Below are 144,179 nucleotides of genomic sequence, written 5' to 3'. Positions count from 1 at the left end.
CAAAATCACTGCAGATGGTGAATCAGCCATGAAATTAAAACACACTTTCTCCTTGGAAGAAAAGCGATGATAAACCTAGGGAGCTTATTAAAAAGCAGAGACATTACTTTGCTGACAATGTCCCTCTAGTCAAAGCTATGGTTTTTCCAGTCATCATGTATGCATGTGAGAGTTGGACCATAAAGAAAGCTGAGCGCTGAAGAATTGATGCTTTTGAACTGTGGTGTTGGAGAAGACTCTTGAGAGTCCCTTGGACTGCAAGGAGATCAAAACAGTCAACCCTAAAGGAAATTAATCCCGAATATTCATTGGAAGGTCTGATGCTGAGACTCCAATACTTTGGCCACCTGATGTGAAGAACTGACTCATTAGAAAAGACCTTCATGCTGGGAAAGATAGAAGACAGAAAGCAAAGGGGAAGACAGAAGATGAGATGGTGGATGGCATCACTGATTCGAAGCACAGTAATTTGAGCAAGCTCCAGGAGTTGGTGATGGACAAGGAAGCCTGGCATGCTGCAGTTCATGGGGTCACAAAGAGTTGGACAAGACAGAGAGACTGAATTGAACTGGTAACTTACATCTATTTAGTTTACACTTCATCAGTTGTCTACACAAGCATCTATACAGTCAATAAAAAAAGCAATCAATCAATCTATGGGAGAAATGGAAACTTTTATTGGAGCCAAATTGAGGATTATAACGCAGGAACAATCTCTCAAAAACTCTGGGAACTGTTCAATCAGTTAGAGGTCAAAGCATAATTTTACAAGTGTTTAGAGAGGGGGGTTGTTCATTACATAATATGTTACAGTTTGCATGATCCAGATTTTAAGTACAAAGTGGTGGGTCATTGTGACCCCTTACAACATCAAGAAAAATGTTATCTTTCAAAGAGAGTCTTGTTGATGCTAGGATAATGTTGCCTTTTATGGCTGAGCAGGTATTTCTGCCAAGGGGAGATGTTTGGTCAAAGGGCATAAAGCAGATACACAGTGCTCAGCAGAGGAGAAAGAGGACATCAAAGGACAGAGAATATTGTTTATGTTTTTCTTGTCTTGCCATAAAATATGAATTTTATTTTATAATAGCATAATCCTTTGTACACAAACTGAAAAGAAAAATTCACTAGTGGAAAAAAAAACCACTAGAGAAATAAGAAGGCCTATATTTTTGAAGTTTACCAATTTCCTGTGATGGCAGCCACAGATGTTAACCACAGCTACTGATGCTGAGCACCAAAGAATTGATGCTTTCAAGATGTGGTGCTGGAGCAGACTCTTGAGAGCCCCTTGGACTGCAAGGAGACCAAAACAGTCAATACTGTAGGAAATAAACCATGAACATTCAATGAAAGGACTGTGTTGAAGCTGAAGCTGAAGCTCTAATACTTAGCCATGTGATGGGAACAGTTGATTCACTAGAAAAGACCCTGATGCTGGGAAGGATTGAGGACAGGAGGAGAAGAGGATAACAGAGGATGAGATGGTTGGATGGCCTAACTGACTCAATGGACATGAGTTTCAAAAAACTCTGGGAGAAAGTGAAGGACAGGGAAGCCTGATGAGCTGCAGTCCACGGGGTCGCAAAATGTCAGACATGACTTACTGACTAATCAACAACAACAACTGATGTATTACACATAATGTTTGATCTCACTTCTTTCCCTTCTCAGGTGCTGTAATCCTGAAATTCCCCAAATAAACAATATTTTAGGTTGAATCTAATTATATCAAGATACTTTAAAACTTTCTTTTAAATAATTTAGGACCTGGAATTTTCTTTATCAATAGAACAAACAAAATGCACCTATATTTTCATATGATACCACTATTTTATATAGTCTGGCACAATCATTTACTGAACTAATGTGAGACCAGTTGTCTGACAGGCAGCAAAGCCCATCTACCCACACCAGATTGTGGTGAGGGAAAACACAGTATTTATTGCAGGGCACCAAGCAAGGAAAAGGGCTTCCCAAATGACACTAGTGGTAAAGAAGCTGCCTGCAAATGCAGGAGATGTAAGAGATGCAGGTTCAATCCCTGGGTTGAGAAGATCCCCTGGAAAAGGGCATTGTGACCCACTCCAGTATTCTTGCCTAGAGAATCCCATGGACAGAGGAGCCTGGTGGACTACAGTCCAAAGGGTCGCAGAGTCGGATAGGACTGAAGCGACATAACACGCACACACACAAGCAAAGAGAATGGGCAGCTGGTGCTCCAAAGACCTATATTCTCCAAAGGCTTTCAGGAAAAGATTTTTAAAGGCAACATTAGAGGTGAGGGTTGTACAGTGTTTGATCAATTCCTGGACATTTTTCTGATTGGTTGGTTGGGAAGTAACAGGATGATGTTTCTAGAATTTTACTCATCAGTCTTCCAGTTCCAACCAGTCTAGGGCCTATGTGCTTGGGGTTAGCAATAGTCACCATCCTCCACTGAATAGGGGTGACTTTTTCCTGCAGAACAACTCAAAGATATACCTCAGATTGAGACCCTGTGACTCTACTGTTCTAATCATTAACTACTTGAGTCTGTTCTTTGGAACTAGGGGAATGCCAAACAAGAAGTAGGGGACACGGAGGGGCCTGGACCTGGGAGTTCCTACAGGGTCCTGCCCAGTCCCAGTTGCCCCTTTTCTTGGATACACCTCCATCCTGAGGGAAGGTGGAGTGGGACAAGAAAGGGAAGAAAGTTTTGGGTAGAGAAGTTTATTACAAACTCTGAAAGGCAATTCACTTTTAGATGGACTCAGTTTCATATGAAGGTGACGGTACAAAACCAAACCCAAGTACTGCAAAAAAAAAGAAAGAAAAGTTGACTTATTAGATTCAGAAAATTGAAGCAAAAGGCAGCCTTACCACCTAGTTTATAATCTGGGTCTGCATATTTCATCTTGCTAAGCCCGATAATTCCCACAATATAGAAGAAATAGTAATAACCTTTTAATATTGTTTTTCAAACTCAAAGTATTATATGTGCATTTCTGCAATTTTCACAAGGTAAACACTATAAAAATAAAATACTACAGATATCTTAATAACTAAAAAATATGATGGAAATACAAATTTTCAAAAACAGGATTTCTTTTAAAAAATATCATTTTCCCCCATTGAAGTAGTAGTATTTTTATCAATTCTTGGAGAAAATATGTACAAAACAATGCCCTTATGGAAAAGATTTACAAAGCAACCCCCCCTTTTTTTTTTACATATCAAGGAAACAATCTAAGCATACCCCCTAGACTAATGCCTTTCTTAATTTGATATTTTAGATGTTGGACGAGAAAAAAGGTAAGACATATCCCAGAGTTATTTAACTACATGTGCAATTGTGAATTTTTTCAGAAGTTTCAGGAGTAAGGTAATTTCCTTTAAAAAACTGGTAATAATGCAAAACAGAATGCAAATTTAAATGTAACTTTCCCTACTACCTCCCTGGCTGCTTAGTCTTATGAGGAAGGATTGTAATTGGATTTATATGAAGATGTTGCTGATGATGAGGGAAGAAAAAGAGAAGGCAACAGCTCCAGAGGCAGCCCCATCTGGAACACCTCTGCCACGCCAAATGCGAGGGAAAAAAGCATAACTTGTTTTTGTTGGTAAAGTCAGCAGATGTGACCTGAAGATAAATAGGGAGCAGATGTGATGACTTAGTTTGCTTTTGCATTGACAAATGTGTCCATAGCCATCATATTTGGGAAAATGCTTCAGTTGCAAAATCCACCCTGTCTCCTAAGTACCAAGCTTATGTTACTTATTCTCTCAGCAGTTCTTAGGAAAGCATAGAGAGCATACCAAAACCCTCTCTGGGCCATCATCTGGGAATGTTCATTTAAAAATCATTTAAAAGGTATGTGTTGCCTGTTACACAGATTATAATGAAATGTATTCTGTTGGAGTTCCTATTGTTAAGAAGAAAAGAAGAGAAGGGACAAGAAAAATGAAGAAAAGAGAAAGATGTTTGGCAGAACTGCTGTGGAAAAAGATTAGGAAAGATTCTATGGAGCTGGCAGATGAGTGTCAAAAAGGAAGGCAAACAAATCCTGCCATTAAAGTTGGTGGTTCATTTCTGAAGGTGATATTTACTTCCTTGGAAAAGATCAGTGTGGTCAGTTATGGAGCGTCTGACCCTTCCTTCTAAATAGTGAAGGAAGCTGCTGATCAGTTATACCTCTGCTGATGTGGATGCCCAGCAGTGAAACTGATGACGAGCAGGCACACACGCTCCAGGGCTAAACAGGAACAGAGGAGGAATTGACAAGGACACAAGGTGGAGAAGAGTTGGCTGTTTCCCAGCCCCAGTTCCACGTATATCTACTAAATAAAAGTGAAGTCGCTCAGTCATGTCTGACTCTTTGCGACTCCATGGACTGGGGCCTACCAGTCTCCTCTGTCCATGGGATTTTCCAGGCAAGGGTACTGGAGTGGGTTGCCATTTCCTTCTCCAGAGGATCTACCCAACCCAGGGAGCGAACCCGGGTCTCCCATATTGCAGGTATACGCTTTACCGTCTGAGCCACCAGGGAAGCCTATCACTAAATAATCACAACAGCGATTGGATCAACTGCTTTCAAAGACTCAGGAACACTGTTGTCGGAAGGCAGGAAATGAGGAAACTTCCTATCAGATGTGTAGCACTTGATGCAATGTCGACCAAGGAGGCAGAGATACCATGCACCCATGCTTCCTGTTTGACCAAAGAATGCCTGGTGGCAGCTTTTTAAGTTGCAGAAAAGGGAAGATATAGGAAGATGTATCTCCCTCGCTTTGGAGGAATCTCTCAACTGAAATCAGAGAATTAAAGGAAAAAAAATGATATCAATTCTGAAAGCTAGGTCTGATTTTAGTTCTCACCCCAACCCCTTATTTTGTCTGAGTGATACACTAGATAGGCAGGTGTTGCAGTTACTGAATTATTTCTCACCTATTCTTTTCCTTTTTTTTAAAGCATGCACCACATAAACCTAAACAATAATTACAACATGATTTCATTTTTTTCTACACTCATTTTTTAAAAAAATTCTGGATGCCATGAGTGAGATTCCAGCTGTTTGATAATTCCGGTTATCCTGACATCCATTTTACTTTTATATGCGCCAAAATAAAGTAATCACTTCCAGCTATTTATCTTACTATTATCTTCCATGTCTACTGTCAAATCCAGAGTAAGCCTCCAGCAGCTAAAAAGATGTCCAGAGACCTAACTGGAACTGACAATTGTATTTTCTAATGCAAACTGCATCTGCATGCAAGAAGATATGATTGATAGATAAGATAGATATGATATGATAGATAGATAAGATATGATAGAACAACCTCCTGATCTAACACCATATCTAATTTCTGTAAATGATGCTAAAATTTAAATGAATCATGACATGCTTTAGTCCATAAAAGGCAGCAACAAGGACATTTGCTGTTAATCATTTTTTTCCCCCTGTGCTATACAACAGTTTCTCATTAGTTATCTATTCTATCCCTGGGCCGGGAAGATCCCCTGGAGAAGGGCATGGCAACCCACTCCAGTATTCTTTCCTGGAGAATCCCATGGACAGAGGAGCCTGGCGGGCTACAGTTCATAGGGTCGCAAAGAGTCAGACACGACTGAGCGACTTAGCACGCAATTAGTGTGTATATGTCAATCCCAATCTCCTGATTTATCCTGCCCCATTCCACCCTGCTGTCCACACATTTGTTCTCTGTTTTGCTGTCCATCTTGAATTATGACTTATTAGTTTTCTGGGCATCTGTTTCTGCAATATCTAATGTCAGGGTTGAAGAAGATGAAACTACGTCATATTTGTGTAAAGCATGTAGTTCAGAGTACTTGATATACAGTCATGCATCTGTGGGGTTTGATGGCCTGATTCTGACTTCTACTAACTGTGTGACTGGAAAAGCTCCTTTACTCTCCAAGTTTCAGGTTCCTTATCTGTAAAATAATAACTACATCTTATCATGGTTGAAAATCAAATGAGATAATTGATAAACTAGTTAGAATGGTGCCTGAGAAAAGGCTCAATAAGTATTAGCTAAATTCTCTTTCACTCAATCTCTATCCATCTCCTGGTGAACGGGATGTTCTGAGAGAACAGCATTGAAACAAGGATACTGTCAAGGGTGAAACAGATCACCAGCCCAGGTTGGATGCATGAGACGAGTGCTCAGGGCTGGTACACTGGGAAGACCCAGAGGGATGGGATGGGGAGGGAGGCGGGAGGGGGGATCGGGATGGGGAACAGATGTAAATCCATGGCTGATTCATGGCAAAAACCACTATAATATTGTAAAGTAATTAGCCTCCAACTAATAAAAATAAGTGGAAAAAAAAAATACAAGGAACAATTATACAGAACTCATCCACTATACTCTGAGATCTTTCTGATATTGATTTCTAGATCACAAAGCAGTGACTTCCCCTGAATGTCTGCATGTGTGGATTTTGTTCTAATGCATTGTGACCATGTTTCAAAACCTTTTTCTCTGCCCCTCTCCACTCCTCTCCAAGGTAGGCACATTTATTCAAGAACCTTGTTTTATCCTCCTACCCTCCAGAGCCCTGCTATTTGTTCTGAACTAAAGAGAGATTAGCTTTAGTTCTTACTTAATCAATAAAGCTAAAAACGCATTGCTTTATAAAGTTACATTCAAATTCATTATTACATTTTATGGGGGAAGAGGCTCAAAGGGCGTGAGAGTAGAACATGCTATATTTGTTCTCAAAGTCCATCCAACACCCTGAATCACTCTCTGTGAGTGACTCCAAAGTTTATTTACATCTACAATTAACTTTCAAAATATATAAAGAACTTTTCCATTATAATCGGTCCGAGTATAAAGGAGATACTGAGATTCTAAGCTTCCTGGATGGGTGAGATAGTAGGAATTTGAAAATTAAGTCTTTCATCCTGGGTTAGCCGGTTACCAGCTAACTTACTCAGAATAAGTTATATGTCTCCTTTGATCCCCAACTCGTTTATCTACAAATTAGAGATGCTAAATACACCTACTCTAATGTCTTCAAAGTGTTCTTCATTGAACATATCGGTGCCTGATCAGTTTTCTCTCCACTAGAAGCACTCCCATCATCCTCAGTGACTTCACATTGGATATATAGAAATTTCAATCTGTATTCTTGCTCATCATTCCCATCATCAGTCAGTAATCTTCTTTGTCACTAAAATCAGCCACATTTCATTTTGTCCTCATCCTGGAACTTGTCAGCATGTGCATTTTTTTTAACCTGCATAATCACTGAGTCATGTAACTTTGTGACCCACAAATGAAATTTTTTCTACACTATTCTGACTGCTCATCCATACTTATAAATGATTCATAGTCTTTGGAAGTCTATTTTTCCTTGTATTCCATTATTTGTCATCTTTCTTAACTTCCTCATTTTTTCAGCTAAGATCACATGATCTATATACCTCATTATGATCTTTGCCAACTTTGTTACTGTTGATCAGTCAGTAACTCATGTCAGACTCTTTGTGACCCCATACACTGCAGCATGCCAGGCTTTTCAGTCCTTCACTATCTCCTGGAGTTTGCACAAAATCACATCCATTGAGTCACCGATGCCATCTAAACATCTCATCCTCTGTTGCCCCCTTCTTCTTTTGTCCTCAGTCTTTCCCAGCATCAGGGTCTTTTCCAATGAGTGAGTTTTTGCATAAGGTAGCCAAAGAATTGGAGCTTCAGCATCAGTCCTTCCAATGAACATTCAGGGTTGATTACCTTAAGGATTGACTGGTTTGATCTCCTTGAAGTCCAAAGGACTCTCAAGAATCTTCTGCAGCATCACCATTTGAAAGCATCAGTTCTTCGGAGCTCAGCCTTCTTTATGGTCCTACTCTCAATCCATACATGTCTACTGGAAAAACCAGAGCTTTGACTATACGGGCTTTTGTCAGCAAAGTGATGTCTTTGCTTTTTAATATGCTGTCTAAGTTTATCATAGCTTTCTTTTCTAGAACCAAGTGTCTTTTAATTTCATGGCTGGATTCAACATCTGTGGTGATTTTGGAGCCCAAGAAAATAAAGCCTGACACTGCTTCTATTTTTTCCCCTCCTATTTGCCATGAAGTGATGGGACCAGATGCCATGATGTTTGCTTTATGACTGTTGAATTTTAAGCCAGGTTTTTCACTTTTTTCTTTTTCTTTTCACCTTTATCAAGAGGCTCTTTCAGTCCTCTTCACTTTCTGCCATTAGGGTGGTATCATCTGTATGTCTGAAGTTGTTGATATATCACCTGGCAATCTTGATTCCAGCTTGTGATTCATCCAGCCTGGCATTTCTCATGATGTACCCTGCATATAAGTAAAATAAACAGGGTGACAATATACAGCTATGTCATATTCCTTTCCTAATTTTGAACCAGTCAGTTGTTCCATGTAAGGTCCCAACTGTTGCTTTCTGACCTGCATGTGTATAGGTTTCTCAGAATACACGTAGAGTGGTCTGGTATTCCCATCTCTTTAAGAATTTTCCACAGTCTGTTGTGATCCACATAGTCAAAGGCTTTTGCATAGTAATGAAGCAGACATAGATGTTTTTCTGGAATTCATTTGCTTTCTCTATGATCCACCAAATGTTGGCAATTTGATCTCTGGTTCCTTTGTCTTTTCTAAACCCAGCTTGTACATCTGGAATTTCTCAGTTCACATTCTGTTGAAGCCTAACGTGAAGAATTTTGAGCATAACCTTACTAGCATGTGAAATGAACACAATTGTCTGGCAGTTTGAAGATTCCTTGGGACTGCTCTTGTTTGGGATTGGAATAAAAATTGACCTTTTCCAGTCCTGTGGCCACTGCTGAGGTTTCAAAATTAACTGACATAATTAGTGCAGCAGTTGAACAGCATAATCTTTTAGGATTTGAAATAACTCAGCTGGAATTCCATCATCTCCACTAGCTTTGTTTGTAGTAAAGGTTCCTAAGCCCCATGTTGACTTATTTCTTTTAATACCCATCTAGCAAACTACCAAAATAAGATTCAACTATTCTATACTTTTTTATGTATAAGTTTCAAAAAAGTCATAAATGTAGTGTTACTTTAAAGTCATAAATATCTGCATAGAATATATCCTCAGATTATGTATTATGCAAATACTACTTTATACTACAAAAAAACCCAGTCATGCAAGTGAATATAATTAATATTTCCTGGTATTCACCTCCCTCTGGGTGAAAAACAGATAAAGAGGTAGGTGGTATATAGATGATTACATACATAAATTATACTAGGGAAATAATGTTAGAAAAGTACAATCACATTACACATTTTAGAAAAAAACATTGAATTTACACATGAATTTAACCAAAGATGAAGAAAATATAATGAATTTGAATGAGATCTTAGACTCTTAAGAAATTTTACTAAAGATATGGCTGTTATCATGGATTTTAAACTGTCTTTTTAAATTTTAGGTACTACCGATCTGCTTCCTCTCTTTGTTTAATTTCAGGTCTACATTTATATGGATAAAACATTCAACAGCTCTCTTCTTACCTTGATGACTTTAATACTGAGATCTTTGTTTTCATATCCTTTTGTCCAAATTGTTTTTTTAGAGCTACTTTTTTAGTTCAGTTTGGATTTTTTTCTATACCTTAAAAAGTGTTTATTTTTAAGATATAGAAAATAATGAGGGTTTATTACAGTGATATTCTTGCATTTTCATTTACTTCATTAATCTTCATATGTTATCTATATATTCAGAGGATATTCCTGACTCAAGGATTGAACTTACGTCTCCTGCATTGCAGGCAGATTCTTTACCATTGTCGGTTAAAGTCCTGTCAGATAGAATAGTTAACAACATTTCACAAGTAGGGTTATGGAAGCTAAAAGAATGTTATATTCTTAGCCAATAAAATGTACCAGTTAAGTTTGAGAGGTGGATTTTATATCTAAGTCTTCTAACTAGATGTCAATTTTTATACCTCTGTGAACTTTCTCTTCTAGTTTACAAGTGTTTGGTGCCGGTATCATATATCTCTGATCATTCAGGTTACACAAGTCAAGCCTGCCCTTAAGTGTATATTTAGGTGTTGTTGATAAACATGAAGGGCACTAAAGCAATTCTAAAACAAACAAAAAAAAATGCTAGTTAATTTTTGACAAAGAGGTGAATTTAGAACCACTTCAAAATAATTAGGAAATACTCCATTGTAAATATATGCTTGAAATGATTTATTTTATTGTGATTTTTCTACACAGCACATATTTATTGGATCACACTTAATCACATATAGATGTACACACACATATATATATGATGCATGTTTGAAAGCAATAAGCAAAGAGCTATATTTGAGTGTTTATCTTGGTCCTGTTATCCACCAATGTCTATACCAAAAGATCTACCCACCAAGAGAACCTGGAAGTCCACCTGCTGGCAGATACTCTAATTGCTGGCACATGTGACTAAGACAAAGTTTGAAATTCAATAGTTGCTAAACCAAAGGGTACTTCGAAGAACATTTTGGCAAAGTAGTATGTGTGTATATAAACATATTTCAAATTAAATTAATTACTTCTTACCTGACCACATTTAATTAAAAATTGGGCAAAGCAACAGGGTTAACTGTATGTTGAAATGGAACTCTCCAACTACGGTTACTAGAGGATTACTTCAGTTCAGTTCAGTTCAGTCACTCAGTCGTGTCTGACTCTTTGTGACCCCATAATCGCAGCATGCCAGGCCTCCCTGTCCATCACCAACTCCCGGAGTCTACTCAAACCCATGTTTATCAAGTCGGTGATGCCATCCAGCCATCTCATCCTCTGTCGTCCCCTTCTCCTCCTGCCCCCAACCCCTCCCAGCATCAGGATCTTTTCCAATGAGTCAACTCTTCGCATGAGGTGGCCAAAGTACTGGAGTTTCAGCTTCAGCATCAGTCCTTCCAATGAACACCCAGGACTGATCTCCTTTAGGATGGACTGGTTGGATCTCCTTGCAGTCCAATATTTAATTTGTTGGAAAAGAGAAAATAAACTGATCTGGGTAAGTAACATCTTATGAAAGGCTGGGCTTCTCTAGTAGCTCAGCCGGTAAAGAATCTGCCTGCAATGCAGGAGACCCCAGTTTGATTCCTGGGTCAGGAAGTTCCACTGTAGAAGGGATAGGCTACCCACTTCAGTATTCTTGGGCTTTCCTTGTGGCTCAGCTGGTAAAGAATCCACCTGTAATGCAGGAGACCTGGGTTTGATCCCTGGGTTGGGATGATACCCTGGAGAAGGGAAAGACTGCCCACTCAAATATTCTGGCCTGGAGAATTCAATGGACTATATTGTCCATGAGATTGCAGAGTCAGACACGACTGAGCGACTTTCACTTATGAAAGTTAGGAAATTCTTTGAGATTATTCAAATAACAAGAAGTACATTTCAGTCACTTAGTCATGTCCGATTTTTTGAGAGTCCATGGACTGCAACATACCAGGCTTCCCTGTCCATCACCAACTTCCAGAGCTTGCTCAATCTCATGTCCATTGAGTTGGTGATACCATCCAACCATCTCATTCTCTGTCATCCCCTTCTCCTCTAGCCTTCAATCTTTGTCAGCATCAGAGTCTTTTCAAATGAGTCAGTTCTTAGCACCAGGTGGCCAAAGTATTGGAGTTTCAGCTTCAACATCAATCCTTCCAATGAATATTCAGGGTTGATTTCCTTTGGGGTTGACTGGTTTGACCTCCTTGCAGTTCAAGGGGCTCTCAAGAGTCTTCGCCAACATCACAGTTATCAATTCTTTGGCACTCAACCTTCTTCATGGTCCAACTCTAATGTCCATACATGACCACTGGAAAAACCATTACTTTAACTAAATGGACCGTTGTTGACAAAGTAATGTCTTTACTTTTTAATATGCTGTCTAGGTTATATGTTTAGGTCATAGCTTTTCTTCCAAGGAGCAAGCATCTTTTCTTCCAAGGAGCAAGTGTCATGGCCGATTCACCATCAGTAGTGATTTTGGTACCCAAGAAATAAAGTTTATCACTGTTTCCATTGTTTCCCCATCTATTTGCCATGAAGTAACGGGACCAGATACCATGATTTTAGTTTTCTGAATGTTGAGTTTTAAGCCAACTTTTTCACTCTCCTCTTTCACTTTCATCAAGAGGCTCTTTAGTTCTTCTTTGCTTTCTGCCATAAGGGTGCTGTAATCTGCATATCTGAGGATATTGATATTTTTCCCGGCAATCTTGATTCCAGCTTGTGCTTCATCCAGCCTGGAATTTCACATGATGTACTCTGCATGTAAGTTAAAGAAGCAGGGTGACAATATACAGCCTTGACGTACTCCTATCCTGATTTGGAACCAGTCTGTTGTTCCATGTCAGGTTCTAACTGTTGCTTCTTGACCTGCATACAGACTTCTCAAGAGGCAGGTAAGGTGTTCTGGTATTAGGAAATTTTTTGAGATTATTAAAATAGCAGGAAGTGACTAGTCACTTTAATTCATTTTCTTTCATTGTATATCCACCTCCTCAATCTTCTGTTTGTAAGCACAGAAAAGATAAGAAAAACATTTAAGCACCCCCCTCATATGATAAAATAAGGCTGTGACAACATTGTCAGATAATTTTGTTATTGTTTTCATTTTTTGTTTCAGCATTTTTTTTTTCTTTTTTGCCAAAAGCCTCAGTAAAGCCTGGAACTGCAGGTTTCATTTATTGGAGTCCACAGCAGGTGGACTGATTCGAGTAGAGTGGGAAAAGAGAGACATCCATGTCAACAATTTCATCAAGGTTCCTTTTTCATTCCTTCTACAGTCGTGCTGCTGAAATATGGTCTGACTGCTTTGCCATTACATGGGGAGAAGCAACAGCAGAACATGATTCAAAGCAAACAGTTTCATAGTCACATTGATGAAAAGAGTAGAAAAATTTGTCTTTTGGGTTGTTTACTGTTCTGAATAGCAATCAGTTGTTTGCAATTGTAGGTAAAAGTTCTCTGCTAAATTTATCATAGATGTGTTCCCTGACACTATTTATTGGAAAAAATAGATCTTGGGGTCAGACTTTAGTGTTCAGGAGGTTCTTAATTCAATTTGAACTTTACTTTCCTTAAATATATAAAGTGGAACTCAATCTCTAAGATTCCTTCTCGTTCTAGTAGGCTAAGGCTGTATATAGTTTTCATTTTACTCAAATACCAAATTCCAATGATTGAATACAATAGAATTTGATGCCATTCTTATTTCTACATCCTTATTCTCTCAGATCAAGTAATATCAATCAAGTCCCTCTTTTAAATTTATTATTTTAAAAATTGTGGCAAAATACACATAGCATCAACTTTACCATCTTAATCATTTTTAAAAATTTATTTTTAATTGGAGAATAATTGTTTGGCAACGTTGTGTTGGTTTCTGCTATACAACGTGAATCAGCTATGAGTATGTATATATATATCCCCTCTCTCTTGAGCCTCCCTCCCACCTTCTTCATCCCATCCATCTAGGTTGTCACAGAGCACCAGGCTGAGCTCCCTTGTTACACAGCAGGTTCCCAATAGCTATATGTTTTACACGTAGTAGTGTATAGATGTGATGCTACTTTCTCAATTCGCCCCACCCTCTCCTTCCCCTGCTGTGTCTGCAAATGTCCTCCATTTGTGGACAAAAGTTCAGACTTGTGGACATCTTAGCCTTTTTTAAGTGTACAGTTCAAAAGTGTCAAATATATTCACATTGATGTGCAATCAACTTCCTGTACATTTTCATCTTGCAAAATGAAACTCTATGTCCATTCAACAATGGCTCCTTACTCCTTCCACCTTTGTAGCTACCATCTACCTTAATGATTATGGTAACAGAACTTAAGGGAAGCTCTGATGGCTCAGATAGTAAAGAATCTACCTGTAATGGAGGAGACACGGGTTCGATCCCTGGGTCCTGAAGCTACCCCTGGAGAAGGAAACAGCAACACCACTCCAGTATTTTTTACTTGTCTGAAAAATTCCATGGACAATGGAGCCTGGTGGGCTACAGTCTATGGAGTTGCAAAGAGTTGGACATGACTGAGTGGCTAACACACTACAACAACACTTAACATGAGATCTACCTGCCTAACAAATTTTTATGTGCACAATACAGCATTGTCAACTGCAGGCATAGTACTGCACAGCAGATCTCTAGAACTTACCCATCTTGTATAACTTAAACTTTATATCTCTTGACCAGGACCTCCTGATTTCCCTCTCCCTTGGACCCTGGCAACCACTATTCTATTCTCTGTTTCTTTGATTTTGACTAGTTTAGATATTTCATATAAGTGGAATCTTGCTATATGTGTCCTTCTGTGATTGGCTTATTGCACTTAAAATAATTATTTTCATGTGCATCCACGTTGTTGTATATGACATGATTTCCTTCTTTTTTTTAATCTGAATAATATCCCATTGTATGCATATAGCCCATTTTCTCTATTCACCTGTTGAAGGATGTTTAGGTTGTTTCTGTATCTTGACTATTGTGACTAATACTGCAATGAACATGGGAGTCTGTATATCATTCTCCTTTCTCTGAGTTTGACTAGATACCTCATATAAGTGGATTCACACATCATTTGTCTTTTTGAGATTTTTATTTCACTTAGCATGTGACATTCACCTTGCATTTTATATCTGCTGAACAGTAACCAGGTTATAATGAATTAAAAGAAATCACCACAACTCTGAACTTAGGGGTATACAACAACAGTGGCTGTTTATTACTAGCTCACATGATTCTGAGGGTGGGCTGGGCTCAGGTTGTCAGTTTCTGCTTCAGAGGCCCTCATGTAATTGCAATCAGACAGTAACTGGGGCTGGGTAATCTCAAAGGCTTCCTTGTGTATATACAATGATGCCAGCTCTCAGCTGGATCTTTTGGACAAAACATCTATCTTCAAACTTTGCTGGTGAAATAAGTTTTGTCATGAATATTAGCTGGGTCCTAAAAATGAGTGTTCCAAGAGTCAGGTGGAAGATGTATGACTGTATATCATCTTATTCTGGAAATCACAAAGCATCACTCCCTGCATACTCTATTTATTAGAAGCTAGGAAGTAGATGGTCAAGAGGAGAAGAATTAGACTACTATATGCAAGAGGGGAGGAATTCGGCTCTAACTCTCAAAGGGAAGAATGGCAAAGAATGTAAAAACACGTTTTAAAATCACAGTAAACAATGTCAAATGACAACATGTCTTTTTTTTTTTTTCTTTTATCTGTGAGACTATTATCATGAGTTTTCTAAATGCTCTTTCAATCAGGAGAGTCTGAGATTAGAAGTAGACCCAGAGGAATCGGGTGGAGAGGGAGGTGGGAGGGGGGATCGGGATGGGGAATACATGTAAATCCATGGCTGATTCATGTCAATGTATGACGAAAACCACTACAATATTGTAAAGTAATTAGCTTCCAACTAATAAAAATAAATGAAAAAAAAAAAAAGAAAGAAACACTGATAAAGTAAAAAAAAAAAAAAAGTAGATTCAAAATTGAAAGTTAAAAAAATGACCAATATTCTGTCAGGTCTATTTATTTCTCTTTTTATTTTGAAAGAATTTTGGAACAACACAAAAATTTGGAAAGCCAGACTAAAGTATTTAAAACAACAGACAAGTTACAGCTCAGTTCAGCTCAGCTCAAGTAGACATATCTTTTATTAGACAGACACTCCCAAAACATAGGAGCAGGCTGACCCCAAAGGAGTTGTCCTGATCCCTCTTGGCTTCCTGCTTTTTATACTTCCCATCTCCTCCTTTTGGCTGTGCCCTGTGCAAAAGTGGGCTTGTACCTACCAATAGTCAATGAAAGGGAATGCAAACGGGCATACGCTCAAGGCCGATTAACAATTGCAAGTTAGGTACCAGTAGGCTCTGCTGTGTATGTCTTCCCATAATTCAGTTTGCTATAATCAGATGTATATATGCATAGAATATTTATGAAACCTTAATAGACTCCTAGCTACTTAAGGTTACTTGAGGAAGCCCCTGTGGTTAGTTTCTACCTACTGTGCTGTGTGCCTAGGGCACATGTTCAGGAGTCGGGAAAGTTTCTGTGGTTATTTTTGTAGCACATCTGTGAGATCTCCTGGGATCAGCTTGCATGTTTTTCAGCTAGGCTATCCCTTGTTGCTCATGCCTAAATTTCTACCCAATAATTCCATTACTTGATATGCAAACTTAACATCAAGTTAGTTTGGGAGAGCAAAAATTATCTGTGAAAATATTTGATATTTCTAAAAGTAAGCATTACAGGTGTCAAATATGATTTCATGTATAAACACAAGAATTTTCCCCAGTGAAAGGACAGAGAGGAGAGAGAGAGAAAGAACAAGAAAAATGAATTAATGTGGTCCCAAACAAAGACATCCAGTATTGGAGATAGAAGCAAAGGAGAGGCTCAATGTGACCAGGTAAGAAGCCTAGAAATGGGTTCAAAGAATCTAAGAGAGACACCTTGGGCAGGGTTGGGGGCTGGGGAAGGAACATGCAAAATATTCTGGCAGATTTCACAGTTTGGAAACTGAATTGAAATATACTTAACAAAACTCATGGAAAGAATATTCACACAGCTGAAGATACATTTTACTTTAAGAAAACAATGTCTTTTCTTCCTTTCTTCCTTCCTTCCTACCCCATCTCCCTGCCCCTTTTCACACTCCTCCCATTCTCATTCCTTTTCTGTATTTTGGTTTATACTGTGCAGGGAAAGTAGAAATGTGAATTCAAAACTAATCTAGATCAAAAACACATATACCTCTTTGGTTAACAGAACAAAAAATTTTATTAGCAGCCAAATAATATCACTATAGAATAGTGAAACATCCTATATGTGTATTCTATTCAATATATATTTATATTCATATTCTGTAAATTAAATTTTGTGATTTAACACAACTTTCCTTGTTTTACTAAAATTGCTCAATATTGATATGTTAATACAATAATTCATAATTTCCCAAGGAAATTTACTATATTCAATCCAAGTGAGGTTTTGTGTCAGTATAAGTAATTTTAGGTTGAATGCTCTTCATTCCTGTGTTTGGTTACTTAGATTTTTTACTTAACAATATAAACTGTGGTAATGGTTTATTTCAGTGTAAAATAGTATTTTATTCTAGTTTTATTGCCATCAGACCCACTTTCAGCATGACATTTCTCATTATTTAGATATAATACTCTATCCACAAGTGTATTTTTCACAATATATCAACCATTTCTCTTATTTCAATGTGGATTCATTCCTTTGCCTTCTGTTTAAACCTATTCACCCTTCCTTACGCAGCTTTCTGCTTTTGTTCATTGCTCAATTTACTTCATTTCTGTATTTTGGTCTCAGTTTGTATTATTTTGACTCACTCATGATACTACAATATCATTTTAAGTTATCTTTCACTTCATTTTGGTCATTATGTGTTATATTTCTATCATCTGAAATCCAATTCATATATTTTGAAGCATGCACTTGTCACTGTGTGTCCAAATATAATTGCTTTCTTTTATTTCCTATTATCTTGAATTCAATTACCCTTGTTCATTTCTCATCTATTTATATTATTTTCAATTTGATTTTCTAAGGCTCTGGTTCTGCTAATATTACTTCACAATATAGTGTTTTCCTGCTTTCATGTACTTGATTTTCATTTATGTTTGTTCAGTTCAGTATATACACAAATGTTCACAAACACACACACACCTTCTTCTAGAAACAATATTTTTAGAGCTTTCCTCTTAACTTCATCTTTTTAACAGGGATTTGAGTGAAATATCCTTGCTAAATTAATTTCATGTTTTTTTTAGTCAGAAATTCTGTTATTTGTATAAATATACTTTCTCTACATTCATATCTTTGGGTTGATATTATTATTTTCTATCTTCTGTTTGAACTAGCACATTTGGCTAAATTTTACAACAGTTAATCACTAGTGAAGGTATCATTCTATTTTCAATTTAATTCTAAATTTTCTTTTCATATAATTTAATAAAATTGTAATTTGATCTTAGATCCTGTTTGTACTCTCTCAGTTTGAATCAGGGAAGTAAGATTATAGTTTTTCACTTTATTATTTACAGCAGAAAGTTTTAATACTACTTGACTTTCACAGTCGTTTATTCAATGTCATTATGTGCTAAAAAAAAAAAGGCAAATGTTAGGTTTGTATAATTATTAAAATAATAAGCATGACCTCTTAAATTTTGATGCCAGAAAAATTAATTGAAAACTTAAGGCATTTGCATGGAAACTTAACTTTGCTCTCATTTTTTTGTGGGCTTCTTAAAATTTCCTAGAAAAAGTGCTAGAGATTCACACACTATTTAAGATAGGTTTGCTTTATGGTTATAACATATTATGCTCCATTTGTTGGAATTTGTCAAGTAGAAAAGATTTATTTTGTCCATATTCTCTCCCTCTTTTCAAATGGAAGTTCTGATACTTCATTTTCTAGAAAATGGGTCTGAGTTCACCATGTGAATTATAAAACCCTCGCTTAGTTGACATTATTTCATCTATATATCAGCTGGCTCATCTAGAGCACTGCTATTCAATAGAACTTATGTGATGATGGAAACGTTCCCTAGACTGTCCAATATGGTCGCCACTAGTGATATCAACACTTAGGATGTGTTTAGTAAAAATGCGAATTCATGTATTATGTTATTTAATTAGTTTTAAATTTAAACATACATGTAAGGCTAGTGACTTCTATAATAGTACTGTAGAAGTATAATAGTATACTATTTTAATAGTATTTAAAAGTATTATACTAAAATATAATAATACTTCTATAATAGTATTATTTTTCAATATGTATTATTGTCAAGACACCCAAGAGGATCAAATGACATTAAACCTAATGAAATATCATAATATGAATTCTCAATAAAATGGCAATTTTTTTTTTCACAAGAAGCTCTACAGTGTGATTCAGAGACTTGAAAAGGCTTTTCACTTTTGTTTTTTTCAAAAATTTGATAGCTGAGAATATCTATTGATTAACTACAAGCTAGGACATTTTCTCTAGAAACAAAATTGGAATGAGATAAGAACAAGAACAAATTGTAGTCCTTCAGGGACTGACAAATTACACCAATGTTTTATTGCTGGACTGAACTGAGAGTCAGCTAAAAAACATTAGGAGAAGAGTCAGGGGGAGGGGTCTGAAAACATTCACAGTAACTTCAACTGATCTTTACCAATAAGTTACCTTCATAAGTAGAGGAATAGTAGAGAGTATGTGTATTAAGCCAAAGCCAAGCCTTGAAAGTTAACTAAATTGAATGCTACTTTAAAAAAGTTATTTTATTTTATATCTTTATAACATATATGTGGTACAAAAAGGTCCATTTCTAAACAGAGATTAAAAACATATAAGCATAATTGACATTTCTAAATGAAAACTACATTTCATGTTTCCACAATTAATATAAAGCCAATTTTACTTCAAAAACTTGGTGTTCCTATACAAACCTTATAAATTGCAAGACAAAATAATGCAGGGCAGGTTTATTATACATATGTATCCAGTGACCTATAGAAAATTTGGTAAGAGTCTCAAACAAGAAAATACAACAAACATTCTCATCCAATAATGAGGCAAAATATCACATTGAAGAAAAAATTTCATTGGTTCCAAATGGAATCGGGTGGAGAGGGAGGTGGGAGGGGGGATCGGGATGGGGAATACGTGTAACTCTATGGCTGATTCATATCAATGTATGACAAAACCCACTGAAATGTTGTGAAGTGATTAGCCTCCAACTAATAATAATAAAAAAAAAATGCTTGAGAAAAATTGAGAACTTCAAAAGTTTAGGTACAGACTTCTGGGTTCAGCTACACCATGTAAAGAACTTAGAAACTGTTATTCTACCCTTACAGTAAAAGGAGGAAGAAACTGACAAATGATTACTTTTCTTGAACTCATCAAAAAACTAAGGCTACAAGACAAACTAACAGCATAAAATCTAGGGATTTAGGAAAATCCAGCATCAGAGCCAGGATTTGCTTAATAGGAGCAGAAATTGAGGGAGTCACAAGCTAGTAGGAACACTTTTATAGTAATTAAATAAATTGCTGGTGGCTTGACCGCTCACAACTCTGAGAGAGAGAAACTTCTGGGGCCACAATATTAGGAGGTCCCTGCCCTTGCATGGGCTTTACCTCCAAGGAATCTTACGAGGGTCTCAAAATAAATATCAGATAAGGATCTCAGATAAGTAGCCCCAGAAGGATGGAGGAAAGAGTCATCTTTTTGAAATATGTCTAACGTCTTCTTCCTGACAAAGGCCTTCCCTCCAGGGTAAAAGTCTTTATTAGAGCCTGACCCCAGCTGGGAAGATGGTATTGCCCCACCTCAACCCCCTCTAGCCTTCCTGTCTCACCCGAGTGGAGAAATAAAAGTTCTACAACTGAAGAAACATTTATGCAGTCACAAGTCAGCCAAGGCCCACTAAAGACAATGAAATAGTCACAATATTATAGAATGCTTCCTCTCTCCAATATGTGCTCACTACACAAATAACATGGATTATAAATAAAAGAGCTGCAAGACCCAGACTCTCTCCCAGGAAGAGTCTGTAGGATAACCCAAAGTCAAGGTTGGAAAGAAAAATAAAGACACTGTAGGAATTTGAAGTCTCTGGGACTTACAGTTACCACAAACATTTGAACATAACCAGTATTCAGATTAACATAAACTTTCACACTAAAGGCCCATTTACCTAACTTCCTATTATCTGATATTGCAACCAAAAGTGGGTTCTGGCTGCTGACCACTCAAAAGCCATTATAGAGGCAAGGTTGATGGAAAGAAAAATTAACTTTATTTTGGATGCCAGCAGCAAGGCATGGCAGAGGAGGGGGGTGCGGTGAACTCCTGTATGAAAGTTGAATGCCCCTCACAGACAATCAGTGGTCAAGAGCTTTTATAGATAGAAGGATGGAGCTACCTGCAGAAACAGCATAGTCAGCTCTGACAGTCATCTTGAAATCAGTCATGCAATGGTCTGACGAGACCACCATCTTGATTAAGTACAGTTAGTCTTCACTTCCAAGGGTGGTTTGTTTCCATTTCCTTGAGGTCAGTTCTTAGAATCACGAGGAACTTAAGTCACGGCTACAGTCTGGTCATTATGTAGTTAACTTTTTCTACTTTGGGGTCTGTCAGTACCTATAATACAGTCCACAGGATATGGCTCAGCATATTATCTATAGCTCATGAAAAGGAACTAAATATCCTTAACTATGCCTATGACTAAACTATCGTTATTTAGTTTTCTTGAACTATTTTCCTTTGTTTCTGCATTTTCTCACTTCTCTGGTTAAACTTATTCTTTGCCTGAAGTTTTTGTCACAGACAAATGGCAGGATGAGGACATGGAGGGCAAGGGCTGTAGGGTGCTGCTCCATTTCAATATGTCTGGCTTCCAATAAAAAATAAAGAGGCACAAAATGGTAAGAAAAACATAGACAAGATAAAGTATGGCTTAGACCCATACCCAGAGATAAGACACAGATGTCAAAATGATCTGATAGGGAATTTAAATGCCTATAGTTAATATGGTAAGGGCCCAATGGAAAGCATAGACAATGCACAGCAACAGATGGGTAATGTAAGCATAAATGTGAAAACTCAAAAGGTTAGTGAAGTCTAATATCTGCTTGCATGACTCTTTATCTCTAAATTAGCTGTGAAAATTTGCATAATGATTCCTTGAGAATAAAATGAGATATGTGGAAAATGATGTCGCCTAGCATTTTAATAGTATTTTAAGAGTTTAGAATGTGTTGCTGTGTATTGTATTTCATTAGGCCCTAGCCACAGATCTGGGAAATAGAAAATCAGGCATCAGTATTGCCCTTGCACAGAGTAGGGTTCAGAGGCTGTATCAATCTGCTTAAGACAAAGTCGTGCCGTACAACAAACAGCATACGCACTTTAGTGACAATACCGGGACAGGTTTATTTTTCACTCAGATTATGGGTCAATCAAGGGTATGACTTTCACTCTTTATTCTAAGAAACTAGTTGAAAGAACACCCAGAACATTGTTTTTATAGCTGGCAGAGGGAAAAAAAAAAAGCACCGACAGAAGGATGAAATAGTTCTTAAGGTCTTTAGAGAAACAGTACCTGCCACTCTCTCTCAATTTGCACTGGCAAAATCCAATCTTATGACCAAACTTACTCTCTGTGTTGGAGGACTTTTAATCTGTCCAAAGGGCAGGTTTTAGTAGGAAGAACAATTATTTAGACACTAATATAATCTATCACAGATATTGGGGCTTATTCAAGATTTTGTGATGGCATTGTTTGAATATAAATTCTCTGCATCCAGCTCTCGTGCTTTATAATACATCATTTAAAAATAAAACAAAGACCCATAGAAAATAAAATCAAATAATTATAATTTCAGAGAAGGAAATGACAACCTGCTTTATCATTCATTCCTGGAAAATTCCATGGTAGAGGAGACTGACAGGCTAGAATCTACGGAGTCGCAAAGAGTCGGACGTGACTGAGCATGCATACAATTATAATTTTAGTATCACTGATTCAGTATGGAAATACCTCCATCTGTATATCAGTTAGAAGTAGTATCAACTGCATATTTTTCTACTGAATAAATGGGAGTTTTATTTTCTTGCATAGTAAGAATTTCTAGGTAGACAGTGCCATGTCTGCCACAGTGGCTTCATGATGCCATCAAAGACACAGACATTAGCTTTTCTTAAAATGTTACTACTGTCTTTAAGCCTATCTCTGTATAATCATGTTAGTATTCAATTTAAAAAGATGGGCAGACAGTTCATATCAAAGGAAAACTTATTATCCCTGACTCTGTTATAACAAACTTTGTATTTCACAATAAATGCGAAATTGTTTGATATTCTATTTAGGAATTTTATTTTGTAAAAACTATTGATTTTAAACTGGAGAATAAAACTGAAGTAAAACATGTAGTACCAGACAAAATAGACTTTCATATTAAAGCAATTATAACAAGCAGCACTTCACATGGTTAACTAAACAAGAATATGTGACAATAATTTTAGGTTTGTGTGCACCTGATAAATATTTCCAGGGTATGTACTATAAAAATTAATGGAATTATTTCAAGAAATAGAAACAAACAAAATGATAATGGAAGGTTTTTATATGACTCAGTAATTGATAGAACAGCCTATAAAATAAGTAGTAAACACAGAAAATTTGAACTGGTTAACAAAATTAACAAATGGAAGTTTATGGACTATAACATAAGTTTATGAAATATGAAATTCAAAAATTTCAGACTGAATGATTTAGTTCACACTCATAGAAAATTTTCATGTTGATCCATAGAATTTAACACACATGATAACAAGTTTCAAAGGATGAAATATTATAATTCATATTCTGACTACAATGCAAAAATACTATTTAGAAGCAAATATGAAATATATCTAGAAAGTCCTCATGTTTAGTAAATAAAAAATAACTCATTTGTCAAAGAAGCAATTATAATGGAAACCAGAAAGCAATTTTCTCAAACCAAAGGATAAAAATGTTAAACACAAAGGTCCTGTGGAAAAGAAAGAAACCAATAGAAGTAAATCCACTGCTTTAAATTATTATACATATTACATAGAAAATAAAAATGATAAAAATTAAAGAGTTAAATATATCTGAAGGTTAGTATAAGTATGCAAAGAAATTTAGGGAGAGTAAAAGATAGGGAAAATAAATGTTAAGGTCAGAAATTTAAAATAAGCATATGTATTTAGTACAAGGGATATCAAGGCCAATTTTTTTTTAACTTTAAAATTTGAAGCATTCTGATGGGATAGAGTCAAGAGAAAAAGAAGGGAAGAGGAGCAATACTGAACAATATGGAGAATATTTAAAAGATAAAACTATAGATTCCACATTATTAGAGACATAAGAAGGCTTGTTAGCTTGGGCTACCATAGAATGGGCAGCTAAAACAATAGCCACTTATTTCTCATACATCTAGAGACTGGGAAATCCAAGATCAAGGTGTTGGCTGATTTGGTTCCTGGCGAGGGCCCTCTTCCTGATTTGTGGATGACCAATGATGGTCTTCCTGTTTTATCCTCACATGGTACAGAGAAGAAGCCCTAGTCCCTTTCTCTTCATATAGGGACATTAATCCCACTATGGGGGCTCCACCCTCCTTAATTAATTATCTCCCTATGATCCAACCTACAAATATTATTACATTGGTGGTCCGAGTTTCAACATATGAATTCTAGGGAGACATAAACATTTAGTCTATTGCCAGGGTCTTTAGAAAGCCCCCTGCCAACACATTTTAAAAATTAAAAGATAAGGATAGTACCCTAGAAAATTACAACTTATTAGAACTTATTTAGGAAGAAACAAAAATCTTCATGATTGTAAAACTATTAAAAATTCTGAATCAGTGGGCAAAATCTTTAATTAAAAACATCTGCATGGCCATAGATCTTCACTACTAAGTTCCATTAAATAATTCAAGAATAAGTAATCCTAATATTACACAAATTTTTCAGGAGAATAGAGAAAAGAGAAAACACTCTTCAAATCAACTTATGAGACTAACACAACACTGACGATAAACATGAAAAAAAAAGAGCATGGGAAATAATTTTATGTGAATCTCACAACTGAACAACTATTCAATATTCTAAATTAAATACTAGAAAGACATCATCCATATAAGATTATAATCTACCATGAACAAGCTATGTTCATCCCAGGAATATAATATTAGTTTAACATTACAAAGTCAAATGAGTAATTCACAGCAACATATACTATATAACATCTCAACAGTTACAGAACAATTCTGAAAGCATTCAACATCAATTAATGATAATAGGTATACAGATGAATAAATAAAATGAGTGGCAAAATAGAATAAGAAGCAACTATCTTTAACCAGATCAAACTGTTATCATTTTTGAGATATTATGTATTTAGAACCAAAATAGCAAAGATAGATTATTAAAGTTATAAGATAGTTTAATAAGGATTTTTGATATATCAAAAAGTAATCATTTATAGTTTAAAAGTATAGTTTAAAAGTAAAATTTTATAAAGACACTGATGAAAAATATTCATAACAAGAATGTTATAGTTGGTTTTATGATAATTCTGAAATTATGTTTCTCATTCTGATTGGCAGCCAAGCACAGCAATGTGATTTATGCAAAAAGAAGAAATACTGTGTGCCTTAAGACATTGGGCATACACCTTTCAAGTAACTGTCTTCTTTCTCATGAGTTAGAATCATCTTATAGTAGAAAATTTACTTCAATCATGCAGATAAGAAAAAAATGCTCCAGGAAAAAAGAAGTGAAAAAAAAAAAAGATAAAACATTAACTTTCAGGAATTATGTGGAACAGACCACCTACACATCTTGTCCAGTCAGGACAGTTCAGTTCAGTCACTCAGTCGTATCCAAGTCTTTGTGACCCCATGGACTGCAGCACACCAGGCCTCCCTGTCCATCTCCAACTCCCGGAGTTGACTCAAACTCATGTCCATTGAGTCGGTGATGACATCCAACTATCTCATCCTCTGTCGTCCCCTTCTCCTCTAGTCTTCAATCTTTCCCAGCATCATGGTCTTTTCAAATGAGTCAGTTCTTCACATCAGGTGGCCAAATTATTGGAGTTTCAGCTTCAACATCAGTCCTTCCAATGAATATTCAGGACTGATTTCCTTTAGGATGGACTGGTTGGATCTCCTTGCAGTCCAAGGGACTGTCAAGAGTCTTTTCCAACACCATAGTTCAAAAGCATCAATTCTTCGATGCTCAGCTTTCTTCACAGTCCAACTCTCACATCCATACATGACCACTGGAAAATCATAACCTTGACCAGACGGACCTTTGTTGGCAAAGTAATATCTCTGCTTTTTAACATGCTATCCAGGTTGGTCATAACTTTACTTCCAAGGTGTAAGCGCTTTTAATTTCATGGTTGCAATCACCATCTGCAGTGATTTTGGAGCCCCCCAAAATAAAGTCTGACATTGTTTCCACTGTCTCCCCATCTATTTCTCATGAAGTGATGGGACCGGATGCCATGATCTTAGTTTTCTGAATATTAAGCTTTAAGCCAACTTTTTCACTCTCCTCTTTCACTTTCATCAAGAGGCTTTTTAGTTCCTCTTCACTTTCTGCCATAAGGGTGGTGTATCTGAGGTTATTGATATTTCTCCTGGCAATCTTGATTCCAGCTTGTGTTTCTTCCAGACCAGTTTTTCTCATGATGTGCTCTGCATATAAGTTAAATAAGCAGAGTGACAATATACAGCCTTGATGTACTCCTTTTCCTATTTGGAACCAGTCTGTCGTTCCATGTCCAGTTCTAACTGTTGCTTCTCGACCTGCATACAGGTTTCTCAAGAGGCAGGTCAGGTGGCCTGGTATTCCCATCTCTTGAAGAATTTTATACCCCAATACAAAAAAAGTGTTAAAATTAATTCTGGTGAACTCACCTGCTATAACATGCCTTTTTGATTGCATGGGATAATGTCAGTCATACTCACTCCCATATTCCTGTAGAGATTTCTATCAATAAATCTATCATATTATGTTTACCTATTTGAGTAGAGTATCACAAGCTTTTGAGAACAGAAACTGGAAACGTCTTCGTATTTCCACAAATATTTGAGGCAAGAATATTGAAGGCATTCAATAGATGATATGCAATCTAGCAGAATGGCTAAGAGCTCTGGATGGGACAAATTACATGGATAACTCTACACATGACTAAGGTAAAACTAGATGCTTAACAATTTGAATGATTATTTTCTTTTTTTTCTCATTGACTAATCAATACTGTTGACTTGTGAATGCTTACTTTCAAGGCCTCTCCATTTTTCTGTCCCTCTTTTGGAAGACTGCATGGCTGACTCTGCTTCCTGTCCAGTCTAGTACATCTGAGAAGCTCAATTAATACTGGAAGAATCACTATATATAATCAGCCACAGTTCCTGTTATTTTTCTTTCTCTTCCCAAGAAAACTTTATAAGCAGAAACTTCAAGGAACATAACTTCATTAGCAATGACAGTTAAGCTTACACTTTATGAAACTTTTCTATTTTCCTTGTTTGCAGAATATATGAGATACCAAATGTGTTTAGGAACATAATTTTATGTAACACCCTGCCTTAATATCAAAAGTGCTAAAACTTCTAATTGTATTTCAAGTAGTAAATCAACCTAAACTTCTATAAGAGAAACCTGAGAGATAAAAGGTATTTGTGTACTGTTAATGTTCACATTTTTATACATTCCCAATAGCATCTTTATTTAAATGTCTATGTATTGCTACTCTGTGATAAGATAGAACCTTAATTCTAACAAATTCACACTCTTATACCCTAAGTACAGTAACCAATAAGGTAACTGATTAATTAACAATTAATTAACTGATTTGGATAGACTCTGTGCTATGCATTACCTTTACCAACAAGCAAAGATCTCTGAATAGAGTCTGTCACCCACTGATGAAACTTTAGAGTTGAACAGACTGGAGAATATCACCAATTTTTTCCTCCTATTGCATTTTCTTATGAGTACTTATAAAACTAACTGGAAGAAGCTCAACATTTTAACAATATCTATTTTCTACATTGGCATCATTCTCTTTCACACAGGAAAATCATATCATTATCTACTCTGCAGCAAATGGATTTTCCTCTGATTTTTACTCTGCTTTTTTTTTTTTTTAAGTTCTGTTTAGAAAATCGAAATAGCTTTCTATTAATATCCCACCCATAAGACAGCCACCTAGAGCTGCTTTATTTCAACAGCATATTTGGATAGAAAAGACAGCTTGTCTTCCCATCATATGCCTCAGAAGATTAAAACACAGGATGCTTTAGATACCTGTATTGAGATGTTGCAAAAAATTTTTTTAAAAATGAGTAATGCAACTTAGTTTGCATTCACATCCACCTGAAACATATTTTTCTATGAATTAAACTAGGAACTCATTTCCTCATTTCACCCTGATGATTATGAACTTTTATACAACCAAATTTTCTACTGATTATAACTTGATGGAGAAAAATGTCACAAAAATTAAGTCAAATCAAATGTCATTCTTGGAGAAAAATACACATATCCACTCATGCCTCCTACCCCATTCCCCTGCCTTGGCTATGCTGCCTGGTCAAGATTCCTTGAAGAGAAAATATTATTACTGAGACCACGGCTTATGGGTGCAGAAAAGATCACCTACTCCATGTGTCTTTTCAAAGCCTCTGCAAAGGCATTTGTCACTGTCAAATCTATGAATATGCATGCTTTGGTTGAGGATGAGCCACAGCACAGCTATCCACTGCAGTTATAAATCAGCTGCTCCTTGGAATAGCATTTCTTGTTGATACACAGAGGTTAGCAGAAAAGAGAAAGTGTTTTCCCTATCATTTCTTACTTCTCCTGAAATCTGTTCCCTTAGGAGATGTTAGGAAAAAAACTGCCATCTTGTTAATGCTTTGTGAAAAGTATTAACTGTCAGCATATCTGTACTCACTTCCTCCATCTGTTTCTTTTAATTCAATTTGTCTTTAATGTCCCGATCCTCTAATTATCACCTGTGTCATCTAAAATTTAATAAGTAAAATCATGAGTTATGGTTTTGATCTTTCTTTGGGGTCTTTATTAAGAGTCCAGGTAAAAGTCTAAATAATTTTCATGGTTTTCCCTTTATTTTCTCCGTGGATGAAATCCTGAAAAGGAACATACAGACTTGTTTATATACTACAGTTTCATGAATTCTGCTGCATTTCTAATCTCAAAATGTATGTGACAACAAATGTGTATTATATTTTTAAAAATATTCTGAGAAAAGCAGAGAGTAAATAATTGATTCCATCATTTGGATAAAATTCATGTAATTAGCAATTTCAGTGTTTTGGTACTCACATTTCAATAATGGAAGTTAAAAACTCATTTAAATTCTGTATGATAATAATACTTTAAAGTGTTTATTATAAATGCATATAGCCTTTCTTTCTGTTATTTGGGTATGTATGGGAAATTTGATTATTGTACTTAGTAAGATATTATTTTAGCACATGGAATACAAACTTCTACCTCAATTGAGAGTATAGGCCAAGAAATGTATGTACATTATTGTATTTAAACCTCATTTAAGCTGGGATCTCTTCTGATTTCATTTTGTAAGGAATGTTGCTTACATTTTATAAACACTATTTTGGCAAACTAAAACTAAAATATATGGCTGTTTAGTCACTAAGAACTCTTTGTGACTCCATGGACTATAGCCACCAGGCTCCTCTGTCCATAGGATTTCCCAGAAGACTGAAGTGGGTTCCCATTTCCTTCTCCAGAGGTTCTTTCTGTCCATGGGATCAAACCCTTGGCTACTGCTTGACAGGTGGTTCTTTACCACTGAGCCACCAGGAAAACCCTTAGTGATGTTAGGTTAGTTGAATTTACCTGCTTTAGGTCTCTTTCCTTTTCAGATCTGCTTTCAGACTCCTCTCAGATCTGCTCTTCTAACTTGGCCCTATTTCCTTTTCTAACAACCAAAAAAGGAGTAAAACTTAAAGATAGAATTAATTATACCTTTCTAAATGATTCTTTGCATACAAATACACAAGATATTTCTGTGGTAATAATATTGCAGAAATGTGGGATTCTGTCTCCTTTTATAAGGCTATATCTTATACACAAACACTTCTGGTGAAACTGAATGGTATCGCAATGACTACTGTAATCAAGGGTCTAGGCTATGGGGTATGCACCTTTTCTATGATGATATTTTTAAATACAGGACATCAAATGCTCACTAGTGCAGCACCTGGAATCATCAATGCACCTTTATCATCAGATGCAGGGGTTATGTGATCCAACTTAATGTCCTTGGTGTTAGGAAGTACTTTTAAGTACTTTGTTAGACTTGTTACATCTATTATCCTTTGTGTGTGTGTGTGTGAAAGCTTATTTGATAGGAACTTTATATAATTGTAGGAAAATTATAAAATTATTTTCCCCTAATTTTCGAGAGGGTCTCCTACTTTTACAATGAGACTTTCATTTGCTAGTTCTTCCACAGTACTCTCTACCATATATACTAAATTTATTCCTGTTTTTGTTTTACAATCATTTCTCTTGTGTAACCTGTGAGTTTCATTTGCTATGCAGAACAAATATTTCTACCTCCATGAGGATCTTCCTGACTCCAATTTACAGAGAATTTTCATTTTGTGTACACCTATAGGGCTCATTATAAAGAAAGCTGAGTGTTGAAGAATTGATGTTTTTGAACTGTGGCTTTGGAGAAGACTCTTGAGAGTCCCTTGGATGGCAAGAAGATCCAACCAGTCTGTCCTAAAGGAAATCAGTCTTGAATGTTCATTGAAGGACTGATGTTGAAGCTGAAACTCCAATACTTTGGCCACCTGATACAAAGAACTGACTCATTTGAAAAGACCCTGATGCTGGGAAAGATTGAAGGCCGGAGGAAAAGGGGACGACAGAAGATGAGATGGTTGGATGACATCACCGACTCAATGGACATGAGTTTGTGTAGACTCCGGGAGTTGGTGATGGACAGGGAGGCCTGGCGTGCTGCAGTCCATGGAATCGCAAAGTCAGACATGACTAAGTAACTGAACTGAGCTGAACTGAAATAGGACTCATTGTTTTCCCTGATAGAATATATACTTTAAAAAACTTATTTTATATTCATTTTATAGTACAGTATAATAAGTATATATTAGTTGATATATAGAAACTAATAAATAAAAGGTAAAAGAAACTGTGAAAATAACTTTTTAAAGCAGTACCAATTATTTCTCATTCACATCATAGAAAAGGAGGTGCTGTATTTATGGAGATTAAAAGGTTTTAATAACTCACATGGAAACACCAAATTATTTTTGTTTCTTACCTCAACAGTCACAGTATTTACTGAATATTGATGACCTTGAAGTATAACTCTGTTTTTAATAAGACAGGTAATTAACTCAACTTCAAATGTGGTTTTTCACAAAAAGACAAACTGTCAGATTCAGAAGAAAAATCTTTACTTGCACATTAAACACATTTTTTTAACCAATTAGCCAAAATATGTTTTTTTCTATTTGCTTAATATTTTTTTTTAATAAATTGTAAGCAATCAACTTTAAGTCAGAGAAGAGCATACACAGAAGTGAATTATCTGCTTCTTCACTAATGAGATACTTATTATGGATTGGGCAAAGTGCAAAGACTTGGTCCCTGTAAAACCAAAGTATAGATGAAGGATGAAGAGAGTTCATTTCCTAATGAGCAAGAAAATTCTGCCTGACTGATACTTCAATTTGATCCGAATTTTCTCCTCCAAATTCATAGGCCCCCTCCCTAATTTATATCTTAACTGTAAGAACAGAGAGCTTTTTCTTTGGTTACCACATTCTCCTACATGCCACTTTTTGTACTTCTTTTCAAAGAAGACCACCTAAAGGCCAATGAGTATCTGCATTTAAACGGGTAGCTAGCGGGAAGCTGCTGTGTATCACAGAAAGCTCAGCTCAGTGCTTTGTGATGACCTCGCTGGGTGGGTGGAAGGAGGCTGAAGAGAAAAAGATACATGTGTACGTATAGCTGATTCACTTGATCAGCAGAAACTAAAACAGTGCAAAGCGATTACTGCTGCTGCTAAGTCGCTTCAGTCGTGTCCGCCTCTGTGCGACCCCATAGACGGCAGCCCACCAGGCTCCCCCGTCCCTGGGATTCTCCAGGCAAGAACACTGGAGTGGGTTGCCATTTCCTTCTCCAGTGCATGAAAGTGAAAAGTAAAAGCGAAGTCGCTCAGTCGTGTCCGACTCTTTTGCGACCCCATGGACTGCAGCCTACCAGGCTCCTCCCTCCATGGGATTTTCCAGGCAAGAGTACTGGGGTGGGGTGCCATTGCCTTCTCCGGGCAAAGCGATTATATCCCAATAAAAAGAGATGAGTGAAGTTCTTTATCTTTGGAAACAGTATATATACTTCTCTGTTTCTAGCTACTGAAGCTTCTAATTGAGACAAAGACTTAGTTCCATGGCTTCCCAGGTGGGGCTAGTGTAAAGAACCCTGTCTGCCAATGCAGGAGACACAAGAGACCCAGGTTCAGTCCCTGGGTCAGGAAGATATCCCTGGGTCAGGAAGATTCCCCTGGGGGAGGGCACGGCATGCACGCCATGGAGAATATTCCTGCCTGGAGACCTACAGTCCAAAGGGTGGCAAAGAGCTGGACACTGGCTGAAGCGACTTAGCACACACACATGCACGCATGTACACACTCTTCATAACAGTATTTCATCCTTCCTCTCTCTCTCCTTCCCTCCTCTTACACTTCACTCCATCCTTCCCAACCCTCCTCCCCATCTCTGTTCTACTCTTCTCATCTTTCTTTAAAAATTGATAAAGAAAAAACTAAAAATAAACTTTTGGTGAAAATTCTGTGTCAAAATAAATCAAAATAATATTTAATGGTGGAGAAAACAATTTCTTGTCACATATAAAAGAGAAAAGCAATTCATTCAGAATACTAGCTATGCTGAAAATACACTTCAGTGTAAGAGATGAAAACAATTCTACATCTTAAACAACTGTTTTTATCCCAAATTTCAAATAAGAGATAAATGTACAATGGAAAGATTAATACTGTAATCTTAGTGAACCAGAATAATAATATATTTTACTTAAATATGTCCTATGTATCTGTTAAAATATTTCCTTAAGTTATCTTTATATATGTTAATATTCATATGATTTAGTTTCCAATGTGATTAAATGTTTTTTTCAACAGTGAATATATAGCCTCTCCTTACATAGAAGCTCAAGTTAATAATAATCTGTCACAAGGGATCATTCATTTGGGAGTGACATATCTGTACATTTCAGAGTTAAACTTTATGAATAATTCACTTTGCCTTTCATTAGCTATTTCTGATTCCATATTTTATTAACTTTCCAAGATATATTTTTGTACTCCATAGAGAATATGACCTACACATGACCCACTAATAAAAGATTCTGTTAGAGGTTAATAGAACAGTTGAGATCCAGCTTCACTTCCACCTTTTGCAGACAGGATGATTCTTACAGAGTTAATGGTATTCCCCAAGGTCCAAACAAAAGACAAGTCAAGCCAAGATAAATTTAAAAGAAAAAACTGAGATCATAGTGAAGAAGTGCTCCAAAATGTCAGCCATACTTAAAAATGATTTTAATGCAGTTATGGTCTAAATACAAGATCACCTAAATGGCAAATACGAACTTTTGAAGAAACACTAAAGAATAAAACAGATTGTGATGATCAGTTCACAAGGTCTACAAATATCAAATCATTGTCACACACATTAAATATATACAATTTTTATTTGCAAATTAATCTAAATAAAGCTGGAATAAAAGAGAATAAACTATGTAGGATTTACATTATATCATATTAAAATTTGAGAATAACAAAGTATACAAATCAAAATATACAAATTAATAACAAAATATACAAATGTAAATTTAATCATCCAAAACATAACTCTCATTGCACATATTCAACTAGAATTACTTACTCTATAAAATAATAGATTAAGTAATAATTTTGTCCAGGGGTTTCCAACCAAATTTTTGGCTTCACTGTCTTTATGTAAATGTTAATGGAAGAATAATTTTTAGAAATGATAATGACAATAATAAAATACTAGTACAGAACTATGGTCATAACAGAGGTAAAGGCTTGCTAATAATAAGCAACTATTTAAACACACTGCATTCATTCCCTTGCTTAATTCTTATAAAACTTATATGAGAAAAGTACTATTTCTGCACCCATCTGATAATTCAGAAAATTAAGGCTGCACAAGAAGTTAAGTGATTTCTGCTTTCAGACCCCCTGTAAGCTGCAGAACCAGGATTGGAATTTAAGCAGCTTCACCTGAAGACCCATGATCTCAACACAACAGGAGGGTGATGAGATGGATTTTGGCATATCAGCAATTTTAAGAGCACAGATGAACATACTCTAGCACACTGCACACAGTGTACAATGTACAGGATTTGAGAACAGCTGATCGCTGCTAATTTTAACAGATATAAGAATCATATACCAAGAATTACATATACACAATACTGTATACACACACACACACACACACACAACACTGGGGGAAAAAAACAAAACAAACAGGCTTAGTAGGAGTTGCCATTAATGATAATAGTCAATTTGGGGAATGCTTGTTATTCAGCATAAATTAAGCATAAAGGATAAAATAACATTTTTTAAAAAGCTTTAATATAAAGGATTAAATATTAAGAAAAATAATTTGCTGTCAGTGAGACTTGTTCATGAAGATCAGTTTTAAACTTCCTCTAATACTGACCTTTAAAATAAGCTCCAAAGGTTCCAAGACAATCATTAAGAATAGTATTTTTAGGCCTAGATTATAACAATAACTATATTTAAGGCTTCAGTTTCAAAGGTAAGCACCCCTGAAAGTGGAAGCATATTCATCCCGAGGCACACAATGCCTGATGCCAGGTATTTGGTTGGAAGTAGAAGAAGGCCAGGTACATTTTACAATTCCAACTAATAACATCTATGTATATTACATACCAAGCTATTTGAATTCAAAACTTAATAGGGAACCGTCCCTACTCTACAAAGTTAGATGTCAAAAAAAGACAGACCTACAAAGAAAGTATTGCACTGTACTGTGAAAGCATTATTAACAGACCAACACGGAAACTACAGTGGAAAAGCCACAAGTATAGGACCAAAACTCTAGGACAAATTCACAAAGGAGTCAATGTATATGTTGGGACATGAAAAATTAGTAGAAACAAGCCTGGAACATGTGATTTGAAGAAGGTTACTCCTGACAGAGCAAAGAAGAGACCCAAACATTCTGTGTGTGCTCTCTTTGTCTTGGAATGAGATGATGAACAGTCAAACTAGGAATTTCTGCCGGGTTCACAGTTTATAACAAATCTAATGTGAATATAGGATTGCTTAGCATCTAATAGTAGGCAACTTATATTAAAGCAAGGAAAAGAGAGCAAAGCAGTTAGAGTATAGAAAACAATGAATTCTTTGCTATGAATCTTAGGGATATCACTGATATTGAAAGTCTATATTTGACCACAGCATGTATATTATATACATTTAATTGTTATAGCAAAAAGTGCTTGAGAGGCATATGATGGGACCTTAGTTCTTAGGCAGAACAAGTAATCACAGGCAGGAGGTTAGAGCTGTAAGGATTAAAGGAGACAGTTTTTTCTAGTGTTGTTCACCAGCTACCTTCTCCAGCAGAATCACACAGCATGTGAAAAGATGAGTCCATAAAGAAGTAATATAGCAAACAAGTATGAATCAAGCTTTAATTCTCATATACTAATAAGTTTAGACTGTTGATCTTTTACCCTGAACAGAAAAAAAATAAAGTGAATTTAAAGAGCACTGCTTTTGCTTAAAATAAAAACATGAATAGCTTTAAATTTAGGAATTGTTCTCCTACTGAATGTCATCAGTATAAAAATATGGACTCTCAAGGACATTGGGGGAAAAAAAAAGAAACAGTAAAGCAATTAATTTGGCTTTCTTCTCATTAAGTTCTCATAATTACATTTTCGGAATTAAGTGCATTTATGTGAGGGTCATACAGTTTTATTTGGATAGTAAAAGTGACTTTGTTCTGTCTTAAAAAAAATGGACTCTTCATATAGAACATTAAACTCAAATAAAAGTTTCCTTTAAAATGATTAAGGAAAATACAGTTTCTAACACTGCATATTTTAATGATTCGTGAGTGCTTAGTATTTTCTAATATACTAAATTTCATTTACATTTACAAGATTATAAAGATAAGTAAATATGGTGATTTTTTTTTCTGTTGAGCAGTCTGGAATTCAGGAGAATGTTTGAAATAAATGAAGCTTTTGTCATATGATTAATTTAAAGAGATGATATTTTTTTAGTGTGAATGAAGATAAAGTCAATTATTTGAATACTTAACATTTAACAAGATTCTACCTTATATTTTATTGGAAAGTATTATGTGGGGGGGGCATTAAAGACACCATCTGAATTTTGAAACAAGTGTACTATAAAAGAGCAAGATTAAAAGCGTAGATAAATAATGCAAAAGAGAGATGGAAATGCCCTCTCTATTTGTACTGGTGGCTAATAATTTGGATTAAAACTGAGGAAAATGTGCTCTCCAGTACAGAAGTCCAGAATATGACCTCCTTGTATTCATAGCAGCGAGCAGAGCACAACGTATAAGGGAGGAAAGGGGCCAGGAGTCATATATGGTGACTCTTCCTATAGATGAGAGGAAATAGCAGGTGTCAAAAAAGAGACCTCACATCCCTGCAAATATGATGCCCTTAAAATGAGGACCTTTGCAAAGAGAACATCCAAAACACGACTAAAATCCGTAGAAAATAAATTGTGTTTTACCTTGGTCAGTATGTTATAGGTTGCAAAAATGGGAACTCCATGCAAGATTTTTGACACTGCTCTATAATGAGAAATAGTAAAAATATTTTTGGTGGGTTTCCTGCCTTCCACTTTATATGCTCCACAATCTGCTGTCACACACACACACACACAGAAGTTATAGTTCTAAAATGCCCCTCGGCCATTTCAGTTAAATAGCTCACTGGTTTCCCCAGGATAAAACACAAGTTCTCCAACAGAAAATATAAAGTGTTCATAATTTGGTAGATTACTATTTCCATGCACTTCTTCTTAAGTTTTCTTCTATATATTTTAAGTTCTAGTCTTACTGAACTCTCATTTTTGAAAATGTGTCATGTCCTTTACAGATTTCAAGCATTCAGATATGCTATCCCTTGGAAACAGAATGGTGTTCTGTGGTTTCCTTATTTGGCTATACTCTAAACAGAGTATAGAGTTCTTCTTTCCAAGTTTCAGTTCAGTTCAGTCACTCAGTCGTGTCCGACTCTTTGCGACCCCATGAACTGCAGCATGCCAGGCCTCCCTGTCTATCACCAACTCCTGGAGTCCACCCAAATCCATGCCCATCGAGTCGGTGATGCCACCCAACCATCTCATCCTCTGTCGTCCCCTTCTCCTCCCGCCCTCAATCTTTCCCAGCATCAGGGTCTTTTCCAATGAGTCAGTTCTTTGCATCAGGTAGCCAAAGTATTGGAGTTTCAGTTTCAACATCAGTCCTTCTAGTGAACACCCAGGACTGATCTCCTTTAGGATGGACTGGTTGGATCTCCTTGCAGTCCAAGGGACTGTCAAGAGTCTTTTCCAACACCACAGTTCAAAAGCATCAATTCTTCAGTGCTCAAGACATCAATTTTCTTTTGAAACAAGATACATATATATATGTCTATAGACATATATATATATGTCTATAGACATATAATATATATAATACTATGTTTCTTTTGAAATAAGAGATATATATATATTTCATATATATAACTACAAGTAAGGTATATATATCTTATATGTTATATAAGATATATATATAGTCTTCCCTGATAGCTCAGTTGATAAAGAATCCACATGCAATGCAGGAGACCCCGGTTTGATTCCTGGGTCAGGAAGATTCACTGGAGAAAGGATAGGTTACCCATTCCAGTATTCTTGGGCTTCCCTTGTGGCTCAGCTGGTAAAGAATCTGCCTGCAAAGCCAGAGACCTGAGTTTAATCACTGGGTTGGGAAGATCCCCTGGAGAAGGGAAAGACTACCCACTCTAGTATTCTGACCTGAAGAATTCCATGGACTGTATAGTCCATGGGGTCACAAAGAGTTGGACATGACTTAGCAACTTTCACTTTCAAGATATATATATATATACATATATATATATTATATATATATATATATAAGATGGACAGGGGAAAAAAGTATTCTTCCCTCCCCTAGTATATTTTTTTCTGCCCTCAACGATCCTTCTCTGACACTTGATACCCCATTACTAGCTTGCATGTCATCCTGTATACAGTGATGCTTGTTTACTTACATCTTCTGCTAAATACTTTACAGTGTTCAGCAAAGTGTCTGAAATATATTAAGATCTTAACAGTAAGTTTGGAATGAGTGAGAGACCGAGGGAACGTGTACATAAATAAATGAGGGAAGGAAGACTTACATGTTATTATAGCAGAAAGTTGATTTCAAAATTTAACTAGAATAGCACTTTCCAAAACACTTAGCTTTTATATGTTATGAACAGAGGCATCCATGAATAAAGTATTTGGAGACCTGATGGGTTGGAGAAAGCTAAAAATCTGGCATCAGACCTGTCCAGAGAAATGGGACAATCTTGTATGAGGCATACTCACCACTGGGTTTTCCAAAGAACATTCATATCACTGATGCTGTCTAGAGGATTTCCCCAGACATACCTTTATTAGTCCATCAAAACAGTGAGTTTCTATCTAGGGGGCATAGCCAATAATTTCACAAGATAAAAGGTTTTGTCATATTATGCTATTATCAAAAAGTAAGAGAACAAAGTACAATGGTAATAAAGCAATAAAATGTAGAGGAAAAGCACAAATAAGTATAATAAAAAGAGGATTACATTCATCTATATGAATCAAAAATCATCTGCCCTGTGCTGATCTGTGCGTTATGCCAGCTGGAATTTCCAGACAAATTGCTCCATCTTTCACAGATTAAACTAATGCTCCTGACTGAATGAATACAGTTTATTGCCAGGGCATATGATGTAGAAGTACTTAGACTATGAAAATCAAACAGATGGCTTGGCAAATTAATCCATAAGCAGCATGCCATAAGGTTAGTCAATGACAGTGACAGAAAAGTGTGGTCGTTGATAACGATAATCATAGGAAATGTGAAGGTGAAAAAGATCACGAAAAGGGGATGGGGAAGCCACTCTAACTTTTATTATAAAACTGCCTGATATGTCCATTCTGTATGTACTTTTTTAAAGTGACTGAGAGAGAAGTAGAAGCTTACTATTCATTAAAAAACATGTGATAACTGAGTTATTTGAAAGTTTGTGAACATAGAATCTTCTCATTGCCCCAAGCACCTAACCAGGGTTTAGAACAAAGTGTCATTGGTAGAATCAAAGATAAAGTATTATTTCCATTATAAATATTAGAGTAACTTTATGTGGGGTTATGTATAATTTAAAATTGTTACTTGTAATTCATCCATGGCTATTATTCCCCAAATTCCAAGAGTTCATTATTTGTGGGATTAGAAATCTTCTTTAAAAATTAAAACATAAAAAACAGAAATAATTAATACATGAACACAATCATAATTAACTTTTTCTAAAAATGTTATCTACGCTTATAAATGTGATCATTCAATATACGCTATGCAATCTGAGGTTCCCACTTAATGATGTGAGAAAAAGATGAAAAGTACAAATGCATTTTTAAGTACGTATACTGAAACAAGTTTGAGTGAGATATTTTCTATTTTATCAGTGAAATATGAAGTGAGTTCACATCCTGGGTATAAGAAGAAAAGTAATAGCTTTGAATGTTAACAAAAATCTTATTTGTAGAGCAAAATAACCCCCACCTTTTTTTTTCCAAAGGAAAGATTTCTCCAATAAGGCAAAACTCCAACATGTATAACTATTACCTGACGCTATATGCACATTGCTTAGGACCTGACACAGGTATTTGCCTAGTTAGAACACTGCTTCAGTTTTTGATGCAAATAACCCTACCTCAAGAACACAAAACAAGCAAACAAACAAACAAAAAAAAAACATTTATAATCGCTCACTAGGCTGGAAATTCTCATCTTGGCCAGCTTGTCTGGGCCTGGGTCTTTCACACTAGCTCACACAATGTCGAATGACTGTTCCATGGCAGTTAAATGAAGAGATGATTTGACCACTTATGTCCTATTACCCTTTAGACTAGTTCTGGCCTGTTCTTGAGGAGTTCTCTAAAGTAGCAAGAAAGCAAGACCCAATGCCCAAGTATTTTTTATCTTCTCCTTGAATCATGTTTGCTAAAGGCCTACGGCCAATTTAAATTCATGATTCTAATTCTCTCTAAAGAATTAGATCTAAGTTACTTCAACTATGAAGAGGCCACCTTACTATACACTGATACTGCCTTAAATAAATACATTAATTAGTTTTTTTTAAAGCAGTCAAAATACAAACTCTAGATCTAAAATACTGACCCAATGTACAGAAGCACTTCCTTGAAATTTATCTCTGATTGACATTATTTTCAATGTACACCCTTTGTGATTATTTTTAGGGAAACTGATGATTAGAAACTGCCAGATTCCAATTCCAAAGAGTAAATGGGTAAGGGATATTTCAGAGAGATCAGAATTGATGGATGCTTTATTTTGATTATTTGTATTTCATGGGAGTATCAAATGTTAAATTGATATAAGAAAACGTAACATTTATGACATTTTTGGACTGTATACTTCTTTGCAATAATACACATGAATTTCACTTGATCACATTAAATAGATATAAATCACTAAACCAAAAAACAAAAACATTTCTTTGTCTCAGTTTATACTGCTTTTGTGCTATATCCATGCAATATTCATGAAATACTTACATCTACACATAATAATTTTCAACTTTAAAAGTGACTGGGTGGTAAATGAAAAATGTAATGCAGCCCACAATAACAAAATACTACTGATGAATAAAGGGACATAAACACTTCAAGCTATAACTGGGGAAAATTGGCAGATTTTAAAACATAAAAATTACATTTTCTGAATAAAGGGAAACCACTAATTCAAAATCCAAATATAAGTCAGGAGGTTATTTGAAATAAAAATAATAAACACACGATGTAAAACACTGTTAACATATGTAACATAAAAAACTGCTGTACATTGATATTCTTTCTGTCTTCTGACAGATTTAATTCAGAATTTAAAAAATGCAAATCTCTTTATCTAGATATGTTCCAAATAAAAATTAATTTATATCGTCCTGAAGAAACTTTGATCACATGTAAATTTTTATACTGGAGAGTTCTATTCAAGCACTTTTTTCCTTGAAAAGTTGTTTCATACCATTCTTTATATTAACTTCCTTCCACAAATATAAAGTGGAGTAAATATAATGTGTCTAGAAATAGGTTTTCTAGAGGAGAATTATTGGCCTTGAATAATTTTTTCAGTTGTGTCTTAATAAATAAAATGGAAGCTGATAATTCACACAATCCAGGTGTGAAATAAAATACATATTTTATGGTAAGGTAAGAAAGATATAAAAATAAAAATTCTCTGCCCTTTGACCTCCTTCTCCCCTCTTCTGTGCATTGTATCTGCATTATACATCAACCAGACCTCTGCATCAGCAGGAACAGCTGTTCAACCATAAAAAGCAACACTCTCCTAGCAACTACAATACAACTCCTTCAAAGATAACATTCCTTCTTAATCCTGCAAGGGGTCATGATGACCTACCACTTTGTACTTGCAGATCTGGATTGTGTAAACTCTTACTAATACACAATTTAATTCATACCCTTCTGTTTCAAAAAAATTATATAACTGTCCTTTGACTTCCAACTGGTGGAACAGTTCTCTGAGCTTCCTATGATGCTGTTCCTAGGTTACAATCCTCAATTTGGCTCAAATAAAATTTTCCATTTCTTTCTTAGATCTACTAATTAATTTTTCTTTGAAATAGGAAAGCAGATCTAGCAAATACTTGATATTTGTAGTTCATTTCCTTTAATATGATAGAATTATGAAAAATATGTGTAATTTTTTAAACTGGATGGATATCATGGGGATATTGTCATCCACAAAAAATCTCTTTTCTTTCAGAATTATTCTGAAACTTAGTTGGGGGCATTCTGTGGGGAGGGTGTGGATGAAATCAAGGAATGTGAACAGCACAATCTGTGTTCCAGTTTCATGTTGATCTCAGCCTGTCCATAATCAGTGTTATGGCTGGACCAGACCTTGGATTTTTTGAGACTGTAAGATGCCCTTCAGCAGTTACCATCTGGAAATTTTGAAAAGGAAAGATCTATTACTCTCAGGTTCTGAAATGTGCAGGGCATGTTGCCAAAACTTGACCTTCATTCACCAGTATTGAATAGAAAAGTGGAATAGAAAGTGGAGACAGAGTTGTGGGTGAAATAGAAAAGAGCAGTTTTTATTCCTTTGCCAGACAAAGAGAAACACAGTGGGCTAGTGCCTTCAAGACCATGTGACCCACACCAGAGGGGGTGTGTTAGTCGCTTAGTCATGTCCAACTGTTTGTGAACTCATGGACTATAGCCTGCCAGGCTCCTCTGTCCATGTAATTCTGTAGTCAAGAATACTGGAGTGGGTAGCCTTTCCCTTCTCCAGGGGATCTTTCTGACTGAGAGATCGAACCTGGGAATCCTGCGTTGCAGGCAGATTCTCTACCATCTGAGCCACCAGGAAAGGGTAGTGAGGGGCTTTATACCGTTCAAGGAGCAGGGTGTGATCAGCTCATGGACAATTCTTGGATAGGTTGGCATCAAGGTGAAGTTTCAAGCATCATCAATTTTCTGGTTTCAACCAATCTAGCTTCTATGTTTTTTTAATGGTCAGCAGTTTTTATCTGGAAGGAATCTACTTGTAAAAACAACTTAGGGATGTGTGTTGGGCCTAATATATATAAATAAATATCTATCTTTATCTATCTATATATGTTGGGCCTTTGATGATTCTGCTAGGTGGCAGAATTATAATCTAACTCGTTACCATTTCCTTAGTCCAACAACTATTCCTTGTTTCTACATCTTCACATTTTCCAATTAACTCCTTATTCATCATTTTATTTCAAAAGACCAGGACACATGGATTTGCACACGGTTTTCTGGCACCTATGGCAACACAATGAGGTTTCTAGGGTGGGGGAGAGAGAAGGAGAGAGAGCACTCAGCCCTGGGGATCTTGCTTTCATTGAGGTTGAGGTTAGGGGTCAGGGCTCACTCTTTGTTAGTGGGCTCACTCTTTGTTAGTGAAATTAAATCACAAGAGTGGGGAATTTAAAGAGCTGGGAGGAGAATAAACAATTGGCCCAAATGGACAGCTACGTAAGTCAACCAAGATTTCTAAAACAAAGGAGCTTCAGTGGGTGAAGCTGCCAGGCACTGGATCTAGTTTGTGGTTGGCAAGGTGTTCCCTGGAGTTTGAAGGAATGCCTCTTTGAAATGGATGTTTCAGCAATCAGAGCTGAAGCCAGATATTTGCTTTATAAAAAAGAAAAATAATTGTCAGGGCTGACACTCACCATAGTTGAAACATTGTAGTTAATGGCAGTTTAGCAAATTAATCTTGTAGTCTAATCAGAATAATTACCAATTTTTTTAGCAGCAAATATACAAAAGCTTTGTGACTGCAGAAATGCCCTAATGACTTATTTTGGATACACTGTCTTTGTTAGAGCTGCCTAAATGCTGCTAAATAGCTGTACCAAATAAACTATTAAAACAACAAAAACAACTAATGAGGACAATGCTGATAAATCAGACCCTTGGGTTGAAAGAAATTAGACATTGTTTACATCATTGTTGAAAAAAGGAGACACTTATAAATCTATTCTTTTTAAACATTAGCTTCAAAGTAATGTTTACCTCATAAAACAAATGTTTAGTGTCTGCTGATAAGTAATTCACTCATAAACACATGCACTTTGCATGCATAATTATCACAGAGTTTTCTGTCCCACTTTTAAAATGATCATATAAATGAAAATTCAAGACTTGATGAAAGCTACATTTCCTAATATTAACTAAATTAGCTTTAACCTCGACTTTCCAAAGTCCATAAAACTTTATGACAAGGCTATACCTTCAGATAAAAAGACACCATTCCCTATCTGTCGTTCATCATACTTCAGACTACTTAAAACTTAAAGATGGCCTTGAGGGTCTTATATAAATGGAAGAAGAAATACATAGGTACATCTATAATTACTCTCTTATCTCACAAATTGTCTTTCAAAATCTAATATGATAAAGCCCTGAAGGTTTTGGAAAATATGCTGAGTACATGCTCCAAGATTCAAAAGATTTGGATGTGATTATTGTTTCTCTGACCTTTTTTTAATGAAAGTGTATATGTAACTCCAGGAAATAAAGCATATAGTATAAAAATGGTAATATGAGGAGAAGATGAAAAGAAAGAAGGCTAAAGATTCAAAATCAAGTCAGAATATCATCTTCAGTCTGCAAAAAGCAGTCCATATTGATATTTTAGGAAGAAATGACCTTTAACTCTAAAAATAGAAATTTCAAACTCTTAGATATTTTACAAGTAATCGTGTCTGGTATTATTAAGAATTTATATCTAGATGGTCAGCTTCTTTTGGTGGTTGGAAATAAACTGAGATAATGCCACTTCAAACTCTTGGCCATATTAACTACCCCAAGGGCCCTAGATTTTTTTTTTTTTTTTTTTAATTTTTTTATTAGTTGGAGGCTAATTACTTCACAACATTTCAGTGGGTTTTGTCATACACTGATATGAATCAGCCATAGATTTACACTTATTCCCATCCCGATCCCCCCTCCCACCTCCCTCTCCACCCGATTCCTCTGGGTCTTCCCAGTGCACCAGGCCCGAGCACTTGTCTCATGCATCCCACCTGGGCTGGTGATCTGTTTCACCCTAGATAGTATAATATGTGCTCTTGTGTTCAAAGATGCAATAGCTGAGGTGACCCTTAATGAATAAAAAGGGGCAAGTGATGAAAGCAGGGGTGAGTGGTGATGCCGTGTAACCAGACAAAGTAGATTAAATAGGCATGGGGTGGACTGGTGACTGTTTTACCTCCATTTGGGTATCTACTTGGTGGTATAACGAATTTAAAGGAAGCTCCTTCAGAATGGCACAGTTCCATATACAAATTCTACTCCAGAGTTTCTCATACCCTCTTCAACTGTTTTCTACCTTACCTATTGTCTTGACTATTCTGACATACTTGCCTATGTATCTGCCTACCATCAGGGGAAGATTACTTGCTATTTTTGAGAAATAATTTAGCCGTATATCAAAAAGTCAAGTCCTATAAGATTCCGAATAATAGTCAATGAAACTAAACTTTCTAAATTATAGAAAATCACTATGGCTGCTCACTTCTTAGCATTTATATACATGATTGTTAAACAATCTATGTTTTATGGTAAACAAAAATATATTGATATTTTATTGAAATCAAGAATATCATGCCTGGTTACAGTAATCTCTCATAGTAGCAATTAATTCTGTTCAATACCATCTTTAATCAGAAATTAAATTATTTTGTTAAGAGTCACTTTGTAATCATTAATCACAAGGTGCAGAAATAAGGTTAAGCAATATCTCCTGATCTTCAGTGATTTTTGCCACCACAAGTACAATTCATGAATGAACATTTGGAATGATTCTTGAATTAATGTAGTGCTGTGAGTGGTACAGTCAGAAACACAAACATTAATGGTCTGAGCGCTTTGGTTTTTCACTGTCGACACTACATCTTACAGGTTGTAGCTGTTGAGAAGAGTTGGAAACCTTGAATTGGAAGAGTATGTACATCCACTTGATGTGATGAAATACTGTTTGAAAGCTATTTAATATCATCCTTCTTTCTTAACTACCAGCATTTCACACACCGTGCTTACAAACTCACAAACACATGCGTGAATACTCATACATGCAAAGATGTATGTACACATACACAAACACATACGTGTACAGCCTTTCATGTTTGTTGGTGCTCTTGAATTTCTTCCCATTGGAGGAAGCGTCTAGTTCCTATGCACTGATTTATGAAAGAACTGTCTTAACAGAAGTACAGCAGATGGGTTTTGAATTTGAGGTCATGAGTAAAATGAAATTTAGAGAAAAACATAAAAGGGAATCTATAAATTATATTCTGACTAATTAAAAAAAACAAGTAATTGAAGTCCTAGACTAGGTGTGTATGCATGCTCAGTCATGTCCAACTCTTTGTGACCCCAAGGATTCTAGCCCACTAGGCTCCTCTGTCCATGGGATTTCCCAGGCAAGAATAATGGAGTGGGCTGCCATTTCCTCCTCCAGGAATCTTCCTGGTCCAGGGATCAAACTTGGTTTTCTTGGGTCTCCTGCACTGGCAGGTGGATTCTTTACCACTGGGGCCACCTGGGAATCCCTTGACTAGGTGGGAGACAAGAAGCTCAATTCCAGAAAAATAAATGACCCAATCAAAAAATGGGCCAAAGAACTAAACAGACATTTCTCCAAAGAAGACATACAGATGGCTAACAAACACATGAAAAGATGCTCAACATCCCTCATTATCAGAGAAATGCAAATCAAAACCACAACAAGGTACCATTACACACCAGTCAGGATGGCTGCTATCCAAAAGTCTACAAGCAATAAATGCTGGAGAGGGTGTGGAGAAAAGGGAACCCTCTTACACTGTTGGTGGGAATGCAAACTAGTACAGCCACTGTGGAGAACAGTGTGGAGATTTCTTAAAAAACTGGAAATAGAACTGCCATATGACCCAGCAATCCCACTTCTGGGCATACACACTGAGGAAACCAGATCTGAAAGAGACACGTGCACCCCAATGTTCATCGCAGCACTGTTTATAATAGCCAGGACATGGAAGCAACCTAGATGCCCATCAGCAGATGAATGGATAAGGAAGCTGTGGTACATATACACCATGGAATATTACTCAGCCATTAAAAAGAATTCATTTGAATCAGTTCTAATGAGATGGATGAAACTGGAGCCCATTATACAGAGTGAAGTAAGCCAGAAAGATAAAGAACATTACAGCATACTAACACATATATATGGAATTTAGAAAGATGGTAATGATAACCCTATATGCAAAACAGAAAAAGAGACACAGAAATACAGAACAGACTTTTGAACTCTGTGGGAGAAGTCGAGGGTGGGATGTTTTGAAAAAGAAGCATGTATATTATCTGTGGTGAAACAGATCACCAGCCCAGGTGGGATGCATGAGACAAGTGCTCGGGCCTGGTGCACTGGGAAGACCCAGAGGAATCGGGTGGAGAGGGAGGTGGGAGGGGGGATCGGGATGGGGAATACATGTAACTCCATGGCTGATTCATGTCAATGTATGACAAAACCCACTGCAATGTTGTGAAGTAATTAGCCTCCAACTAATAAAAATAAATGAAAAAAAAGAAAAAAGAAACCTGGAGGGAATAAATGCTAACAGGTTCCTGAAAAGGGACTCTGTTTCCCAAACTGGCTCTACTCTTCCACATCCCTCTTCATCCTGACTCAAGCTTGGAGGAAAGCAGGGAAAGAAACCACTTGCTTTTGAAACCCAAGGACAGGATGCCTTTGCTTTCTCTCTCAATAAAGCCCGGGAAGGAGTGACAACCTCACGGAGAGAACGGCTGCATGGCCGGTTTGATCTTCCTAAGATTCCCCTATGGCCCCAGTAAGGTGTGGAAAAAGTAGAATTGTTTCTGTGTATTCAAAAGCAGCATGAAAATGGTGAAGGCCTATCAGAATACTAGGTGTCCAGGCAGTAAAATGGATCCCAGCTATCTAGGAGAACATGAGAAATACTGAAAACTAGGCTGCTTTCCTCAAATCACTTGACCACATGTTAGGCTTGACATCTTCATAACAGGAATATAACATCAGCAGATATCAGTGGACAATGCATTGCATTATTTATTACAGAAACATTAGCATAATTTACAGATGGAAGAGCTGGAATTCAAACTTAGAACTCTCTAATCATCATTATCCAATGATGTCTTAATTATCCTATTTGAACTCTAACTCAGTTCTGTTTATCAACTGAATACATGAATGAATGAGTGTAATTTAATGAATTTTTCTATAGCAGAAAAGATACTAAATTAAAGATTAGAGATAGTAAGTAATTGAAGATTATGAAGCAACTGCAACTCAGTTTGCAAGTGGTTTGATAAAAATTTGATTTTGAATGTCATACAATAGTCTAGTCCTTATTTAAATTTCTGTCAGGTAAATGTTGCTTTTAGACTATATCATGAGGTGTGTACTTTATCCAATCTAATTCAAGGATATGTGTCTGGGAAATTATGGCCATATTCTGGCACCCACGGTTCTATCAAAATTTTCATTTTATGTTAAAGTTAGTAATGCATAACAGCCAATTAGTTTCCATTATCCAAATTGAACTATTCTTAAAATCTTTCTATAATATAACCAAGTTTATCTCCATATCTGCAAGTCAATTTCATCAGTGTTATATGCTTGTTGCCTTGTAAAAGGAAAAATTACTTATGTTTTTGAACTATGAGAGACTGGTAACAGGATTATTTATAACAAAGCCAGAAGCAATTGTCTCCATGGAATGAAGAGAGCACGTATTTTTATCTCAGGGAGGCAAGCTATTTTTTCTCTGATGAAACATCCATAATCATGTAATGAACACCATGCCACTGACTGATGATTTAAGTGACTTTTATATATTTTTTTAATATTATGTTTTTAAGATATTACTGCAAAAAGTTTAGATTTAAGTGAAAATACTTATCTTTCCCAATATTCATTATAGGTCTATTTCTAAGATGCTCTTATTTTTCCTCACAGGCATCCACTACTTTTTTAGCAACATTTAATAATCAAACATTATTCCTAGCATACAGAAGTAAAAACTGAAGCTCTAGAGTCTTTCTTTTTAAAAATAATAAATGTTATCATTGATAATTTGTTGTCCCATAAATTTAAAAAGTGTCCTCATTCTATTTCAAATGATGAATATGAATTTATACTATAATTTTAAAACCAACTATATGCTAATTAAGTTAACTTCACATACATAAGAAAATTCCACTCAACTGACATGAAAATCTCATCCATATAATAAACTATTATAACCTTAGAGAATATACTTGATGTTCAAGTACTTACTCTTCTATTCTGCAAAATGTGGAATCAGGCTGGGACAATCACAGATTTTTGTTTCACCTTCAGCCACTATGGGCTTCCCTGATAGCTCAGTTGATAAAGAATCCACCTGCTACACAGGAGACCCTGGTTTGATTCCTGGGTTGGGAAGATCCTCTGGAGAAGGGAAAAGCTTACCCACTCCAGTATTCTGGCCTAGAGAATTTCATGGACTGTATAGTCCATGGGGTCACAAAGAGTTGGACATGACTGAACAACTTTCACAAGTCTAAGTCAGCCACTATATTTTTAAGCGTGTAGGCTCATGGTCAAGATGAAGATACAGGAACAAGTTAGTTCCTATTAAAGAGAAAAGCACAACAGCCATGCAAGAAGCATGACAAGAAAACCTGGGACATGAACTGCCAAAGTGTGAAATACACAGTGACAAAGATGAAGAGTTTTGACATAAATGACAGTCCATTTCTCACTAATGTCTGATGTCTCAGGCTCCAAATCATGAAAGTGACTGTAACACGAAGAATCTATAGGAGCTACCACCCAGAATGGCTATCGGCCAACAGAAGGATGGAACAGAATAAAGTAAATCAAAGATTAAAGGATTAGTACCTAAAACCAGCTGATTAATGACAGAGAAATACTACATGTACTAAGCTTCCCTATTTTACTAAATAATACAAAAGTGACTTGTTATTTAATAGTTATATTTTAATTCTTGCCAAATGTGTGTAATGATATTATTTGAACTTCTGAGAATATTCATACAACAGAAATAGTTATCAATTCTGTATACATGGGGGAGAAGAAGTAGTTTTACTTTGTAATTCATTCTATAAAATTACAAAGATTCATGTGACAAAGAGGACCTTACCATTCTCCTTAGCTGGACTGCTGCTGCCGCTGCTAAGTCACTTCAGTCGTGTCTGACTCTGTGCGACCCCGTAGATGGAAGCCCACCAGGCTCCCCCGTCCCTGGGATTCCAGGCAAGAACACTGGAGTGGGTTGCCATTTCCTTATCCAATGCATGAAAGTGAAAAGTGAAATTGAAGTCGATCAGTCATGTACAACTCTTTGCAACCCCATGGACTGCAGCCTACCAGCCTCCTCCATCCATGGGATTTTCCAGGCAAGAGTACTGGAGTGGGGTGCCATTGCCTTCTCCATTAGCTGGACTAAAATTTAGATACTCTTCTTCCTGACTACAGGCCCCAGCTTCCCTTTTCTTAGAACATTTACTTTAGAAAACTTACAGTTGTAAACTCTTTCTCTCTCTCTTTGATATGTTTGTTTTTGTTTCTTTGAGACATATGAAAATCTTTTTAAAAGTCCTCTTGCCAGTTTTATGACCAGGAATGTCTTTCTCAAGGACTAGAAGCAATTTCTTTGAAAGATAATCATCAAGAAAGATTAATACCTGTATCGCCTAGTCTCTGTTAAGGAATCTAATTCAGTGGGTGCAAATTAGCAAACACAGAAAGCCTGATCACAGAGAAAACCATTTGCAAACTCAGGAGTAACTCAGGGTGCAAGCCTCCCCCTAAGCTTTCTACTAACTCCCTCCCCTGCTTAAAAAAATAAAAAGAAAAAAGAACAGGAGAGGGAGGAAGAGAGAGCAAGAGAGGAAAAACAGAAAAAGAAAAACAGACAAAATGTAAACCTCTCACTTTTTCTTTCAGTGGAGTTGACCTTAGATTTCTGGGGCTCTCTCCTCTATTGCAATATCCTTGAATTAAGTTTTCTTTGCCTATAACTTTATGCAGTGCAAGGTTTGCCTTGACACATGTGTAAGCAGCTCCAAGAAAGAAAAGGGGCAAAAGAGCTGCTGTTTTTTCCTTAAACCTTAATCATAAAGATGAAATATTTAGGCAACATGTAACTTAGCTCCTAATTTCTGTTTTTCTAAGTATACACAAAACCTTACCTAACTTGTTGATTCTTTGCCTGGATTAAAAGGAATAAGAATGAAGAATTGAGTAGTCAGAGGATGACTGAATCACAACCCCTGTGCATGTTCAGTCACTTCAGTTGTGTCCAACTCTTTGTGACCCCATGGACTGTAGCCTGCCAGGCTTCTCTGTCCATAGGGATTCTCAAGGCAAGAATACTGGGATGGGTTGCCATGCCCTCCTCCAGGGGATCTTCCAGACCCAGGGATCAAATCCGAGTCTCTTATGTCTCCTGCATTGGCAGGCAGTTTCTTTACCACTAGCACCACCTGGGAAGTCCCTCACTACCCCTAGCAACCCCTTAGTAAATTTTCAGGCAGACCACAAGGGCAAGAGAACATCCAGTTACAGTCAAACCATGAGAGCAAGACAGCGTCCCATGACGCAATGGAAAAATGATGAAGAATCTGACCTCCTGCCTTAATAATCAACTGAGATTGTTTCCCCTTTAAAAATTGTCATGGTTGAGCAGTATCTTCAGAGTTGGTGTCGAATGAACAACGACAAAAAAAAGCACAACGTGCAAGTTGCAAGTTGTTTTATTTGGGGCAAAACGAGGACTGCAGCCTGGGAGACAGCACTCAGATAGCTCTGAAAAATTGATCCAATGAGGCAGGGGGGGAGATTATATACATACATACATACATATATATGTGTATATACATATTTTTGCAGGAGTTTTCTGCTAGTCACAGGGAGCAATCATCACCATGGATTTTAGTGCTTTCTAGATTTGACAGGACACAGGAATCAGGCTCATAATATCAGCTCCTGAAAATATCTAACCATCTGAAGACCTGTTCTGCCAGTTTTGCCCAGCACAAAGAGTGTCTCATTTCTATACTTCCCTCTGAACTTGTTTCAGGGGGTGTTGAAAATTAGCATCTGCAACAGCACCTGATTTAATCCTTGTAGCAGTAGATGGCATGGAGAAGGCAATGGCAACCCACTCCAGTACTCTTGCCTGGAAAATCCCATGGATGGAGGAGCCTGGTGGGCTGCCTTCTATGGGGTCGCACAGAGTCGGACACGACTAAAGCGACTTAGCAGCAGCAGCAGCAGCCTGTACGAAGTGGAGAAGAAAAGGCAACCCACTCCAGCACTCTTGCTTGGGAAATCCCATGGACAGAGGAGCCTGGTAGGTTGCAGTCCATGGGGTTGCAAATACAACTTAGCAACTAAACAACCACCATCATCAGCCTGTATGAAGACTAGGAATTCTAGCCACCAGCAAGAGCTAGAGGTCAGAGGCAAATTTTCCCTGGTTCATGCCTCTATTTGAAAGCAGGAATGTGTCAAGGAGGCAAAAATTGTAAAGACAGGTGCAAAATTTATTATTAGAGACACAGCACAACAAATGGGAGAGCACAGGTAGAAACAGTTTATTTAAGACAGAAGCCAGGCTGAGATACACATCTAGACAAAAAGGGTGTGGGTGTCCCCCCAGTGAGGAGGAGCCCGGCAAAGAGGTGGTTAAATCATTTACATAGGACTGTTCTTCTGGCTCTGTGTTTTGTTGTTGTTTAATCACTAAGTCATGTCGACTCTTTTGTGACCCCACGGACTTAGCCTACCATGGATTTCCCAGGCAAAAATACTGGAGTAGGTTGCCATTTCCTTCTTCAGGGCATCTCCCTGACCCAGGAATGGAACCCGTTCTCTGCTTGGCAGGTGGATTCTTTACCACAGAGTACCTGGGAAGTTGTTCTTTGTTTTGACCAATTATCTTTTTCCACACCTAACCTGCCAGAAGGAAGACTCTTCCTGACTTGAGTGTGCAAATTTTTTTCCAAGATGGATTCCAACTCAGAGGCCTATGGGAGGCCTTGGCATCACTGATTTAGGGCTGATGCTCCCTCCATTTTGACCCCCAAGGAGTCTTTCTGCACATGTACAGTGTCTCCCTTGCCCCAAGGATGGGAAATATGTGACCTCTTGATCTTTTACTCAAACAGGGTTTAGCCCCTCTCTGCCCTGTCGTAACTGTTATCTTAAAGTGTCCAGAGGAAGTAGAGACCAGCTTTGCCCTATTCCTGTTATTATTCCATCTTGAAGTACAAACAAGTGGCTAGTTGTAAATGCCTAACCTGGAGCCGCCTGGAGGAGGGCATGGCAGCCCACTCCAGTATTCTTGCCTGGAGAGTCCCACGGACTGGCGAGCTGCAGTCCATAAGGTCACAGAGGGTCAGACACGACTGAGCGAATAAGCACCGCACAGCACAGCCCAGCCTGGAACTCGTCTATCTTCTCCTCACAGGTCGTTAATGGACCAGTACTACGCGGCCCCACAACGTCAGCTGCCTGACCCTGTGGCAAGTCATACTGATTTAGGAAGAGGCACAGTGACTGATATTTTGGATACAACCAGAAAATTTGATCTCAGATATGTATATTAGAGTCCAAACCTTACCTCTAGGGTTTATAGCGTACACTATCACAATATACCATCAGTTGTCAAAATGGCAGGTAAACTTTCCTAGAAAAGCAATGGTCATGGCTGTGGAGGATGTGGCAGGCATCAGAGAGGTGTGCGAAATGAAAGCACTCCCCAGATAGGCTTTGGGTGGAGAGTAAATAAATATTTAATTTGGTAAAGCGCAATCACCATGATATTAATTCTAGGGTAATAAACAAATCCATTCCAAAACCATTTAGAAATAAAATATTGCCTGCCATATTCGTAAACAAAGGATGTCACGGTCATCGGCAATTGCACCTCCATTTCCACAATGGTGATCCCTGAGGGGACTCAGGAGACTACCTGCCATCAGGCAGCCATCAGATGGCAGCCACTCCCTGAGGTGCAGCTTGAGGAAACTCTGGATGTGAAAACACAGGATCTTGGCCCCAGATAGCTGGCATATCATAACTTCAGTGAGCCCAGATTCCTGCAGCTTCCTATACATAGAAAAGTGTTAAATTCCTCAACTTGAGATATCTGGTTTTCTTTTTATTAACTGTATAGACCACGGGATCTCAAAGAGTCAGACACAACTGAGCAACTTTCACTTTCACTTTTTATTAACAGTAATCCTTTTCTGGTACCAAGTGTTGCTGCAAAAAGTCCTATATATCATGGTGTCCCCATTGCTCTTTGGAGCAGTTTTCTCAGGGTTACTTGAGATGCTGCCTCCTGAACTTGACATCCTACATCCTACATCCTTGACATTGTACACCAAATAAAACACCACTCTCAAATATTAAGCTGTGCATTTTTTTTTCATTCAACACCAAAATGAGACAAAGTTCCACAGTCATCCTATTAATGCCAGCTATTTCAAAATGTTAAGAAAGACTCAAAGAACTGAATAATAGATTTTGATAGAAAAATCTATTTTGATAGCCACCTAAAGTAAATCAGGTGTCTGAATGGCAAAGAATCCACCTGCCAAGCAGGAGATGTGAGTTCAATTCCTGGGTCGAGAAGATAGCCTGGAGAAGGAAATGGAAACCCACTCCAGTATTCTTGCCTGGGAAATCCTAAGGAGAGAGAAGCCTGGCAGGCTGTAGTCCGTGGGGTCACAAAAGAGTCAGATGAGACTTAGCGACTGTACAACAACAAAGTAAATCTACTACCTCATGTACATTTGATGGTGATTCCCTAATTGAAGGGTGAAAAGGGAAACTTCAGTGGAATCTGTGAAACAGATTAATACTTCTGGACTAACCAATCAAGAAGAATTGAAACACAAAGCCCATTCACTCAGCTAAAGAGTCTAATGAGGTTAAGGATTACAGAATCTCCTATGCAGATTCTGATTATGTGGAACTTCTGCCTCAAAAATGAGAGCACTAAAACACACATTAAAAAAAAGAAAAATTGTTGAGACAGCAATTACATCTTGTGGATTCCTTTTTACTTGTAAAAAGAGAAGCACAATAAAAGTATGAAAAAATGCTCATTGTAGAATCATTTTTAATAAGTAAAAGCTTTAAATTACTTAAATGTTCAATAATAGAAGAATAATTATGTAAATAAAGGATTTGGTTATAATAAAAGGAATACTAAGCAGATATTCAAAATCATGTTTAAAAAAATGACACAAAAATACTCATATAATTTTAGGAAACAAAAGCAGTAGGCAAAATGCAATTTATGCTGTTAGCATGAGTATATGATATCATGTAAATATACATGTAGACAACATTAAAATTTGTGCTAAAATAAAAATGTTACCCTCTTTGTGTTCAGAGATTATATATTTTTTTTCTCATGTTTCCTCATGTTTGTATACTCCTTGCACTAAAAAAATATTGCTATTTTTTATTATTAAAAAAAAAAGAAACCTTAAAAAAAATAACTACAAAGTGTCAAAGCTAAGATTTTGCTCTACTTGTAAAATTAAACTGTTAGTCTGTCACAGCTTCATAGATGCTATAGGAAGACAGGATTTTGTGTCAGAAGCAAAGGACCTTATTATGCCCGACACAGCAGGCGATGAGTTCACATTCACACTGGGTCTCTTGCTCCACCATGTTCCTCAGTAGTGAGGCAGAGAATGATGTGTGTAGACAGGAGCCCAGGGATTCAGTTTAGAAATATGGAAGCTTTAGAGCTTCTACAAAATCTTCCCAACCTTGGAGAAGGAAATGGCAACCCACTCCAGTACCCTTGCCTGGAAAATCTCATAGACAGAGGAGCTTGGTAGTCCATGGGGTCGCAAACAGTTGGACACGACTAAGCAACTTCACTTTCTTTCTTTTTTTGCCCTTTAGGGAGACAATATCATAACCTTCAGGGAACAAATCTGCTCTCTGCCTCAGAGGGAGACACTATCTCTCATCTTCCAAAGATGTTAGCTATGAAAACATCCTTCAAAAGATAGTTTAGGGCATATATAAAATATACTATATATAACAGCTTAATACTATATATAATAGTTTAATACTATATATAGAGAGAGAGAGAAAAGAGAAAGAGTAAATGCAAACTATGCCAGAACTACTGATGACAGATATTTTTAGGAACTAATAATATTGTTTCCTTGTTTAAATGCACAGTTTAGTAGATGAAATTAGATAAATATACCAATGAATTTATATATATATGTGTGTATGTGTGTATATATATAATGTATATATCAAATACATTACTATTACACATTATATATATAAATGTATAGTAAAATACATATGCATATATATGCCTCTAATATATAATGCCTATTAGCCTTTGCCTCCACTACATAGAATGTCAAGGTATCAATTTTCAAAATACTGATAATCACTCCTGTGAAATGATTTGATCATTTTAATATGTTAAATTAGGCTTTCAAAGTGATTTATTTGTAGTCTCAAGTCAACTTTTACTTGATTGTGATTTGTTTTGTCTTTTAATGCTCTTGTCCATTGCTAAATAGAGCATTTATAAGTTTCCTAAAAATCATTTTCCTATAATATTATTTTAGTTTTCTGGCCCTTTGCAAAACCCATAGTAGTCTTCAGAAGGACTCAGAAGCAGTCACATGCATGATTCAGAAACACTTCTAAAGGAGGCAGTTGGATAACCACAGGAGTCAAGTTCACCTTGGAATGGACTCTGGAAGAGTTATAAGTCTCCATCACAAAGAAAATAACCCCAGGGCATCATTGCAGCTGCCCCCAAACTGTGTGATACTCTTACAAGACACAGTGCCACATGGTGAGAATGGAAGCTTTCAGAAGTGTGAGGATTGCTGATAAAAGAGAGTTGATGGCACTGGGGAAAGGATGTGTTTTCAAAGTAAGTAGAAGCGAGCAGTGCAAATTATACCTTAGAGGATCTAGAGTTCAAAAAGAGTCCTAACCTAACTGTAAGTGAGGAGACAGAAAGTAGTTCCAGGAGCTATTTTTTAACATATTTTTAAATTAATGTAAAAATCAGGAAACAACTGTTTGTTATAGTTAGCATTTCTATTATTTCTGGAGTCCAGAAAGCAAAACTTCAACATTCTTTCATTTAGAAGACATTTTTCCAGACCTCAAATTATGGTTGAGAATATATTAGGAAACAAGTATATGACACTTCTTCTAAATCATTTTTGCATTTGGTACTGCAAAAGTAAGACTTGTAGAGGGATAGATGAAACCACTGTAGTGCAATGAATATGCTATAACTTTAACATGTGTGTGTGTTAAGTCACTATAGCCCTGTCTCAACTCTTCGTGACACCATGGACTGTAGCTTGCCAGGCTCCTCTGTCCATGGGATTCTCCAGGCCAGAATAGTGGAGTGGATTGCCATGCCATCCTCCAGGGGATCTTCCCTCCAGACCATCTTCCCGACCCAGGGACCCACATGTCTTATGTTTCCTGCATTGACAGGCAGGTTCTTTACCACTAACTCCACCTGGGAAACCCAGATAATAGAGTATACATTTCCTATCTCAATATCCCCTTAGCTGTGTCAGTCTTCAGACCTCTTAAAACCAGTCATCTTCAGATTCCTTAGAATACTGTACATTATAATTGTTAATAAATGTGCATTCAGATAGTGGATTCAGTACATATTTTTTCCCCCTGAAATTGACCAGCACAGTGCTTTGTATGAAATGTTCAATAAACAGCTATTCAGTGGATAAATGCCTAAACAAGCACTTATAGTTGGAAGGGAAAGGAAAAAGATTTAAGGTAAATGTCATAGGATCAATTTGGCTAGAAAACTCCCAATAAATCACAAATCATTTAGTCTTTACCTCCATGGTAATTTAATAGCACGTCCTACTCACACTGGAAACTTCCAAACTTGGCTGAGAATCTTGGGCAACTGAACCCAAATACTTGAAAAAGAAATCTTGTCATTTATTCAAATTGACCCATCAGTTTTATTTGATCATTTCTCTTATGAAGTCAAAACAAAATATTATGTAAATATCTAAGCAGCTTTTAAAACAAACATGGGTGATTGCTTTCTAATGACATCTCAGTTACTAAATTGATGTTTTATTAGCATTTCAATATTATCAGAAATAGCTGTATTCTTCTTTGGGAATATGAAACCATACCAAAAAGAATTTTAAATTACCAAACAAATGCTTACTATTTCCATTGCCATATGTTTATTCATTGACAATCTCATCAGTGCCTTCTTAATTTTAAACTCAATGGCAGAGACTCAATTTTTAAAAATTAAATTAAAAACATCATGAAATTCAAAGATATATAATCTTTTGACAAGAAAGGCTAATTTCCATATTTTTATTTCAGGAATTTTGTCATGCAACTTTTTTTCTCCATGACTTTTTTTTTTAAATCTTTTCCTTAAGATAATCCTCTTTCTTAGAACAAATTTTTATTATGAAAACTCAACTATATTTACATAAAACTTTGTTTTTACCAGTCACATGAAAATGGGATCTTTTTCTGGTTAAGTGTGTTTTAGGTACAAATGTTTGTTATGAAAGGGAGCCTCTGAGTGCAGTGAAGAACAGGGCAGGGTCAGTTGGAGGCTGTAACTACAGACAATCAGACAAAGCTCTTCATCTTGGATCAAAAATCAGGATGAATCGTAAAATACCAGACAAGAGTACAGAGTAATATTCAGAAGGCAGAATTTTGAACACAAGCCAATATGTCTCCAAGTTATTTATAAGACTCTTGAATCTACAAATGCAGCCAAGATCAAGGGGAAATAGTTGTCTACATTAACCGGGATTCTCTGGATGCAAGTAACTGAACAAATTTAACCAAGTGAAAACAAGAGAAATTGATTTTAAGGACACAGCCTGGAAAGGGAAGAAAATCAAACTAGAGACCAACTTTCTCCAGTAAATAGACATGGCACACACTATCTCGTCAGGTGAATGAGTTTAACGTCAGCAAGGATAAGCTATATTGATAGCATGTACACTAGATATGATGTGAAGAAAATGGTGTTTACCTCACACTTTTGCTCCAAATCACCCAGAGCCTCAGATTAACAATCAGAAACAACATAAAACAAATCCAGACTGACATTCCACAAAATATCTAACTAGTACTCCTCAGAACTTTCAAGGAAATTCTGACAAACTCTCTCAGCCAAGAGGATTCTATAGACATGACTGTTGATGGAATATGAAATCTTGGATGGGATACTGAAAACAGAAGAATGGCATTAGAGGAAAACAGGGGAAATCTAAAAACACAGATTTTTGTTGATGATAATGTATCAACATCGGTTCATTAATTGTGACAAATATACCATACTAATGGATGATGTTAAATAATAGGAGAGATTGTGTCTGGGGTATGAGAGAATTCTTTATACGTTTTCCATAAAAATTCTATAAATCTAAAACAGTTCTAAAAATTTTAGATGTTATGTTAAAAATGGCATTTAAGAAAAACTAAAAGAAGGAAACTGTGCGACTGCTGCATATAAGACAGAAAAACTGCAGCATAAACTGAGAAACATTTATTCCAAAACTAGAAGACTCTTGAGAGTCCCTTGGACTGCAAGAACATCAAACCACTCAATCTTAAAGGAAGTCAACCCCGAATATTCATTGGAAGTACTGAGGCTGAAATTCCAATACTTTGACCACCTGAGGCAAACAGCTGACTCATTGGAAAAGACTCTGATGCTGGGAAAGATTGAGGGCAGGAGGAGAAGGGGACAGGAGAGGATGAAATGGATGGATGGCATCATTGACTTAATGGACATAAATTTGAGCAAACTCAGGGAGATAGTGAAGGACAGAGAAGCCTGGCAACAACTAGTGTTACAGGTGGATTTTCAACTGTTTTGAAGGTTGGCACCCAATCTCCACATAGTTCAACTGTATTTCAAAACTCTTGATTTATCTATATTTCCTTGGAGCTCTGTCAATTGATGCTATATGTTAATGAATTTTGTAATGTGCATTTATTTATTTCTAATTTATTTATTTATTAAAGGATAATTGCTTTACAGAACTTTGTTGTTTTCTATCAAACCACAACATGAATCAGTCATAGGTGTGTGTGTGTGTGTATATATATATATATATATATATATATACCCTTCCTTGAACCTCCCTCCCATCTCACTCCCCATCCCACCCTTCTACACTGATACAGAGCTCTTGTTTAACTTTCCTGAGGCATACAACAAATTCCTGCTGGCTATCTATTTTACATATGATAATGTAAGTTTCCATGTTACTCTTTCCATACATTTCATCCTCTCCTCCCCTCTCCCCATGTTTATAAGTCTATTCTCTATGTCTGCTTCACCATTGGTGCCCTGTAAATAAATTCTTCATACCATTTTTCTAGATTCTGTATATATGTGTTAGAATACAAGATTTATCTTTCTCTTTCTGACTCACTTCACTCTGTATAATAGGTTCTACGTTCATCCACCTTATCAGAACTGACTCAAATGCATTCCTTTTAATGGCTGAGTAATTATCCCACTGTGTATATGTACCACAACTTTTTAACCATTCATCTGTTGATGAACATCTAGGTTGCTTCCATTTCTAGCTATTTAAACAGTGCTGCAATGAACAATGGAATACATGTGCCTTTTTCAATTTTGGTTTCCTCAGGGTATAGGCCTAGGAGTGGGATTGCTGGGTCATATGGTGATTTTATTCCTAGTTTTTTTAAGGAATCTCCAGACTGTCTTCCATAGTGGCTGTATCCATTTACATTCCCACCAACAGGGAAAGAGTGTTCCCTTTTCTCCAAACCCTCTCCAGCATTTACTGTTTGTAGATTTTTGATGATGGTCATTCTGACCAGTGTGAGGTGATATCTCATTGTAGTTTAGGTTTGCATTTCTCTAATAATGAGCGATGTGGAGCATTTGTTTATTAGCCCTCTGTATGTCTTCTTTGGAGAAATGTCTGTTTAGGTCTTTTCCCCACTTTTTGATTTTTTTTTTTTTTTTTGCACTAAGTTGTATGAGCTCCTTGTATATTTTGGAAATTAATTCTTTGTCAGCTGTTTCATTTGCTATTATTTTCTACCATTCTGAGAGTTGTCTTTTCACCTTATTTATAGTTTCCTTTGCTGTGCAAAAGGTTTTAAATTTAATCAGGTCCCACCTGTTCACTTTTGTTTTTATTTCCATTACTCTAGAAGGTGGGTCATAGAGGATCTTGCTTTGATTTATATCATAGAGTGTTCTGCCTATGTTTTCCTCTAAGAGTTTTATAATTTCTGGTCTTACATTTATGTCTTTAATCTATTTTGAGTTTATCTTTGTGTATGGTGTTAGGAAGTGTTCTAATTTCATTCTTTTATATGTAGCTGTCCAATTTTCCCAGCACCATTTATTAAAGAGGCTGTCTTTGCCCCATTGTATATTCTTGCCTCCTTTGTCAAAAATAAGATACCCGTAGGTGCATTGATTTATTTCTGGGCTTTGAAAACTGTTCCCTTGGTCTATATTTCTGTTTTTGTGCCAGTACCATACTGTCTTGATGACTGTAGCTTTGTAGTATAATCTGAACTCAGGAAGGTTAATTCTTCCAGCTCCATTCTTCTTGCTCAAGATTGCTTTGGCTATTTGGGGTCTTTTGTGCTTCCAAATGAATTGTGAAATTTTTTGTTCTAGTTCTGTGAAAATTGCCATTGGTAATTGGATAGGGATTGCATTGAATCTGTAGATTGCATTTGGTAGCACAGTCATTTTCACAGTATTGATTCTTCCTACCCAGGAATATGGAATATCTCTCCATATGTTTAAATAATCTTTGATTTCTTTCATTAGTGTCTTATAATTTTCTGTGTACAGTTTTTTTGTCTTCTTAGGTAAGTTTATTCCTAGATATTTATTCTTTTTGTTGCAATGGTGAATGGGATTGATTCCTTAATTTCTCTTTCTGAATTTTCATTGTTAGTATATAGAAATGCCAGTATTTTTTGTGTACTGATTTTGTATTCTGCAACTTTGCTAAATTCACTGATTAGCTCTAGAAATTTTCTGATACTATCTTTAGGGTTTTCTATGCACAGTATCATGCCATCTACAAACAGTGAGAGCTTTACTTCTTCTTTTCCCATCTGAATTACTTTTATTTCTTTTTCTTCTCAGATTGCTATAGCTAGGACTTCCAGAGCTACACTGAATAAAAGTGGTGAAAGCGGACACCCTTGACTTGTTTCTGATCTTAGGGAGAATGCTTTCAGTTTTTTCACTACTGAAAATGATGTTTGCTGTAGGCTTATCATATATGGCCTTTACTATGTTGAGGTAGGTTCCTTCTGTGCCCATTTTTGAAGGGTTTTAACCATAAATGGGTGCTGAATTTTGTAAAAGGCTTGTTCTGTATCTATTGAGATGATCACATGGCTTTTATCTTTCAATTTGTTAATATGGTGTACCACATTTATTGATTTGCATATATTGAAGAATCCTTGCATTCCTGGAATAAACCCAACTTGATCATGGTGTATGAGCTTTTGGATGTGTTCCTGAATTCTGTTCACTAAAATTTTGAGGACTTCTGTATCTATGTTCATCAGTGACACTGCCCTTTAGTTTTCTTTTTTTTTGTATTGTCTTTGTCCTGTTTTGGTATCTGGATGATGGTGGTCTCGAGAATGAGTTTAGAAGTGTTCCTTCATCTGCAATTTTTTGAAAGAGCATTAGCTCTTCTCTAAATGTTTGATAGAATTCTCCTGTGAAGCCATCTGGCCCTGGGTTTTTGATTTTGGGGAGATTTTTTTCTTTTTATCACAGCTTCAATTTCAGTGCTTGTAATTGGGCTGTGCATAATTTCTATTTCTTCCTGGTTCAGTCTTGGAAGATTGACCTTTGTTAAGAATCTCTCCATTTCTTCCAGGTTATCCATTTAATTGTCATATCATTGTTCATAATAGTCTCTTATAATCCTTTGTATTTCTGCATTGTCTGTAACCTCTCCTTTTTCATTTCTATTTTTTTAAATTTGATTCTTCTCTCTTTTTTATTGATGAATATGGCTAAATGTTTATCAATTTTGTTTATCGTCTCAAAGAACCAGCTTTTAGTTTTATTAATCTTTACTACTGGTTTTTTTACCTATCATTTCTTTTTCATTTATCTCTGCTCAGATCTTTGTGATCTCTTTCCTTCTCCTAATTTTGGTTTTTTTGTTGTTGTTCTTCTTCTTCTTTTTCAGTTGTTTTAGACATAATGTTAGGTGGTCTCTTTGATGTTTTTCTTGTTTCTTGAGGTAGGATTGTATTACTATAAACTTCCCTTTTAGAACAGCTTTTTCTGATCCCATCCATTTTGAGTGGTCGTGTTTTTATTGTCATTTGTTTCTAGAAATTTTTTGACTTCCTTTTTCATTTCTTCAGTAATCTGCTGATTATTTAGAAACGTGTTGTTTAATCTCCACGTGTTTGTGTTTCTTACAGTTTTTTTCTTGTAACTGATATCTAGTCTCATAGCATTGTGGTCAGAGAAGATGCTTAATACCATTCCAATTTTCTTAAATTTACTGAGGTTTGATTTGTGACCCAAGATGTGGTCTATCCTGGAGAATGTTCCATGTGAACTTGAGAAGAAGCATTTAGATGGAATGTCCTAAGATATCAATGAGATCCATCTGATCTAATGTATCATTTAAGACTTGTGTTTCCTTATTGACTTTCTGTTTTGTAATCTGTCCATTGGTGTGAGTGGGGTGTTAAAGTCTCCTACTATTATTGTGTTACTGTCAATTCCTCCTTTTATGTCTGTTAGTGTTTGTCTTATGAATTGAGGTGCTCCTATGTTGGGTGCATCAGTTCAGTTCAGTTCAGTTCAGTCATTCAGTCATGTCCGACATCTTGCGACCCCATGAACCACAGCATGCCAGACCTCCCTGTCCATCAACAACTCCCGGAGTTCACCCAAACCCATGTCCATTGAGTTGGTGATGACATCCAACCTTATCCTCTGCCGTCCCCTTCTTATTCTGCCATCAATCTTTCCCAGCATCAGGGTCTTTTCAAATGAGTCAGCTCTTCGCATCAGGTGGCCAAGGTATTGGAGTTTCAGCTTCAACATCAGACCTTCCAATGAACACCCAGGACTGATATCCTGTAGGAGGAATGGTTGGATTTCTTTGCAGTCCAAGGGACTCTCAAGACTCTTCTCCAACACCACAGTTCAAAAGCATCACTTCTTTGGCACTCAGCTTTCTTTATAGCCCAACTCTCACGTCCATACATGACTACTGGAAAAACCATAATCTTGACTAAATGGACATTTGTTGGCAAAGTAGTCTCTGCTTTTTATATGCAGTCTAAGTTGGTCATAACTTTCCTTTCAAGGAGTAAGTGTCTTTTAATTTCATGTCTGTAATCATCATCTGCAGTGATTTTGGAGCCCAGAAAAATAAAGTCAGCCACTGTTTCCCCACCTATTTGCAATGAAGTGATGGGACTGGATGCCAAGATCCTAGTTTTCTGAATGTTGAGCTTTAAACCAACTTTTTCACTCTCCTCTTTCACTTTCATCAAGAGGCTCTTTAGTTCTTCATTTTCTGCCATAAGAGTGGTGTCATCTGCATATCTGAGGTTATTGATATTTCTCCCACCAATCTTGATTCCAGCTTTTGCTTCTTCCAACCCAACATTTCCCATAATATACCCTGCATATAAGTTAAATAAGCAGGGTGACAATATACAGCCTTGACGTACTCCTTTTCCTATTTGGAACCAGTCTGTTGTTCCATGTCCAGTTCTAATTGTTGCTTCCTGACCTGCAATCAGGTTTCTCAAGAAGCAGGTCAGGTGGTCTGGTATTCCTATCTGTTTCAGAATTTTCCATGGTTTCTGGTGATCCACACTGTCAAAGGCTTTGACATAGTCAATAAAGCAGAAACAGATATTTTTCTGGAACTCTCTTGCTTTTTTGTTGATCCAGCAGATGTTGGCAATTTGACCTCTGGTTCCTCTGCCTTTTCTAAAACAAGCTTGAACATCTGAAAGTTCACAGTTCATGTATTGCTGTAGCCTGGCTTGGAGAATTTTGAGCATTACTTTACTGGCTTGTGAGTGTAATTGTGCAGTAGTTTGAGCATTATTTGGCATTGCCTTTGGTTGGGATTGGAATGAAAACTGACCTTTTCCAGTCCTGTGGCCACTGCTGAGTTTTCTGAATTTGCTGGCATATTGAGTGCAGCACTTTCACAGCATCATCTTTCAGGATTTAAAATAGCTCAACTGGTATTCCATCACCTTCGCTAGCTTTGTTCATAGTGATGCTTCCTAAGGCCCACTTGAGTTCACATTCCAGGGTGTGTGGCTCTAGTTGAGTGATCACACCATCATGATTATCGGGGTCATGAAGACCGTTTTTGTACAGTTCTTCTGTGTATTCCTGTCACGTCTTCTTAATATCTTCTGCTTCTATTAGGTCTCTACCATTTCTGTCCTTTATTGTGCCCATCTTTGCATGAAATATTCCCTTGGTATCTCTAATTTTCTTGAAGAGATCTCTAGTCTTTCCCATTCTATTGTTTTCCTTTATTTCTTCGCATTGATCGCTGAGGAAGACTTTCTTATCTCTCCTTCCTATTCTTTGGAACTCTGCATTCAAATGGGTATATCTTTCCTTTTCTCTTTTGCTTTTCTCTTCCCTTCTTTTCACAGCTATTTGTAAGGCCTCCTCAGAGAGCCATTTTGCTTTTTTGAATTTCTTTTTCTTAGGGATGGTCTTGATTCCTGTCTCCTGTACAATGTCATGAACCTCCATCCATAGTTTATCAGGTACTCTATCAGATCTAGTCCCTTAAATCTATTTCTCACTTCTGCTGTATAGTCCACTGTATAGTCATAAGGGATTTGATTTAGGCCATACGTGAATGGTCTAGTGATTTTCTCCATTTCCTTCAATTTCAGTCTGAATTTGGCAATAAGGAGTTCATGATCCGAGCCACAGTCAGCTCCTGGTCTTTTTTCTTTTCTTTCTTTCTTTTTCTTTTTGCTGACTTACAGTGCTTCTCCATCTTTGGCTGCAAAGAATATAATCAATCTGATTTTGGTGTTGACCATCTGGTGATGTCCATGTGTAGAGTCTTCTCTTGTGTTGTTGGAAGAGGGTGTTTGCTATGACCATGGCGTTCTCTTGGCATAACTCCATTAGCCTTTGCCCTGCTTCATTCTGTACTCTAAGGCCAAATTTCCCGTTACTCCAGGTGTTTCTTGACTTCTTACTTTTGCATTCCATTCCCCTATAATGAAAAGGACATCTTTTGTGTGTGTTAGTTCTAGAAAGTCTTGCAGGTCTTCATAGAACTGTTCAACTTCAGCTTCTTCAGCGTTACTGGTCAGGGCATAGACTTGGATTACCGTGATATTGAATGGTTTGCCTTGGAAACAAATAGAGATCATTCTGTCGTTTTTGAGATTGCATCCAAGTACTGCATTTCAGACTCTTTTGTTGACTATGATGTCTATTCCATTTCTTCTAAGGGATTCCTGCCACAGTAGTAGATATAATAGTTATCTGAGTTAAATTCACCCATTCCAGTCCTTCTTAGTTCACTGATTCCTAGAATGTCAGTGTTCACTCTTGTCATCTCCTGTTTGACCACTTCCAATTTGCCTTGATTCATGGACCTAACATTCCAGGTTCCTATGCAGTATTGCTCTTTACAGCATCGAACCCTGCTTTCATCACCAGTCCCATCCACAACTGTGTGTTGTTTTTGCTTTGGCTCCATCCCTTCTTTCTTTCTGGAGTTATTTCTCCACTGATCTCCAGTAGCATATTGGGCACCTACTGACCTGAGGAGTTCATCTTTCAGTGTCCTATATTTTTGCCTTTTCATACTGTTCATGGGGTTCTCAAGGCAAGTATACTGAAGTGGTTTGCATTCCCTTCTCCAGTGGACCACATTCCATCAGACCTCTCCACCATGACCTGGCCGTCTTGGGTGGCCCCACACAGCATGGCTTAGTTTCATTGAGTTAGACAAGGCTGTGGTCCATGTGATCAGATTGGGTATTTGTCTGTGATTGTAGTTTCAGTCTGTCTGCCCTCTGATCCCCTCTCTCAGTGCCTATTTGTCTTACTTGGGTTTCTCTTACCTTTGACGTGGGGTCTCTCTTCACAGGTGCTCCAGCAAAGCACAGCCGCTGCTCCTGTTTGGTGGATATTTACAATTGTTATGTCTTCCTCTTGGATTGATACCTTGATCATTATGTGGTGTCCTTCCTTAGCTCTTGTAATATTCATTATTTTAAAGTCTATTTTGTCTGATATGAGGATTGCTACTCCAACTTTCTTTTGCTTCCTATTTGCATGGAGTATATTTTTCCATCCTCTCACTTTCAGTCTAGATGTGTGTTTAGATCTGAAGTGGGTTTCTTGTAGACAGCACATATATGGGTCTTATTTTTGTATCCATTCAGCCAGTCTGTGTCTTTTGGTTGGATCATTTAATCCATTTACATTTAAAATAATTATTGATATATATGTTCCTATTGCCATGTTCTTAATAGTTTGGGGTGCATTTTGTAGATCTTTTTTCTTCTCTGTATTTCTTGACTATGTAAATCTGTTTAACGTTTGTTGTAAAGTTGGTTTGGTGGTACTGAATTATCTTAACTTATGCGTGTCTGAAAAACTTTTGATTTCTCCATCAATTTTTAATGAGATCCTTGCCAGGTACAGTAATTTTGGTTGTATATTTTTCCCTTTCAGTACTTTAAATATATCCTGCCATTCCATTCTGGCCTACAGAGTTTCTTTTGAAAGATCAGCTGTTCAGTGTACAGGATTGCCATTGTATCTTACTAGTTGCTTCTCCCTTGCTGCTTTTAACATTCTTCCTTCGTGTTTCATCTTTGTTAGTTTGATTAGTATGTGTCTTGGTGTGTTCCTCTTTGGATTTATCCTGTATGGGACTCTTTGTGCCTCTTGGAATTGATTGACTATTTCCTTTTCCATGTTGGGGAAATTTTCAACTATAATCTCTTCAAAAGTTTTCTCATACCATTTCTTTTTCTCTTCTTCTTCTGGGATCCCTATAATTTGAATATTGGTGCTTTTGATATGGTCCCAGTTGTCTCTGAGCCTATCTTCAGTTCTTTCCAATCTTTTTACTTTATTCTGCTCTCCAGCAGTTATTTCTACCATTTTATCTTCCAGCTCACCGACTCATTCTTCTGCTTCAGATACTCTGCTATTGATTCCTTCTAGAATATTTTTAATTTCTGTAATCGTGTTGTTTGTCTCTGTATGTTTATTATTTAATTCTGCTAGGTCTTTGTTCATTGATTCTTGCATTTTCTCCATTTTGTTTTCAAGGTTTTTGATCATCTTTACTATCATTTTTCTGAATTCTTTTTCCGGTAGTTTTCCTGTTTCCTCTTCATTTACTTGGACCTCTGTGTTTCTAGTTTGTTCCTTCATTTGTGTGGTATTTTCTGCCTTTGCTTTTCTTTCTTTCTTTCTTTCTTTTTTTTTTTAACTTATTGTGTTTGAGGTCTCCTTTTGCCAGGCTTCAGGGTTGAATTCTTTCTGCCTTTTGGTTTCCGCCTTCCTAAGATTGGTCCAGTGGTTTGTGTAAGCTTTGTATAGGGTGGAATCTGTGCTGAGTTTTTGTTTGTTTGTTTTCCCTCTGATTGGCAAGACTGAGTGAGGGGATGCTCCTGTCTGATGATGATTGGGTTTGTATTTTTGTTTTGTTTGTTGTTTAGATGAGGTGTCCTTCACAGTGTGCAAATGGTGGTTGGGTGATGACAGGTTATGTATTCAAGTGGTTTCCTTTGTGTGGGTTCTCACTATTTGATACTCCTTAGGGTTAGTTCTCTGGTAGTCTAGAGTCTTGGGGTCAGTGCTCCAACTCCAAAGGCTCAGGGCTTGATCTCTGGTCAGGAATGAAGATTCCATAGTAATTTGTTATGGCATTAAATGAGATTAAAATGAATACCCATAAATGAGAAACCAAAGATGAACCCCAGACAAATGGCAATTACAAAGTCAGGCAAATAATAATTTATATACATACATACATACATACATATACATACACACCCATGAGCAAAATCAAAACAGTCCAACAAAAATAAAGTGCAGTAGAGTGGGGAATAAAGCAAAGTAATCAAACCTAACAAATACGTTGAGAGGAAAGGAAAGAAAGAAAAGAAGGAAAGAAATATATATGTAAAGTTAAATAGGGTAAATGAAAAAGATTTATATACATTAAAGATTAACTGCAAGGGGAAGATAACAGTAGGAAAGGCAAACAAAGGAATATATGTGGAAACAATATAATAGGTTTAAAAAATTAAAATTGTAAAAATAGAGGAAAAACAACAACAACAACAAACGGAAGAAGAAAGCAAAAAAAAAAAAAAGGAAAATTCCACAGAACTGCAAAAGCCCAAGGTAGAGGAGGTAGAAGCTTATAACAATAATGGAAAGTGTGACTGAATATACACATGTACGTGGACACCCATAACCAAAATCAAACAGTTCAACAAAAAATAAATTACAAGAGACTGACCCAGCAAACAAACAAACAAGTAAACAAACAAACAAAAAAAGTATATCTACCAGAACAAAACTAACTAAAGCACATACTGGAAAACAAAATAAAAGCAAGGTGCCAACTGTGGAGTAAAACACTGAAAATTAAACTAACAAATATGTTGAGATGAAAGAAAAGAAAGAATAAAAAAAAGAAAAGAAAGAATAGATATGCAGTTAAATGTAGATAAAGAAGTTTTATATACATTAAAGATTAACTGCAAGAGAAAAAGAACAGTAGAAAAAGTGAACAAAGGGATAAATGTACAAAAAATGATAATAGGTTTAAAAAATTAAAATCAAAATTAGAGAAAGAGAAAAGGGAAAAAAATAAAAGGAAAACTATAGAACTGGAAAAGCCCAACATAGTGGTGGAGGTTTATAATAATAAAAAATGTGACTGAGAGGAAAAAAAAAAGCTCAAAAGTTTAATTACGTTTCATGCTGCTGCTGCTGCTAAGTCGCTTCAGTTGTGTCCAATTCTGTGCGACCCCACAGATGGCAGCCCACCAGGCTCCCCCATCTCTGGGATTCTCCAGACAAGAACACTGGAGTGGGTTGCCATTTCCTTCTCCAATGCATGAAAGTGAAAAGTGAAAGTGAAGTCTCTCCATTGCGTCTGACTCGTAGTGACCCTATGGACTGCAGCCTACCAGGCTGCTCTGTCCATGGGATTTTCCAGGCAAGAGTACTGGAGTGGGTTGCCATTGCCTTCTCCAATTAGGTTTCATTGTGCCAATAAAATTGCCAGTACAACAGAGGAGAAAAAAAGGAAAAAAAGAAAAGAAAAATAAATCTACAGAACAAGTCAAAACATAAGAATAATCAATGTTTTTCTTGAGTCACTGCTGTCAGAGTCCTTTCCCTCGCTGGGAGTCACAGTCCACCTCACCTCCCTAGGATGCCCTCCCCTGTCTGGATCTCCTGTGGGGGCAGCTCAGATTTAATCTGGTCCTACTCCTGTGTGTTCTTGCCTCCAATGTCCACAGCTATCAGAGCTAGTGCGTTTTCTTTTGTGGGAGCTTTCAATGACCTTTTATATACTCCATAGACACAGAGTCTGCCTAGTTGATCGTGTGGATTTAATCTGCAGTTTGCACAGCTGGTGGGAAGGTTTTGGGTCTTCTTCCTTAGCCACACTGCCCCTGGGTTTCACTTGTGGTTTTATTTCCCCCTCTGCATGTGGGCTGTCCACTGGGGTTTGCTCCTGAGGCTGCCCTGGGGGACTTGGGTCTGCCCCGTGAGGGCCAGGGGTGGAGGCCGTGCAGCTGCTGGGGTCGCAGGGGTTCTGGCAGCACCAGGTACCCAGGGGGGTTGGCGGCTACAGTGCTCTGGAAGGGTTATGGCTACCAGCATTGGCCAATATGCTCCAGTCTTCTTGCCTCGAGAGCTCCCCTTCCCTGACAGAAGCCTGGCAGGCCACAGTCTACAGGGTTGGAAAGTCAGACACTACCGAGGCGACCCTATGTGCACAGATGCAAGACTTTTTCCGCCTGTGGCAGCTCTGCCCCAGTGAGATTTGAGCGTGAAGGTGGCCCAGCTGCTTGGCTCCAAGGGCCCCTGGTGGCGCCAAGGGTGCAGGGACAGGTGCTGCCACTGCGGCAGGAGTTATGGCCCCATCAGAGTCTCTTTTCCGAGCCTCTTGTAGCTGGTGATCAGAAGGCCTCTTTGGCCAGTCTTTCTCTGTAGCTCGACCGGCTCAGGCACTTAGAGGGCTCCCTTGCCTGGGGTCCTTCTCTGTTGCTTGGAGCATCAGGCACAAAGAGGGGCCCCCTGACTGGGGTCCTACTCTGTAGATCAGCACGTCAAGCACTTAAAGGGGAATCCTGGGTGGGCTCCTACTCTGTAGTTCAGTGCATCGGGCGTCTGATGGGCCAGCCTCTCTATTGTTCAGCTGCCGATGCTGGTGTGTGGGGAGAGAGAGGCTATGGTGATGGCTCCACCCGCTGTGTGTGACTCGGCAGTATTGCCTTGCTACCACGGCTGCCCAGCTTTCCTCCATAATCATTTCCCACCACAATCTCCTCTCTCACATCCCCTCCATCCATCTCTCTGCAGTCAACAGCAGCCCTCTCCCTGGGATTGCTCCACAATCCCTAAACTCCAGCTCCCCGAGGCTGCACCTTCCAGGGAACCTGCACCCCTGTTCAGGGTATGCATGGCTGTGGCAAGGATTGTCCGATTCTCAGTCCATTTAGGCTGCCACAGATCAGCTGTTTCACTCTCATCCTTAAATGCTGCTCTTCTGACTCAGACAATTGCTCTGATGTGAGGATCAGACCCCTGCTTCAGTTCCTCCACCCCAGAGGGCAGTCCAGTCCTACTAACACTCCTGTTTATCCCCCTAGTTCCTTTGTCCTACCGAGTTTTGTGAGGTTCTACATATTATTTTCCACCGATCAGGTACTCCTGTCTGCTCTCAGCTGTTTGCACACACTTCTGTGTCTGAAGGTGTGTTCCTGGTGTATCCATGGAGAGAGATGTACTCCATATTCATCTACTCCTTCGCCATCTTGTTCTCTGTCTATAATGTGCATTTATTTTTATAATGGCTTTATATGCCTGTTCAACTGTTTATTTAGCTCCACTTTCATTCACTGATTTTCCCCTTTATCTAAATGTAATATTATTACATGGTACAGTTAGAAACCCCAGTGCATTTTGTTTCATATTTTCCCAAGTCAGGAATGCTGGAGCATATCCTTCTCCAGGGGATCACCCCCACCCAGGGATAGAACCCACGTCTCTTATGTCTACCTGCATTGGCAGCCAGGTTCTTTACCACTAGCACCACCTGGGAAGCCCTGAGATGTTCTACCTTTATCCAATTTCCAAATTTTCAGTTTTTCTCAAATTTTATTCTGTGAACTTATTTTTTCATATTTTGACAACATATTGTTGAATCTTTTAAAATTAATTAGAGAGTGCTTGCTTTTGATTTCATGAACTTGCCTCTTTTTACTGTAAGCACAGGTATATTGAGACTTATTTTTGATCATTTTTTTTTTTCCATTTCTTTTCATGCTTTTTCCCCTTGCCTATGGATTAACCCTAGTTTTTTTGTTTGTTTGTTTTAAAATCCATACTATTTATTATCTATTATTTTCTGAAATTAATATTTACAGTCATTTTACCCATTTATTTGTTTATACTTGTGAATATCTGCACTGTTACTATTATTTAGCCTCTTAAGTTATGTCCAACTTTTGTGACTCCATGCCCTGCAGCCCACCAGGCTCTTCTGTTATGTGATTTCCAGGCAAGAACACTGGAATGGGTTGCCATTTTCTTCTCCATGGGATCTTCCTTGATCAGGGATTCAACCTTTGTCTCCTGCATTGACAGGGAGATTCTTTACCACTGAGTTACCAGGGAAGCCTGTCTGTATTGTGTAACCATATATTTACTAGAACACGTTTTCATTTAACTTTTAACTATAATACTGAAATAGTGTTCATTTTATTTTCTGAGTCGTTACGGATATATTTTTTGTTTTGAAATAAGAGCCTTTTGGACAATAATAAATTTCATGTTATTTGATCACCTTTTAGTCCCTTATATCTTTTCACACTTCCTGAATTTAATTATCTCCTTTAAAAACTTCATTCAACAGTATTTGCAAAGTGGATTTCTGTTTTTATTACATTCTCACATTTAAATGAAAACTTTGTTGGCTATAAAATTACAGGTTAAAAACTCTTTTTCATCTATCTATGAACAAGAGCAGGCTACAGTAAGTTTTTACAATAAACTAGCCTGATATATCACAGTAAAGATTATTTCTTGGTCATGTCACAGTCTGAGACAGATCAGGCTGCACGCCCAAACATCCCTCTCCACACAGTGACTCAAGGAACCAGGACAGAGAAGAGAGAGATCGCCACTTTCTACTGAAGTATTCCCCAAGTCTAGAAGAGTGCCAAGCACTTGGTGAGCACTCAGTGGATACTTGTTAACTAGTGAATAAAAAGTAAAGGAAACTATAGATAGAAAATAGAAAAAAAAAAAAAAAATGTAGAGTTTTGAGTACTACTGAGGGAGTCAATATTTGTAAAATAATAGGTGGTTTGTTTAATGTGTCAACATATGCTAAGAGGAAACACTGAGGGACTTTCTTCTAATTTAGAACACAATTAGTTTGCATCTGTAACTGAGTGTGAAATGATGCCTAGACATGTAACCATGGCGGTGGTTTTCTTAACAATGTGAGAACACTTCTTAAAATTCTAGTTCATTGTTAGATGTGAAAAGTCGGAGAATATAGAACATATGATAAGTCTTGCTGCCACTGCTGCTAAGTCGCTTCAGTCGTGTCTGACTCTGTTGACCCCATAGACGGCAGCCCACCAGGTTCCCCTGTCCCTGGGATTCTCCAGGCAAGAACACTGGAGTGGGTTGCTCCTTCTCCAATGTGTGAAAGTGAAAAGTGAAAGTGAAGTCACTCAGTCGTGTCCAACTCTCTGTGACCCCATGGACTGTAGCCTACCAGGCTCCTCCATCCATGGGATTTTCCAGGCAAGAGTACTGGAGTGGGGTGCCATTTCCTTCTCCATTATAATAAGTCTTATCAGTTTTCAATTTCTCCATCTCCTTCTTTAAATCACTTTTCCTCTAATTGTGCTCCATAGTTTACTATCCAACACGTTTTCAGTAGAAGTGGTGGGTAATATTTATTTTGGTTTTGTTAAAAATCCAAAATAAAGTGTAGTCATTTTTATTAAATCAGGTTTACTCATTTGTATTTCTAATTGTCATAAACTTAATTATAACTCTTAAAGAAATATCAGTTTATAAAATATATCTTCACGTAAATAAACTTGTTTAGCTATAGAAATGTACTACCTAGTAAGAAATCACAATCTTAACTATCACACCTTTTGTTTTATATTCTTGGCTGCACATTAAAAAGCTCAAAATGTGAATTTAAGCAAAAAAAATAGCTACATTTTCAAAGAACTTTAAGAGAATTATTTCCACTGCACTTCCTATTAATAAGTGAATAGTCTATCAATAAATCATTGCCTAAGGAAGCACTGGGACACCCCATAGAGGCAAATTTGCTCTTTTATGCTTCTGACCATAATCCCCAAATTGCTGCTCCTTTAGCAAGGTGAAATTTCTGACATTTCATATATCATTAATTCTTTTTCTATTTTGCTTAATCTTACCGCCCTCAGTAATTTGTTAGATCTTTTGAATTCAGACACACATGGTTGTATGCCAAAGGGACTGAAACACATCAGGAATCTAATTTTTCCTGACAATTACATTATGTCACCTCGAGCATTGGTATATTTTACATTTCCATGTTTCTTCCTGATTTGATTGACACGCAACATACTAAATTGCCTTAGCTCTTGAATATAGTTTCTTGATTATAGCCCCAAGAACTCTACCCCCTGATACATGCATATGCGCTGATTTTCAGAAGCAAATATTCTCATAATTAAAGAAACCCTCTCTGTTATCCTTACTTAGCAGTGCCAAGCAATGGCTTTTAGTTTAGGATTGGAGCCTTAAAACTTATTGGCTTATGAATACTATAATTCAATTTGATGCTTGGAGTAACAAAATTTCCCAATTCTTTAGCATTTAGCTTTTAGTTAGGTAAAATCCTATAGTATTTATTGTCTATTCTATAAGAATTACTGGCCTGAAGTCTTATTTTTAAATGAGTGTCTGGAAAAAAAAAATCTAATTAATATACTGATTTCACCTAGCCACATTCCAAGCCTACACCATAAATCATTTTCCTGAAGATAGCAAAGTGATAAGGAAACTTCATTAAAAATTTCTTTAAATATGTGAAAATAAGACTGTTGCCTTTCATCTTGGTAGGGGAGCAAAACATGCTATTTGCAAATTCTTTTTTGGTATGCTGGAGAAGGAAATGGCAACCCACTCCAGTACACTAGCCTGGAAAATCCCACGGACGGAGGAGCCTGGTAGGCTACAGTCCATGGGGTCGCAAAGAGTCGGACACGACTGAGGGACCTCACTTTCACTTTTTGGTATGCGGATTATTTTGAGCTGAAGATAATCAAGGACCAAACAGACTCTTAGGAAGAAATTTTGACCTTCCCTTTAACTGCCTAAAATAATTTAGATAGAGGGTTTATTTCCTTAATAGAGCTATCACCAGAGATATCTGCAAAGAATACTGAATGAGTATGATTAGGCAATTTAGCAGGGCCTAGGAAAGAGTCCCCTTTGTGTCTCATTGTGCCCAGAGGGCACTGCAAACCTTTTGCTTACAACACAGTTACTCTTCCATCTCCATGTAAATTACCTTCCTCTCCATGTAAATTACCTTCCTCCCCGTTTAAGCCCCAAACCACAACCCAAAGGCCCTCTTTTGTCTTCAGCTGAAGATGGTATTTAAGGTGAGGGCTTTGGCCTCTTTGGTGGCTTACTCAGCCTTCCTGGGTCTCTCTCATGTATATGAGTTATTACCCATTTGTTTGATTTTCTATTAACCTGTCTCATATAATTTCAATTCTTAAACCAGCCATAAGAACCTAGAAAAGGGTCTAGAAATTTTCTCTTTTTCCTCCCTGACACACTGACACAATAAAAGAGATGCTTTAAAATGAACCGGGATTCAAAAAATTTTAGTGAAAAAATAAGTTGCTCATGGTATAGGTACTAGCTTCCTAGGTCTGCCATAGCAAATTACCCCTGACTAGGTGGCTGAGAACAGCAGAAATTTATTCTCTCACAGTTCTGGAGGCCAGAAGTAGAAAAATCAAAGCTTCTACAAGGCGATGCCTCCTCTGTAGGCTCTAAGGAAGAATCGTGCCTAATTTCTTTCTAACTTCTGGCAGCTTCCGAGAACTGCATCACATCAACCTCTGCCTCCCTCTTCACAAGGTCTTCTCTCTAAGTCTCCACCTCTGATTCCCTCTCTCTTTTTTCTTACAAACACACCATCATGGATTTAAGGTCCACCCTAACATAATAAGGGTTTCCCTGCTGGCTCAGATGGTAAAGGATCTTTCTGCAATGGAGGAGATCCAGGTTCAATCCCTGCATTGAGAAGATCCCCACAGTAGGGAATGGCTACCCACTCCAGTATTCTTGCCTGGAGAATTCCATGGGCAGGTTACAGTCCATGGGGTCACAAAGAATCAGACACAACTCAGTGACTAACATGTTCACGTTCACTAAAATAATACAAACTCTTCTTAACTAGGCAAGTAGGCAAAGACCTTTGGTTCAAATATAATCATATTCTGAGGTGCTGGGTGAAGGGGGAAACAGAAGAGGCTCTATCTTGAAAGCAGGACTCCATTTTGGGCTGGACTGTGGACTTTGAGCTCTATGCCCAGTATCTATGGAAAAGACAGACCAACTGGAAAACCAGGCCCCCAGAAGGAAGAGACCCAGGGCTCTCCATCGCCTAAAAGAATACTCTCATTATCTGTGTAACCGAATAGAATCATACATTTTATTATGCTTATTGGGGTATGACCACAGGCCTATTGATAATTGTCCACTGTGAACTACCTAGGCTTAAGGCATATGAATCACAGGTTAACTTTGATTGTATCTTTCTTTTTCCTTTGTTCAGACTAGTTTCAGGGAATTTGGGGAGGCGGGTTTGTGCCTGTACACTTAGGGTATATAAGGTTTTCACAAAAACTGCTCGGGGTTCTTGGCTAAGAGGAGACTGCCTTGGGCCTGCCGGTGTGTGTAATAAACTGCACCCCACTATCTGCATTGTCCTTGTGAGTGAGTTTGTTTCCTGGAACGCACAACACAGGTAGACATGAAATCTGGAAAACACTACTCAAATTGATCTCAGGTGGCCTTGGTCTGCAGTGGTTTGAAGCAGGACTTTGGTTCCTGGTCAGAGATTGAGGTCAGGTCATGGCAGTGAGAAAGCTGAATCCTAGCCACTAGACCAGTGGTCTGTGACAAAGCCTTGGTCCTTGGGTTTTGCAGAAATGAATTTCCACAAAGCTGGAAAGCAGTGAAACAAGTAAAGTGTTTATTAGTAGGTGGAAAAAGTGTATAGTATGTATGAAAGGACACAGGGGTAGACTCAGAGAAGCTGCACCCTCGTGGTAGTTTATATCAGTTATATGGGGCATTTCTCCCTGATTTCCTTTGGCCAATCATTTTGACATGCCTGGTTCTGAGTCCATATTTGAGATATCTCAGGATCCTCCCATGTGTCCATGTACATCTCTTAACAAAAATGGATTTCACCCAAGAGGCCTATGGATAGACTTTTTACCACCAGTGAGCTTTCTAGTTGGGAAGATTTCCTTGACTTCAAGGATGAGAAATATGTGGTCTCTTATCTTTTATCTGGAGCTTCCCTTGTAGCTCACTTGTTAAAGAATCTGCCTGCAATGCATCTGGGCCACGCTCAGCCTCTTCTCTAGACTGTCCTACTACTGATATTCTGGAGTTACTATCCACAAGGAGAGAACTCGAATGCTTTCCTTGGTGGGCCTGGGGAGGTCCATCTACGTCTTACCTCAAAACCATTATAATCTCCATTTATAAAGTAGAAGGCTCTACAAGAAAACACTTCAAACAAATGACTCTCAAAGATGAATCATTTTTAAAGCTAAGATTAACTCAATCATCCAATTTTCATTAAATCCTAGTTAATACTACCACACTTGCTAAAACCAAACACATCCACACTCCCTACAGCAGCACATAAGGGACACCCCAGTACTATACATGCTCTGGCTGGGACTACCCCTTCCTTGGCATTGGCACTGCCAGCTTAACCATTACAAATCAGTCATTTACAAAGCTAATTATAAAAAAAGGAATCTATAATTAGAGCTGGTTGCCAGCTCATTTCTAACCAAATACTCAGCACAAGTCCCATCTGTTTTTTATACCTATTTATTAATAACCTCGCTCATTTGTAAGTAGAGTGATCTTATAATTGAGCTTCCAAATCAGGATACTTCGGCAAGTGCAAGGAAGCACTATTAGGAATCACACTGAAATAACAAGCATGAAAGAAAGCAGGGATTCAATTCACTCTCCCAATAACTGCCCCATATCAACCAAGTCGTTCTAGAACCTAGCCACTAGACTAAATACATGTGGAACCCCACTCTCCTCATTTCAAACCCTTCTGCTGTGACCACGCCAGTGCCCACGGGCCATCACTAGTGAAGTGGATTATAATCCCAAACTTTCTCTGAGTGTTTCCTTCACCATCTTGTTCAATATGAAACCCGGCAGTAAACCCCTCCCATGTGAATTATCCTCACATTTTTCCTACTAAGCAACCAGAGGTTGAAATAAGTGTCTTCCTTGTTTTTCAAAGTGTCATGTGCTCAAAATATCATTTCTTTCAGAAAAGGCATAATTGACATAATACCACTGAGACACCCAAGACTTTTGTGGTTATCTAGTGACCTCCAAATCACCCCCACTCCTTTCTTGGTAATTTTATTATTCAGCTCACTATTTCTCTCTCTCCAGTACAATTTTTATTGAGACTTTAGTGACTAATGATTCCAAATGTATCACCCACCCAACACTAGTTGTTCAGCTCCTTTGGTTCATCACTTCTAACAATATTTACCTCCATCATTCATCAACCACCTATTCCCATGAAAGACAGCACTCTTACTCAGAAAAATCTGTTTTAAGCACTCACTCTCAAAGCATCATCTCCTATTTCTCTAGAGTACTGTTCAGTTTTTTCCCTGTTCCTCCCACATCATCAATTCATCCACTTTTACTGGAATATTCTTATTACCATATAAACACTGCTACAATATTTTTCATCTAAAAGAGGAACATGCCGTTAATTCCCACACCCCATCTCTAGCTCCTATCTCTTTATCTAGTTCACTTCATAGCAAAACCCTTGGTAAACGTTGTCTACAATCCCTGACCAACCGCCCTCTATAGTCAATCACGTTATGCTTTCATCCCCATAAAACTTCACTAAGGTGGGAGGAGGAGGATCTCTTGACATTCTAGCCAAGTTTTCATCTTGTCAATATTTTTGGACTTCTCATGAGTGCTGACAGAATGAATTCTTCCCTTCTTCTAGAAATAACTACTTCACTTGGCATTCTAGACACTGCATTCTCCTATCTGTCTTCCTACTTCACTGTCAGCTTTTCAGTATCTTTTCTGAATTATCAACACTAAGTTGCAGCAAGACTACTACTGCATTCCTTCCTCTTCACTCTCTATTCACTGCCTGAGTCATCTCTTTCATTCCCATGGTTTTATGCTTCTCATATATGCTATTGATTATTACACCTATTTTCCTCCAACCTGGATAACATTGCTGAGGGTTCCAGACTTGGATAATCTACTTTTGGAAGCCCTGATATACATCCCAAGTTGAACACAGCCAGAAAAACTCTTGTAGACACCTTCAAGCTTTTTTTGTTCTTCACCAGTCTTCTATTAATCAATAAATATCACCATCATTCACCTAGTTCCTCAGTCTAACTATTTAGGAATCAATGTTGCAGTTTTGCTTTCCTTCTCATGTCACACCCAATGTATTAAAGTGAGCTTACTTTAGAGATATTGTGGGTTTGGTTCCAGACCATGACAATAAAGACAATATCATAATAAAGTGAGTCACACAATTTTTTTTTTCCAATGCATAGAAAAGTTATATTTATACTATATTGTAGTTTATTAAGTGTTCAATAGCATCATGTCTGAAAAGCAATGGGCATACTTTAAAAAAAGCTTTAGCTGGAAAAAGCTCACCATCATCTGGGCCTTCAGCGAGTCATAATAATAACATCATAATAAGAACATCGTAGCAAATAACATAACAAGGAAAATTAGAAAGACTGTGAGAATCACCAAAATATGACACAAAGTAAGCAAATGTTGGGAAATGATACCAGTATACTTGCTCAATACAGGGCTGTCACCAACCTTCAATTTGTTTAAAAAAAAAAGTAATAAAGCAAAGCGTAATAAAGTATATTTATTTTATGATATACGATACAAGGTTTGTATTGTTGGATCTTATTTCAATATATACTATACATCAGACTACTTCTTTCCACCTGTTACTACCCAACACTAAGATGTAGTCATAGTGTTTGTGAAATACAAAGTCTCCTTAGTGGTCTTTCTTCCTCCACTATTCTTATCTGAAAACTATTTTCAGCACAGCATCCTCAGTAATTGTTTTCAAAAGTAAGCAGCATCTAATCCCTCCCTTGATTCATCCTCTCTATCACACTTAGAAAATGTCAATTCTTCATCTTGGCACACCGTGGCTGACTTGGTCTACCTGCTGCTTCCTGCTCCAAACTCACTTCCTACAATGTGTTTTGTTTTTTTTTTTTCCACTTACCTCGCTTCAAACTGACTCTCTTTCTTGATGCTTCCTCAAATCTACTTAACTTTTCCTATTTTAAAATCTTTCCAAATTTTACCCTCTTCCTTGAATGTTCTTTCCCTAGAAATTCACAGAGTCCACACCCATGTCTTTCAAATCCTCTCAGCTCTGTCCTCAATTCATGCTTTCCTCCCTCCAATAACCTTTTGTAAAATGTAAAATCAAGACTTTCATAGAAATAGAACCGCTGCAACAATAACATGTCAAAAGCTATATATAGTTCATTAACGAAGAGGAAAACTAGTAACATTTTACAAGTAGTTCAAAGGAGAATTCAAAGACTCATACACACATTTAGGCAATAAGGGATTCTGAAGTGAATTTATAAACAGATGCCAAATCAGTCTAGCCACAGGGCAACATTCTACTTGAAATTTTATGAATGCAATTTTTATTATTACCAGTTTTCTCCATTTTAGAGTTGTAAATCAGCTCAAAGGCAATGAAGGGAAGAGATTCCTTGGAAGAGTACACTGGACTGGAAACTCAGTAATTATTTTTCCACTTCAAAGTCGTTAATGTTTACTGACACTTACCATCTTCCTATATTCCCTTACTTTTTCTTACTGAACTTATCACTCCCTGAAAATATTGTATACATGTTATACGGTATGGTATACATTCATACTTCTATTGTCTGTCATTCCTTTAGAAAATGATCTCCGTAAGAGCAAACAATTTTAAAAGTTCCTGGCAGAGAGGGATTGCTCATAATTTGTTGAAGGTTGAGGGAATGCATATATTTCATAAAGATCTTAAAAACTATCTGTTAATGGATATATATATTTTTAAAAAGGGTAAATCATGACTCTCATCAATATCAACCAAATACATGTCAAAGATTTTACTTAAATCTTTAGTTAGCCAGCTAGATATCAGTTCAAAGGGAATTCAGAGTAACCACAAATACTTGGGAAATCAGGAATGCTGAAATAAATTGGTTATGGATACAAAACTGACTCCGGGGAACCCATCATACCTTAATTGGACACATTCATTTGCATTTCTATGAAAAATAAACATTGGTATTACTATCAATTTTCTATAAGTCTGGAGAGTTTTAAAATAGCACAAATATAGTAAAATATGCAGATAACCTGAAATACTAGATGAAACACCTAGTAATCTTTCACCCCATTTCAAAACCTTTAGCAATTTTTTTCCAACATCATATGGACCATAAAAGTATAAGATTACCATTAACGTAAGGATTATTCCCAGTTACAAAGCATACCTAAACTCTGAATGCTAGTCCTTAACCTAATATTTAGTATTTCCATTATTGCATATCAGTTATCAGTCAAATAAAACCATGTGATAAGTGAAAATATGTGCTTTTTTACCACTAATCTTGTATTTTTATGTATGTTTTGCTAATTACCTTATCTGTCTTAGTTTATAGAGCAATAAGATCAAGTGTTCCAGTTGGGATCTCTATACAGACTAGTTGGCTTTTTTCCTCTTTCTTAGTTATATTAAACCTTTTAGTTAGTTTTATCTCTCTTGTAGAGTCTTAACTACAAGGGGTTGTGGAAAAGATGCCCACATTTAGCACAAATCTGTGCTCATTCAATACTTCCAACTAATGGTATAATGTGGTGAAGAGCCAGGATTCTGGAAGTGGTTCCCCTTATCCGTTTACATGAGCACCAGAATATGAATTCTTATAAGAAAGTGGGGACTGTCTACTCCAAATATTTATGTGTGAGATAATACATAGGATGCATGGTTAAACTTTCATAAATTTGATAAACAATAAATTTATTATGCATTTGATTATCCCTCCCAAGGAAAGGCAATGCCAAAGAATGCTCAAACTATTGCATAAATGCACTCAGCTCACATGCTAGAAAAGCAATGCTCAAAATTCTCCAAGCCAGGCTTCAGCAATTCGTGAACTGTGAACTTCCAGATGTTCAAGCTGGGTTTAGAAAAGGCAGAGGAATCAGAGATCAAATTGTAACATCTGTTGGATCATTGAAAAAGCAAGAGAGTTCCAGAAAAACATCTACTTCTGCTTTATTGACTACACCAAAGCCATTGACTGTGTGGATCACAACAAACTGTGGGAAATTCTGAAAGAGATGGGAATACCAGACCACCTGACCTGCCGCCTGAGAAATCTCTATGCAGGACAACAAGCAACAGTTAGAACTGGACATGGAACAACAGACTGGTTTTAAATTGGGAAAGGAGTAAATCAAGACTGTATGTTGTCACCCTGCTTATTTAACTTATATGCAGAGTACATCATGAGAAATGCTGGACTAGATGAAGGACAGGCTGGCATCAAGATTGCAGGGAGAAATATCAATAATCTCAGATATGCGGATGACACCACCCTTATGGCAGAAAGGGAAGAAGAACTAAAGACCCTCTTGATGAAAGTGAAAGAGGAGAGTGAAAGCTGGCTTAAAACTCAATGTTCAGAAAACTAAGATTATGGCATCTGGTCCCATCACTTCATGGCAAATAGATGGGGAACAATGGAAAGAGTGAGAGACTTTATTTTCAAGGGCTCTAAAATCACTGCAGATGGTGACTGCAGCCTTGAAATTAAAAGACGCTTGCTCCTTGGAAGAAAAGTTATGACCAACCTAGACAGCTTATTAAAAAGCAGAGACATTACTTTGCCAACAAAGACCCGTCTAGTCAAAGCTATAGTTTTTCCAGTAGTCATGTATGGATGTGAGAGTTAGACTATAAAGAAAGCGGAGCACCAAAGAATTGATGCTTTTGCGAGTACCATACTGTCTTGATGACTGTGGCTTTGTAGTAGAGTCTGAAGTCAGGCAGGTTGATTCCTCCAGTTCCATTCTTCTTTCTTGAGATTACTTTGGCTATTCGAGGTTTTTTGTATTTCCATACAAATTGTGAAATTATTTGTTCTAATTCTGTGAAAAATACCGTTGGTAGCTTGATAGGGAGTGCATTGACTCTATAGATTGCTTTGGGTAGAATAGCCATTTTGACAATATTGATTCTTCCAATCCATGAACACAGTATGTTTCTCCATCTGTTTGTGACCTCTTTGATTTCTTTCATCAGTGTTTTATAGTTTTCTATGTATAGGTCTTTTGTTTCCCTCTTTAACAAGTGGTGCTGGGAAAACTGGTCAACCACTTGTAAAAGAATGAAACTAGAACACTTTCTAACACCATACACAAAAATAAACTCAAAATGGATTAAAGATCTAAATGTAAGACCAGAAACTATAAAACTCCTAGAGGAGAACATAGGCAAAACACTCTCCGACATGAATCACAGCAGGATCCTCTATGACCCACCTCCCAGAATATTGGAAATAAAAGAAAAAATAAACAAATGGGACCTAATGAAACTTAAAAGCTTTTGCACAACAAAAGAAACTATAAGCAAGGTGAAAAGACAGCCCTCAGATTGGGAGAAAATAATAGCAAATGAAGCAACAGACAAAGGATTAATCTCAAAAATATACAAGCAACTCCTGCAGCTCAATTCCAGAAAAATAAATGACCCAATCAAAAAATGGGCCAAAGAACTAAACAGACATTTCTCCAAAGAAGACATACAGATGGCTAACAAACACATGAAAAGATGCTCAACATCCCTCATTATTAGAGAAATGCAAATCAAAACCACAATGAGGTACCATTACACGCCAGTCAGGATGGCTGCTATCCAAAAGTCTACAAGCAATAAATGCTGGCGAGGGTGTGGAGAAAAGGGAACCCTCTTATACTGTTGGTGGGAATGCAAACTAGTACAGCCACTATGGAGAACAGTGTGGAGATTTCTTAAAAAACTGGAAATAGAACTGCCATATGACCCAGCAATCCCACTTCTGGGCATACACACTGAGGAAACCAGATCTGAAAGAGACACGTGCACCCCAGTGTTCATTACAGCACTGTTTATAATAGCCAGGACATGGAAGCAACCTAGATGCCCATCAGCAGATGAATGGATAAGGAAGCTGTGGTACATATACACCATGGAATATTACTTAGCCATTAGAAAGAATTCATTTGAATCAGTTCTAATGAGATAGATGAAACTGGAGCCCATTATACAGAGTGAAGTAAGCCAGAAAGATAAAGATCATTACAGCATACTAACACATATATATGGAATTTCGAGGGATGGTAATGATGGCCCTATATGCAAAACAGAAAAAGAGACACAGACATACAGAACAGACTTTTGGACTCTGTGGGAGAAGGCGAGGGTGGGATGTTTCGAGAGAACAGCATGTATATTATCTGTGGTGAAACAGGTCACCAGCCCAGGTGGGATGCATGAGACAAGTGCTCGGGCCTGGTGCACTGGGAAGTCCCAGAGGAATCGGGTGGGAAGGGAGGTGGGAGGGGGGATCGGGATGGGGAATACATGTAACTCCATGGCTGATTCATGTCAATGTATGACAAAACCCACTGCAATGTTGTGAAGTAATTAGCCTCCAACTAATAAAAATAAATGGAAAAAAATTTCAGAACAAAAAAAGAAAAAAAAAAGAATTGATGCTTCTGAACTGTGGTGTTGGAGGACTCTTGAGAGTCGCTTGGACTGCAAGGAAATCCAACCAGTCCATCCTAAAGGAGATCAGTACTGAATATTCATTGGAAGGACTGATGCTGAAGCTGAAACTCCAATACTTTGGCCACCTGATGCAAGGAACTGACTCATTTGAAAAGACCCTTATGCTGGGAAAATTGAAGGTGGAAGAAGGGGACTACAGAGGATAAAATGGTTGGATGGCATCAACGACTCAATGGACATGAGTTTGAGTAAACTGCAGGAGTTGGTGATGGACAGGGAGGCCAGGTGTGCTGAAGTCCATGGGGTTCCAAAGAGTCAGACATGACTGAGCCGTTGAACTGAATTGAACTGAACTGATTACTACCTATACAAATTTATTGTCAATTCTGCTATTTCTTTCTGCTGTATTTTTCAACTGTCTAGTGATAACTGTGGTCCTCTCTGGATACTAAATTTTTTTTTTGTAATATTATTTTTGCCTCATGTGGCCTGACTGAGATGGAAGCATATTTATTCAATCCTTTCTTGCTGTGACTTAGACTTCATTTTTATGTTGACACAAAGTAGAGCTTCTGATCACTGAATCTTTAAGATGCTTTTAATGGCTATTTGATGGTGTAAATCTGCTTCTTAATGTGGACACTGTAAAGGCCTCTCTTCAGTGAATTCTATTCTCCAATGAGGCCACCTGTGCTCTCTTAACAAGTATCACAGAGCTAACAGGTTAAAATACTTTGGGAAAAGAATGTTACCTGACAGGAGCCCAAAACTGAAATAGAGGTATGTGAGTTGTGTCAAACCATTTCCTTTATAACCTCATTAAACCTGTCCCAACCAACATCAGTGGCTCAGAATACTACAAGTACAATATTTTATACTCTGTATAGTATAAGTTACACTGGTACATCTTATTAAGTATTGGTCATTAACACAATTTACATATATATCATGAGATAGAACACACTCAATGTATCCTGAAAATCTTTTTCCAGGACCACATGGATTTGCATAATATTTCAGCAATCTTTCTATATTATTTTAGTTTGCTTTTCACTTCTCTTAAATATTAGAAAGAATATCAATAGGAGACTTTCCTTGCCCTTGGATCTTTATAACATTGATTTTAACCAACAATATGACACAAAATTAAATAGTATTGTTAACATGTGCTATGATTAAATTATTATTAGACAGTAACTGATATAGCCCAAGGGAGATCAGAGTATTTTAGTGTTGGAATATGATCTCTATAAACTAGTAACAAAACTAATGCTGGCCAGGGCTAGAAATAAATCAAACTCAAGTACTGTCCTATATGTATGTGTATGTATATACGTGTGTGTGTGTGGTATGTGTGTATGTGCTCATGTGCTCTTCCTATCCTTTGTCTCTTCTTCTATCTGTTAATGTTTATTTTAAAAATGCATAACATGCATCCAACCTGGGCTGGTGATCAGTTTCACCCTGGCTGATTCATGTCAATGTATGGCAAAAACCACTACAATATTGTAAAGTAGTTAGCCTCCAACTAACAAAAATAAATTAAAAAATTAAAATTAAAAAAAATAAAAAAACAAAAACAAAAAAATAAAATAAAAATGCATAACAATGGCAACACATTTACCTAAGTACATGTTGGTTTAGTTTCATATTTTTTAATCAATACTACTTGATTTAATTATGTATCTGTACATAAGTTTATGTGCATATAAATGTGTATATAGATATTTAGATAGATAGATATAGATACAATGGTTTTATCAGAGTTTCTAAAGGTGGTTTCATAATAATTTATCTAATACTCCTAGAGTTACCTGGAGGATATTTAAACAAAAACATCATACACTAAATGCATCAAAGAGCACAGATTTAAATGTTATAATTCTCAGCATTTTACCTTTTCTTCATTTCTCTACTGGCTTTCTATTGTCCTCCATGATAAATATAAGTGTAACAGTAAGTAGGGGAAAGAATATCCTATAATAGATACAAGATGTTCTGTAAATAAAAACACTATGGTGACGAAACATCAATCCCTCCAGGAAGTCTTGACTGACACTCTCTTGAGTTGACACGATACTATTTAATATATAATTGCTCACCTCTGGCCCTGTGACCTCAGGAGAGAAAGCTCTTTGGAGTGTAGTAACTGGGCTACTATATCTGCTTCTATTTCCTAGCATACTGCCTACACCAGACCCAGTACTCAATCTATATCCTTTGATAAAGAGGAAAAGACTACATAAGCAAATAGCTGAAAACAATTTTCCTAAAGAATTAGCCGTATAATCAAAAGGAGAACAATGATTAGAATTGATAAGTTTATATCTCCATTGAAATATACTGCCTCACAATCATTTCAACAAAGGTAGATTATTCATCAATTATTAAAATTAATGTAAATGGACTAGGTACTACATAGCTGTAAGGGTCAAAGGTATTTTTCCTAAATCAGAATAAAATATGACATGCGTGCATGCATGCATGCTAAGTAGCTTCAGGCATGTCTAACTCTGTGCGACCTATGGATTGCAGCCTGTAAGGCTCTTCTGTCTATGACAGCCTCCAGGCAGGAATACTGGAGTGGGCTGCTGTGCCCTCCACCAAGGAATCTTTCCAACCCACTGATCAACCCCAGGTTTCCTGTGTCTTCTGCATCACAGGCAGATTCTTTATGTCTAAGCCACTGGGGAAGCCCCAAAACATGACATATTCCACTAATTTTAAAGGATGTAGTCTATGTAAGGCGTCCAGCGTATGGGAGAGATGAAGAACACTGATTACTACTAAAGGAAAAGGAAATAAGAGAAAGACATCTGAAAGAAGCAGAGCATACAACTGAGTGTAAAATAATCAGTGCCTATAGAAGGGGGCTTCCATGATGGCTCAGACTGTACAAAACCTTCCTGCAAAGAGGGAGACCTGGGTTCTATCCCTGGGCTGGGAAGAGCCCATGGAGAAGGGAATGGCGGCCCACTCCAGTATTCTGGCCTGGAGAATTCCATGGACAGAGAGTCTGGAGGCTACAGCCCATGGGGTCACAAAGAGTCAGACACAACTGAGTGACTTTCACTGTCATTGAATAAGTGGAATTTGGAAACAAATTATTGCTTTTATTGATTGATCAGTATTAATTAACTCTTTCCTTGTCTTACTCTCTACTGAGTTCATTACCAAGGAGACTGTTAGATTCATGTATTTTTACCTCAGATAAGTTAATAATAAGAGGGTGGCAACAAATTGCAGGTCCAGGACTTGATGTAATAAATGTTTGAGGTAGGAAACAAAAGTATTTAATTTCTTGATTTGAGGTAGAAAAATTTATTTTCTAAGAAATAAAGTAGAAAGCTGATGCTGCCAAGTCTCTGAATTATAGTATTCTGATTTCTGTTGTGACAATTTTTTTACAAGGTCCAGTTGAGCAAGTGTCATGTACCTAAAATTATTCATCTATGTATCTTTTGTCCTTTTCCATCTAAGGGCTTCCCTGGTGCTCAGTGATAAAGGATCTGCCTGCTAATCCAAGAGATACAAGAGATGTGGGTTTGATCCCTGGGTTGGAAAGATCCCATGGAGAATAGAATGGCAACCCACTCCAGTATTCTTATCTGAGAAATCCCATGGACAGAGGAGCCTGGTGGCTACAGTCCATGAGATTGCAAAAGAATCAGACAGGACTTAATGACTAAAACAACAACAGCATATCTTTTGTATCTTAATATCTCTATCTCAGTATCTTCTTTTTACGTGCATCTGTAAGTATGTCTGTGTGTTTACATACATATACTGTACTTGAATAAATGTGTGTGTATGCTCAGGCGCTCAGTTGTGTTCAACTCTTTGCAACCCAGTGAGTGGGAATCTTTTGACTCAGGGATGGAACCTGCGTCTCTTGCATCTCCTGGATTGGCAGGTGGTTTCATTACCACTGTGCCACCTGAGACGCTCATACAATATTTGAATGTACATAAGTATTCATTGAATGGATAATGTGTATTAGTCATCATATGAAGACATTAAGGAAAATGAAATATAGTATGGTTTCATAGTGCTTGATCTCAGTATGGGGAACTGAACACATTCAAAAGCAAGAGAATGTGTAGTAAACAAGTTTGATAGAGATTTATGTAACAATCTATGGAAGTCAGGAAAAGAAGCGAGGAAGGATATTTATTGAAGGGAAGCAAAGAGGACTTCACAGGTATTAAAATACATGAATGCAGTCTCCAAGAAAGAGAAGGAACACACGGGGCACACGACAAAAAGAGAAAACATCAGGTAGTAGTAGCAGCTGTAAAGACATGGAGGGGCCTGAGAAGGAGACTGTTTGGAAAACCACCTGCAGGCTGATATGATCACCTGTTCACAGATATATACAGATATTCCTGAGATTTAAATAAATGCATGCATGTTTTTTTCTCTCCATGTTTGGTATATATTCATCTCTATTTTCCCTCCAACAATTGTAAAGAAAAAAATGCTAAATTTTCAAGGACATACATAAGAAACCTGGCTTCTACTTCCTCAAAGCAATAAAGCAACAGAGCAATGTAATTCAATCCAACAGTTCCAGGAGACTCTACTCCCTTTCATTACTCCATAAAACATTTTGCCTATTTGTGAGGAAGACATTTCACTTTCAATTGAGATTCCAAACTGCTCTCATAAAATAAAGGTGCTTCATGCTTGAATTTTGTTTATTTATTTATCAATGATAGTCACAGTTGTCCCTTTTTACTTCTCCTAGGAGTGGGCCATTTCCTCCATCCTTCCCTAAGTTAAAAAAAAAATCACAACCTAGAAATGAAAAAATAAAATCATGATTTACCAGTTTCAGCTTTAGTCCCCGAAGCATTTCATCATTTCTTTCTAAGTACCTTAAAAAATATTTACATCTTCAATGATACCCAAGGTCATGTGAATCTCTGCAGGCTATCTTTGATGGAATTTTTTTTTGCTTGGTCTGACAGCAGAGAACACAGCACTGAAGCTCACACCTCACAAATGTAATTTGGAGTGTTAATTGGAAAGAACCGAGCTGACCCTGGGATTTCTTCTAAGAACTGGTGACAAGATGTCTCATCCTTCCTTCTGAAGTTGGTGGACAGAAGTGATGAGAATCATAGGGGATCCGACTGCGGAGGAAAGTGATACAGAATATAGGAAATAGGAGAAGAGAAATGTAAAAGGAAATTTTTGTTTGGTAAAGAGAAGTGAAAACAAATTACATCACCACAGAAATTGGTTTGGATTAATCCAATTTCCATTTAACATTTCCTTAAGGTAATTAAGAAAGAAACCCAAAAGTTTTGTGACAGAAAAGTGAGGCAAAAAAAAAAAAAGAAATGGACTTGTAACTTATCAGTAGGAATAAAGTAGGGAATAAAGGAGGCATCTAATTTCTGGTTTCAAAATATTTGGTCAGAAAATAATAGTTAACACTTATTGAATGCAATGTCAGTTACTGGTCTAAGCACCTTGGAAATATTAACTTAAAACTGTATGAAGTAGATTACAAATATCCCCCACACCTCCACCCCCACCATTTTCTAGAAAAAGAAACAAAAGCACGGATGGAGCAAGTACATTTAATTTCCTGCAGCCCCACAGGAATAAGTGGTAAAACCTGAAATCAATTGCAGGCAACCCGGCTTCAGTGGCTGCCTGAGATTGATTTCTCTGAAGAATCACTCCTACTTATATTCTTAGACAAGAACAGAAAAACTAGTTATGAAACAAATGTATTTTAATGACCTTTCCTCTAGTAAAACTAGCAAGGAATTGGAACTGAGTAGTATGACAATATCAGCAATTTGAATACTAACTAAGCTTTTAACACTTTTAGACATAGTTGGGGGTACAGAGGTTTTTCAATCAGACAAGTTGAGGATTTGAGCTCAGAAGACTGAAAATTACCTTTGATGCCTCTGTGGTAAAGTTTAGAATCTTGGCATAAATGCAAAGCGTCTTCATATACCAGCTAATTGGATGATTACTCAAGCTGTTAATATTGTCATAAATTTCTAGGGTCCATAAAGTCCATGAATCCTCAGGACAAAAGTCCCTTGCAAGTAGATATCTAGTCTAGCCAGGATATCTTTGGTGATTGAGATTTATTATATCCCAGAGCAAGACTTTCCAGTTTTGGAAAGATTTGTTGCAAATTCTTTATTAATTTGAACTGAAACCAGTTAACCTATAGCATTTAAATTGGCCTCATTTCTAAATCCCATGAACAATTCTTCCAGGAGAATCAACACATTCACCATATCATTGTAATAAAAATACTAGATATTTTTGCTTCATAAAATTATAATTAATTACTGGTTGATATTGTTAAGGAAAATCACCATTTGTAGAGCAGAAAATGGTGAATTATTTAAAGTGCTGAATGGAATTTTTCAATTAAAGTAGCCACATTCTCTTTTCTTGGTTGCAGCTTTTGAAATGGACTTATTTTACATTTCAGGTTATAAATGAGGGACAGAGTATTTTTAAGGAAACAGGATAAAAAATATTTCTCAACAGAATTTTTTATCCCACAAAGTTAGATAGGCTGTGTCATCCAGACCAGGCAAGCATGAAGAGCTTAATTCAAAATTATAGAAAATATGATCCAGGGACTTCCCTGGTGGCCCAGCGGTTAAGAATTCACCCTGCAATGCAGAGGATGTGGAAATGATCCCTGGTGGAAGAACTAAGATCCCACATGCTACAGAGCAACTAAATCCATGTGCCCCAGCTACTGAGCCTGTGCTTTACTACCGAGCCTGCATACCACAGCCAGAGAGTTCACACAACGCTGCAAAGGGGGATCCGGCATGATGCAAGGAAGACCCTGTGTGCTGTGACTAAGACCCCAAACAGACAAGTAAATAAATAAATAAACATTTAAAATATATATATATATGATCCAAGGCAGAGGTAAACAGGAATTTCCAGGGCCCAGAGAAAGCCCTTGTAAGCAAACTAAAAGTGCATGAGGGCACTGGGTGCTGAGCATGGCAGTGTGGATAGAGGGGGAAATGTTATGAATAAAGAGAAGAAAAGTAACCCAAGGACAGAGACAGGCGTGTGCCACTTTTCTCCCAAGTGAACAATTTTCTTACTCATAAATGTAACCTGTTGAAAAAAGAAAATTTACTCTGAGTAGAAGTCATGGCATATGCAAGGGGAAGTATAGTTGTTTAGATCATACACTCTTTGAAATGAAGTAAGAAATTGACAAAATTTATCCTGTAAGACAGGCTTCCCAGGTGGCACTGGTAAAGAACATGCCGGCCAATATGGGAAACATAAGAGATGTAGGTCAATCCCTAGGTGGGGAAGACCCCCTGGAGGAAGGCACAGCAACCCACTCCAGTATTCTTGCCTGGAGGATTCCATGGACAAAGGAGCCTGGTGGGTTATAGTCCACAGGGTCGCAAAGAGAGGAACACTAGAAGCAACAGCATGCACACATGCATACATCCTGTAAAAGTTCTATCGTACGGACTACTAGATAGACTAAGAAAATAAGTTCTGCTACTGGTCTTAAATTTTTATAGATGTTCCTAAGATGTTCATTTAGCTCACCTCTGCTAACAGGTTGAGCAGAATGATTTATGAACAGGGCTGATTTCCATACCACTGACGGATGCTTTATTCATTAATGATCACTGGCAAGCAGCAGCTACTATAAAACTTCAAGTGTCACTAATAGGACTTCTTAGCTCTTATACTGTAAAACACAATTTGTTTTTTGTTTTTTTTTTAAGACATAAAGCCTTAAAAAAAAAAAAAGAATTTTACTTTTTCCATGTACTAAGCATTTTAACCTCAGATCATGTGTCCAAACCCTTGACTGCTGTATTTTCAAATAGTATGAATACATGCCAGGATAGATAATGCATTAAGTATGGATAATACACTAACCTACCTATAATTAAGAAAGAAAACCTGTAATGAAAACAAATATCTTCCTCTTTTAAAATTATATATGTAAATGTTATACCTAAGTACCTGATGTTCAATAATAATAATAAATGCAAATTTAATGCACTGTACACCACATATGATATGTTATTTTCAGGTGTTTCATTCATTGTAAATATGTAATTTTAGGATTTGGGTTTAGAAATATTTTTAATATAGTCTCAATATATTTAGCTGTTTTTATAAAGAGGATTTACATTTGCATGACTTTAAAAATCAAAGGAGCTTGCTACATACTCTAACTCAGTAATTCAGAGGCCTTTGCCACATTTGCTCCGAAATCAGTGATTTATGGTATGTATGGTGAGGAGGGATGGTGTTTGACATTGTTTTCCATCTGATAGAGGGCATCATGACACCATACTTGGTTATGTGGCTGTGATGTCTCAATATTCTAATTTGGGTATGGAGGAGAGTGGACTAGCTCATCTCAAAGGACTCTGACATTTCATATATTATACAATTTTATAAGCTCAGAACATACAATGAAACACTTCACAAATCTAAAACAGAAATTGTGTGATAATTGACATTCTCTCAAAAAATGTATTAAACCCATTTTGAAACCATATTCTTAAGTCAGATGAGGAGAGATATTTTTGAAGGGGTTGGCAAAATAAAGGCTAGAATAGGTGATGCTGAATACACATTCCAAGGGTCCTAAAAGGAACCCTATTGGCTGAGTGGAGCACTGGGGGACTTCAAGTAGAGAGAGATTCCACAGAAAACTTCCTTAGAAAAGTTATCTAGTATGTACATTTGATGTTGTTTTAGCTTTTACTATTTAACCAACGACTATGAAGACTTACCAACATAAAATAATAAACAATAATTTCTAAAAATATAAAACAAACAAACATACATACATACACTCACTCTTTAGGGAGTGTATAGAGATTTGGAATGACACTTATGAGTGCTGGATTTCCCCGGTGGCTCAGACACTAAAGAATCTGCCTGCAATGCAGGAGACCCGGACTGATCCCTGTTGGGAAAATCCTCTGGAGAAGGAAATGGCAACCCACTCCAGTATTCTTGCTTGGAAAATCCCATGGACAGAGGGATCTGGCAGTCTACAGTCCATGGGGTCACAAAGAGTGGGACATGCCTGAGTGACTAACACTTTCACTTTCTCTTTATGAGTATTGGGCCCCAAACTACAAGGCCGATGGGATGGCCAATCCTGTTTTCAGTGTACATCTATATGACTAAGGCAGAGCACGGTTATACATCAAAGAGTGGCTGCCATTTAATTTTTCCTAGTATAAAAAAGATACATTTCTTTATGGAGTGCCCATTTCCAAGGTGATGGGGAAAGGATTGGGAGATGCTGATTTTGCACACAGTAGAAGCTGACATACCCCTCAAGAAATGTGAAGGTTAAAGTTCCCACTCATGCATGGTGCCATTCATCTTAAAATCATTTTAAACTTCCAGATATCAGAGGATGTGTTCTGGGGGAAAAATAACTTTGAGCTGAATAATTTGCTGTTAAAACTTCATCTATAACCTAGCCTTTTATGTTTTAGCTGAATGAAAGTATTATTTGACACCCAGATTGAAATATGATGATTAAAAAAAACCACAATGTGACATCAACTGGAAACAGAAGGATTAGAAATCATTTTTACCTATATATTTCTTCACTTTTCTCTCCACTTCACCAAGTGGCAAGAGTTATATATCAGGACTGTATTTGTTTAGAGAGAGGAGCTAAGACAGAAGTTCATCTCGGGAGCCTGAAGGGCATGGACAAAATCATTTATCACATAGGTTCAAAGGTAGGTAGAATCTTCTTGAAACAAAAGCAAAATATCACCAAAATGCTTGATGAGACCAAAATGCAGTTTACAGCGGAAACTGAAAGTGGGGAACTGAAAGAGGTCAAGGTCATGGTCATGAAAGGATTGTATTATAGATACCTTTAATCACATTCCACTCCATGGACACTGAAATGTCTGCCTTGCCGTGTAATAGTCTCCCAATAGGAACCACTGTTCCTCAAGCATGTTATACCAAGTCACTACTTGATTTGTTTCCCAAAGGCATGCCTATGGACAGAGCTCCACATCTCTGTGTCCTTTCCAGCTCCAAACAAAGCATACTATCTCTGAGATCCATTATCAAAGGACTATACCGTAGCAAGTGGGAATTACCGCAGTGTTAATTGAATGTTTTCTAGCATTTATTCCTCAGCATTTGCCTAGCATTTCCTTGTTAAGGAATACAAGGCAAAGCTAATCCTTTTGACTAAATGTGGAAATATAGGGCTCTAAAATTTTCTATTCATCTTTCTAAAAAGAACACAGCGACACTTTTATTAAGGGTATCATTCTTTGGAAGATAAAGTCCTTGGATTCTTGGAAAAGTGAAAAACAGTCTGTTATTCTGACTAGGAGGATAAAGGAGTATCAGAAATTACAAACTGTGAAAAGAAACTTGCAAGATTGCTATACCAGTTAATGTCACAGTTAGCTGCAAGTAACAGAAAAATCTTACCCAAAAAAGTGGCTCTAATAAGAATTGAATTCACTTACATGACAAGAACCCTGGAGGTAGTCTGTAGTTGGTGAAGCTGACTAATGACTTCATCAGAAATGCAGTCTCTCTAAACCCTTCTTCAGTGCGAGATTACTTTGCAGTGTATGTCAAGATGATAGCTCTTGTTTTAGGCAAGAAGTATGTATATGAGGGCTTCCCTGGTGGTTCAGCGGTAAAGAATCTGCCTGCAATGCAGGAGATGTGAGTTCAATCCCTGAGTCAGGAAGATCCCCTGGAGAAGGACATGGCAGCCCACTCCAGTATTCTTGGCTGGAGAATCCCATGGACAGAGGAGCCTGGTGAGCCAAGGTCCATAGGGTTGCAAAGAATTGGACACCGACTGAAGGGACTTAGCACATGCTGTATTATCCAGGTGGGCCCAATCTAGTCACATAAATCCCTAAACATGAAGAACACATCCAGGCCCAGAGCACCAGAGAGATGGCAATCAGAAAAGGAATCGCTTTGCCTTTCCTCCCTGTTGCTGACCTGGAAGATAGAGGAAGGACCCACATGAGAATGAGGGTCAGTTATGTGTGTGTGTGTGTGCATGCTTAGTCACCCAGTCATGTCTGACTCTTTGTGACCACATGGACTGTAGCCCACCAGGCTCCTCTGTTCATGGAATTCTCCAGGCAAGAATTCTGGAATGAGTTGCCATGTCCTTCTCCAGAGGATCTTCCTGTTGCAGGGATCAAACCCAGGTCTCCTACGTTGCAGGTGGATTCTTTACCATCTAAGCCACCAGGTAAGCCCTGTCAGTTATCTATACAAGCAAGGGAAATAAAGAATGGAGTCTCCCCTTGAGCCTCTAGAAAGAAATGCAGGCCACATAATATCTTGATTTTAGTCCAGTGAGATGTGTGTTAAACTTCTGATAAACAGAAGTGTAGGATGACACATTTATGCATTTATGTTGTTTAAATTCACTAATTCTGTAGCAATTTGTTATAAAGGTAATTAAAAAACTAATACATTAGTATAGGGGAAAACTGCACATTTAAAATTGCTAATTAAGGTCATGAAAGGAATGGTCCTTAAACGTGAATGCACATTAAAATCACCTGGAGAGCTTTTAATATTTGCAATGCCCAGAAATCAATGTCCAGTCCAATTAAGTCAGAATCACTGGGACTGGAACCCAGGCAACAGTACTTTTAGAGCTCCCTTGATGAGTCCAGTGTGTAGCCAGGTTTGGAGAACCACTCACAGATGGTATTTTGAAGAAGAGTATTTCAGATGTTGATGCTATAACTGAAATATTAACAGATTGTTCACAATCCTCTAAGCATTGGCTACTTCTAGATGAGATGGTGTATTATAAAACAAGTGAATCTCTCTGTAACTCAAGGTCTTATTTGAAAGATACAGGCACTTTTTAAAAATAGCAATGCTTGTTTGCACAGCATTTGATAATATAGTGTTTGGAAGCTAAAGTTCTTGAATACATGTTCTGTGTTTTACATTTTTGACATGGGATTAAAATGATTTGATAGAGGGATTATTTTAACAAAAGAAGGAAAGGACAACCATTTGTAAAGTGAATGGCCCCAAAATGGTAAAGCATTTGGTGTACTGTAAAGGGTACCCTTTGGCCATCAAAATGGGGCTACTCTTTCTATCAAGTGCAGTAGAAAACCTTTTGTATACATATATAAATAGCATGTAGAATATATATATATTAGAAAACTTATGAATTTTTAGCCTAACTAAAAAAAAATATGATATTTTGATTCCACTTGTTTGACTTAGTATGAATAGAATGCTAGACTTCTAATTTAAAAAACAGATATGTAACATGCAATGAATATTTATTGTATAGCACAGGGACCTATAGTGTCAGGGAATGTTTGACGGGAGGATTCCTACGTGCTGTCTCTCATGAGTCCTTTGTCCCTCTTCAAGCGGAACAGCACGCTGCTCCCAGGGACTGAGGTCATTGTGTGAGGCAAGCATGAGTCTCCTTTAGTAAACATTCTCCTTAGGACAAAACAGCTTAGCCTCCTTCCCCTTTCTTGAGATATGGATTGTCTCCTGACCTTGTGACTAACATTACCCCTTGTTCCCTTGGTAACGGTTGCTGTACATTTGGTTTTCTGATCTCTATCATTCCCGAAAGAAGTTTCTTGTACTGCAGCCTATATATACTCATAGAAAAATCATTAAAGCACCTTTGCTTCATCAGAGCTTGGGTCCCCGGGTCTTTTTTGTTTCTCTCTCTCTCTCTCTCCTTTTCTGGCTGACTCTCTGGAGCGTGGAGACCCGTCGTGCTCACTTTTCTGCCCGGGCTTCTAAGACCCCCTCGAGAGGGCGCCTGGTGCCTTCGTGAGCAATGCAAGTCCTGTATCTAGGACTTTATTGGTCCTCTGCGTAAACCAAGGGACATCGGCCTCTTTCTCTCTTTCACTTTCTTATCATCGACTCCGTACCACCAGGTTCCGGTCCATTAAAGGACCCCAACATATAGTAAATGTCTTATAATAACCTATAATGGAAAAAATATGAAAAATAATATGTGTATATTATATGTATATATACATACACACAACTGAATCACCTTGCTATGCACCTGAAACATTGTTAGTCAACTACTTCAATAAAATATATATATTAAGAAAAAAATGGGGCTACTCTTTGCAAAGAAAATACACTAGATATATTTATTCTTGATAGAAATAAACTTATATAGATGAAAAGAAATATATTTTTAAATATATGTTTTTTTCAAAAAGTAATTTTATATTGTACTTCATGCCTTTCAATTAACACAGCAAAGAACCTAAATAGAGAAAATTGTGCCTGTTCTATTTATATAGTTATTTCATGTGAATTGAAAGTACAGTTGCTATAAATGTGATTGTATTTATAGCAAGATATCAGAATTAACACTATGAGAAAAGGCTAAGTAATAGTTTAATAACCTGGTAGCATAGTGAGAATGACTATGAATATTGGACTGGAAGTCAAGTGACCTGGGTCCTTATCCTGGTTCTATACTTGACTTACTCATTCATGAATCTGAGAAAAGAGTGACTCTGAGATAGAGAATCTGCCAAGTAAATGAGGTACATTAAAACATATTCATAGGCTAAGTTTAAGATTCTATTATTTGAAGATGTGACATAATGCCAAAAATATAATATAGTGTTGAAAAGAAAAGCCACTGACCTACAAGTCCATATCCATTGAAATTATCCTTCAAAAGTGAAAGAGAAATGGGGACTTTCTCAGACAAAGGAAAGACTAAGGGGATTTATTGCTAGTAGACCTGCTCTGAAGAAATGTTAAAAGTTCTTTAGGGAGCAGAAAATTATATAGTTCAGAAATTCAGACCTACATAGAGTAAGAACATCTGAGAAAAACTGAATGGAGATAGATTAAAATCATTTTTCTTATTAGCTGATATATTCAGTAACAAATTCATCAATCTAATTCATCAAAGTAATAACAGTAACATTGTATTGGGTAATTATATGGGTAAGTAAAATGAATAACAGCAATGCTATAAGTAATGGGAGAGAAGAATTGGGGCTCCTCTGTTATAAGGGACTTGCATAAACAGTGAAACAATAATATTATTTATAGTGGATTTAGGTTAGTAGTGAACACATATAATAAAGTTTAGAGCAACCAACCATGTTGGGTCCATGAATCAAGGCAATCGGAAGTGGAGATTCCATCCAGGAGATGGAAAGAGTGAACATCGACATTTTAAGAATGAGTGAACTAAATTGGACTGGAATGGGTAAATTTAACTCAGATGACCATTATATCTACTACTGTGGGCAAGAGTCTCTTAGAAGAAATGGAGTTGCCATCAAAGTCAACAAAAGAGTCCAAAATGCAGTGCTTGGATGCAGTCTCAAAAACGACAGAATGATCTCTGCTCAATTCCAAGGCAAACCATTCAGTATCACAGTAATCTAAGTCTATGCCCCAACCAGTAATGCTGAGGAAGCTGAAGTCGAACAGTTCTATAAGGACGTACAAGATCTTCTAGAACTAACACCCCCAAAAATGTCCCTCTCATTATGGGGGACTGGAACGCAAAAGTAGGAAGTCATGAGATACCTGGAGTAACAGGAAAATATGGCTGTGGAGTACAAAATGAAGCAGGGTCAAAGGCTAACAGATTTTGCTAAGAGAATGCACTAGTCATAGCAAACACCCTCTTACAGCAGCACAAGAGAAGACTCTACACATGGACATCACCAGATGGACAATACCAAAATCAGATTGAGTATATTCTTTGCAGCCAAAGACGAAGAAGCTTTATACAGTCAGCAAAAACAAGACCAGGAGCTGACTGTGGCACAGATCACGAACTCCTTATTGCCAAATTCAGACTTAAATTGAAGAAAGTAAGGAAAACCACAAGAATAGTCATGTATGACCTAAATCAAATCCCTTATGATTATACAGTGGAAGTGACCAATAGATTCAAGGGATTAGATCTGATAGACAGAGTGCTTGAAGAACTATGGATGGAGGTTTATAACATTGTACAGGAGGCAGTGATCAAAACCATGCCCAAGAAAAGAAATGCAAAAAGGCAAAATGATTGTCTGAGGAGGCCTTACAAATAGCTGAAGAAAGAAGAGAAGCTAAAGGCAAAGAAGAAAAGGAAAGATATACCCATTTGAATGCAGAGTTCCAAAGAGTAGCAAGGAGAGATAAGAAAGCCTTTCTCAGTGATCAATGAAAAGAAATAGAGGAAAACAATAGATTGGGAAAGACTAGAGATTTCTTCAAGAAAATCAGAGATACCAGGGAACATGTCATACAAAGATGGGCATAAAAAAGGACAGAAATGGTATGGACCTAACAGAAGCAGAAGATATTAAGAAGAAGTGGCAAGAATAAACAGAACTGTACAAAAAAGATCTTCATGATCCAGATAATCACGATGGTGTGATCACTCACCTAGAGCCAGACATCCTAGAATGCGAAGTCAAGTGGGCCTTAGGAAGCATCACTATGAACAAAGCTAGTGGAGGTGCTGGAATTCCAGTTGAGCTATTTCAAATCCTAAAATCTGATGCTGTGAAAGTGCTGCACTCAATATGTCAACAAATTAGAAAAACTCAGCAGTGGCCACAGGACTGGAAAAGGTCAGTTTTCATTCCAATCTCAAAGAAAAGCAATGCAAGAGAAGTTTCAAACTTCCATGCAATTACACTCATCTCACACATTAGAACAGTAATGCTGAAAATTCTGCAAGCCAGGCATCAATAGTGCGTGAACTGCGAACTTCCAGGTGTTCAAGCTATATTTAGAAAAGGCAGAGGAACCAAATCGCCACTCTGTTAGATCATCAAAAAAGCAAAAGAGTTCCAGAAAAACATCTATTTCTGCTTTATTGACTATGCCAAAGGCTTTGACTTTGTGGATCACAACAAACTGTGGAAAATTCCTTAAAAGATGGGAATACCAGACCACCAGACCTGCCTCCTGAGAAATCTGTATGCAGGTCAAGAAGCAACAGTTAGAACTAGACATAGAACAACAGACTGGCTCCAAATCAGGAAAGGAGTACATCTAGGAGATCCAGCAAGTCCATCCTAAAGGAAATCAGTCCTGAATATTCATTGGAAGGACTGATGCTAAAGCTGAAATTCCAATACTTTGGCCACCTGATGCAAAGAACTGCCCCATCTGAAAAGATCCTGATGCTGGGAAAGACTGAAGGTGGGAGGAGAAGTGAATGACAGAGGTTGAGATGGTTGGATGGCATGACCGACTCAACGGAAATGAGTTTGTGTAAAATCCAGGAGTTGGTGATGGACAGGCATGCTACAGTCCATGGGGTTGCAGAGAGTCGGACATGACTGAGTGATTGAACTGAACCAAACTGAACTGAAGGCTTATTGTACTTATATGCAGAGTACATCATGCGAAATGCTGGGCTGGATGAAGCACAAGTTGGAATCAAGATTGCCAGGAGATGTATCAGTAACCTCAAACATGCAGATGACATCACCGTTATGGCAGAAAGTGAAGAAGAACTAAAGAGCCTCTTGTTGAAAGTGAAAGAGGAGAGTGAAAAAGCTGGCTCAAAAACCTCAACATTCAGTAAACTAAGATCATGGCATCCGGTCCCATCACTTCATGGCAAATAGATGGGGAAACAATGGAAACAATGACAGATTTTATTTTGGGGCTCCAAAATCACTGCAGATGGTGACTGTAGACACGAAATTAAAAGATGCTTGCTCCTTGGAAGAAAAGTTATGACCAAGATAGACAGCATATTAAAAGGCAGAGACATTACTTGCCAACAAAGGTCCATCTAATCAAAGCTATAATTTTTCCAGTAGTCGTGTATGGATGTGAGAGTTGGACTATAAACAAAGCTGAGCATCGAAGAATTGATGCTTTTGAACTGTGGTGTTGGAGAAGACTCTTGAGAGTCCCTTGGACTGCAAGGAGATCCAACCCATCAATCCTTAAGGAAATCAGTCCTGAATATTCATGGAAGGACTAATGTTGAAGCTGAAACTCCAATACTTTGGCCACCTGATGCAAAGAACTGACTCATTTGAAAAGACTCCGATGTTGGGAAAGTTTGAAGGTGGGAGAAGGGGACGACAGAGGATGAGATGGTTGGATGGCATCACCAACTCAATGAACACAAGTTTGAGAAAGCTCTGGGAGTTGGTGATGGACATGGAAGCCTGGCATGCTGCAGTCCATGGGGTTTCTAGAGTCAGACATGACTCAGTGACTGAACTGAACTGGAGAACAACTATCAATTTTTTAAAATAAGTACAATTAATATACTGAAAGATAAGAGAAAATAGAGTAATGCAGAATAGTCAGTAGAGCCAGAGAAGGTAGAAAACGAGAGAATAATAATAAAAAAAAAGAAGTGCAACTAAGAGAAAACAGGTGCTAACATGATGGTTATTAAATCAAATATGTCAGTTATCACTTTAGTGTGAATGGTCTAAACACATCAACATAAAGACAGAGATTGCCAGAATGAATCATAAAAATTTTAGAATCCACAAGGTCGCACTTGTCTCCTAGGAACCCACTTTAAATATATAAGGGCAGATACGTTAAAAGTAAAGAAATGGAGAAGATATAACATCATATCAATAATAAAAAGACAGTTGAGTAATGACATTAATTTAAGATAAAACAGACTTCAAAGCAAGGTAAATTATCAGGGATAAGGAGAATCATTTCATAATGATAAAGAGATCAGTTTTCCAAGAAGACATAACATCTTTAACATTTATACATCTAAAGACAGGGTGTCCAAATCTGTAGACAAAACCTGGTAGAACTTCAGAGAGAAGACACAAATCTATAATATAGTTGGAGACGTCAATATCCTTATTAATAACTGATAAATCAAGCAGGCAGAAAATCAGTAAGAATATAGTTGAGCTGCATAAAGCTATCAATGGATTTTATCTAATTGACATGACAGAATATTTCATTCAGCAACTTGCGAAATACACATTTTTCTCAAGCTTACCTGGAACATTAACCAAGAAAAACAACATTCTGTGCCAAAAGACACACCTGAACAATTTTTAAAAAATTATAAATCATAAAAATTACTTCCTTAGATCACAATGGAATTAGAATAAAACCAACTAACAGAAAGATAACTGAAAAATCCCCCAATATTTGGAAAGTAACCAATATATTCATTTCTTGTAACATACTGATCAAAGATGATTCACGATAATTTTAAAAATATTTTGAACTAAATGAAAAAAAGATGCAATTTATCAAAACCTGTGAAATACAGTGAAAGCAGTACTAAAAGAAAAATTTACAACATTAAATACATAAGCTAGAAACATAGAAAAATCTAAACTCAAAATTTAAACTATTTTACAAAAAAAAAGGGAAAGAACAGTAATTTAAGTGAAAGTAGTAGAAGATAAGAAAAAGTAAAAATTACACAGGATAATAAAGAAGATGAAAACAGTAAAACAATAAAAACAATAGAAGAAATTGATTATATAAAGAAATTTTAAATAAATAAAATGAATCAATCTATAGTTAGGATAACAAAGACAAACAGATACTGAGCTGAACTAAACTGAATTTTGTATCTTTTGGGTCCCCTTGTCTTTCTCTCTCTTTCAGGCTAATTCTTTGGAGCGCGGAGGCCCCCTGAACTCACTTTCTTGCCCAGGTTTCTAAGATCCCCTCGAGAAGGCACAAGTTTCTAAGACCCCCTCGAGAAGGCACACTATGCCTTCACCTCCTCGAGAGGGCGCCTGGTGCCTACGTGAAGCAGTGCAAGCTCTGTTCCAAGAGCTTTATTGGTTCTCCACATAAACCAGGGACTATCAGCCTCTCTCTCTCTCTTTTACTTTCTTATCGTCGACTCTGGACCACCGGGTTCTGGTCCATTAAAGGACCATGACAGTAACCTACTCCTGTATTCTTGCCTGAAGAATCCCATGGTCAGAGGAGCCTGGCTGGTTGCAGTCCACAGGGTCACAAATAGTTGGACATGACTGAAACAACTTCACATACACACATACACATTCCGTTTATGGGTTGGAAAATTCAACATTCATTAAAATCTCAACTATTTCCAGTATGATCTATGTATCCAACTTAATCCTCATCTGATTTCTAGAGAGCTATATTCCGGATGTTAACAAACTGGGAGAGGGGAAAAAGACCCAGAATAGCCAAAATAATACTGAAGAAGAAGACTGAAGTACAGACATTACCTGCCCTCAAGACTCACTATTACTTTACATGTTATTGGCAAAAGAACAGACACACATATCAATGGGATAAATAAATAGCCCAGAAATATATACATACAAATATACTAAGCTGATTCTTGACAAAGGAGCAAAGGGAATTCAATACTGACAGGAGTCTTTTCAATAAATTATACCACAACAATTGGATGTTTATGTTATAAAAAAAATCTGGACACAGACCAACTAGCTTGCACAAAATTTAAATGAAAATGTATCTTAGATCTACAAATGAAATACAAAACTATGTAATCTGTAGAAAACAATAAGAAAATCTCATAACCCTGGGTTTAGCAATACAATTTTAGATAAAACCTTAAGAGCACAATCCATGAAGAAAATTGATAAACTGTAAATTTCTTAAAATTAAGAAAACATTTGCCCTGTAAAAGACAATGTCAATAGAATAAGAACAGGAGAAAATATTTGCAAAACACGTATGTCATGATATATTCAAACACACAAAGAGCTTAAAACAATAAAAAACATCCCTATAAAAAATAAATGAGCAAAAGATCTGAACAGAAACCTCACCAAAGAAGATATACTACAGATGGCAAATATGTTATGAAACAATGCCCATTATCAGCTCTTGTCAGGAAGCTTCAGATTAAAATAACCACCTGATACTAATAAATAGTAGATAATACCACACTTATTAAGGTGACCAAAATCCAAAAAATGACAATACCAAATTCTGCCAATGATAAGGAACCATAGGAAGAACTCTCATTCATTTCTGAGAAAATACAAAGTGGGACAGCTATTCTAAAAGACAGTTTGGCAGTATCTTAAAATGCATTCTTTTCATATGATTCAGCAACCATGCTCCTACTTATTTACCCAGTTTATCTGAAAAAGTATATTCACACAAAATCTGCCCGTGAACCTTTCTAGTGGCTTTATTCATAATCACCAAAAACTGGAACAGAAAAGATGTCCTCCAATAGGTGAATAGTTAAACAGTTGTGTTCTGGTCCATGCAGTGGAATATCATTCCTCAATTTTAAAAAATGAGCCATCAAGACAAAAGAAAATATAGAGGCCCATTAAACATATGTCAATAAGTTTAAAAAGCCAGTTTAAAAAAACTCCATATTGTAAAATTCAAGTTATATGATAGTCTAGAAAAAACAAAACTCTAAAGATAATGATCAGTGCTTTCCATGGTATTAAAGGAAAAGGTGAAACGATGAAGAAGTGAAACATAGGAGAGTTTTAGAGCAGTCAAATTATTCTATTCAATACTGTAAGACTTTATGATTTTGTCTATATCTTTAGAAATTCATGGCAGAAAAAGTGGAGTTTAATGTATGTGAAGTAGAAATAAAATCATTTAGGACGGTGGAAGGAATCCCAGAAAGAATGCTGACAGAAGATCCCAACTATGTTACAGACATATGGAACAACCTCACTGATGTGAATGCAGAAAATGTATTCATCTCAGTAGATTCAGATTATAAAACAAAAAGGAAAAGGACGTACAGATATGCACTGATTTTTAATTGATAAAGCTGCAGTCACAAGAGCACAAGTTAATAACTCTGATACTTTTATTCATGTGCCTAGGGCCAAAAAATTAAATAAATGCATGGCAGACTGTGGGAGCTATGTCCCCCACTGTTGAGGTGGGTGTTTACAGATAAGCAGAGAAAGGTGGTTAAAACTGATCCATATGGTAAGAGTAAGTATTAGCTCACGTTTAGTTTAATACAGACATAAATAATTTAAAATGGAAACATGCATATATATCTGTATCTCATTGTTGTTTAGTTGCTAAGTCATGTCTGACTGTTTATGACCTCATGGTCTGTAGCCCACCAGGCTCGTCTGTCCATGAGATTTTTCAGGCAAGAATACCGGAGTGGGTTGCCGTTTCCTGCTCAGAGGATCTTCCCGACCCAGGAACTGAACCCACATCTCTTGCACTGGCAGATGGATTCTTTACCACTGAGCCACCTGGCTAATACAAATCCATAAAGGGAGGGCCAAAAAGAAATGATATCCCAGTAGCAAGAAACACATTTTGAAACCAGATCTTGGTTTATAGTACCATCCTCCAAAAAGGAACTCAGGCTCTTTAGAAAAATGGCTGATTCTAGGGCTGAAGCAAGAAATATACAAGACATACCTTTTGTAGAGTCAGGGAATAAGGAAGTCCTCAACAACAACAACATATTAGAACCAACTGAAAAACTTTTTAAGGGAGAAAGCTGGATTAATTTCAACAAAAAAATAAAAAGAATACTGGATTATAACTCAAACTATGAACTATCCATTAATTCCATATTGATATAAATAAATGATTTACTAATTTATAAACTGGGGGAAGAAAATAACCCAATAATCCTCCATGCAGAAGGTTTCTAAATAATTTAGGTGGAATCTTCTCCCTTAAGGAGGGGGAACATGAACCCCCACTCTTTTTTTTTTTCATTTATTTTTATTAGTTGGAGGTTAATTACTTTACGATATTGTAGTGGTTTTTGTCATACATTGACATGAATCAGCCATGGATTTACACGTATTCCCCATCCCGATCCCCCCTCCCACCTCCCTCTCCACCCGATCCGTCTGGGTCTTCCCAGTGCACCAGCCCCGAGCACTTGTCTCATGCATCCAACCTGGGCTGGTGATCTGTTTCACCCTTGATAATATACATGTTTCGATGCTGTTCTCTCTAAACATCCCACCCTCGCCTTCTCCCACAGAGTTCAAAAGTCTGTTCTGTACATCTGTGTCTCTTTTTCTGTTTTGCACATAGGAACCCCCACTCTTTTGGTATGAGCTGTGCATAGTGACTTCTCCCCAGAGTATACAGTATGAAAAGGGAGGAGAGAGTAGAACTTTACAGGAGAAAAATTTAAACACACCACTTTAGGTGATCAAGAATAGTATCAATAGTCATAAATCATGTTGACAATATGTACTGTGGATACAATGTCATGAAAATGGCACTTTACACCTGCGGTCTTCTCAATGACTCATACCAGGTCATGTCATGAGAAAGTGAAAATGAAAGCCACTCAGTAGTGACTGACTTTGTGATCCCATGGGCTATACAGTCCATGGAATTTTCCAGGCCAGAATACTGGAGTGGGTAGCCGTTCGCATCTCCACGGGATCCTCCCAACACAGGGATCAAATCCAGGTCTCCTGCATTGCAGGCAGATTCTTTACCAACTGAGCCACCAGGGGAAATACCAGACAAATTCTAATTTGGTGCCATCCTACAGTGTCTGGCCCATACACCTCAAAACCATCAAGGTTATCAAAGTATAAGAGGCTGCCAGTCAGGAGGAGCCTAAAGAGATGTGATAACCAAATATAATATGGTGTACTAACACACACAAAAAGAAAATTAGGGAGAAACAAAAGAATTCTAAATAAACTCTTGGTTCTATTCAGTTGCTAAGTCATATCTGACTCTTTGGGACCCCATGGACTGTAGCATGAGAGGCTTCCCTGACTTTCACTAAAAAACTATGGACCTTAGTCAATAACAATGTAAACAAACAAGAAAAAACTAAATAGACAATATCTTTCCTTCACTGTGAGCCGACATTGCACAACATCTGAATAGCTGGGAAGTCAAATATTTTAAAAGTTTGTATATACAAAAATATATACACATAACATATTCAGTTTAGTTCAGATCAGTCACTCAGTGGTGTCTGACTCTTTGTGACCCCATGGACTGCAGCATGCCAGTCTTCCCTGTCCATCACCAACTCCCAGAGCTTGCTCAAATTCATGTCCATCGACTCAGTGATGCTATCCAACCATCTCATTCTCCGTCATCCACTTTTCCTCCTGACTTCAATCTTTCCCAGAATCAGGGTCTTTTCAAAAGAGTCAGCTCTTCGCATCAGCTGGTCAAAGTATTGGAGTTTCAGCTTCAGTATCAGTCCTTCCAATGAATATTCAGGTTGATTTCCTTTAGGATGGACTGGTTGGATCTCCTTGCAGTCCAAGGGACTCTCAAGAGTCTTCTCCAACACCACAGTTCAAAAGCATCAATTTTTCAGTGCTCAGCTTTCTTTATGATCCAACTCTCACATCTATACATGGCTACTGGAAAAACTATTATTTTGACTAGATGGACCTTTGTTGGCACAGTAATGTCTCTGCTTTTTAATATGCTGTCTACGTTGGTCATAGCTTTTCTTCCAAGGAGCAAGTGTCTTTTAATTTCATGGCTGCAGTCACCATCTTCAGTGATTTGGGAGCCCCCCAAAATAAAGTCTCTCACTGTTTCCATTGTTTCCCTATCTATTTGTCATGAAGTGATGGATGCCATAACAGGTACAAACACTAAATGAATGAGTACAATACCACTAGCACAATATTTGCAGTGTATTAAAGGCACATATTTAAACATGTCAATTTGTTTCAAGAAGATGGAAGACACATAATTTCATTCCTTATATTAAAAGGCATATGTTACCAGCAAAAGCAATAACAAATCCTAAGTGTAAAAGAACCATTAATTATTTACCTGAAGGCAAAAGTGAACTTTAGTAAAGATATGAATGCCATAAAGAATATCAACACTAATAAAGAGAATGTTGTTGTTCAGTCACTCAGTCATGTCCAACTCATGGCATCCGATCCCATCACTTCATGGCAAATAGATAGGAGAACAATGGAAACAGTGACAGACTTTATTTTCTCAGGCTGCAAAATCACTGCAGGTGGTGACTACAGCCATGAAATTAAAAGATGCTTGCTCCTTGGAAGAAAAGCTATGACCAACCTAGACAGCATATTAGAAAGCAGAGACATTACTTTGCTGACAAAGGTCCATCTAGTCAAAGCTATAGTTTTTTCCAGTAGTCACGTATGGATGTGAGAGTTATACTATAAAGAAAGCTGAGCACCAAAAAATTGATGCTTTTGAACTGTGATGTTGGAGAAGACTCCTGAGAGTCCCTTGGACTGCAAGGAGATCCAACCAGTCCATCCTAAAGGAGATCAGTCCTGAATATTTGGAAGGATTGATACTGAAGTGGAAACTCCAATACTTTGGCTACCTGATTCAAAGAACTGACTCTTTGGAAAATATCCTGATGCTGTGAAAGATCGAAGGCGGGAGGAGAAAGGGACGACAGAGGATGAGATGGTTGGATGGCATCACCAACTCAATGGACATGAGTTTGAGTAAATTCCGGGAGGTGGTGATGGACAGGGAGGCCTGGCGTGCTGCAGTCCACTGGGTCACAAAGACTTGGACACCACTGAGCAACTGAGTTGACTGACAGCATTCTTTATGGTCCAACTCGCACATCCATACATGATCTCTGTAAAAACCATAGCTTTGACTATACGGACCTTGGTCGGCAGTTACGTCTCTGCTTTGTAATATGCTGCTCAGGTTTGTCATAGCTTTCTTTTTTTTTTTTTTTTGCTGTTAACAATTTTTGCTTTAATATATGAATTACATTAATACCTCACATTACATATATGAAGCCAAATTACACTAACTTAGTTGTTTACAACCTCAACTCTTACTCCCAGTACACATCAGTACACATTCCAATAAATTTATTCTATAAAAACAATACATTTTTTGTTTTTGATTTTTTTTTTTTTACAGTAAACTTTTCAACTACAAACCTCGAATACGTGAAAGATGTTCCAAGGACAAGCATAACAGGATTGATAAAACCCAAACTGACTAAATGTGTTCTCACAATATAAGTTGGCATAAAAATAAATAAAATTTTCTATTATCACAATTGCAACAATAATGCATTGACTTTTAAATATAGACTTTTAAACGATCTGTTGTTTTCTTTCAGAACTAGAATTAGAATAGTTAATACTCATCCACAAACCATTATTATGTGTCATAGCTTTCTTGCAAGAAGCAAGTGTCTTTTTATTTCTTGGCTGTAGTCACCATCTGCAGTGATTTTGGAGCCCAAGAAAGTAAAATCTGCCACTGTTTCCACTTTCGTATATTTATTTCATTTGCCCATATCATGGCCCTTTTCCAATTCATTCTTCCCTTTAAAACAGGTAGTTATAATCCTGTCCAAAATGACTGTGAATTTTAAATATGTGGTCTGCTTGACTGAGATGCATTTTTCTCTAAACTCAGTAAAATGGTTATAGAAAGTATATATTGCAATATTTGAAACATATATCAAATTTATTCATTCTAATACATGGGCAAAGAAGAGAGTTCTTGCATATAAATATAATACTAAATTCAATTTGAAGACATTTCCACTGAAGAGAACAATAAAACCATCCTTACTACCTATCCATATGGTACATATTCAGTTTCCCATATATTCTCATCAAAGAACTGCCTAGGCAGTTGAATGCAACATTCTTTACAGATAATGAACTGAATTTTGCAACATGGATGATAAACAGAGGTTAGTAGAGTAACTAACATAAAATACTCTGGAAAGAGATCAGATATTCTATTTTAAGGGGCTTCCCAGGTGACACAGTGGTAAAGAATCCACCTGCCAATGCAGGAGACAAAAAGAGACATAGTTTCAATTCTTGGGTCAGGAAGATCCCCTGGAGAAGGAAATGGTGACCCACTCCAGTATTCTTGTTTGGAGAATCCCATGAAAAGAGGAGCCTGGCAAGCCCCTCTCCACAGGGTCACAAAGAGTCAGACAGGACTGAGTGACTAAACACACACATATATAGACACACTTTAGACACTGCTCCAAATACCAATACATTTAGGTTATTAAAGTCTATGTAACCCAAAAGAGGAAAGTGAACCAATTATCAATTTTTTATGCTTGGGGAGGAAGCTTTACTAAAAGTGTTACTTTATCTGCAAAATTTGTATTGAATATTCTGATAGTTTAGTTAAAAGAGCAAACTGTTGTAAAAAGGAGTGGAACTATTTTACAAAAGAAATTATGTTAGAGATAAATGAATCATTATAGATGTTGTTTTGGTATCGTTCTTAGTTTTTCATCATTCTTAAGTTTTTCAGATGTTAGTAATCTAGCAACTCGGATTACCGCTGTTCCCCTCCTTGGCTTTGGGTCTGGAACTTCCAGAAGAGTCAGGGTATTTAGAAACTTCTTTCTCAGTTTCCCTAGACATTCATAGATGATAGAATTCTTTGATGGACTTGGTCTTGAGCTCAGTAATTTATTTCTTATCCAACTCTGAGTACTTTAAAGTTGAAGCTTCTAAAACAAATTAAATTGACTTCACATTAAAAAAAAAAAAAAAGTTTTCCAACAAGTGTTACCATTCATTTCAGATTTTCCATTTAGCAGTAATGAAATTGCCCAGTAGCTTTGTGTCTCTTCTATTTGTAGTGGGTATTTATATGTATGTGTGTGCATGGCTTTCTTATTCTTTATATTTTTGAAAAGCTCAGAACTGCCAGCTTCTGGGAACTATTCCATCTACTTTTGCCACCCTGCAATCTAGCAGCTTCTTCTACAGGGTAAGTGTTTTAATTTTTCATAGCCCTAACATCCACTTGTTTGGATGTTCTCTTGATAGCAAACATTACTTGATATCTTATTTCCAAAGAATGTTTTGCTTTCTTTGCACTGCCTTCTATCGTTAATACTGTAGAGTCTGTTCAACTAATGTATTGTCTCTTTCAGAAAATCTTTGACTCCTCAATCAGATTTTCATCCTTTGTGTAGGTAAACGACCCCTAACCCTATATCCCATTACTCATTATATCTCATTACAATTATTTCTCAGATTCTTTAACTACCTAGGTCTTCCTGGTTTCTCTTTTTATATCTAGCATTTACCTTAATGTCCGGTACATAACTCTTATTGACTGGTGAGGAATTAAATTAAGCAGAAGTAAATGCTTGACAAGAATTTTTTTTTCCTGATTTACATTTATCTGCATAATACTCAGAATGACCAAATAATTTTTTTTATTTTCATTTTACCTTTCACAATATAGTTTATAAATATAAATAGACATACTATAGTGACTTCATTGGTGCTTGCTACTGATATTAAAAAAAAAATCTATGACTAGATGCTTACTAATATATTCACAAATGCTTCTCCCTTTCTCTCATTTTTTCCTCTCCCTGTCATATTGCATTTAAAGTGAAATTACTGGTATTACTAAATGAGTCATCTGATCCAGATACACTAGTTTAAGTTAGGATGCACTCACTTTAGGAAATGTAATTTACTGTTGTATAGGAATGTCTGTCAATATCTCTGTGCAAATGAGGTGGTTTTCAGTACTAGAGAATATCATCACATACACACACATGATCACTGAGTATATTATTTACTTGAGTATCAAAAATTATCTAATATTTATATTTTTATAAATGACAGGACAACCTAATCACTAAAATAATAATATTTATTAATATTTATTAATAATAATTATTTAAATAATATTATTTAAATTATTTAAATAATAATATTTAATAATAATATTTATTATTATTATACCTTTTATGTACCTATAAATATCTTAGATAAATGCATTATTCAATAAATGAAATAATGGCAGCAATTTGCCACTATTATACCTCAGTACAGCTTGTAAAATAAATGTCTTGCTTTTAGCACTATTAATAATTTATCTCAGCAGTTTATGTGAGACATTTTGGCTTTAGGTAGTAATGCCAACAAGAAATAAACATGAAGTCTGCTTCAGAAAGCTTTGTAATTTCTAAAGATCAGATTTTGCTATTGATGTAATTAAATTCATTGGAATCTCATTTTACAGTGGTGCAAGGACAAGAAAAGAAAAAAAAAATAATGGGCTATGCAAATAGCAGGTTTGGGTAAAGCAATAAAATATACAAAATGTATTTAATGTGCTATTCACTGGAAGCAAGAGTAATAGATACTATTTTCCAGAAATTATAAATCTATACTAGAAGAGGGAAACTAGGCTTTATTTGAGGCCAAACTAATCCAAGCCTTTGGGGTTAGGGAGACCTTACAGTTATGTAAATCGTGTGTGTGTGTTTTCTCACAAGAGCTGACATTGCTCTGATCATCCTATTGTTTGAAGAGGACATCTGGAGAAATTCCTGCAAGAGGCTTCCTCCTCCTCCATGCTTAGTCTCCCCGTGTACAGCATTTGCTGATTTAAATGGAAATTTATATTCATTGACATGAGTAGATAGTTATGACATACAAGGGGAATTTTAAGTGGACTCACATCAGATATCAGTAACGGAACCGCATGTAATATGTGAGCTTATGTTCATGCACAGATAGTCTAGAAGACTACACACAAGATTTCATAATAGTTGTCTTTGCAGAGGACCTAGGGTCTGAGAAGAAAAAAGAGAAAGAAAGTCTTGTTTTGTTGTTTTTTTTTCCACTTTTCTACCTTTTATTTTATTTTACTTATTTTCATTTTGTGGGGTCTTCCCTAGTGGTCAGGGCTTCCCTGGTGGTAAACAGTCTGCCTCCAATGCAGGAGACCCAGGTTCAATCCCTGGGTCAACAAGATCCCTTGAAGAAGGGAATGACTACCCACTCTAGTATTCTTGCTTGGAGAATTCCATGGACAGAGGAGCCTGCTGGGCTACAGCCAATGGGGTCACAAAGAGTTGGACACGACTGAGCAACTAACACTCCCCTGGTGGTCTAGTGGTTGAAAATCCACCTTCCACTTCAAGGGACACAGATTCGATCCCTGGTCAACAAACTCAGTTCTCACACGCCACCGGGCAACTAGGCCTGCATGCTACAGCTAGAAAGCCTGCAGGCCCCAACCACAGGCCCTGGGGCCCATGGGACACAAGCAGAGGGCAGCCCGCACACCACAATCAAGACCCAGCGCAGCCAAGATTTTTTTAAAAGTTGTAACATTTAGAGGTATTACCTATTCAAAAGTTCATGTACTTAAATTGTGTGTGTGTGTGTGTGTGTGAAACAGAATATTATAGCCTAATGCTTTACTGGTAAAAGGAAACTATTCACTGAAACTATTTACTGACTAGCACACATCTAAAGTTTGCCTCTTCATATTAAATGTTCGTATGTTACATAATAATCTTGGCCTTTAAAAATATCCATGTAAGTATATATAATACTATAATTTCACAACTTCTTCTCATTTACCTCTTGGCAATTCTCCTCCAGTTCTCTCTTGAATATAAATACCAGGAGAATAACTTGGTTTTGTTATGCAGAAGAGATCTGAAGAAATCAGCTTCTTTTGAGATGCCCATTTGTCTCTGGTAAGATGATAAATTGTCTGCACACTTGGTCAGTAACTCCATTTTTTCCCCCTCCTGTTGAAAATATTGGAATTACTCAATCTCCACAATCATTTTCATTTGGAGACTACTTGGAGAAGGAAATGGCAACGCACTCCAGTACTCTTGCCTGGAAAATCCCATGGACAGAGAAGCCTGGTAGGCTATAAGTCCATGGGATCTCAAAGAGTCGGACATGACTGAGCGACTTCACTTTCACTGAAACACTTTGAAAAGATATATAAATACTGTTCAGAAGTGAATGTAGAGAGAAAAACATAATTTTATTTGAATATTGAGTATGGTCTAGGGAAAATTCAAGGTTTATTTTAATTGGGCAATACAAAAAGAGAAGACAAAAGAAATTCAGGCAAACATCAGAAGAAATTTTTTTTTTTTTTAACTCAAATAGCGGAATAACTTTAACACGGTGCTGGGAGTATACTAGGAAAGAATTTCTATGATAACTTTGTATTCCTTTCCAGGCACAGGAACCAAGAGATCTTTACAAAATTGGTAGGGATCTTCACTGATTGATCAACTGAAAGCTATAATGCCCTGAATTGGCAGATTCTGACAAAACTCTTTCTGAATGGAATTGTGGCATCCCACACAAAAAAAGACAAAACATTAAATGGTTATCCAGCCAGTGGGCAGAGAGGGAGGAGCAGAATGGTTGTAAACAGGTCTGTATCTTCCCCAAAAGAGAAGCTCACCTAGAGTTATGAGATTATTTACAGAAAACAGTGCAGTGATTGTCATAGTAAAATGACACCTTGTGATCTTAGGACAACTTAGGGTCATACTCAGAAATAACAAACTGTAGCCTTTATAGCTAGGTAGGTTTTACTTTTGTTAGACTTTAGAACAATAGCAACAAGAGCAAGAGCTAATGTTCACTGAACATGCCCATATGGTAACTACCTGCATGCCATTATCCCATTTAATCCTCATAAGAAGTGCTTTTTTAAGGGAGTACTGGTATTACCACCATGGTACAGATGAGGAAATTAACATACAGAGAAGTTAATCGGTTTTCACAAAGTTCACATGATGAAGAAATGATGCAACTAGTAGTGTTTCTCCACAATTAATACCTCACATCATTATGCTCTACTGGTACTTTATATTAAGAAGAGGTGGCAAGAATACACAGAAGAACTATACAAAAAAGATCTTCATGACCCAGATAACCATGATGGTATGATCATTCACCTAGAACCAGACATCCTGGAATGTGAAGTCAAGTGGGCCTTAGGAAGCATCACTATGAACAAAGCTAGTGGAGATGATGGAATTCCAATTGAGCTATTTCAAATCCTAAAACATGATGCTGTGAAAGTGCTGCACTCAATATGTCAGCAAATTAGGAAAACTCAGCAGTGGTTACAGGACTGGAAAAGGTCAGTTTTCATTCCAATCCCAAAGAAAGGCAACGTGAAAGAAGGTTCAAACTACCACACAATTGCAATCATCTCACATGCTATCAAAGTAATGATCAAAATTCTCCAAGCCAAGCTTCAACAGTATGTGAACCATGAACTTCCAGATGTTCAAGCTGGATTTAGAAAAGGAAGAGGAGCCAGAGATCAAATTGCCAACATCTGTTGGATCATGGAAAAAGCAAAGAGTTCCAGAAAAACATCTACTTCTGCTTTATTGACTATGCCAAAGCCTTTGACTGTGTGGATCACAATAAACTGTGGAAAATTCTGAAAGAGATGGGGATACCAGACCACCTGACCTGTCTCTTGAGAAACCTGTATGCAGGTCAAGAAGTGACAGTTAGAACTAAACATAGAACAACAGACTGGCTCCAAATCAGGAAAGGAGTACATCAAGGCTGTATATTGTTACCATGCTTATTTAACTTATATGAAGAGTACATCATGAGAATCGCTGGGCTGGATGAAGCACAAGATGGAATCAAAATTGCCAGAAGAAATATAAATAACCTCAGATAGGCAGATGACAGCATCCTTATGAACTAAAAAGCCTCTTGATGAAAGTGAGAGAGGAGAGTAAAAAAGCTGGCTTAAAACTCAACATTCAGAAAACTAAGAACATGGCATCTGGTCCCATCACTTCATGTCAAATAGTTGGGGAAACAATGGAAACAGTGACAGACTTTATTTTGGGGGGCTCCAAAATCACTGCAATGGTGACTGTAGTCATGAAATTAAAAGATGCTTGCTCCTTGGAAGAAAAGTTATGGCCAACTTAGACAGCATATTAAAAAGCAGAGACATTACTTTGCCAACAAAGGTCCATCTAGTCAAAGCTATGGTTTTTCCAGCAGTCATGTATGGATGTGAGATTTGGACTATAAAGAAAGCTGAGTGCCAAAGAACTGATGCTTTTGAACTGTGGCACTGGAGAAGACTCTTGAGAGTCCCTTGGACTGCAAGGAGATCCAACCAGTCCATCCTAAATGAATCAATCCTGAGTATTCATTGGAAGGACTGATGCTGAAGTTGAAGCTCCAATACTTTGGCCACCTGATGTAAAGAACTGACTTATTTGAAAAGATCTTGATGCTGCAAAAGTTTGAAGGCAGGAGGATGGTTGGATGGCATCACCAACTCGCTGGACATGAGTTTGAGTAAACTCCGGGAGTTGGTGATGGACAGGGAGGCCTGGCGTGCTGCGGTTCATGGAGTCACAACAAGTTGGACACGACTGAGCAACTGAACTGAACTGAGCTACTGAACGGAACAGAACTGAATTCCTAAGTTGAAGTCTGAATACCTAATATGACCACTAGCTGTAGTCAGACCTGAGAGCAATAGTTTCTCTGTTGACCTGGTAATTCTTAAATCGAATAGACTCTTTGGCCCAAGATTGCTATTTGTAGTTACACTGACATAACATTTGAACTCCAGCCTCATGTATTTTCAGATTGACTAGAATTGAACCTAACCCTTTGTATCTCCACCTGAACCCAACTGGCACTGTGACTGTGACCAGATCTTAGCTGGTCCATCCGGTTACCACTGCACATTACAAACCAAAGCAAAAGGAGAAACGTGTGCCCTCAAATCTCACATGTAGAATTTGGCCAAAATGTATGGGATTCAAACATGTTATAATCTTGTGCCTGGCAAATTCTGCATAATATTATCTTAGAAAAAATAAAGATGGTAGAAGTTCTTGACTATTTTTTAAAATGATGATCCTTCTCTCATGAGGGAAGAGATGATTTGAACTTATGTCATTAGGAGCTCATGATATTGCATGGTTTAGACTATATACTCCAAACATCAGTTATTTGTTGAAACAAGGGTAGGAAACTAAAGCATGGGATATCTTAAACATTTAAAAACTAAATGTCATAATAATGTGCATGTTTGTCACTTGGGAATAATTCAGTTGGTCTCCTAGACATAAAAAAGTGAGACTTTCTCACCTAATTCATTGGGGGGAAAAAATGACCAAATTATATTCACAAAGTTCTGCTGCAGTTGAATCTTTCTCATCCTATTTCTAAGATAGAAGAAGTATATACTTTTGAAAAAAATAATAAAGAAGGAAATCATACAAGAATACTGCTAAGAAGTCAGAGAAAGTAAAATTGCTAATTAATATTATCATAATTAGAACGTTATAAATCCACATTGACTGAATTCCTGGCAGTTTGACCATTTCACACATGACATTATAAAAAGAACAAATTAATTAATTAAGATTTTGGCAAGAAGAGGGTAGTTTGATTTTTTTTTTTTCCAAAAAGTTAACTGGAAAAATTTAATTAATAAGCACAAAGTGTACTTTATGTGGATAACTGATACCAAAATTGTGATATTTTTAATATATTTTTCAAAACAAGGTTAGTGATCTTCTTTTCCTGGGAAATGTGGAGATACAATTAAAAGCATTAATGAGGTCATTCTAGATTACTCCAGTTTAGTTAATGTTAATAGCTAAACAGATGTTCATATTTCTTCGACATAAGGTAAACTGTGGCCTCCTTGTATTATGGAATTTCAGCAAAAATTCCATGACATAATTTAACTGAATGTTGATTTTTTTGAAGGGCAAACTTCTCAATCTCTACATGGGGATCTCTTTTTTTTTAGCTTCAAGTATAGCTGACTTGACTATGCAGACAATTCTTCTCTAAATTACTTGGAAAAAACATTTCTTCAGTAAGTCAGATGTATTCTTTCCTATGACTGCTGTTTTTAAGAAATATCAATCATGCGGTAATTTTTCAACAGTTGATAAATGTCTATCAGAAAGATTACAATGCAATTTGCAAGGAAAAAGGCTGTTTTTCCATGGTAGCTGAAACAGGAAAGAATTCCCTTAAAAAATTATCCATCAGTATTTATGACATTTCTAAAGGAATATGAAATAAAAACTCACAATTTAATTTTTAATATAAATATTACTCAGTCTCCACTGAAGTCATCATGGAAGTTTTATTGATATTTTTAAACAAAAACAGCAACAAGAAATAAAACCTAGAATGCATTGAAACCTAAAAATTCTGTGAGGCTCCAATGTAGATAGCATATTAAAAAGCAGAGACTACTTTGCCAACAAAGGTCCATCTAATCAAAGCTACAGTTTTTCTAGCAGTCGTCTATGGATGTGAGAGTTGGACTATAAAGAAAGCTGAGCACCGAAGAATTGATGCTTTTGAAGTGTGGTGTTGGAGAAGACTCTTGAGAGTCCCTTGGACTTCAAGGAGATCCAACCCATCAATCCTAAAGGATATCAGTCCTGAATTTTCATTGAAAGGACTGATGCTGAAGCTGAAACTCCAGTACTTTGGCCACCTGATGTGAAGAACTGACTCATTGGAAAAGACCGTGATGCTGGGAAAGACTGAAGGCAGGAGGAGAAAGGGATGATAGAGGATAAAATGGTTGGATGGCATCACCGAATCGATGGCCATGAGTTTGAGTAAGCCCCGGGAGTTGGTGACGGACAGGGAAGCCTGGCAGGTTGCAGCCCACAGGGTCGCAAAGAGTCGGACAGGGCTGAGCTACTGAAGTGAACTGAACCAAATAGAATTCTGGCCATAAAAAAGAACTGATTCATATATTAGCATTTAATAGATGTCCATGAAAATATATCGGTAAATGAATAATGAGGCTGAAAAAGTTTAAGCAGTTTTCTTGATTTAAAAGTAAGAAAATGTAGAAGCTGTAGACCTAAATTAGAATAGAATCCAATGTTTTCCAGCCAATTTCCTCTAGGCTCTCCTCTGTTCAGAGGCAGTGGATCTATTATATCTATAGAAAAAGACTATCTACCCTTAAATTAACCCTAAACTAAAAAAAAATTGCCATATAGAGAGGTAACTACCATGTCAATATTTTACTCTGAAATTAATAATTAAAAGAGAAGAGTTGACCATTTTTTCATCTTTTTAATAAAGGTTTCTAACTCATTGCTGTTTGTTGAGAGAAAACTTTTTCCACAAATTAATGATGTATAATAAACATTAAAGAAATGATGCAACTTAAAAAGTCATCTTTTGGCAGAATCCAATGATGCAATTGATTGACCTTAGACAATCAATGAACAATAAAATTATTGGGTAAAAGGTATTGGGTGAATTCAAATTTGGAAGATAATTTTAATATGTCAAAGTATGACTCCACACCCAACTCTTTGCTAAAATCAAAGAGGAAACTAATCTTTATAACAAAGATATCTATTGGTCAAATATTAACCAAGTAGCCAAATCTGGCACCATTGCTAAGGACACCGATTTATATTATGTAGTTTCTTGTATGCTGAAATGTGAAGTACACTATCTCACCTGTTAAGTGCACCTGCCAAAACATTTTACCTGCATCTAATTCAGGCATTGCTCCCAAATCCTAGTTTATAAACAAACAGGGGAATAGAGGAATAATTAAATGACACTACAAGAAAACACTAAGATAATGCAAATATTGTGAACATTCTATAAAATAACTGACCCAGAGTTTTAAAACATTAAAACATAAATTATACCATTGTCATGAAAAAATAAACAAATAAAACAAAGTGGAACTGCTATAGATGAAAATAGGCTAAAAAGAGATGAGAACCAAGAGCAATTAATAAACTCAAAAAAATCTAAGTCCTAAAAAAGCAATAGTAACATACTTATTGCAAGCAACTCAGGAAATTGAAACATAAACAGGATATTAGATGAAGTTGAGGTATTATGGTTAGTTTTCATAGGTCAGATAATATATAAGAGGATGTTATATAAGAGGATGCTTATATAAGAGGATGCAGTTACATAACAGGATACTTTTGTTTTTAGGAGACAATGCTGGAGTATTTAGGAGTGAAATACCATGAGCCACATATGGAAAATGTTAACAAGTGCCAAATTTATGTTGAATCTTAGTGGTTCATTCTTTTAACTTTTATGCATGTTTGACAATTTAATAATGAAGAACTGGAAAAATATTTGGTAGTAAGTGTATGCCAATGATATATTGCCTAAGCTCTTAGCAGTTAAGGGCCCTTAAAATTTGTCAAAATTTAAGTAGAATTGCTCTTAAAAGGAGAAGAAAACAGCTCAAATAAAACTTAGGTGGATTGACTTAGAGCCTATTATACAGACTAAAGTAAGTCAGAAAAAGAAAAACAAATATCATGTATTAACACATAAATATGGAATCTAGAAAGCTGGTCCTGATGAACCTACTTGCAGCACAACAAAGGAGGTGCAGACATAAAGAACAAACTGTGGACACAGTAGGGGAAGGAGAGTGTGCGAGGAATTGAGAGCAGCATGGAAACAAACGCTTCCCTGGTGGCTTGGAAACAAACACATTACCATATGTAAAAGAGACCACCAGTGGGAATTTGCTATATGATGCAGGGAATTCAAATCTGGTGTTCTGTGACAATCTAAAGGGAAGGGACATGGGAGGGAGGTTCAAAAGAGGGGAGACATGTGTATACCAATAGCTGATTCACCTTGATGTATGGCAGAAACCAATACAATATTATAATGTAAAGAAAGTGAAAGTCACTCAGTCATGTCCGACTCTTTGTGACCCCATGGACGATACAATACATGGAATTCTCCAGGCCAGAATACTGGAGTGAGTAGCCTTTCCCTTCTCCAGGGGATCTTCCCAACCCAGGGATTGAACCCAGGTCTCCCACATTGCAGGTGGCTTCTTTACCAGCTGAGCCACAAGGGAAGCCTAAAAATACTGGAGTGGGTAGCCTATCCCTTCTCCAGTGGATCTTCCCAACTCAGGAATTGAATTGGGGCCTCCTGCATTGCAGGCAGATTCTTTACCAACTGAGCTATCAGGGAAGCCCATTGTAAGGTAACTATCCTCCAATTAAAAATAAATAAATTGGCTGCTGTGGACTGTGGGCTGTGCCGGGGGTTGGTGAAGGATCTCAAGATTGCTGGCTGGAAACTTGCTCTAAAAGCCATGGACTGGGTTGATTTGGAGAGATGACTTCTGGAAACCAGAAGGCCTTGGCGAACTCCTTAAAATCCTAGAATGAGACTATCACCCCAGGTTGGCTACTCTGCCTCAGAAGCCACCTGCCACTGACTGGATTTACTACAAGGCCAACATGGCTAAGGCTGACTTGGTGGATGACTTTGAAAAGAAATTTACTGCCCTGAAGTTTCCTATGCCAGAGCATAAATATAGTGCCCAGGTGGATGCTGAAGAAACAGAAGATGTGAAAAGTTGTGCTGAGTTTTTGTCTCTCTGGAAGAGTAGGATTCAGGAATATGAGAAAGAGCTGGAGGTGAAGGACATAATTACATTTGATCCAGATGACCACTGAAGACTTGAATGAAGTCTTCCCAGAACCCAGATTAGACAAGAAGAAGTATCCTTAATGGCCTCACAAGCCAATTGAAAATTTATAAACTTGAGTCAGGGAGAAAACTCTTGCCCTCAAATCATAAACTCCAGACATTAAAAATAAATACATAGTGAAAAATATGAAAAAGGTAGAAAGGTAGAAAGTCAGATAGATGGCAAATGGCCCTATCCAAAGTCAGTTGTGATTAAACCTACTTTTTTTTTTTAAGATAAAAAAAGAAAAACTTTAAAGGACTTTGTGGAAAAGACTACAGTAGACAAAGTTATTGTCTAATCTGCAAAGTGTTCAGGGCCAATCTCATGTTTTTGGAAGCAGCAGCAACAACAAAATGATGAAAGTTGATTAAAAATAGGTATTGCCACTCATTTCTTTGAGAAAATGACTTGTTATTTCATTTATTAAAAATTCATTCATAGGGTCATCTCACTTCCCAAACCCCTTCTCCTGCATTTCTCCTGAGAACATGCTGTGTGTCAACAGACCATCAAGAATCACAGAATTCACCTTTCTCTCCTGTTGGTGCTTTTGTAGTTTTGATATTTCTCCCCATCACTGATTTTGTTCAACATGAGATAAAGTGACACTCCATTGGAGAAAAGCATGCAATTTATTCAGAAAAGTAAATGTGCTTTACCTACTGATCTGAGTTTGGTATAAGATCTTTAACACTTCTTCAACTATAAATTGGAGAGAGTTATATGACCACCTACCTCTTAGGGTAATTTATTTAATACTTTATTTTTTATGAAAATTTATTTGTGCATATACTGGCCAGACAATAGTCTGGCTGACTGAAAGAACTGTTTGATCTAGAGTGGTAAATAGATGGTAGCATTCTACAGTAGACAAAAGAGCTATTTCCTATGTGGATACAATAATGGATCACCAGTCCTAGGCATTAGAATGGGTCTCCTAAAGTCTGGAAAGCTAAGCCGATACTTGAAGACCTAGTGGGATCTAACAAAGCGAAGAAAGTCAGTAAAGTCACTCTGGCAAGATGGGATAATATGTAAAGGCAATGAAATTTAATAGCTTGGTCCATCTACTGAAGTCAAACTAAGAGTGGGATGCAGAGATTTTAGTAGAACCGAGAGTATAAGAATAGGTGAAGACGAAGATGGGGTAAGAAAAGTAAGCCGTAGGCAAACTGTGAAGGGCCTTCTATGTCTGGACTTCTATTTCCAGCAATGAGAGTTGATGACAAAAAGTTCAGTGCAGGTGATTTGTGTTTCAGGAAACCGAGGACTCAGCCCCAATGCTGGAGATGGAGAGAGAGGGGACAGAGGATCAGACTTTCTCTTTCACATTTGTATCCTCATTACCAAATACAGCTCATAAATTATAAGTAGATGTTCAACTCTAGAATTGAGGGCAATAATAAGCTGAGATATCAAGATCAGTGAAGAAGTCTGGAGATGTTAAATGTGATTCTTCATATTTAATGTAAGTGGGACAGATTTGTTTACGGCTCTTCTTGAATTCTCATTTGCCTTCTGTTCATTCCCTTCATCCCCACTGGGTTGGATGGGGCATTGCCTCACTGCTCTCTTCACCTTTCATAAAATTCTGAATTCAGAGCAGGCTTTGAGGAAAATAAAATCTCCCTATTACATTCATAACCTCTTGCTCTACTAGATGCCTTGAGATTGGGAATGTTAACTTCAAAAATCAATTGCACTCTAAGAAATAGAGTCTGTGACTGGAACTAGCTGGGGGCTTAATAAGGCACTGAACAGTCTGCTGCTGTGAATAGGCAGGGATGAGTAAGTTATGGAAGTATTGCATCTGAGCACTAACTACTATTCCCCTGCAAATGTTTATTGATACACATCAAACCATCTCAGCAAACTGAATAGACATCTGAATTCTTCTCAATATTTTGCTTATTTTTTCATGGCTTCAGACTGTGTAAAACAAGGTTCTTTTTTTCTGATTAGTATCATAAGCAAGAGGATTTAAATTGGATGTATCGGCACCTTTACGAAAATGACGCTGCTATGAGGTCAATGTCATGGAATGATGGAAGTGGAGGTTCCAGAGACTGTCTACGTCAACACTGTCATTTCTAAGAAGAGAAATCTGAGCCTAGGGACACTGATCACTTGCTTAGGGTCATATGTCCAACAACTGCAAAGGTTGGCATTAGGACCTGTGTTCCTTAACTACTTATAATTGAAAGATCATTCAATATACCAAAAAACACACACACAGATGCTTGAAAAATTATTGTACATTAAAACAGAGATGGAATATTGCACAGAGAACTATACACAGCATCATTTTACAAACCATAACGCAAACAATATAAAAAGTACATGTATATAGATATGTATAATTGAATTGGGCTTCCCTGGAGACTCAGAGGTAAAGAATCTGCCTGCCAATGCAGGAGATGCAGGTTCAATCTCTGGGTTGGGAAAACTCCCTGGAGAAGAAAATGGCTACACACTCCAGTATTTTTGCCTGGAAAATCCCATGGACAGAAGAGCTTGGTGGGGTTACAGTCCATGGGGTTGCAAGAGTCGGGCACAACTTAGCAACTAAACAACAGTGGACTCTGAGTTTCTGCAGTTATAACAAGCATTCAGCTGATACCGCTGATGATGATGTGCAGAGCACAATTTGAATAGCAAAATTATTGGTCAAGAAATGACTTTATATGTATTTCAAGGAGACACAAAAATAGACATTTTCCTCTCATGTTCCTTTTCAAATTACTTAAAATATATTTCTGAATTTTGGAGAAACCTTCCAACCATTTATTTTTATGAGAAAAAAAGAGAGTAATAAGAATTTTTTTAAAAATTTAAACGATATTTTTCCTGAAAGAGAATAAATTTGATTTAATATTATAGCTTACCAATTATGCTTCATTTAATAAGTAAGTCAGTAAAATATCAAATGATATTTTAGATTGCATTTAGAAAGAAAACTGTATATATTTATCAGAAAACTTATGATGTACCTAGATCTATGCTAATTGTTGGAGCAGATAAAAAAAGATAAAAGGAAATTCTCTGCTCTTAAGAAATTTATAATTGGATTAAGGATACATAGTCATATAGATACAAACATGTACAAAGTCATAGATTCAGTCAGTAAATACTTAAATGGCTTCTTTTTCCAGGCATGGCATGATGATCATGGCCACGCTCCCTTATGGTGCTTAAAGACTCCCAATCTGTTACCCATATATTTCAAGTTTATTATATAATATATTATATATATATAATGCATAGAATTAAAAATCAGATTAACCTTCATTCTTTACATTTAAGGCAATTTAAACATCTATATCAATTAAAACTTTATGCCTTATCAAAATCTTCTTTTGATCCTTATAATACATAGCTTCTCAAATTGATTATATATAAACTTAATGTCAATCATTAACAAAAGAAATCAAGCTATTCAATTAAACACAGAGTCTTCTTCCTTTTCCTAATGAGCACTGAATAAGCTAATGCATGATTCGTGAGAGTTTTCATATATTGCAATGACTATACAAATAAAGGAATTTAAGGATTAATACTACTGTGGCCCACAATAAGAAATGAATTGTATAGTCACAGGAAAGTTTTCTTATTTTTCTAGGAAAGTTTCTTTTCAGCATAAAAACCTCGAGGAGAGACAAATGATCTGTCGAGTCCCCTTCCATCACTAAGGAATTTATTAGTGATATGTTTCATGCTGGTTTATGTTGAATATATTATAATTTCTATCATAGAAATCAAGGGCATGTTAAAACATGCATATTCTGAAAGTCTCAATAGAATTGTCAGATCTTGCTGCTGCTGCTGCTGCCAAGTTGCTTCAGTCATGTCCGACTCTGTGTGACCTCATAGAAGGTCAGATCTTGAGTTTCTCTAAAAAAATAGCTTTTAGTACATCAGACTCTTCTAGAGAGATTAAATTGCTAAAGCCTCAGCCCCATCCTCAGAGATATAACTTAATTGGTTTGGTGAGGTGCCTATTATTACTCTTTTTCAAAGTGATTTTAATGGGCTGTCTGGATTGATAACCACTATTTTAATCTATTCAAAGGAGAATAGACTTTTATATTTATGTGGCATGATGTAACCTTGTAACTCACAAGCTGTATAACTTTGCAAATCTGATTTAAATTATCTGAGTCTTAGTTCTCTCATCTGTAAAATGTAGTAATGGATAACTTGCAGGAATTTTTGCAAATTATTGTTAATTTTAATCTTTTTTTAACCTTTTAATCGGTTGAGAATTGCTTTTCAATGTTATGTTGGTTTCTGCCATACAACAAAGTGAATCAGTCATAATTATATATACCCTCCCTCTAAAATCTCCCTACTATCCCCCCATCCCACCCCTCTAGGTCATCACAGAGCCAAGCTGGGCTCCCTGTGGTATTTAGCAACTTCCCACTAACTATTTTATACATGACAGTGTATATATCTCAGTGCTACTTTCTCAGTTTGTCCCACCCTTTAATGCTCAAAATTCTCCAAGCCAGGCTTCAGCAATATGTGAACCGAGAACTTCTAGATATTCAAGCTGGCTTTAGAAAAGGCAGAGGAACCAGAGATCAAATTGCCAATATCTTCTGGATCATCGAAAAAGCAAGAGAGTTCCAGAAAAACATCTATTTCTGCTTTATTGACTACGCCAAAGCCTTCGACTGTGTGGATCACAATAAACTGTGGAAAATTCTGAAGGAGATGGGAATACCAGACCACCTACCTGCCTCTTAAGAAACCTGTATGCAGGCCAGGAAGCAACAGTTAGAACTGGACATGGAACAACAGATTGGTTCCAAATAGGAAAAGGAGCACGTCAAGGCTGTATATTGTCACCCTGCTTATTTAACTTATATGCAGAGTACATCATGAGAAACACTGGGCTGGAAGAAGCACAAGCTGGAATTAAGATTGCTGGGAGAAATATCAATAACCTCAGATATGCAGATGACACCATCCTTATGGCAGAGAGTGAAGAGGAACTGAAAAGCCTCTTGATGAAAGTGAAAGAGAAGAGTGAAAAAGTTGGCTTAAAGCTCAACATTCAGAAAACTAAGATCATGGCATCTGATCCCATCACCTCATGGGAAATAGATGGGGAGACGGTGGAAACAGTGTCAGACTTTATTTTTTGGGGTTCTAAAATCACTGCAGATAGTGACTGCAGCCATGAAATTAAAAGACGCTTACTCCTTGGAAGGAAAGTTATGACCAACCTAGACAGCATATTAAAAAGCAGAGACATTACTTTGCCAACAAAGGTCCGTCTGGTCAAGGTTATGGTTTTTCCAGTGGTCATGTATGGATGTGAGAGTTAGACTGTGAAGAAAGCTGAGCGCTGAAAAATTGATGCTTTTGAACTGTGGTGTTGGAGAAGCCTCTTGAGAGTCCCTTGGACTGCAAGGAGATCCAACCAGTCCATCCTAAAGGAGATCAGTCCTGGGTGTTCATTGGAAGGACTGATGCTGAAGCTGAAACTCCAATACTTTGGCCCCCTCTTGTGAAGAGCTGACTCACTGAAAAAGACACTGATGCTGGGAAGGATTCGGGGCAGGAAGAGAAGGGGACGACAGAGGATGAGATGGCTGGATGGTATCATTGACTCGATGGACATGGGTTTGGGTAGACTCTGGGAGTTGGTGATGGACAGGGAGGCTTAGTGTGCTGTGATTCATGGGGTTGCAAAGAGTCGGACATGACTGAGTGACTGAACTGAACTGAACTGAAGTTAGAAAACAAAAAGAAAAATAGAGATTAAATACTACAAATACGTGAGGGAAGGAGAGAGAAAAAGAGAGAGAGACAGAGATAGAGAAGACAAAATCTATAAAAATACATCCCAAACATATGCAGAGCACATTCTGTGGAGGGGGGATAAGATTTTTATTCTTTAAATTACATATGTGTGTATTGTATTACTTCTGCATCAATAAATACCAGAATTTCTTTTTAAAGGTAAAGCGTAGGCCTGTCAGTGTCAAATTGGATTACTGATCATATACCCTCTTTGTATATGCATCAGCTGTACTATCTTAGGTATTTGGAGTCACAAGAACATTTCTATATTTATTATAATAAGCAGTATACCATATTTTCTAGTGGCTCAGACGGAAAAGAGTCTCCCTGCAATGTGGGAGACAAGGTTCCATCCCTGGGTCAGGAAGATGCCCTAGAGAAGTAAATAGCAACTCACTCCTGTATTATTGCCCGGGAAATGCCATGGATGGAGGGGCCTGGCAGATACAGTTCATGGGGTTGCAAAAAGTCAGACATGACTGAGCAACTTTACTTTCATGTTTCTTTACATCTACTTTTAAACAGATCAAAGACAATATTTATCCTTAAGTCCACTAGGCACTGTCTTATATATTTTTTGTTACTCTTTGTTTCAATATTTGGCTTTCTGAGCAGACCCCCCCAAATGAAATCATGTTCCTACGTTGTGTGTGACCATTGCAGCAGCTTTTTGTGGAAGTCGATTTCTTAGGAAAGAGAAAGCACCATTTAACAATGATTGCAATATATATGGAATCTAAACAGATACTTTTTACATATGCCCAATTTGTCTTTAAATTTACTTGTGCTTCGTATCTAAGAAAATTAAGCAAAATCATTTGGGGAAGATGGCACAATAAAAATGTGATATTATTTATTTCCAAGTTTAATAACTCAAATAGCTTTAAGATCCTCTGGTGGTAAAAATCTAGGCAGAGGTTTTGAGTCCAAAAGCTGAATAGATTAATTTAATTTATATATAATGGTTTTCTGGATCTGCAGGCATAAACACAAAAAATCTTTAATAGATTTACTGAAATCTATGTCCCACATAATTGGCTTTTATTATTATCAAATGGATCATTTTACCATTTGCAGAAGAAGGACAGAAGCTTCAGATGACAATTTAATTACACTATGTTTCTTTATAATAATCATTTTATACTGAAGGAAAAAATGATTTTGTATGACTAGCTTGTTTTTTTTTTTTTTCAGTCCATAGATATAAAGCATCTTGGAGTGTGGAGGAAAATGTAAGGACAGTTTTCAAAGTTTGCTTCAAATAATTTCATTACCTAGTCATCTGCTGATGGATTAAATACTGTTCAAAGGCAATAACATCCCATAATGGACTGTAAGTAATTTATTAGAAACACATACAACATTGCATCTGTTTTTCAAAGATGTTCTCTAGTAATTATTTTTGGCTTTCTATTACAGGCGTAACATTAGTATTATACAAATCTATGTGGTTTTATTTACAAATTCATCCAATGTTAATGCATTCATCAGAAGCTTTTGATATACTCAAAAACTCACTCTAAACTTTAACACTGAAAAATTAATCATATTTTTGCTTAAATCTCAGTGCTTAATCTTAGTTTGATAAAATAATGTGTTGATGACTTAATAAAAAATTAGATGAGGTGAACTGCTTCCAACACCAAAAGCAAGAATTGTTTAATATTACTGTGTTTGTGTACTATTTTAACCTTTTCTCTGTATTCTAAGGTTCCTGGACCTTCAACTCATTTTACTTTTACTGATAACAATATCCCATATTATTATCCTTGGTGATGAGCAGACAAATAACTGTTAATAATAATGTTCTCCTATTTTGCAGATAGGATTGACTCCTGATGAGATGGGGCCTCGGTGCAAACAACACATCTCTCTTGCCTCAGTGACATGACTTGGGGGACTACCATACCCATTCCCAGGGGACTTCTCAAGGGCAGGAACAACCTCTAAAGTATAAACAATGGTTTCTCCAATTTCCCATCCATACACTGTGCACTCCACCAGCGCAGGTGTCATACGGTAAGGCCTCTACATATAAAATGTCAAGTTGTGAAATTTCAAAGATGTGAGCATGCATGCCAGGCCCTGGAACATGCATGCCAGCTCTCAAAATTCTCCAAGCCAGTCTTCAACAGTACATGAACTATGAACTTCCAGATGTTCAAGCTGGATTTAGAAAAGGCAGAGGAACAAAAAATCAAATTGTCAACAACTGCTGGATCACCAAAAAAGCAAGAGAGTTCCAGAAAAACATCTACTTTGCTTTATTGGCTATGCCAAAGCCTTTGACTGTGTGGATCATGACAAACTGTGGAAAATTCTTAAAGAGATGGGAATACCAGACCACCTGACCTGCCTCCTGAGAAATCTATATGCAAGACAAGAAGCAAGAGTTAGACATGTTCCAACTGGACATGGAACAGCAGACTGGTTCCAAATCAGCAATGGAGTATGTCAAAGCTGTATATTTTCACCCTGCTTATTTGACTTATATGCAGAGTATATCATGAGAAATGCTGGGCTGGATGAAGCACAAGCTGGAATCAAGACTGCTGGCAGAAATATAAATAACCTCAGACAGGTAGGTGACATCACCTTTATGGCAGAAAGGGAAGAAGAACTAAAGAGTCTCTTGATGAAACTGAAAGAGGAGAGTAAAAACGTTGGCTTAAAAGTCACCATTCAGAAAAGTAAGATCATGGCATCTGGTCCCATCACTTCATGGCAAATAGATGGGGAAACAATGGAAACAGTGAGAGACTATTTTCTTGGGCTCCAAAATCACTGCAGATGGTGACTGCAGCCATGAAATTAAAAGACGCTTACTCCTTGGAAGGAAAGTTATGACCAACCTAGACAGCATATTAAAAAGCAGAGACATTACTTTGCCAACAAACGTCCGTCTGGTCAAGGCTATGGTTTTTCCAGTGGTCATGTATGGATGTGAGAGTTAGACTGTGAAGAAAGCTGAGCGCCGAAAAATTGATGCTTTTGAACTGTGGTGTTGGAGAAGACTCTTGAGAGTCCCTTGGACTGCAAGGAGATCCAATCAGTCAAACCTAAGAAAATCAGTCCTAAATTTTTATTGGAACGGTTGATGCTGAAGCTGAAACTCCAAAACTTTGACCACATGATGCAGAGAATTGCCTTATTTGAAAAGACCCTGATGCTGGGAAAGATTGAAGGCAGGAGGAGAGGGGGACGACAGAGTATGAGATGGTTGGATGGCCTCACCGATGTGATGGATGTGAGTTTGAGTAGGCTCCCAGAGTTGGTGATAGACAGGGAAGCCTGGCGTGCTGCAGTCCATGGGGTCACAAAGAGTGGGACACAATGGAGAGACTGAACTGAACTCAGTATGTTTTTCAAGGTACTGTACTGTAAGATTAAAAATGTTTTAGTTTTTGTGTTCGTTTTTATGTATGTGTATATGTATCATTCATGCAAGAAATATTACAAACCTATTGCAGTACAGTACTGTTATAGATGGTTGTATTAGTTGGGTACCTAGGCTAACTTTGTTGGACTTACAAACAAATTGGAGCTATGATTGCACTCTCAGAACAGGACTTGATCATGTGTACAAAAATTACTGTCCTTATCTTTGTATCCCCTTGGCTTAAAATTTGTTCTGTCTCAGAGAAAATATTTGAGAGACAAAAGTGTTGAAACAAATACCGTGTCCAAGTAATTTCTGAGAACCATGATATATGCTTTCACTCCAATTAGAGAAAAACACTTGCAACACTTGCTTTGTTCACAGTTCTTTACCTTAATACACTGTGTCAGCTGAGAAGCACACAGCAAACCAGAGTGAGAAGAGCAGGAGGTTTATTGGGGTTCGTGGCTATGACAGATTAAAGGGAGCAGGAGTAGGAAGGGAGAGTCTTCAAGCTACAATCCATGAAAGAAGAGAAGGAAGGATTGAGGAGGAACACCCCAGACTTTTATACAACTCAGAGAAAGAGAGAAAGTCTCAGCTAGTTCAAAAATGGCCTGAGGAAGAGACCCATGTTGAGTGAAACTGACTAGCACCTAGGAGCTTGCCCATGAGCAATCATTGGCTTGGGCTGTCTTGGAAGAGCACGTCCTCAGCTCAAATATTACAACAGAGACCATGTGGTAGCTGCATGTGGAAGCTCTACCAACAACTCTACTTGTTACCAGTTCTCTACTAAAGAGAATTCTGAGGGGCACACCTCTATGGCCACAATGTATAACAACTCCAGCCCTTAAATGCAATATCAGAAATGCTCCTTCCTGGATTCTCTGCCTGGCAAACCCCTACTCTGCCTACAAACTTATTTGCAATGTGACCTGTGTCTATGGGCTTCCCAGGTGGCTCCATGGTAGAGAATTAGCTTGCCAATGTAGGAGATGCGGTCCAATCCCTGGGTCAGGAGATCCCCTGGAGGAGAAAATGGCAACCCACTCCAGTATTCTTGCCTAAAAAATCCCATGGACAGAGGAGCCTGGCGGGCTACAGTCCATGGGGCTGCAAAGAGTCAGATACGGCTGAGTCTCCTGCTCCCTCCTGCGGAACATAATACGTCTTCTATGCTTATCTTTTTCCATATCAATTTGTATTCAATATTAATAAACTCTTGTTTATATTGCATGGCATTTGTAATTTATTTATTTATTTGTTTATTTTTTTGGCACTTGTAATTTAGAACATTATGCCAGTGCCAAACATCATATTGCAGAAGATGACTTTAAGACAAGGAAACTATTTGAAACTTATTTTAGCTATCCAAGTAAGGGTTGAATGACCTGAATGACAAGAACAGTAATCACAGAAACACTGGAGAAAAATATTAAAATGTCAAGTCAGTAGACTGCAAATCCCCCTAAGACCAAAGAATGTTTCCTCTTAATAACTATATTCCTAGGAGTATCTGCACAGTATTTTTCACAAATGTATACTCATTAGGTATTAGGTAGATGGAAATTATTATTTAAATACTGTATTATGTTTCTATTCATTTGATCTCAAAGAAACATGTTTCGTGGAACAGCATATTGAGTTTCTCATGGTCAGGGGTTAGGCTGTCCCATTTTTCATTTCCCTATGACTAAGAACACTTCAAATGATCTTATTTTTGTTTGTTTTTTGCTAACATTATGTATGAAAGGAAACAACTTTATGAAAAAAAATATATTTAAAATGTGGTGAAACACGATATTGTACGGAATTTTGTTGTTCCATCACTCAGTCATTTCAGACTCTTCACAACCCCGTGGACTGCAGCACTCCAGACTCCCCTGTCCTTCACCACCTTGTGGAGCTTGCTCAAACTCATGTCCATTGAGTTGGTGATGCCATACAACCATTTGTCCTGTGTCACCCCCTTCTCCTTCCTTCAGTCTTTCCCAGCATAAGGGTCTTTGCCAATTAGTCAGTTCTTCGCATCAGGTGGCCAAAATATTGGAGCTTCAGGTTCAGTCCTTCCAATGAATATTCAGGTTGATTTTCTTTAGGATTGACTGGTTGGATCTCCTTGCAGTTCTAGGTACTCTCAAGAGTCTTCTCTGACACCACTGTTCAAAGGCATCAATTTTTCAGCACTTAGTCTTCTTTATGGTCCAACTCTCCATACATACATGACTACTGGAAAAGCCACAGTTTTGACTATATATGGACCTTTGTCGGCAAAGTAATGTCTCTGCTTTTTAATATGCTCTCTAGGTTGGTCATAACTTTTCTTCCAAGGAGCAAGCGTCCTTTAATTTCATGGCTGCAGTCACCATCTGCAGTGATTTTGGAGTCCCAAAAAATAAAGTCTGTCACTGTTTTAATTGTTTCCTCATCTATTTGCCTTGAAGTGATGGAACCAGATGCCATAATCTTAGTTTTCTGAATGTTGAGTTTTAAGCCAGCTTTTTAACTCTTCTCTTTCACCTTCACCATTATCTGGAATGTATATAGGAAATTAAGGCTTCCCTGTTGGCTCAGATGGTAAAGAATGTGCCCACAGTGCAGGATACCTGATACATCCTGGGTTGTGAAAATCCTCTGGAGAAGGGAATGGTAACCCACTCCACAATTCTTGCCTTGAGAATTCCATGGACAGAGGAGCCTGGTGGGCTATAATCCATGGGGTGGCAATGAATTGGACATGAATGAGAAACTAACATTTTCATGTTCATTTTTCTTCATATAGGAAATTATATGGAAGTTCATAGAAAATCATTTGGTTTGTATCCTGTGTGAAACATATGGGCCTGAAACTATTACACTACTCTGAATATTAGCTTCCATATCTTTTAATCAAAAATAACTATAACACCAGCATTCAATTCCTAACCCAGTTAGTATGGATCTAAAAGGCATGAAATTAAAAGACACTTACTCCTTGGAAGGAAAGTTATGACCAACCTAGATAGGATATTAAAAAGCAGAGACATTAATTTGTCAACAAAGGTCCATCTAGTCAGGACTATAGTTTTTCCAGTGGCCATGTATGGATGTGAGAGTTGGACTATACAGAAAGCTGAGTGCAGAAGAATTGATGCTTTTGAACTATGATATTGGAGAAGACTCTTGAAAGATGCAAGGAGATCCATCCAGTCCATCCTAAAGGAGATGAGTCCTGGGTGTTCATTGGAAGGACTGATGTTGAAGCTGAAACTCCAATACTTTGGCCACCTCATGTGAAGAGTTGACTCATTGGAAAAGACCCTGATGCTGGGAAAGATTGAGGGCAGGAGGAGAAGGGGACAACAGAGGGTGAGATGGTTGGATGGCATCACTGACTCAAAGGACACGAATTTGAGCAAACTCCAGGAGATAGTGAAGGACAGGAAAGCCTAGTATGCTGCAGTCCATGGTATCTCAGAGTCAGATACGACTTAGCAACTGAACAACAATATGACACCTCACAGTTTCCATCTGTTTTCTTCCCCATAGTCTCACCAAACAATGTATATACAATTGTGTACACAAAAGTGTACACAATTTCTGTGATTTATATTATCCTCATTTTACAGAGGCAGTAACTGAGGACATGAGAATTTAACTGAATCACCCCACTTCATGGAGCAGCAAGTAGGCCTCAAATAAGCCAGGCCATTTGGCTTCTGTGTCTTTGCTCTTCCCATTATTCCATACTTCCCCCTCTCTTATCAGTAAAATTAATGATAACCATCCCTCAGGGAAAAAAAAAAAATGTCAGCACAAGTGAACAATTACATTTAACTACTCCACCATAGTTATAGCAATACTACTGTCAGAAAATAAATTCTAAAAGACATATCTAAAATGAATCACCTGTTTCTTTCTCAGAAGATCACTTTTATGAATGTGTGACACATTTATAATGCTTTAATTTTTTTTAATGACCCAGAGTCTAGTTTAAATATCAGCATGACTTAAAATGAAGATTTATTACACTCTGACGTTGTTAAAATATGATCCCTAGTTGCAGAAACCTCTATGTAAATCTTATTACCACTTGATCTAACTCCTGGGTTTTCCTAACAGGATATCATTCAAATTTGATTTGCATGATTGGGAAATGCTTACAGATTAGTGGGTAGAATTATATGGTTGAATAGCAAGTGATGCTAGAGAAAATCTATGACTCCACTGGCTCTGGAACAGGGCTTACAAGTTATAAACAACTCCAGATAATAGTCTTACAAGCTGTGAGTGCTCTAAATCTTTGTTTTCTATCACAGCATCAATGTTATCTCTAAGAAAAGCATGGCTTTACTTACCATTTGTGAGCTTCATAGCCAGAGGGATAAACAGCCTAGACAAAAAAGTGTGAGACAGAAGCTTGGCTGGATTTTAAAGAGGTAAATGCAGTATAATAAGTAAATTACAGGAATAACCAGAGGTCATAAAAATGAATGCCAAAAAATTCCAAATCTGAAGATTACTGTCCTGAAAATGGATATTTTCCTTGACGAATAATCAGAAGCCTTCAAAAACACTTATCTAACAGGCAAGATTACACTTTCTTCTACCTTACACCTATAGTGACATGGAAAAACTGCCCAAATCAAGTTTCTATTTGTATACATTAAAAGTTTTTCAGAACTTCACCTTACAGGAAATGCTTTCAGGTTTTTCACCATTGAGAATGATGTTTGCTGTGGGTGTGTCATATATTGCCATTATTATGTTGAGGGTGATTCCCTCTATGCCCACTTTCTGGAGAGGTTTTATTGCAAATGGGTGTTGAATTTTGTCAGCAGTTTTTTTCTGCATTTATTGAGATGATCATATGGCTTTTATTCTTCAGTTCGTTAACATGGTATATCATATCAATTCACCTATATTGAAGAAAATATACTTTTCCTTTAATGACTATACCAAAGCCTTTTGCCTGTGTGGATCACAACAAACTGTGGAAAATTCTTCAAGAGATGGGAATATCAGACCACCTGACCTGCCTCCTGAGAAATCTGTATGCAGATCAAGAAACAACAGTTAGAACTGGACATGGAACAACAGACTGGTTTCAAACCAGCAAAGGAATATGTCAAGGCTGTATATTGTCACCCTGTTTATTTTACTTACATTCAGAGTACATCATCAGAAATGCTGGGCTGGATGAAGCACAAGCTGGAATCAAGATTGCCAGGAGAAATATAAATAATCACAGATAGACAGGTGACACCACTTTTAGGGCAGAAAGTGAAGAAGAACTAATGAGCATCTTGATGAAACTGAAAGAGGAAAGTGAAAAAGTTGGCTTAAAACTCAACATTCAGAAAACTAAGATCATGGCATCTGGTCCCATCACTTCATGGCAAATAGATGAGGAAACAATGGAAACAGTGACAGATTTTTTTTTGGGGGGGGGGCTCCAAAATCACTGCAGATGGTGACTGCAGCCATGAAATTAAAAGATGCTTGCTCCTTGGAAGGAAAGTTATGACCAACCCAGACAGAATATTAAAAAGCAGAAACATTACTTTACCAACAAAGGTCCGTCCAGTCAAGGCTATGGTTTGTCCAGTAGTCATGTATGGATGTGAGAGTTGGACTGTAAAGAAAGCTGAGTGCCAAAGAATTAATGCTTTTGAACTGTGGTGTTGGAGAAGACCCTTGAGAGTCCCTTGGACCACAAGGAGATCCAACCAGTCCATCCTAAACGAAATCAGTCCTGAATATTCATTGGAGGGACTAATGCTGAAGCCGAAACTCCAATACTTCCATCACCTGATGCAAAGAAACGACTCATTGAAAAAGACCCTGATGCTGGGAAAGATTGAAGGCAGGAAGAGAAGCGGACGACAGAGGATGAGATGGTTGTATGGCATCACCGACATGATGGACATGAGTTTGAGTAAGCTCCGGGAGTTGGTGATGGACAGGGAAGCTTGGTGTGCGGCAGTCCATGGGGTCGCAAAGACTCAGACACAACTGAGTGACTGAACTGAACTGATATTGAAGAATCCTGCATCTCTGGGATAAATCCCATTCGATCATGGTGTACGATCCTTTTTTGGTCACCTAAGCTATGACAATGGAGGCAAGGATACTCAATGAAGAAAAGACACTGTCTCCAATAAGTGGTGTCGGGAAAACTGGACAGCTACATGTGAAAAAGTGAAATAAGAACACTCCCTAACACTATACATAAAAATGAACTCAAAATGGATTAAAGACCAAAATGTAAAGATGGAGACTACAAAACTCTTAGAGAAAAACATAGGTAGAACACTCCTTGATAAAAATAGAAGCAAAATCTTTTCTGACTCACCTCCTAAGGTAATAAAAATAAAAATAAAAAAATGTAACCTACTTAAACTTAATCCTGAATTTACTTTGCATAGTAAATGAAAGTAAAAGCAAAAGTAACAGTCAGTCCTTAGAATAGGGGAAAAAATTGAAAACAAAGCAACTAATAAGGCAGTAATCTCCAAAATATACAAATAGCTTATGCAGTTCAAGAAGACCTAAACAGACATTTCTCTAAAGAAGACATACAGATGGCCAACAAACACATGAAAAGATGCTCAATATCACTAATTATTAGAGAAATGCAAATCAAAACTACAATGAGGTATCACCTCACACCAGTCTTGATGGCAATCATCAAAAAATCTACAAACAATAAATGCTGGAGGATGTAGAGAAAAGGGAATGCTTGGACCTGTTGGTAGGAATGTAAGTTGGTACAGCCACTATTGAGAATAATATGGAGGTACTGTAAAAAACTAAAAATAGAACTAGCATTTGTTGTTCAGTTGCTCAGTCATGTCTGACTCTTTGCGACCCCATGGGCCTCAGCACACCAGGCTTCCCTGTCCTTTACCATCTCCTGGAGCTTGCTCAAACTCATGTCTATTGAGTTGGTGATGCCATCAAATCATCTCATCTTCTGTCATCCCCTTCTCCTGCCTTCAGTCTTTCCCAGCATCAGGGTCTTTCCCAATGAACCAGCTCTTCACATCAGGTGGACAAAGTAATAGAGCTTCAGCCTCAGCACCACTCCCTCCGATGAATATTCAGGATTGAGTTGTGTTTTTTTTTTTTTTTGCTTTTGTCTTTCTTTTAGGATTGACTGGTTTGACCGCCTTGCAGTCCAAGGGACTCTCAAGAGTCTTATCCAATACCACAGTTCAAAAGCATCAATTCTTTGACTCTCAGCCTTCTTTATGGTCCAATTCTCCCATCCATACATGACTACTGTAAAAACCATTGCTTTGACTATATATGGACCTTTGTTAGCAAAATAATGTCTCTGCTTTTTAATATGCTGTCTAGGTTTGTCATAGCTTTTCTTCTTAGAAGCAAGAGTCTTAATTTCATGGCTGCAGTCACAGTCTGCAGTGATTTTGGAGTCTAAGAAAATAAAGTCTCTCACTGTTTCCATTGTTTCACTGTCTATTTGTCATGAAGTGATGGGACCAGATGCCATGATCTTAGTTTTCTGAATGTTGACTTTTAAGCCAACTTTTTCTCTCGTTCCTCTTTACTTCCACTATAGGATGGTGTCATCTGCATATCTGTGATTATTTATATTTCTCCTGGCAATCGTGATTCCAGCTTGTGCTTCATCCAGTCCGGCATTTTGCATGTTGTACTCTGCATACAAATTAAATAAGCAAGGTGACAATATACAACCTTGACGTACTCCTTTCCCAATTTAGAATCATCCATTGTTTCATGTCTGGTCCTAACTGCTGTTTCTAGACCTGCATACAGGTTTCTCAGGAGGCAGGTAAGATGGTCCAGTATTCCCATCTCTTTAAGAATTTTCCACAGTTTGTTGTGATCCACATAGTCAGAGGCTTTAGTGTAGTCAATGAAGCAGATGTTTTTTTCAGAATTCTTTTTATATGATCCAACATATGTTGGTAATTTGGTCTCTGGTTCCTCTGCCTTTTCTAAATCCAGTTTGAACATCTGTAAGTTCTAGGTTCGTGTACTTTTGAAGCCTAGCTTGGAGAATTTTGAGCATTACCTTGCTAGCATGTGAAATTAATGCAATTGTGTGGTAGTTTGAACATTCTTTGGCATGTTTCAAAACTGCCATAGTTGGTAGTTCCTAAACTACCATATGACACAGTAATCCCACTCCTGGGCATATACCCTGCTGCTGCTGCTGCTGCTGCTAAGTCGCTTCGGTCGTGTCCGACTCTGTGCAACCCCATAGACCACAGCCCACCAGGCTCCTCTGTCCACGGGATTCTCCAGGCCAAGAATACTGGAGTGGGTTGCCATTTCCTTCTCCAGCATATACCCTGAAAAAACCATACTTCAAAAAGATACATGCACTCAAGTATTTATTGCAGCACTGTTTACAAAAGCCAGGACATCAAATAAACCTAAATGTCCATCAACAGAAGAATGTATAAAGAAGATGTGGTACATATATTCAGTAAAACATTATTCAGCCATAAAAAGGAACAAAATAGTGCTATATGCAGAGAAGTGGGTGGGCCTAGAGATTGTCATAAAAACTAAGTCAGTCAGAAAGGGAAAAACAAATATCATAAAATACTGCTTATATGTGGAATCTAGAAAAATAGTACAGCTGAAGTTATTCACAAAGTAAAAATAAAGACACAAATGTAGAAAACAAACTTAAGGACACCAAGCAGGGAAGAGGAGTTGGGATGAATTTGAAGATTGGGATTGACATATGTATAAATACTACTATGCATAAAATAGATAACTAATGAGTTTCCAGTGGTCATATATGGATGTGAGAGTTGGAATGTGAAGAAAGCTGAGCGCTGAAGAATTGATGCTTTTGAACTGTGGTGTTGGAGAAGACTCTTGAGAGTCCCTTGGACTGCAAGGAGATCCAACCAGTCCATCCTAAAGGAGATCAGTCCTGGGTGTTCATTGGAAGGACTGATGCTGAAGCTGAAACTCCAATACTTTGACCACCTTATGTGAAGAGTTGACTCATTGGAAAAGACCCTGATGCTGGGAGGGATTGGGGGCAGGAGGAGAAGGGGGCGACAGAGGATGAGATGGCTGGATGGCATCACGGACTCGATGGGCATGAGTTTGAGTAAACTCCGGGAGTTGGTGATGGACAGGGAGGCCTGGTGTGCTGAGGTCCATGGGGTCGGAAAGAGTCGGACATGACTGAGCGACTGAACTGAACTGAACTGAGAACCTAATGTAAAACTCAGAGAACCCTACACAGTGCTCTGCAGTGACCTGATGAAAAGGAAATCTAGAAAAGAGGGGGTGTACATTATGTATGTTATATGTATATATGTAACTGAATCACTTCGCTGTACAGAAGAAGCTACCACAATATTGTAAAGCGACTGGGTTCCAATAAAAATTAATTTTAATAAAGCACTGATAAACAAACAAAGCACTTCACTTTATAGACACCAAGGGCTTTTGCTTGAAGTCACTATAATTTAGATGCTTCTGGTGGATCTGTTTAATAGTTTGGTTTTTTTTTTTTTCCAAAGCATCATTAGTGTATTATTTAGAGCAACTATCTATCGAATGTCAAACTCATAATAAGTAATAGTCTGAGTTTTCTTATACACACAACATAAATTTTAGTCACTTTCCCTATGAAGAGTAAATTCATAGGAATTATTTTTTGCTTAATTAAATGTGGGTTTCACTAATAAATTTGTTTAAAAAGCAATCTTGTAAGATAAATAAAGGGAATGACTTTTGATGGTTCACTTATGTCTCTGAGGACAGAAAAAAAGTTATAGCCCAGAAACAAACAAACAAACAAACTCCATGGTGACCTTTTTCTTCAAACCTCAAATTCAACTTCCAGAAAACTCTACTTAAAGTAAATTAAAATGGGTACTACATTATTTTGCAGAGATTCATAGTAGACCAACTAACTACCTTTGTTCTCAGTGTGTTGTGAAGCATTTTATCCTCCTGTTGGTAAATCTTACAGTCAATAAACCTGGAAGTGGACAAATCGACTGTCCTTGCCTTTAAACCGTTTTTATACCTCTCTCTGCAAGCTCCATTGTTTCGCAGTCCTTTTTCATTTGATTCTGTGAATTTAAAAATTATTAATTAAAAACTTGCAGTCCTTGGGTACAATTAGAAGCAGTGTGACATCTACAGCCTAATGCTCACTGCTGGTCAATAAGTTTTTGCCTAAATATGTGAATACAATGCAAGCACTGGGTGCTTGTGATGGGGAAAAAAGCATCTGTCCGTACTTTGATCTTTATATAATATCATTATTTCCTGGGAAGAAATAAAATCAATATATTTTGAAACTCCAAGATTAACAATAATGTGTGTGTGCATAATCAGTTGTGAGCCCACAGGCACCTCTGTCCATGGGATTGTCCAGGCAAGAATACTGGAGTGGGTTGCCATTTCCTCCTCCAGGGGATTTTTCCAACCCAGGGATCAAATCCAAGTCTTCTGCGTCTCCTGCATTGACAGGAAGATTCAGGCATATTTTTGCATACGTATGTTAAATAATACTGAGAACAGTTAGCAGAAATAGTTGACCTAGTGCTCAAGAAAATACTTACTTCTGGAAAATTAAAGTATGAACTAAAAGTCTTACAAATCAAGTCTAACATTCTGTGAATATTTAGCATTAAGTCTAGCTTTAAGACTTTTGCCTTACTGTACCATCATCCATGCCCACACTTTTTCCTTTCCACAACTGCAGTTACCCATGGTCATCTGCAGTCTGAAAATATTAAACAGAAAACTCCAGAAACAAACAGTTCATAAATTTTATATTAGTCCCTTCTGAGTTGCATGATGAAATCTCTCCGCGTCCTGTTCCATTCTGCCCAGCATGTGAATCAACTCTTTCTCCAGGGTTCCTCCTGTTAGTGACTTATTAGCTGTCTCAGTTATCAGATTGGCTGTCTCAGTATTGGCATGCTTGTGTTCATGTCACACTTTCTTACTTAATAATGACCCCAAAGCACAAAGGTAGTGATATTTGCAATACTGATGTCAAAGGGAAGCCATAATGCTACCTATATGTGAAAAGTTAAAAATTCTCAACTTAAGGAAAGGGAAAAAACAAAACAAAACACTGTATGTTGAGGCTGCTAAGTTTTATGGCAAGAACAAATCTATTCATAGAATTGTGAAGAAAGAAAAATAAATTTGTGATAGTTTCGCTGTCAGCCCTCAAACTGCAAAAGTATGGCCACTAAGCATGATAAGCACTTAGCTAAGGTGGAAGAAATGTTACATTTGTACAGTAAGATATCTTGAGAGTGAGATCACATACACATAACTTTTGTTACAGTAATTGTTATAATTGCTCTATTTTATTTTAATTGTTAAACTCTCACTTTGTGTAACTTACAAATTAAATTTTAACATTGGTATGTATTTATAGGGAAAAATATATATAGGGTTCAGTAATATGCAAAATTTCAGGCACCATCTGGAAGTCTTGGAATTTATTCCCTGTGGAATGGGGTGAGGGGGGATACTGTAATCAACAACACTTTCTCCTCAAATGTTTTTTTTTTCCCATCTTAGTGAAAAGCCAGCCCCAGGATAGGTGATAGTGTTGGACCGCTGTAAGTTTTTCCCTGTAGTTTTCCTCCCCAGGGATTTGAACTCAGTGCTACTACCCTGTTGGCCTTTAAGCCCAGGGTCACATGGAGTAGACTTTCTGGAAGGTCTTAACATTTGTGGGGAGAAATTGTATATTTTGTCACTTGGCTTCTCTTTACCAGTTTCTGGCTTTTATTCTCAATATATTTTTGCTAAATGAATGACGCTCTAGAAGCCGAAAACACAGTGCAGTATGATATAGACCATATCTATGATTGCTACCAAGAGAATTTATATTCCAGCTCAAAAATCAGGTAAATAGGCATCATTTGTACAGGGACACTCATGGCATGGCAGAAGAAGCAGATCCAAATGTGAAAGTGGAGAACAAAAATCTGTAAATCACCTTGAAAACAAGAGTCCTTATTTTTATGTCATTACTAAACATATACATGATCCCTATGCTCATGTAGGGGCTTCCCTGGTAGCTCTGCTTGTAAAGAATCTGTCTGCAATGCAGGAGACCCCAGTTCAATTCCTGGGTAGCGAAGATCCGCTGGAGAAGGGATAGGCTTCCCACTCCAGTATTCTTCAGCTTCCCTGTTGGCTCAGTTGGTAAAAAATCCACCTGTAATGCCAGAGACCTGGGTTCGATTCCCAGTTTGGGCAGATCCCTGGGAGGAGGGCATAATAACCCACTCCAGTGTCCTTGCCTGGAGAATTCCCATGGACAGAGGAGCCTGGCAGGCTACAGACCATGGGGTTGCAAAGAGTCAGACACGACTAAGGAGGGCACTGCATAGCATGTGCCCGTTTAGCTCAGACCAGAGGAAAGGTTTAGCTGGGCAGCCGGTGACAGTTCTGTCTGAAGGAAACATTACCCTCTCCAAAAGTGGCCTTTAGAAACAATAGGCTGTATTGCCACCGATCACAAAAAGAATGCAAATAAGACGACAGCCACCATCTAGCCTGCAAAGAAGCCCCTATGCATCATGGTGACCAGCAAATGTGACTATGGAGAAAGAACGGAAAGCCTTTTGTTATCTGTGGATCTTGCATGAAGGTC

The 144,179-nt window shown here is 37.3% G+C and overlaps 1 pseudogene; it reads left to right on the top strand.

Annotated features, from left to right (window-relative positions):
* The first annotated feature begins 53,082 nt into the window (after nt 1-53,082).
* On the top strand, nt 53,083-122,420 carry LOC122449335 (annotated as a pseudogene).
* Nucleotides 122,421-144,179: the final 21,759 nt, after the last annotated feature.

The sequence above is a fragment of the Cervus canadensis genome, chromosome 11 (assembly GCF_019320065.1).
Source record: "Cervus canadensis isolate Bull #8, Minnesota chromosome 11, ASM1932006v1, whole genome shotgun sequence".
Classification (NCBI taxonomy): Eukaryota; Metazoa; Chordata; class Mammalia; order Artiodactyla; family Cervidae; genus Cervus; species Cervus canadensis.
Note: the sequence above shows the minus strand (reverse complement) of the source record. Positions and strands in the feature narration are given on the sequence as shown.